Below are 140,714 nucleotides of genomic sequence, written 5' to 3' on the forward strand. Positions count from 1 at the left end.
TGGATCCCTTAGAATGGTTGGATCCCACTGAGGGGGATCTGTTCCTTCTTGGACCCACCACTCTCCTTTTAAGGGTGGAAGGAGTGCCTCTTGGGCCATCACTTCCATGCTGTGAGTGGTTTGTGTCTTCCAGGTCAGGATTTTCATCCTCTTCCTGATCCTCTTCAGATTCCACTCTGGGAGTGTCCTCTTCTGAGGGGTGCCCACCCACGTTGTCCATCCCTCTGGATCCTATGGACTCCATAAAGTCTGCTATGAGCAGGATCTCTTTGAGACGTTTTGTGTTGGCACCTCTTTCTGTCTTCAGTTTCCTAAGGGTGCACATTTCCCTGAGCTCAGCAAAGGTGAAATTATCATACTTATCTACTGGGACCCTCTGGGGTCCTTCCATAGCCTTAGTGCCACTGGAAGACATGTTTAGTGTAGTGATGTATCTACCTACACTAAGTGTGGCCTACTGAACCCTCTCTTGAGTTGTAGTCAAGGTGTGCTAAACCCTCTACACACAACTCCAAGTTCAGTAGAACTTATTGTATTCTAGCTTGAATTTATATGTACCTTTGGTACCTTGTGGCTTCCACTTTAGAAATTCAATTTGTTATCTGGTAAAACAATGGCAAGCTTGAATCCAACCGCTGCACACCAATGTGAGAAGTTGGCCTGGCATATGCTGTTCCTAGGTATAGGGACACCTTGCACCAGTCCAATTCGACTCCTATTGATGGTAGGTTTAAGACAACCTTTAAAGAAAGCTATCCTAGTGGTAGCTGTGGAGAGCAGCCTTCAGGCTAAGTCTTGAAGGAGTGTTAAGCTTATTGTTTTACCATAATAACCTCTTGAATAACCAAATGAAAGAGTAGCCCACACAGGTATATATATAAAATATATGTATTTATTCTAGACAGAATCCCACAGTCACTTTATGTGGCTAGTGGCAAAGTTACAATTCAAACAAGCATTTCTAAACACAATAAATAGCACAGAAATCAATGGGCCCCAGGGGGGGACCTAACCATATACTAAAATAGTGGTATAAGAACCACGACAATTCTACAGGCAATGCCTAGGGCATTCAGGATCGCTGGCCCCTTAAGAATCCACCCACAGTTGAGAGGAAGGGGACCCACGGGAGGCGTGTGCAGTGCAAGAAGCTGCTGTCGGGATCGCAATGTTAGCCTATGGAGAATGTCGCGGTTGAATAATTAAGGTTTAAGGACACTTCTAACAACAGTACAAAGTTAAGGCTTGAGACTTAAGGCTTTGGAGAGCCCACCACCACGGGAGTACCGAAGTACCACTGTTACCTGCCCCAGGGAAGCCGGGTGCATAGGTCGATTCTGGTGTCGGGTCGCGGGCTGATTTTCTATGGAAAAGGAGTCCAAACTGCTGCTAGCTGGAAGTGTCGCTGAAGTCGTGAAGATTAAAGTTGAAGAAAAGACAAAGATGAACCTGAAAGCAGAGGGGACAGAGTCTGGGTCACAGTACAGTGACCAGGGAGCTCACAGGAAGGAGCTCGTGGATGTCGGGTGCTTCAGGTGTGGAAGGTACAGCTGGTCTCTGCAGTCACGGGCTCCGGGAGGCTTCAAGGAAGGCCAGCTTCTGGAGGGCGACTGTCCCACGTCGGCTGAGGGTCGCTGCGGTGTTAGTGTCCCGATTGGATCCACTAAGCATTGGCAACCGCAACCCACGCAAGATGAACAAAGCAGCTGCTGGTGCAGACCCACGAGGTCTGAGGGTGCTCTCCTTTGCAGGGAGCGTAGAGCAGGCCTGGAGCAACCAGGGGAACTCTTAGAAAGGAAGTTTGTCCTCCGTCAAGGCCCACAAGTCGAGGGACAAGGGACCGCGGAAGGCAGCAAAATGGAGTGCGTAAAAGGGCTCCCACGGGCCACCGGAGCGGGCCAGGGAGCTGAGAGTCGGCACAAATGCTGCTTGAAGGTTGGCTCAAGAATGGGCCAAAGCACAACTTCCCCACTGGTCGGGGTCGTGTGCTGGACAAGAGGTGGCCGGTGTCTCGGGGTATGCGGGGATCTCGACACCCACGTGGTCCAGGGTGCTCAGACTTGCTGGGCACACTCACAGGACGCTGGGATGCACTGGAGACCCACCTCGAGGTTGCTGGAAGGCGTCGAAGGTCGTGAGAGCAACGAAGTCCCAACCGGGTATCTTGTAGTCTTTTAGGTGCCTGCCAAGCAGGGGGATAACTCCTTTATCCCAAGGGAGATTTCTTCAGTCAGCTGGGCAGCAGCTCGTCGAAGGTCAGTTCTGTTAAGTCCTGTACGAATCTAAGGCTCTAGGGCAAAGTTATTCCCATATATCCCCAAGATTAGGGGATGGTCCAAAATAGAGCCTACCAATCAGAGTAGAGGCGGGAAAGGGTGGCTACACCCACTCCCCTTTGTGTGTTTCCCGCCTGGGCGAGGGGCAGGATGCCCCTGAACCGGTTCCAGGCGGTGTATGCAGAGTTGGGGCTCTGCAGCTGCCTACGTGCAACTCTGAATGGCCATTTGGTGCACCCACCCTGTTCCAATCCACATATCCTGTCTGGGGAGGTGCTGGCACCTCCCTGCCACAGGAGCCCTATTGTCCAGCTGGAGAGGCTGGGATTTTCCCCAGCAACAGCCAGCCAGAGTCGTGTAGGTGGCGAACAGTAGCCATTTTGTGGTACATGTGCACTTTTAAATTGGTGTCTAAAATATACCGCTTTTCCCATATCACCCTCCTAGCAAGGGGGAATCGTGCCCCCATGCCCATGGCTGGACTGGGGGTATGATTCCTTCATGTTTGACACCAAACACGATATGGTTCTGTGTAGCCAGTCCCAAGTTACAGCGATGACGCAATAACTTATAATGCGGTTAAGAGTATATGGTATGGCTACACTACAAACAACCCAGTAACGATTTTACGAAGGTTGCAGAGAGGTCCTACTCACGTAGGGGTCCCCCCTCACACATACCTCAGCACCCAGCCCTGTAGGATTACCAGGGCCTGCCATAGGGGTGACCTATGAGAGTATACGTGTTGTATGGTATGGAACATAGGGTACCTACGTCCCTGTAAGGGGTGCTAGCACCACCTTACCCAGGCTACAGTAGTGGCCTGGTGGTGTCAGTTTGGGTGGCTGTCCCAGGGTGGCACAATAAGTGCTGCAGCCCTGGTAGGCCTACTGGGGGACCCATGCCCTGGGTACCTAGGGTACCATCTACAAGGGACTGGAAGGGCATGCCCAGCATCCAATTATGTTTGTACCTAGAGTACTCACAACAGTTTTAGGGAGAAAGCAGATAGGCTGGGGTCCTGGATAGCAGGACCCCAGCCAGACTAGTCAAAAACCACTTAAATACCAGGCAAAAAGTTGGGGGCAACCATTAGTCAGATTCCACTCTCCTACATTAGCTATTAGGCCAGAGTAAGAGTTAAGACCTTAACCATTAGGCCAGAGTACGAGTCTAAGACCTTAGCTATTAGGCCAGAGTAAGAGTTAAGACCTTATCTATTAGGCCAGAGTAAGAGTTAAGACCTTAAACAGTAGGCCAGTGTAAGAGTTAAGACCTTAGCTATTAGGCCAGAGTAATAGTTAAGACCTTAGCTATTAGGCCAGAGTAAGAGTTAAGACCTTAACCAGTAGGCCATAGTAAGAGTTAAGACCTTAGCTATTAGGCCAGAGGAAGAGTTAAGACCTTAACCATTAGGCCAGAGTGCGAGTATAAGACCTTAGCTATTAGGCCAGAGTAAGAGTTAAGACCTTAGCTATTAGGCCAGAGTAAGAGTTAAGACCTTAGCTATTAGGCCACAGTAAGAGTTAAGACCTTAACCAGTAGGCCAGAGTAAGAGTTAAGACCTTAGCTATTAGGCCAGACTAAGAGTTAAGACCGTAGCTATTAGGCCAGAGTAAGAGTTAAGACCTTAACCTGTAGGCCAGAGTAAGAGTTAAGACCTTAACCATTAGGCCAGAGTACGAGTCTAAGACCTTATCTAATAGGCCAGAGTAAGAGTTAAGACCTTAACCATTAGGCCAGAGTACGAGTCTAAGACCTTGGCTATTAGGCCAGAGTAAGAGTTAAGACCTTAACCAGTAGGCCAGAGTAAGATTTAAGACCTTAACCATTAGGCCAGAGTAAGAGTTAAGACCTTAACCTGTAGGCCAGAGTAAGAGTTAAGACCTTAACCATTAGGCCAGAGTGCGAGTCTAAGACCTTAGCGTTTAGGCCAGAGTAAGAGTTAAGACATTAACCATTAGGCCAGAGTGCGAGTCTAAGACCTTAGCTATTAGGCCAGAGTAAGAGTTAAGACCTTAACCATTAGGCCAGAGTAAGAGTTAAGACCTTAGCTATTAGGCCACAGTAAGAGTTGAGACCTTAAACAGTAGGCCAGAGTAAGAGTTAAGACCTTAGCTATTAGGCCAGAGTGAGAGTTAAGACCTTAACCAGTAGGCCAGAGTAAGAGTTAAGACCTTAGCTATTAGGCCAGAGTAAGAGTTAAGACCTTAGCTATTAGGCCAGAGTAAGAGTTAAGACCTTAGCTATTAGGCCACAGTAAGAGTTAAGACCTTAACCAGTAGGCCAGAGTAAGAGTTAAGACCTTAGCTATTAGGCCAGACTAAGAGTTAAGACCGTAGCTATTAGGCCAGAGTAAGAGTTAAGACCTTAACCAGTAGGCCAGAGTAAGAGTTAAGACCTTAACCATTAGGCCAGAGTACGAGTCTAAGACCTTATCTAATAGGCCAGAGTAAGAGTTAAGACCTTAACCAGTAGGCCAGAGTAAGAGTTAAGACCTTAGCTATTAGGCCAGAGTAAGAGTTAAGACCTTAGCTATTAGGCCAGAGTAAGAGTTAAGACCTTAACCATTAGGCCAGAGTACGAGTCTAAGACCTTAGCTATTAGGCCAGAGTAAGAGTTAAGACCTTATCTATTAGGCCAGAGTAAGAGTTAAGACCTTAAACAGTAGGCCAGTGTAAGAGTTAAGACCTTAGCTATTAGGCCAGAGTAATAGTTAAGACCTTAGCTATTAGGCCAGAGTAAGAGTTAAGACCTTAACCAGTAGGCCATAGTAAGAGTTAAGACCTTAGCTATTAGGCCAGAGGAAGAGTTAAGACCTTAACCATTAGGCCAGAGTGCGAGTATAAGACCTTAGCTATTAGGCCAGAGTAAGAGTTAAGACCTTAGCTATTAGGCCAGAGTAAGAGTTAAGACCTTAGCTATTAGGCCACAGTAAGAGTTAAGACCTTAACCAGTAGGCCAGAGTAAGAGTTAAGACCTTAGCTATTAGGCCAGACTAAGAGTTAAGACCGTAGCTATTAGGCCAGAGTAAGAGTTAAGACCTTAACCAGTAGGCCAGAGTAAGAGTTAAGACCTTAACCATTAGGCCAGAGTACGAGTCTAAGACCTTATCTAATAGGCCAGAGTAAGAGTTAAGACCTTAACCATTAGGCCAGAGTACGAGTCTAAGACCTTGGCTATTAGGCCAGAGTAAGAGTTAAGACCTTAACCAGTAGGCCAGAGTAAGATTTAAGACCTTAACCATTAGGCCAGAGTAAGAGTTAAGACCTTAACCTGTAGGCCAGAGTAAGAGTTAAGACCTTAACCATAAGGCCAGAGTGCGAGTCTAAGACCTTAGCGTTTAGGCCAGAGTAAGAGTTAAGACATTAACCATTAGGCCAGAGTGCGAGTCTAAGACCTTAGCTATTAGGCCAGAGTAAGAGTTAAGACCTTAACCATTAGGCCAGAGTAAGAGTTAAGACCTTAGCTATTAGGCCACAGTAAGAGTTGAGACCTTAAACAGTAGGCCAGAGTAAGAGTTAAGACCTTAGCTATTAGGCCAGAGTGAGAGTTAAGACCTTAACCAGTAGGCCAGAGTAAGAGTTAAGACCTTAGCTATTAGGCCAGAGTAAGAGTTAAGACCTTAGCTATTAGGCCAGAGTAAGAGTTAAGACCTTAACCAGTAGGCCAGAGTAAGAGTTAAGACCTTAGCTATTAGGCCAGAGTAAGAGTTAAGACCTTAGCTATTAGGCCAGAGTAAGAGTTAAGACCTTAACCATTAGGCCAGAGTACGAGTCTAAGACCTTAGCTATTAGGCCAGAGTAAGAGTTAAGACCTTAACCAGTAGGCCAGAGTAAGAGTCTAAGACCGTAGCTATTAGGCCAGAGTAAGAATTAGGACCTTAACCAGTAGGCCAGAGTACGAGTCTAAGGCCTTAGCTATTAGTCCAGAGTAAGAGTTAAGACCTTAGCTATTAGGCCAGAGTAAGAGTTAAGACCTTAACCATTAGGCCAGAGTAAGAGTTATGACCTTAGCTATTAGGCCAGAGTAAGAGTTAAGACCTTAACCATTAGGCCAGAGTACGAGTCTAAGACCTTAGCTATTAGGCCAGAGTAAGAGTTAAGACCTTAACCAGTAGGCCAGAGTAAGAGTTAAGACCTTAGCTATTAGGCCAGAGTAAGAGTTAAGACCTTAGCTATTAGGCCAGAGTAAGAGTTAAGACCTTAACCATTAGGCCAGAGTACGAGTCTAAGACCTTAGCTATTAGGCCAGAGTAAGAGTTAAGACCTTAACCAGTAGGCCAGAGTAAGAGTCTAAGACCGTAGCTATTAGGCCAGAGTAAGAATTAGGACCTTAACCAGTAGGCCAGAGTACGAGTCTAAGGCCTTAGCTATTAGTCCAGAGTAAGAGTTAAGGCCTTAGCTATTAGGCCAGAGTAAGAGTTAGGACCTTAACCATTAGGCCAGAGTAAGAGTTAAGACCTTAGCTATTAGGCCAGAGTAAGAGTTAAGACCTTAACCATTAGGCCAGAGTACGAGTCTAAGACCTTAGCTATTAGGCCAGAGTAAGAGTTAAGACCTTAGCTATTAGGCCAGCGTAAGAGTTAAGACCTTAACCAGTAGGCCAGAGTAAGAGTTAAGACCTTAGCTATTAGGCCAGAGTAAGAGTTAAGACCTTAACCATTAGGCCAGAGTACGAGTCTAAGACCTTAGCTATTAGGCCAGAGTAAGAGTTAAGACCTTAGCTATTAGGCCAGAGTAAGAGTTAAGACCTTAAACAGTAGGCCAGTGTAAGAGTTAAGACCTTAGCTATTAGGCCGAAGTAATAGTTAAGACCTTAGCTATTAGGACAGAGTAAGAGTTAAGACCTTAACCAGTAGGCCATAGTAAGAGTTAAGACCTTAGCTATTAGGCCAGAGGAAGAGTTAAGACCTTAACCATTAGGCCAGAGTGCGAGTATAAGACCTTAGCTATTAGGCCAGAGTAAGAGTTAAGACCTTAGCTATTAGGCCAGAGTAAGAGTTAAGACCTTAGCTATTAGGCCACAGTAAGAGTTAAGACCTTAACCAGTAGGCCAGAGTAAGAGTTAAGACCTTAGCTATTAGGCCAGACTAAGAGTTAAGACCGTAGCTATTAGGCCAGAGTAAGAGTTAAGACCTTAACCAGTAGGCCAGAGTAAGAGTTAAGACCTTAACCATTAGGCCAGAGTACGAGTCTAAGACCTTATCTAATAGGCCAGAGTAAGAGTTAAGACCTTAACCATTAGGCCAGAGTACGAGTCTAAGACCTTAGCTATTAGGCCAGAGTAAGAGTTAAGACCTTAACCAGTAGGCCAGAGTAAGATTTAAGACCTTAACCATTAGGCCAGAGTAAGAGTTAAGACCTTAACCTGTAGGCCAGAGTAAGAGTTAAGACCTTAACCATTAGGCCAGAGTGCGAGTCTAAGACCTTAGCGTTTAGGCCAGAGTAAGAGTTAAGACATTAACCATTAGGCCAGAGTGCGAGTCTAAGACCTTAGCTATTAGGCCAGAGTAAGAGTTAAGACCTTAACCATTAGGCCAGAGTAAGAGTTAAGACCTTAGCTATTAGGCCACAGTAAGAGTTGAGACCTTAAACAGTAGGCCAGAGTAAGAGTTAAGACCTTAGCTATTAGGCCAGAGTGAGAGTTAAGACCTTAACCAGTAGGCCAGAGTAAGAGTTAAGACCTTAGCTATTAGGCCAGAGTAAGAGTTAAGACCTTAGCTATTAGGCCAGAGTAAGAGTTAAGACCTTAGCTATTAGGCCACAGTAAGAGTTAAGACCTTAACCAGTAGGCCAGAGTAAGAGTTAAGACCTTAGCTATTAGGCCAGACTAAGAGTTAAGACCGTAGCTATTAGGCCAGAGTAAGAGTTAAGACCTTAACCAGTAGGCCAGAGTAAGAGTTAAGACCTTAACCATTAGGCCAGAGTACGAGTCTAAGACCTTATCTAATAGGCCAGAGTAAGAGTTAAGACCTTAACCAGTAGGCCAGAGTAAGAGTTAAGACCTTAGCTATTAGGCCAGAGTAAGAGTTAAGACCTTAGCTATTAGGCCAGAGTAAGAGTTAAGACCTTAACCATTAGGCCAGAGTACGAGTCTAAGACCTTAGCTATTAGGCCAGAGTAAGAGTTAAGACCTTATCTATTAGGCCAGAGTAAGAGTTAAGACCTTAAACAGTAGGCCAGTGTAAGAGTTAAGACCTTAGCTATTAGGCCAGAGTAATAGTTAAGACCTTAGCTATTAGGCCAGAGTAAGAGTTAAGACCTTAACCAGTAGGCCATAGTAAGAGTTAAGACCTTAGCTATTAGGCCAGAGGAAGAGTTAAGACCTTAACCATTAGGCCAGAGTGCGAGTATAAGACCTTAGCTATTAGGCCAGAGTAAGAGTTAAGACCTTAGCTATTAGGCCAGAGTAAGAGTTAAGACCTTAGCTATTAGGCCACAGTAAGAGTTAAGACCTTAACCAGTAGGCCAGAGTAAGAGTTAAGACCTTAGCTATTAGGCCAGACTAAGAGTTAAGACCGTAGCTATTAGGCCAGAGTAAGAGTTAAGACCTTAACCAGTAGGCCAGAGTAAGAGTTAAGACCTTAACCATTAGGCCAGAGTACGAGTCTAAGACCTTATCTAATAGGCCAGAGTAAGAGTTAAGACCTTAACCATTAGGCCAGAGTACGAGTCTAAGACCTTGGCTATTAGGCCAGAGTAAGAGTTAAGACCTTAACCAGTAGGCCAGAGTAAGATTTAAGACCTTAACCATTAGGCCAGAGTAAGAGTTAAGACCTTAACCTGTAGGCCAGAGTAAGAGTTAAGACCTTAACCATAAGGCCAGAGTGCGAGTCTAAGACCTTAGCGTTTAGGCCAGAGTAAGAGTTAAGACATTAACCATTAGGCCAGAGTGCGAGTCTAAGACCTTAGCTATTAGGCCAGAGTAAGAGTTAAGACCTTAACCATTAGGCCAGAGTAAGAGTTAAGACCTTAGCTATTAGGCCACAGTAAGAGTTGAGACCTTAAACAGTAGGCCAGAGTAAGAGTTAAGACCTTAGCTATTAGGCCAGAGTGAGAGTTAAGACCTTAACCAGTAGGCCAGAGTAAGAGTTAAGACCTTAGCTATTAGGCCAGAGTAAGAGTTAAGACCTTAGCTATTAGGCCAGAGTAAGAGTTAAGACCTTAACCAGTAGGCCAGAGTAAGAGTTAAGACCTTAGCTATTAGGCCAGAGTAAGAGTTAAGACCTTAGCTATTAGGCCAGAGTAAGAGTTAAGACCTTAACCATTAGGCCAGAGTACGAGTCTAAGACCTTAGCTATTAGGCCAGAGTAAGAGTTAAGACCTTAACCAGTAGGCCAGAGTAAGAGTCTAAGACCGTAGCTATTAGGCCAGAGTAAGAATTAGGACCTTAACCAGTAGGCCAGAGTACGAGTCTAAGGCCTTAGCTATTAGTCCAGAGTAAGAGTTAAGACCTTAGCTATTAGGCCAGAGTAAGAGTTAAGACCTTAACCATTAGGCCAGAGTAAGAGTTATGACCTTAGCTATTAGGCCAGAGTAAGAGTTAAGACCTTAACCATTAGGCCAGAGTACGAGTCTAAGACCTTAGCTATTAGGCCAGAGTAAGAGTTAAGACCTTAACCAGTAGGCCAGAGTAAGAGTTAAGACCTTAGCTATTAGGCCAGAGTAAGAGTTAAGACCTTAGCTATTAGGCCAGAGTAAGAGTTAAGACCTTAACCATTAGGCCAGAGTACGAGTCTAAGACCTTAGCTATTAGGCCAGAGTAAGAGTTAAGACCTTAACCAGTAGGCCAGAGTAAGAGTCTAAGACCGTAGCTATTAGGCCAGAGTAAGAATTAGGACCTTAACCAGTAGGCCAGAGTACGAGTCTAAGGCCTTAGCTATTAGTCCAGAGTAAGAGTTAAGGCCTTAGCTATTAGGCCAGAGTAAGAGTTAGGACCTTAACCATTAGGCCAGAGTAAGAGTTAAGACCTTAGCTATTAGGCCAGAGTAAGAGTTAAGACCTTAACCATTAGGCCAGAGTACGAGTCTAAGACCTTAGCTATTAGGCCAGAGTAAGAGTTAAGACCTTAGCTATTAGGCCAGCGTAAGAGTTAAGACCTTAACCAGTAGGCCAGAGTAAGAGTTAAGACCTTAGCTATTAGGCCAGAGTAAGAGTTAAGACCTTAACCATTAGGCCAGAGTACGAGTCTAAGACCTTAGCTATTAGGCCAGAGTAAGAGTTAAGACCTTAGCTATTAGGCCAGAGTAAGAGTTAAGACCTTAAACAGTAGGCCAGTGTAAGAGTTAAGACCTTAGCTATTAGGCCGAAGTAATAGTTAAGACCTTAGCTATTAGGACAGAGTAAGAGTTAAGACCTTAACCAGTAGGCCATAGTAAGAGTTAAGACCTTAGCTATTAGGCCAGAGGAAGAGTTAAGACCTTAACCATTAGGCCAGAGTGCGAGTATAAGACCTTAGCTATTAGGCCAGAGTAAGAGTTAAGACCTTAGCTATTAGGCCAGAGTAAGAGTTAAGACCTTAGCTATTAGGCCACAGTAAGAGTTAAGACCTTAACCAGTAGGCCAGAGTAAGAGTTAAGACCTTAGCTATTAGGCCAGACTAAGAGTTAAGACCGTAGCTATTAGGCCAGAGTAAGAGTTAAGACCTTAACCAGTAGGCCAGAGTAAGAGTTAAGACCTTAACCATTAGGCCAGAGTACGAGTCTAAGACCTTATCTAATAGGCCAGAGTAAGAGTTAAGACCTTAACCATTAGGCCAGAGTACGAGTCTAAGACCTTAGCTATTAGGCCAGAGTAAGAGTTAAGACCTTAACCAGTAGGCCAGAGTAAGATTTAAGACCTTAACCATTAGGCCAGAGTAAGAGTTAAGACCTTAACCTGTAGGCCAGAGTAAGAGTTAATACCTTAACCATTAGGCCAGAGTGCGAGTCTAAGACCTTAGCGTTTAGGCCAGAGTAAGAGTTAAGACATTAACCATTAGGCCAGAGTGCGAGTCTAAGACCTTAGCTATTAGGCCAGAGTAAGAGTTAAGACCTTAACCATTAGGCCAGAGTAAGAGTTAAGACCTTAGCTATTAGGCCACAGTAAGAGTTGAGACCTTAAACAGTAGGCCAGAGTAAGAGTTAAGACCTTAGCTATTAGGCCAGAGTGAGAGTTAAGACCTTAACCAGTAGGCCAGAGTAAGAGTTAAGACCTTAGCTATTAGGCCAGAGTAAGAGTTAAGACCTTAGCTATTAGGCCAGAGTAAGAGTTAAGACCTTAACCAGTAGGCCAGAGTAAGAGTTAAGACATTAGCTATTAGGCCAGAGTAAGAGTTAAGACCTTAGCTATTAGGCCAGAGTAAGAGTTAAGACATTAACCATTAGGCCAGAGTACGAGTCTAAGACCTTAGCTATTAGGCCAGAGTAAGAGTTAAGACCTTAACCAGTAGGCCAGAGTAAGAGTCTAAGACCGTAGCTATTAGGCCAGAGTAAGAATTAGGACCTTAACCAGTAGGCCAGAGTACGAGTCTAAGGCCTTAGCTATTAGTCCAGAGTAAGAGTTATGACCTTAGCTATTAGGCCAGAGTAAGAGTTAAGACCTTAACCATTAGGCCAGAGTACGAGTCTAAGACCTTAGCTATTAGGCCAGAGTAAGAGTTAAGACCTTAGCTATTAGGCCAGAGTAAGAGTTAAGACCTTAACCAGTAGGCCAGAGTAAGAGTTAAGACCTTAGCTATTAGGCCAGAGTACGAGTCTAAGAGCTTAGCTATTAGGCCAGAGTAAGAGTTAAGACCTTAAACAGTAGGCCAGTGTAAGATTTAAGACCTTAGCTATTAGGCCAGAGTAATAGTTAAGACCTTAGCTATGAGGCAAGAGTAAGAGTTAAGACCTTAACCAGTAGGCCATAGTAAGAGTTAAGACCTTAGCTATTAGGCCAGAGTAAGAGTTAAGACCTTAACCATTAGGCCAGAGTACGAGTATAAGACCTTAGCTATTAGGCCAGAGTAAGAGTTAAGACCTTAGCTATTAGGCCAGAGTAAGAGTTAAGACCTTAGCTATTAGGCCACAGTAAGAGTTAAGACCTTAACCAGTAGGCCAGAGTAAGAGTTAAGACCTTAGCTATTAGGCCAGAGTAAGAGTTAAGACCTTAGCTATTAGGCCAGAGTAAGAGTTAAGACCTTAACCATTAGGCCAGAGTACGAGTCTAAGACCTTAGCTATTAGGCCAGAGTAAGAGTTAAGACCTTAACCAGTAGGCCAGAGTAAGAGTCTAAGACCGTAGCTATTAGGCCAGAGTAAGAATTAGGACCTTAACCAGTAGGCCAGAGTACGAGTCTAAGGCCTTAGCTATTAGTCCAGAGTAAGAGTTAAGGCCTTAGCTATTAGGCCACAGTAAGAGTTGAGACCTTAAACAGTAGGCCAGAGTAAGAGTTAAGACCTTAGCTATTAGGCCAGAGTGAGAGTTAAGACCTTAACCAGTAGGCCAGAGTAAGAGTTAAGACCTTAGCTATTAGGCCAGAGTAAGAGTTAAGACCTTAGCTATTAGGCCAGAGTAAGAGTTAAGACCTTAACCAGTAGGCCAGAGTAAGAGTTAAGACATTAGCTATTAGGCCAGAGTAAGAGTTAAGACCTTAGCTATTAGGCCAGAGTAAGAGTTAAGACATTAACCATTAGGCCAGAGTACGAGTCTAAGACCTTAGCTATTAGGCCAGAGTAAGAGTTAAGACCTTAACCAGTAGGCCAGAGTAAGAGTCTAAGACCGTAGCTATTAGGCCAGAGTAAGAATTAGGACCTTAACCAGTAGGCCAGAGTACGAGTCTAAGGCCTTAGCTATTAGTCCAGAGTAAGAGTTATGACCTTAGCTATTAGGCCAGAGTAAGAGTTAAGACCTTAACCATTAGGCCAGAGTACGAGTCTAAGACCTTAGCTATTAGGCCAGAGTAAGAGTTAAGACCTTAGCTATTAGGCCAGAGTAAGAGTTAAGACCTTAACCAGTAGGCCAGAGTAAGAGTTAAGACCTTAGCTATTAGGCCAGAGTACGAGTCTAAGAGCTTAGCTATTAGGCCAGAGTAAGAGTTAAGACCTTAAACAGTAGGCCAGTGTAAGATTTAAGACCTTAGCTATTAGGCCAGAGTAATAGTTAAGACCTTAGCTATGAGGCAAGAGTAAGAGTTAAGACCTTAACCAGTAGGCCATAGTAAGAGTTAAGACCTTAGCTATTAGGCCAGAGTAAGAGTTAAGACCTTAACCATTAGGCCAGAGTACGAGTATAAGACCTTAGCTATTAGGCCAGAGTAAGAGTTAAGACCTTAGCTATTAGGCCAGAGTAAGAGTTAAGACCTTAGCTATTAGGCCACAGTAAGAGTTAAGACCTTAACCAGTAGGCCAGAGTAAGAGTTAAGACCTTAGCTATTAGGCCAGAGTAAGAGTTAAGACCTTAACCATTAGGCCAGAGTACGAGTCTAAGACCTTAGCTATTAGGCCAGAGTAAGAGTTAAGACCTTAACCAGTAGGCCAGAGTAAGAGTCTAAGACCGTAGCTATTAGGCCAGAGTAAGAATTAGGACCTTAACCAGTAGGCCAGAGTACGAGTCTAAGGCCTTAGCTATTAGTCCAGAGTAAGAGTTAAGGCCTTAGCTATTAGGCCAGAGTAAGAGTTAGGACCTTAACCATTAGGCCAGAGTAAGAGTTAAGACCTTAGCTATTAGGCCAGAGTAAGAGTTAAGACCTTAACCATTAGGCCAGAGTACGAGTCTAAGACCTTAGCTATTAGGCCAGAGTAAGAGTTAAGACCTTAGCTATTAGGCCAGCGTAAGAGTTAAGACCTTAACCAGTAGGCCAGAGTAAGAGTTAAGACCTTAGCTATTAGGCCAGAGTAAGAGTTAAGACCTTAACCATTAGGCCAGAGTACGAGTCTAAGACCTTAGCTATTAGGCCAGAGTAAGAGTTAAGACCTTAGCTATTAGGCCAGAGTAAGAGTTAAGACCTTAAACAGTAGGCCAGTGTAAGAGTTAAGACCTTAGCTATTAGGCCGAAGTAATAGTTAAGACCTTAGCTATTAGGACAGAGTAAGAGTTAAGACCTTAACCAGTAGGCCATAGTAAGAGTTAAGACCTTAGCTATTAGGCCAGAGGAAGAGTTAAGACCTTAACCATTAGGCCAGAGTGCGAGTATAAGACCTTAGCTATTAGGCCAGAGTAAGAGTTAAGACCTTAGCTATTAGGCCAGAGTAAGAGTTAAGACCTTAGCTATTAGGCCACAGTAAGAGTTAAGACCTTAACCAGTAGGCCAGAGTAAGAGTTAAGACCTTAGCTATTAGGCCAGACTAAGAGTTAAGACCGTAGCTATTAGGCCAGAGTAAGAGTTAAGACCTTAACCAGTAGGCCAGAGTAAGAGTTAAGACCTTAACCATTAGGCCAGAGTACGAGTCTAAGACCTTATCTAATAGGCCAGAGTAAGAGTTAAGACCTTAACCATTAGGCCAGAGTACGAGTCTAAGACCTTAGCTATTAGGCCAGAGTAAGAGTTAAGACCTTAACCAGTAGGCCAGAGTAAGATTTAAGACCTTAACCATTAGGCCAGAGTAAGAGTTAAGACCTTAACCTGTAGGCCAGAGTAAGAGTTAAGACCTTAACCATTAGGCCAGAGTGCGAGTCTAAGACCTTAGCGTTTAGGCCAGAGTAAGAGTTAAGACATTAACCATTAGGCCAGAGTGCGAGTCTAAGACCTTAGCTATTAGGCCAGAGTAAGAGTTAAGACCTTAACCATTAGGCCAGAGTAAGAGTTAAGACCTTAGCTATTAGGCCACAGTAAGAGTTGAGACCTTAAACAGTAGGCCAGAGTAAGAGTTAAGACCTTAGCTATTAGGCCAGAGTGAGAGTTAAGACCTTAACCAGTAGGCCAGAGTAAGAGTTAAGACCTTAGCTATTAGGCCAGAGTAAGAGTTAAGACCTTAGCTATTAGGCCAGAGTAAGAGTTAAGACCTTAACCAGTAGGCCAGAGTAAGAGTTAAGACATTAGCTATTAGGCCAGAGTAAGAGTTAAGACCTTAGCTATTAGGCCAGAGTAAGAGTTAAGACCTTAACCATTAGGCCAGAGTACGAGTCTAAGACCTTAGCTATTAGGCCAGAGTAAGAGTTAAGACCTTAACCAGTAGGCCAGAGTAAGAGTCTAAGACCGTAGCTATTAGGCCAGAGTAAGAATTAGGACCTTAACCAGTAGGCCAGAGTACGAGTCTAAGGCCTTAGCTATTAGTCCAGAGTAAGAGTTAAGACCTTAGCTATTAGGCCAGAGTAAGAGTTAAGACCTTAACCATTAGGCCAGAGTAAGAGTTATGACCTTAGCTATTAGGCCAGAGTAAGAGTTAAGACCTTAACCATTAGGCCAGAGTACGAGTCTAAGACCTTAGCTATTAGGCCAGAGTAAGAGTTAAGACCTTAGCTATTAGGCCAGAGTAAGAGTTAAGACCTTAACCAGTAGGCCAGAGTAAGAGTTAAGACCTTAACCAGTAGGCCAGAGTAAGAGTTAAGACCTTAGCTATTAGGCCAGAGTACGAGTCTAAGAGCTTAGCTATTAGGCCAGAGTAAGAGTTAAGACCTTAAACAGTAGGCCAGTGTAAGATTTAAGACCTTAGCTATTAGGCCAGAGTAATAGTTAAGACCTTAGCTATGAGGCAAGAGTAAGAGTTAAGACCTTAACCAGTAGGCCATAGTAAGAGTTAAGACCTTAGCTATTAGGCCAGAGTAAGAGTTAAGACCTTAACCATTAGGCCAGAGTACGAGTATAAGACCTTAGCTATTAGGCCAGAGTAAGAGTTAAGACCTTAGCTATTAGGCCAGAGTAAGAGTTAAGACCTTAGCTATTAGGCCACAGTAAGAGTTAAGACCTTAACCAGTAGGCCAGAGTAAGAGTTAAGACCTTAGCTTTTAGGCCAGAGTAAGAGTTAAGACCTTAGCTATTAGGCCAGAGTAAGAGTTAAGACCTTAACCATTAGGCCAGAGTACGAGTCTAAGACCTTAGCTATTAGGCCAGAGTAAGAATTAGGACCTTAACCAGTAGGCCAGAGTACGAGTTTAAGGCCTTAGCTATTAGTCCAGAGTAAGAGTTAAGACCTTAACCAGTAGGCCAGAGTAAGAGTTAAGACCTTAGCTATTAGGCCAGAGTAAGAGTTAAGACCTTAGCTATTAGGCCAGAGTAAGAGTTAAGACCTTAACCATTAGGCCAGAGTACGAGTCTAAGACCTTAGCTATTAGGCCAGAGTAAGAGTTAAGACCTTACCTATTAGGCCAGAGTAAGAGTTAAGACCTTAAACAGTAGGCCAGAGTAAGAGTCTAAGACCGTAGCTATTAGGCCAGAGTAAGAATTAGGACCTTAACCAGTAGGCCAGAGTACGAGTCTAAGGCCTTAGCTATTAGTCCAGAGTAAGAGTTAAGACCTTAGCTATTAGGCCAGAGTAAGAGTTAAGACCTTAACCATTAGGCCAGAGTAAGAGTTAAGACCTTAGCTATTAGGCCAGAGTAAGAGTTAAGACCTTAACCATTAGGCCAGAGTACGAGTCTAAGACCTTAGCTATTAGGCCAGAGTAAGAGTTAAGACCTTAGCTATTAGGCCAGCGTAAGAGTTAAGACCTTAACCAGTAGGCCAGAGTAAGAGTTAAGACCTTAGCTATTAGGCAATAGTAAGAGTTAAGACCTTAGCTATTAGGCCAGAGTAAGAGTTAAGACCTTAACCAGTAGGCCAGAGTAAGAGTTAAGACCTTAGCTATTAGGCCAGAGTAAGAGTTAAGACCTTAGCTATTAGGCCAGAGTAAGAGTTAAGACCTTAACCATTAGGCCAGAGTACGAGTCTAAGACCTTAGCTATTAGGCCAGAGTAAGAGTTAAGACCTTATCTATTAGGCCAGAGTAAGAGTTAAGACCTTAAACAGTAGGCCAGTGTAAGAGTTAAGACCTTAGCTATTAGGCCAGAGTAATAGTTAAGACCTTAGCTATTAGGCCAGAGTAAGAGTTAAGACCTTAACCAGTAGGCCATAGTAAGAGTTAAGACCTTAGCTATTAGACCAGAGGAAGAGTTAAGACCTTAACCATTAGGCCAGAGTGCGAGTATAAGACCTTAGCTATTAGGCCAGAGTAAGAGTTAAGACCTTAGCTATTAGGCCAGAGTAAGAGTTAAGACCTTAGCTATTAGGCCACAGTAAGAGTTAAGACCTTAACCAGTAGGCCAGAGTAAGAGTTAAGACCTTAGCTATTAGGCCAGACTAAGAGTTAAGACCGTAGCTATTAGGCCAGAGTAAGAGTTAAGACCTTAACCAGTAGGCCAGAGTAAGAGTTAAGACCTTAACCATTAGGCCAGAGTACGAGTCTAAGACCTTATCTAATAGGCCAGAGTAAGAGTTAAGACCTTAACCATTAGGCCAGAGTACGAGTCTAAGACCTTGGCTATTAGGCCAGAGTAAGAGTCAAGACCTTAACCAGTAGGCCAGAGTAAGATTTAAGACCTTAACCATTAGGCCAGAGTAAGAGTTAAGACCTTAACCAGTAGGCCAGAGTAAGAGTTAAGACCTTAACCATTAGGCCAGAGTGCGAGTCTAAGACCTTAGCGTTTAGGCCAGAGTAAGAGTTAAGACATTAACCATTAGGCCAGAGTGCGCGTCTAAGACCTTAGCTATTAGGCCAGAGTAAGAGTTAAGACCTTAACCATTAGGCCAGAGTAAGAGTTAAGACCTTAGCTATTAGGCCACAGTAAGAGTTGAGACCTTAAACAGTAGGCCAGAGTAAGAGTTAAGACCTTAGCTATTAAGCAATAGTAAGAGTTAAGACCTTAGCTATTAGGCCAGAGTGAGAGTTAAGACCTTAACCAGTAGGCCAGAGTAAGAGTTAAGACCTTAGCTATTAGGCCAGAGTAAGAGTTAAGACCTTAGCTATTAGGCCAGAGTAAGAGTTAAGACCTTAACCATTAGGCCAGAGTACGAGTCTAAGACCTTAGCTATTAGGCCAGAGTAAGAGTTAAGACCTTAGCTATTAGGCCAGAGTAAGAGTTAAGACCTTAAACAGTAGGCCAGTGTAAGAGTTAAGACCTTAGCTATTAGGCCACAGTAAGAGTTAAGACCTTAACCAGTAGGCCAGAGTAAGAGTTAAGACCTTAGCTATTAGGCCTGAGTAAGAGTTAAGACCTTAGCTATTAGGCCAGAGTAAGAGTTAAGACCTTAACCTGTAGGCCAAAGTAAGAGTTAAGACCTTAACCATTAGGCCAGTGTGCGAGTCTAAGACCTTAGCGTTTAGGCCAGATTAAGAGTTAAGACCTTAACCATTAGGCCAGAGTACGAGTCTAAGACCTTATATAATAGGCCTGAGTAAGAGTTAAGACCTTAACCATTAGGCCAGAGTACGAGTCTAAGACCTTAGCTATTAGGCCAGAGTAAGAGTTAAGACCTTAACTATTAGGCCAGAGTAAGAGTTAAGACCTTAACCTGTAGGCCAAAGTAAGAGTTAAGACCTTAACCATTAGGCCAGAGTGCGAGTCTAAGACCTTAGCGTTTAGGCCAGAGTAAGAGTTAAGACCTTAACCATTAGGCCAGAGTGCGAGTCTAAGACCTTAGCTATTAGGCCAGAGTAAGAGTTAAGACCTTAACCATTAGGCCAGAGTAAGAGTTAAGACCTTAGCTATTAGGCCACAGTAAGAGTTGAGACCTTAAACAGTAGGCCAGAGTAAGAGTTAGGACCTTAGCTATTGGGCCAGAGTAAGAGTTAAGACCTTAGCTATTAGGCCAGAGTAAGAGTTAAGACCTTAACCAGTAGGCCATAGTAAGAGTTAAGACCTTAACCTGTAAGCCAGAGTAAGAGTTAAGACCTTAACCATTAGGCCAGAGTAAGAGTTAAGACCTTAACCTCTAGGCCAGAGTACGAGTCTAAGACCTTAGCTATTAGGCCAGAGTTAGAGTTAAGACCTTAGCTATTAGGCCAGAGTAAGAGTTAAGACCTTAACCATTAGGCCAGAGTACGAGTCTAAGACCTTAGCTATTAGGCCAGAGTAAGAGTTAAGACCTTAGCTATCAGGCCAGAGTAAGAGATAAGACCTTAGCTATTAGGCCAGAGTAAGAGTTAAGACCTTAACCATTAGGCCAGATTAAGAGTTAAGACCTTAACCTGTAGGCCAGAATAAGAGTTAAGACCTTAACCATTAGGCCAGAGTACGAGTCTAAGACCTTAGCTATTAGGCCAGAGTACGAGTCTAAGACCTTAGCTATTAGGCCAGAGTAAGAGTTAAGACCTTAACCAGTAGGCCAGAGTACGAGTCTAAGACCTTAGCTATTAGGCCAGAGTAAGAGTTAAGACCTTAACCAATAGGCCAGAGTACGAGTCTAAGACCTTAGCTATTAGTCCAGAGTAAGAGTTAAGACCTTAGCTATTAGGCCAGAGTAAGAGTTAAGACCTTAACCATAAGGCCAGAGTAAGACTTAAGACCTTAGCTATTAGGCCAGAGTAAGAATTAAGACCTTAGCTATTAGGCAATAGTAAGAGTTAAGACCTTGGCTATTAGGCCAGAGTGAGAGTTAAGACCTTAACCAGTAGGCCAGAGTTAGAGTTAAGACCTTAGCTATTAGGCCAGAGTAAGAGTTAAGACCTTAGCTATTAGGCCAGAGTAAGAGTTAAGACCTTAACCATTAGGCCAGAGTACGAGTCTAAGACCTTAGCTATTAGGCCAGAGTAAGAGTTAAGACCTTAGCTATTAGGCCAGAGTAAGAGTTAAGACCTTAAACAGTAGGCCAGTGTAAGAGTTAAGACCTTAGCTATTAGGCCACAGTAAGAGTTAAGACCTTAACCAGTAGGCCAGAGTAAGAGTTAAGACCTTAGCTATTAGGCCTGAGTAAGAGTTAAGACCTTAGCTATTAGGCCAGAGTAAGAGTTAAGACCTTAACCAGTAGGCCAGAGAAAGAGTTAAGACCTTAACCATTAGGCCAGAGTACGAGTCTAAGACCTTATCTAATAGGCCAGAGTAAGAGTTAAGACCTTAACCATTAGGCCAGAGTACGAGTCTAAGACCTTAGCTATTAGGCCAGAGTAAGAGTTAAGACCTTAACTATTAGGCCAGAGTAAGAGTTAAGACCTTAACCTGTAGGCCAAAGTAAGAGTTAAGACCTTAACCATTAGGCCAGAGTGCGAGTCTAAGACCTTAGCGTTTAGGCCAGAGTAAGAGTTAAGACCTTAACCATTAGGCCAGAGTGCGAGTCTAAGACCTTAGCTATTAGGCCAGAGTAAGAGTTAAGACCTTAACCATTAGGCCAGAGTAAGAGTTAAGACCTTAGCTATTAGGCCACAGTAAGAGTTGAGACCTTAAACAGTAGGCCAGAGTAAGAGTTAGGACCTTAGCTATTGGGCCAGAGTAAGAGTTAAGACCTTAGCTATTAGGCCAGAGTAAGAGTTAAGACCTTAACCAGTAGGCCATAGTAAGAGTTAAGACCTTAACCTGTAAGCCAGAGTAAGAGTTAAGACCTTAACCATTAGGCCAGAGTAAGAGTTAAGACCTTAACCTGTAGGCCAGAGTACGAGTCTAAGACCTTAGCTATTAGGCCAGAGTAAGAGTTAAGACCTTATCTATTAGGCCAGAGTAAGAGTTAAGACCTTAACCATTAGGCCAGAGTACGAGTCTAAGACCTTAGCTATTAGGCCAGAGTAAGAGTTAAGACCTTAGCTATCAGGCCAGAGTAAGAGATAAGACCTTAGCTATTAGGCCAGAGTAAGAGTTAAGACCTTAACCATTAGGCCAGATTAAGAGTTAAGACCTTAACCTGTAGGCCAGAATAAGAGTTAAGACCTTAACCATTAGGCCAGAGTACGAGTCTAAGACCTTAGCTATTAGGCCAGAGTAAGAATTAAGACCTTAACCAGTAGGCCAGAGTACGAGTCTAATACCTTAGCTATTAGGCCAGAGTAAGAGTTAAGACCTTAACCAATAGGCCAGAGTACGAGTCTAAGACCTTAGCTATTAGTCCAGAGTAAGAGTTAAGACCTTAGCTATTAGGCCAGAGTAAGAGTTAAGACCTTAACCATAAGGCCAGAGTAAGACTTAAGACCTTAGCTATTAGGCCAGAGTAAGAGTTAAGACCTTAACCATTAGGCCAGAGTACGAGTCTAAGACCTTAGCTATTAGGCCAGAGTAAGAATTAAGACCTTAACCAGTAGGCCAGAGTATGAGTCTAAGACCTTAGCTATTAGGCCAGAGTAAGAGTTACGACCTTAGTTATTAGGCCAGAGTAAGAGTTAAGACCTTAACCATTAGGCCAGATTATGAGTCTAAGACCTTAGCTATTAGGCCAGAGTAATAGTTAAGACCTTAGTTTTAGGCCAGAGTAAGAGTTAAGACCTTAACCATTAGGCCAGAGTACTAGTCTAAGCCCTTAGCTATTAGCCAGAGTAAGAGTTAAGACCTTATCTATCAGGCCAGAGTAAGAGTTAAGACCTTAACTATTAGGCCAGAGTAAGAGTTAAGACCTTAACCTGTAGGCCAGAGTAAGAGTTAAGACCTTAACCATTAGGCCAGAGTAAGAGTTAAGACCTTAGCTATTAGGCCAGAGTAAGAGTTAAGACCTTAACCATTAGGCCAGAGTACGAGTCTAAGACCTTAGCTATTAGGCCAGAGTAAGATTTAAGACCTTAACCAGTGGGCCAGAGTAAGAGTTAAGACCTTAGCTATTAGGCCAGAGTAAGAGTTAAGACCTTAACCATTAGGCCAGAGTACGAGTCTAAGACCTTAGCTATTAGGCCAGAGTAAGATTTAAGACCTTAACCAGTGGGCCAGAGTAAGAGTTAAGACCTTAGCTATTAGGCCAGAGTAAGAGTTAAGACCTTAACCAGTAGGCCAGAGTAAGAGTTAAGACCTTAGCTATTAGGCCAGAGTAAGAGTTAAGACCTTAGCTATTAGGCCAGAGTAAGAGTTAAGACCTTATCCATTATGCCAGAGTACGAGTCTAAGACCTTAGCTATTAGGCCAGAGTAAGAGTTAAGACCTTAGCTATTAGGCCAGAGTAAGAGTTAAGACCTTAACCAGTAGTCCAGAGTAAGAGTTAAGACCTTAGCTATTAGGCCAGAGTAAGAGTTAAGACCTTAGCTATTAGGCCAGAGTAAGAGTTAAGACCTTAACCATTAGGCCAGAGTACGAGTCTAAGACCTTAGCTATTAGGCCAGAGTAAGAGTTAAGACCTTATCTATTAGGCCAGAGTAAGAGTTAAGACCTTAAACAGTAGGCCAGTGTAAGAGTTAAGACCTTAGCTATTAGGCCAGAGTAATAGTTAAGACCTTAGCTATTAGGCCAGAGTAATAGTTAAGACCTTAGTTTTAGGCCAGAGTAAGAGTTAAGACCTTAACCATTAGGCCAGAGTACTAGTCTAAGCCCTTAGCTATTAGCCAGAGTAAGAGTTAAGACCTTATCTATCAGGCCAGAGTAAGAGTTAAGACCTTAACTATTAGGCCAGAGTAAGAGTTAAGACCTTAACCTGTAGGCCAGAGTAAGAGTTAAGACCTTAACCATTAGGCCAGAGTAAGAGTTAAGACCTTAGCTATTAGGCCAGAGTAAGAGTTAAGACCTTAACCATTAGGCCAGAGTACGAGTCTAAGACCTTAGCTATTAGGCCAGAGTAAGATTTAAGACCTTAACCAGTGGGCCAGAGTAAGAGTTAAGACCTTAGCTATTAGGCCAGAGTAAGAGTTAAGACCTTAACCATTAGGCCAGAGTACGAGTCTAAGACCTTAGCTATTAGGCCAGAGTAAGATTTAAGACCTTAACCAGTGGGCCAGAGTAAGAGTTAAGACCTTAGCTATTAGGCCAGAGTAAGAGTTAAGACCTTAACCAGTAGGCCAGAGTAAGAGTTAAGACCTTAGCTATTAGGCCAGAGTAAGAGTTAAGACCTTAGCTATTAGGCCAGAGTAAGAGTTAAGACCTTATCCATTATGCCAGAGTACGAGTCTAAGACCTTAGCTATTAGGCCAGAGTAAGAGTTAAGACCTTAGCTATTAGGCCAGAGTAAGAGTTAAGACCTTAACCAGTAGTCCAGAGTAAGAGTTAAGACCTTAGCTATTAGGCCAGAGTAAGAGTTAAGACCTTAGCTATTAGGCCAGAGTAAGAGTTAAGACCTTAACCATTAGGCCAGAGTACGAGTCTAAGACCTTAGCTATTAGGCCAGAGTAAGAGTTAAGACCTTATCTATTAGGCCAGAGTAAGAGTTAAGACCTTAAACAGTAGGCCAGTGTAAGAGTTAAGACCTTAGCTATTAGGCCAGAGTAATAGTTAAGACCTTAGCTATTAGGCCAGAGTAAGAGTTAAGACCTTAACCAGTAGGCCATAGTAAGAGTTAAGACCTTAGCTATTAGGCCAGAGGAAGAGTTAAGACCTTAACCATTAGGCCAGAGTGCGAGTATAAGACCTTAGCTATTAGGCCAGAGTAAGAGTTAAGACCTTAGCTATTAGGCCAGAGTAAGAGTTAAGACCTTAGCTATTAGGCCACAGTAAGAGTTAAGACCTTAACCAGTAGGCCAGAGTAAGAGTTAAGACCTTAGCTATTAGGCCAGACTAAGAGTTAAGACCGTAGCTATTAGGCCAGAGTAAGAGTTAAGACCTTAACCTGTAGGCCAGAGTAAGAGTTAAGACCTTAACCATTAGGCCAGAGTACGAGTCTAAGACCTTATCTAATAGGCCAGAGTAAGAGTTAAGACCTTAACCATTAGGCCAGAGTACGAGTCTAAGACCTTGGCTATTAGGCCAGAGTAAGAGTTAAGACCTTAACCAGTAGGCCAGAGTAAGATTTAAGACCTTAACCATTAGGCCAGAGTAAGAGTTAAGACCTTAACCTGTAGGCCAGAGTAAGAGTTAAGACCTTAACCATTAGGCCAGAGTGCGAGTCTAAGACCTTAGCGTTTAGGCCAGAGTAAGAGTTAAGACATTAACCATTAGGCCAGAGTGCGAGTCTAAGACCTTAGCTATTAGGCCAGAGTAAGAGTTAAGACCTTAACCATTAGGCCAGAGTAAGAGTTAAGACCTTAGCTATTAGGCCACAGTAAGAGTTGAGACCTTAAACAGTAGGCCAGAGTAAGAGTTAAGACCTTAGCTATTAGGCCAGAGTGAGAGTTAAGACCTTAACCAGTAGGCCAGAGTAAGAGTTAAGACCTTAGCTATTAGGCCAGAGTAAGAGTTAAGACCTTAGCTATTAGGCCAGAGTAAGAGTTAAGACCTTAGCTATTAGGCCACAGTAAGAGTTAAGACCTTAACCAGTAGGCCAGAGTAAGAGTTAAGACCTTAGCTATTAGGCCAGACTAAGAGTTAAGACCGTAGCTATTAGGCCAGAGTAAGAGTTAAGACCTTAACCAGTAGGCCAGAGTAAGAGTTAAGACCTTAACCATTAGGCCAGAGTACGAGTCTAAGACCTTATCTAATAGGCCAGAGTAAGAGTTAAGACCTTAACCAGTAGGCCAGAGTAAGAGTTAAGACCTTAGCTATTAGGCCAGAGTAAGAGTTAAGACCTTAGCTATTAGGCCAGAGTAAGAGTTAAGACCTTAACCATTAGGCCAGAGTACGAGTCTAAGACCTTAGCTATTAGGCCAGAGTAAGAGTTAAGACCTTATCTATTAGGCCAGAGTAAGAGTTAAGACCTTAAACAGTAGGCCAGTGTAAGAGTTAAGACCTTAGCTATTAGGCCAGAGTAATAGTTAAGACCTTAGCTATTAGGCCAGAGTAAGAGTTAAGACCTTAACCAGTAGGCCATAGTAAGAGTTAAGACCTTAGCTATTAGGCCAGAGGAAGAGTTAAGACCTTAACCATTAGGCCAGAGTGCGAGTATAAGACCTTAGCTATTAGGCCAGAGTAAGAGTTAAGACCTTAGCTATTAGGCCAGAGTAAGAGTTAAGACCTTAGCTATTAGGCCACAGTAAGAGTTAAGACCTTAACCAGTAGGCCAGAGTAAGAGTTAAGACCTTAGCTATTAGGCCAGACTAAGAGTTAAGACCGTAGCTATTAGGCCAGAGTAAGAGTTAAGACCTTAACCAGTAGGCCAGAGTAAGAGTTAAGACCTTAACCATTAGGCCAGAGTACGAGTCTAAGACCTTATCTAATAGGCCAGAGTAAGAGTTAAGACCTTAACCATTAGGCCAGAGTACGAGTCTAAGACCTTGGCTATTAGGCCAGAGTAAGAGTTAAGACCTTAACCAGTAGGCCAGAGTAAGATTTAAGACCTTAACCATTAGGCCAGAGTAAGAGTTAAGACCTTAACCTGTAGGCCAGAGTAAGAGTTAAGACCTTAACCATAAGGCCAGAGTGCGAGTCTAAGACCTTAGCGTTTAGGCCAGAGTAAGAGTTAAGACATTAACCATTAGGCCAGAGTGCGAGTCTAAGACCTTAGCTATTAGGCCAGAGTAAGAGTTAAGACCTTAACCATTAGGCCAGAGTAAGAGTTAAGACCTTAGCTATTAGGCCACAGTAAGAGTTGAGACCTTAAACAGTAGGCCAGAGTAAGAGTTAAGACCTTAGCTATTAGGCCAGAGTGAGAGTTAAGACCTTAACCAGTAGGCCAGAGTAAGAGTTAAGACCTTAGCTATTAGGCCAGAGTAAGAGTTAAGACCTTAGCTATTAGGCCAGAGTAAGAGTTAAGACCTTAACCAGTAGGCCAGAGTAAGAGTTAAGACCTTAGCTATTAGGCCAGAGTAAGAGTTAAGACCTTAGCTATTAGGCCAGAGTAAGAGTTAAGACCTTAACCATTAGGCCAGAGTACGAGTCTAAGACCTTAGCTATTAGGCCAGAGTAAGAGTTAAGACCTTAACCAGTAGGCCAGAGTAAGAGTCTAAGACCGTAGCTATTAGGCCAGAGTAAGAATTAGGACCTTAACCAGTAGGCCAGAGTACGAGTCTAAGGCCTTAGCTATTAGTCCAGAGTAAGAGTTAAGACCTTAGCTATTAGGCCAGAGTAAGAGTTAAGACCTTAACCATTAGGCCAGAGTAAGAGTTATGACCTTAGCTATTAGGCCAGAGTAAGAGTTAAGACCTTAACCATTAGGCCAGAGTACGAGTCTAAGACCTTAGCTATTAGGCCAGAGTAAGAGTTAAGACCTTAACCAGTAGGCCAGAGTAAGAGTTAAGACCTTAGCTATTAGGCCAGAGTAAGAGTTAAGACCTTAGCTATTAGGCCAGAGTAAGAGTTAAGACCTTAACCATTAGGCCAGAGTACGAGTCTAAGACCTTAGCTATTAGGCCAGAGTAAGAGTTAAGACCTTAACCAGTAGGCCAGAGTAAGAGTCTAAGACCGTAGCTATTAGGCCAGAGTAAGAATTAGGACCTTAACCAGTAGGCCAGAGTACGAGTCTAAGGCCTTAGCTATTAGTCCAGAGTAAGAGTTAAGGCCTTAGCTATTAGGCCAGAGTAAGAGTTAGGACCTTAACCATTAGGCCAGAGTAAGAGTTAAGACCTTAGCTATTAGGCCAGAGTAAGAGTTAAGACCTTAACCAGTAGTCCAGAGTAAGAGTTAAGACCTTAGCTATTAGGCCAGAGTAAGAGTTAAGACCTTAGCTATTAGGCCAGAGTAAGAGTTAAGACCTTAACCATTAGGCCAGAGTACGAGTCTAAGACCTTAGCTATTAGGCCAGAGTAAGAGTTAAGACCTTATCTATTAGGCCAGAGTAAGAGTTAAGACCTTAAACAGTAGGCCAGTGTAAGAGTTAAGACCTTAGCTATTAGGCCAGAGTAATAGTTAAGACCTTAGCTATTAGGCCAGAGTAAGAGTTAAGACCTTAACCAGTAGGCCATAGTAAGAGTTAAGACCTTAGCTATTAGGCCAGAGGAAGAGTTAAGACCTTAACCATTAGGCCAGAGTGCGAGTATAAGACCTTAGCTATTAGGCCAGAGTAAGAGTTAAGACCTTAGCTATTAGGCCAGAGTAAGAGTTAAGACCTTAGCTATTAGGCCACAGTAAGAGTTAAGACCTTAACCAGTAGGCCAGAGTAAGAGTTAAGACCTTAGCTATTAGGCCAGACTAAGAGTTAAGACCGTAGCTATTAGGCCAGAGTAAGAGTTAAGACCTTAACCTGTAGGCCAGAGTAAGAGTTAAGACCTTAACCATTAGGCCAGAGTACGAGTCTAAGACCTTATCTAATAGGCCAGAGTAAGAGTTAAGACCTTAACCATTAGGCCAGAGTACGAGTCTAAGACATTGGCTATTAGGCCAGAGTAAGAGTTAAGACCTTAACCAGTAGGCCAGAGTAAGATTTAAGACCTTAACCATTAGGCCAGAGTAAGAGTTAAGACCTTAACCTGTAGGCCAGAGTAAGAGTTAAGACCTTAACCATTAGGCCAGAGTGCGAGTCTAAGACCTTAGCGTTTAGGCCAGAGTAAGAGTTAAGACATTAACCATTAGGCCAGAGTGCGAGTCTAAGACCTTAGCTATTAGGCCAGAGTAAGAGTTAAGACCTTAACCATTAGGCCAGAGTAAGAGTTAAGACCTTAGCTATTAGGCCACAGTAAGAGTTGAGACCTTAAACAGTAGGCCAGAGTAAGAGTTAAGACCTTAGCTATTAGGCCAGAGTGAGAGTTAAGACCTTAACCAGTAGGCCAGAGTAAGAGTTAAGACCTTAGCTATTAGGCCAGAGTAAGAGTTAAGACCTTAGCTATTAGGCCAGAGTAAGAGTTAAGACCTTAGCTATTAGGCCACAGTAAGAGTTAAGACCTTAACCAGTAGGCCAGAGTAAGAGTTAAGACCTTAGCTATTAGGCCAGACTAAGAGTTAAGACCGTAGCTATTAGGCCAGAGTAAGAGTTAAGACCTTAACCAGTAGGCCAGAGTAAGAGTTAAGACCTTAACCATTAGGCCAGAGTACGAGTCTAAGACCTTATCTAATAGGCCAGAGTAAGAGTTAAGACCTTAACCAGTAGGCCAGAGTAAGAGTTAAGACCTTAGCTATTAGGCCAGAGTAAGAGTTAAGACCTTAGCTATTAGGCCAGAGTAAGAGTTAAGACCTTAACCATTAGGCCAGAGTACGAGTCTAAGACCTTAGCTATTAGGCCAGAGTAAGAGTTAAGACCTTATCTATTAGGCCAGAGTAAGAGTTAAGACCTTAAACAGTAGGCCAGTGTAAGAGTTAAGACCTTAGCTATTAGGCCAGAGTAATAGTTAAGACCTTAGCTATTAGGCCAGAGTAAGAGTTAAGACCTTAACCAGTAGGCCATAGTAAGAGTTAAGACCTTAGCTATTAGGCCAGAGGAAGAGTTAAGACCTTAACCATTAGGCCAGAGTGCGAGTATAAGACCTTAGCTATTAGGCCAGAGTAAGAGTTAAGACCTTAGCTATTAGGCCAGAGTAAGAGTTAAGACCTTAGCTATTAGGCCACAGTAAGAGTTAAGACCTTAACCAGTAGGCCAGAGTAAGAGTTAAGACCTTAGCTATTAGGCCAGACTAAGAGTTAAGACCGTAGCTATTAGGCCAGAGTAAGAGTTAAGACCTTAACCAGTAGGCCAGAGTAAGAGTTAAGACCTTAACCATTAGGCCAGAGTACGAGTCTAAGACCTTATCTAATAGGCCAGAGTAAGAGTTAAGACCTTAACCATTAGGCCAGAGTACGAGTCTAAGACCTTGGCTATTAGGCCAGAGTAAGAGTTAAGACCTTAACCAGTAGGCCAGAGTAAGATTTAAGACCTTAACCATTAGGCCAGAGTAAGAGTTAAGACCTTAACCTGTAGGCCAGAGTAAGAGTTAAGACCTTAACCATAAGGCCAGAGTGCGAGTCTAAGACCTTAGCGTTTAGGCCAGAGTAAGAGTTAAGACATTAACCATTAGGCCAGAGTGCGAGTCTAAGACCTTAGCTATTAGGCCAGAGTAAGAGTTAAGACCTTAACCATTAGGCCAGAGTAAGAGTTAAGACCTTAGCTATTAGGCCACAGTAAGAGTTGAGACCTTAAACAGTAGGCCAGAGTAAGAGTTAAGACCTTAGCTATTAGGCCAGAGTGAGAGTTAAGACCTTAACCAGTAGGCCAGAGTAAGAGTTAAGACCTTAGCTATTAGGCCAGAGTAAGAGTTAAGACCTTAGCTATTAGGCCAGAGTAAGAGTTAAGACCTTAACCAGTAGGCCAGAGTAAGAGTTAAGACCTTAGCTATTAGGCCAGAGTAAGAGTTAAGACCTTAGCTATTAGGCCAGAGTAAGAGTTAAGACCTTAACCATTAGGCCAGAGTACGAGTCTAAGACCTTAGCTATTAGGCCAGAGTAAGAGTTAAGACCTTAACCAGTAGGCCAGAGTAAGAGTCTAAGACCGTAGCTATTAGGCCAGAGTAAGAATTAGGACCTTAACCAGTAGGCCAGAGTACGAGTCTAAGGCCTTAGCTATTAGTCCAGAGTAAGAGTTAAGACCTTAGCTATTAGGCCAGAGTAAGAGTTAAGACCTTAACCATTAGGCCAGAGTAAGAGTTATGACCTTAGCTATTAGGCCAGAGTAAGAGTTAAGACCTTAACCATTAGGCCAGAGTACGAGTCTAAGACCTTAGCTATTAGGCCAGAGTAAGAGTTAAGACCTTAACCAGTAGGCCAGAGTAAGAGTTAAGACCTTAGCTATTAGGCCAGAGTAAGAGTTAAGACCTTAGCTATTAGGCCAGAGTAAGAGTTAAGACCTTAACCATTAGGCCAGAGTACGAGTCTAAGACCTTAGCTATTAGGCCAGAGTAAGAGTTAAGACCTTAACCAGTAGGCCAGAGTAAGAGTCTAAGACCGTAGCTATTAGGCCAGAGTAAGAATTAGGACCTTAACCAGTAGGCCAGAGTACGAGTCTAAGGCCTTAGCTATTAGTCCAGAGTAAGAGTTAAGGCCTTAGCTATTAGGCCAGAGTAAGAGTTAGGACCTTAACCATTAGGCCAGAGTAAGAGTTAAGACCTTAGCTATTAGGCCAGAGTAAGAGTTAAGACCTTAACCATTAGGCCAGAGTACGAGTCTAAGACCTTAGCTATTAGGCCAGAGTAAGAGTTAAGACCTTAGCTATTAGGCCAGCGTAAGAGTTAAGACCTTAACCAGTAGGCCAGAGTAAGAGTTAAGACCTTAGCTATTAGGCCAGAGTAAGAGTTAAGACCTTAACCATTAGGCCAGAGTACGAGTCTAAGACCTTAGCTATTAGGCCAGAGTAAGAGTTAAGACCTTAGCTATTAGGCCAGAGTAAGAGTTAAGACCTTAAACAGTAGGCCAGTGTAAGAGTTAAGACCTTAGCTATTAGGCCGAAGTAATAGTTAAGACCTTAGCTATTAGGACAGAGTAAGAGTTAAGACCTTAACCAGTAGGCCATAGTAAGAGTTAAGACCTTAGCTATTAGGCCAGAGGAAGAGTTAAGACCTTAACCATTAGGCCAGAGTGCGAGTATAAGACCTTAGCTATTAGGCCAGAGTAAGAGTTAAGACCTTAGCTATTAGGCCAGAGTAAGAGTTAAGACCTTAGCTATTAGGCCACAGTAAGAGTTAAGACCTTAACCAGTAGGCCAGAGTAAGAGTTAAGACCTTAGCTATTAGGCCAGACTAAGAGTTAAGACCGTAGCTATTAGGCCAGAGTAAGAGTTAAGACCTTAACCAGTAGGCCAGAGTAAGAGTTAAGACCTTAACCATTAGGCCAGAGTACGAGTCTAAGACCTTATCTAATAGGCCAGAGTAAGAGTTAAGACCTTAACCATTAGGCCAGAGTACGAGTCTAAGACCTTAGCTATTAGGCCAGAGTAAGAGTTAAGACCTTAACCAGTAGGCCAGAGTAAGATTTAAGACCTTAACCATTAGGCCAGAGTAAGAGTTAAGACCTTAACCTGTAGGCCAGAGTAAGAGTTAAGACCTTAACCATTAGGCCAGAGTGCGAGTCTAAGACCTTAGCGTTTAGGCCAGAGTAAGAGTTAAGACATTAACCATTAGGCCAGAGTGCGAGTCTAAGACCTTAGCTATTAGGCCAGAGTAAGAGTTAAGACCTTAACCATTAGGCCAGAGTAAGAGTTAAGACCTTAGCTATTAGGCCACAGTAAGAGTTGAGACCTTAAACAGTAGGCCAGAGTAAGAGTTAAGACCTTAGCTATTAGGCCAGAGTGAGAGTTAAGACCTTAACCAGTAGGCCAGAGTAAGAGTTAAGACCTTAGCTATTAGGCCAGAGTAAGAGTTAAGACCTTAGCTATTAGGCCAGAGTAAGAGTTAAGACCTTAGCTATTAGGCCACAGTAAGAGTTAAGACCTTAACCAGTAGGCCAGAGTAAGAGTTAAGACCTTAGCTATTAGGCCAGACTAAGAGTTAAGACCGTAGCTATTAGGCCAGAGTAAGAGTTAAGACCTTAACCAGTAGGCCAGAGTAAGAGTTAAGACCTTAACCATTAGGCCAGAGTACGAGTCTAAGACCTTATCTAATAGGCCAGAGTAAGAGTTAAGACCTTAACCAGTAGGCCAGAGTAAGAGTTAAGACCTTAGCTATTAGGCCAGAGTAAGAGTTAAGACCTTAGCTATTAGGCCAGAGTAAGAGTTAAGACCTTAACCATTAGGCCAGAGTACGAGTCTAAGACCTTAGCTATTAGGCCAGAGTAAGAGTTAAGACCTTATCTATTAGGCCAGAGTAAGAGTTAAGACCTTAAACAGTAGGCCAGTGTAAGAGTTAAGACCTTAGCTATTAGGCCAGAGTAATAGTTAAGACCTTAGCTATTAGGCCAGAGTAAGAGTTAAGACCTTAACCAGTAGGCCATAGTAAGAGTTAAGACCTTAGCTATTAGGCCAGAGGAAGAGTTAAGACCTTAACCATTAGGCCAGAGTGCGAGTATAAGACCTTAGCTATTAGGCCAGAGTAAGAGTTAAGACCTTAGCTATTAGGCCAGAGTAAGAGTTAAGACCTTAGCTATTAGGCCACAGTAAGAGTTAAGACCTTAACCAGTAGGCCAGAGTAAGAGTTAAGACCTTAGCTATTAGGCCAGACTAAGAGTTAAGACCGTAGCTATTAGGCCAGAGTAAGAGTTAAGACCTTAACCAGTAGGCCAGAGTAAGAGTTAAGACCTTAACCATTAGGCCAGAGTACGAGTCTAAGACCTTATCTAATAGGCCAGAGTAAGAGTTAAGACCTTAACCATTAGGCCAGAGTACGAGTCTAAGACCTTGGCTATTAGGCCAGAGTAAGAGTTAAGACCTTAACCAGTAGGCCAGAGTAAGATTTAAGACCTTAACCATTAGGCCAGAGTAAGAGTTAAGACCTTAACCTGTAGGCCAGAGTAAGAGTTAAGACCTTAACCATAAGGCCAGAGTGCGAGTCTAAGACCTTAGCGTTTAGGCCAGAGTAAGAGTTAAGACATTAACCATTAGGCCAGAGTGCGAGTCTAAGACCTTAGCTATTAGGCCAGAGTAAGAGTTAAGACCTTAACCATTAGGCCAGAGTAAGAGTTAAGACCTTAGCTATTAGGCCACAGTAAGAGTTGAGACCTTAAACAGTAGGCCAGAGTAAGAGTTAAGACCTTAGCTATTAGGCCAGAGTGAGAGTTAAGACCTTAACCAGTAGGCCAGAGTAAGAGTTAAGACCTTAGCTATTAGGCCAGAGTAAGAGTTAAGACCTTAGCTATTAGGCCAGAGTAAGAGTTAAGACCTTAACCAGTAGGCCAGAGTAAGAGTTAAGACCTTAGCTATTAGGCCAGAGTAAGAGTTAAGACCTTAGCTATTAGGCCAGAGTAAGAGTTAAGACCTTAACCATTAGGCCAGAGTACGAGTCTAAGACCTTAGCTATTAGGCCAGAGTAAGAGTTAAGACCTTAACCAGTAGGCCAGAGTAAGAGTCTAAGACCGTAGCTATTAGGCCAGAGTAAGAATTAGGACCTTAACCAGTAGGCCAGAGTACGAGTCTAAGGCCTTAGCTATTAGTCCAGAGTAAGAGTTAAGACCTTAGCTATTAGGCCAGAGTAAGAGTTAAGACCTTAACCATTAGGCCAGAGTAAGAGTTATGACCTTAGCTATTAGGCCAGAGTAAGAGTTAAGACCTTAACCATTAGGCCAGAGTACGAGTCTAAGACCTTAGCTATTAGGCCAGAGTAAGAGTTAAGACCTTAACCAGTAGGCCAGAGTAAGAGTTAAGACCTTAGCTATTAGGCCAGAGTAAGAGTTAAGACCTTAGCTATTAGGCCAGAGTAAGAGTTAAGACCTTAACCATTAGGCCAGAGTACGAGTCTAAGACCTTAGCTATTAGGCCAGAGTAAGAGTTAAGACCTTAACCAGTAGGCCAGAGTAAGAGTCTAAGACCGTAGCTATTAGGCCAGAGTAAGAATTAGGACCTTAACCAGTAGGCCAGAGTACGAGTCTAAGGCCTTAGCTATTAGTCCAGAGTAAGAGTTAAGGCCTTAGCTATTAGGCCAGAGTAAGAGTTAGGACCTTAACCATTAGGCCAGAGTAAGAGTTAAGACCTTAGCTATTAGGCCAGAGTAAGAGTTAAGACCTTAACCATTAGGCCAGAGTACGAGTCTAAGACCTTAGCTATTAGGCCAGAGTAAGAGTTAAGACCTTAGCTATTAGGCCAGCGTAAGAGTTAAGACCTTAACCAGTAGGCCAGAGTAAGAGTTAAGACCTTAGCTATTAGGCCAGAGTAAGAGTTAAGACCTTAACCATTAGGCCAGAGTACGAGTCTAAGACCTTAGCTATTAGGCCAGAGTAAGAGTTAAGACCTTAGCTATTAGGCCAGAGTAAGAGTTAAGACCTTAAACAGTAGGCCAGTGTAAGAGTTAAGACCTTAGCTATTAGGCCGAAGTAATAGTTAAGACCTTAGCTATTAGGACAGAGTAAGAGTTAAGACCTTAACCAGTAGGCCATAGTAAGAGTTAAGACCTTAGCTATTAGGCCAGAGGAAGAGTTAAGACCTTAACCATTAGGCCAGAGTGCGAGTATAAGACCTTAGCTATTAGGCCAGAGTAAGAGTTAAGACCTTAGCTATTAGGCCAGAGTAAGAGTTAAGACCTTAGCTATTAGGCCACAGTAAGAGTTAAGACCTTAACCAGTAGGCCAGAGTAAGAGTTAAGACCTTAGCTATTAGGCCAGACTAAGAGTTAAGACCGTAGCTATTAGGCCAGAGTAAGAGTTAAGACCTTAACCAGTAGGCCAGAGTAAGAGTTAAGACCTTAACCATTAGGCCAGAGTACGAGTCTAAGACCTTATCTAATAGGCCAGAGTAAGAGTTAAGACCTTAACCATTAGGCCAGAGTACGAGTCTAAGACCTTAGCTATTAGGCCAGAGTAAGAGTTAAGACCTTAACCAGTAGGCCAGAGTAAGATTTAAGACCTTAACCATTAGGCCAGAGTAAGAGTTAAGACCTTAACCTGTAGGCCAGAGTAAGAGTTAATACCTTAACCATTAGGCCAGAGTGCGAGTCTAAGACCTTAGCGTTTAGGCCAGAGTAAGAGTTAAGACATTAACCATTAGGCCAGAGTGCGAGTCTAAGACCTTAGCTATTAGGCCAGAGTAAGAGTTAAGACCTTAACCATTAGGCCAGAGTAAGAGTTAAGACCTTAGCTATTAGGCCACAGTAAGAGTTGAGACCTTAAACAGTAGGCCAGAGTAAGAGTTAAGACCTTAGCTATTAGGCCAGAGTGAGAGTTAAGACCTTAACCAGTAGGCCAGAGTAAGAGTTAAGACCTTAGCTATTAGGCCAGAGTAAGAGTTAAGACCTTAGCTATTAGGCCAGAGTAAGAGTTAAGACCTTAACCAGTAGGCCAGAGTAAGAGTTAAGACATTAGCTATTAGGCCAGAGTAAGAGTTAAGACCTTAGCTATTAGGCCAGAGTAAGAGTTAAGACATTAACCATTAGGCCAGAGTACGAGTCTAAGACCTTAGCTATTAGGCCAGAGTAAGAGTTAAGACCTTAACCAGTAGGCCAGAGTAAGAGTCTAAGACCGTAGCTATTAGGCCAGAGTAAGAATTAGGACCTTAACCAGTAGGCCAGAGTACGAGTCTAAGGCCTTAGCTATTAGTCCAGAGTAAGAGTTATGACCTTAGCTATTAGGCCAGAGTAAGAGTTAAGACCTTAACCATTAGGCCAGAGTACGAGTCTAAGACCTTAGCTATTAGGCCAGAGTAAGAGTTAAGACCTTAGCTATTAGGCCAGAGTAAGAGTTAAGACCTTAACCAGTAGGCCAGAGTAAGAGTTAAGACCTTAGCTATTAGGCCAGAGTACGAGTCTAAGAGCTTAGCTATTAGGCCAGAGTAAGAGTTAAGACCTTAAACAGTAGGCCAGTGTAAGATTTAAGACCTTAGCTATTAGGCCAGAGTAATAGTTAAGACCTTAGCTATGAGGCAAGAGTAAGAGTTAAGACCTTAACCAGTAGGCCATAGTAAGAGTTAAGACCTTAGCTATTAGGCCAGAGTAAGAGTTAAGACCTTAACCATTAGGCCAGAGTACGAGTATAAGACCTTAGCTATTAGGCCAGAGTAAGAGTTAAGACCTTAGCTATTAGGCCAGAGTAAGAGTTAAGACCTTAGCTATTAGGCCACAGTAAGAGTTAAGACCTTAACCAGTAGGCCAGAGTAAGAGTTAAGACCTTAGCTATTAGGCCAGAGTAAGAGTTAAGACCTTAGCTATTAGGCCAGAGTAAGAGTTAAGACCTTAACCATTAGGCCAGAGTACGAGTCTAAGACCTTAGCTATTAGGCCAGAGTAAGAGTTAAGACCTTAACCAGTAGGCCAGAGTAAGAGTCTAAGACCGTAGCTATTAGGCCAGAGTAAGAATTAGGACCTTAACCAGTAGGCCAGAGTACGAGTCTAAGGCCTTAGCTATTAGTCCAGAGTAAGAGTTAAGGCCTTAGCTATTAGGCCACAGTAAGAGTTGAGACCTTAAACAGTAGGCCAGAGTAAGAGTTAAGACCTTAGCTATTAGGCCAGAGTGAGAGTTAAGACCTTAACCAGTAGGCCAGAGTAAGAGTTAAGACCTTAGCTATTAGGCCAGAGTAAGAGTTAAGACCTTAGCTATTAGGCCAGAGTAAGAGTTAAGACCTTAACCAGTAGGCCAGAGTAAGAGTTAAGACATTAGCTATTAGGCCAGAGTAAGAGTTAAGACCTTAGCTATTAGGCCAGAGTAAGAGTTAAGACATTAACCATTAGGCCAGAGTACGAGTCTAAGACCTTAGCTATTAGGCCAGAGTAAGAGTTAAGACCTTAACCAGTAGGCCAGAGTAAGAGTCTAAGACCGTAGCTATTAGGCCAGAGTAAGAATTAGGACCTTAACCAGTAGGCCAGAGTACGAGTCTAAGGCCTTAGCTATTAGTCCAGAGTAAGAGTTATGACCTTAGCTATTAGGCCAGAGTAAGAGTTAAGACCTTAACCATTAGGCCAGAGTACGAGTCTAAGACCTTAGCTATTAGGCCAGAGTAAGAGTTAAGACCTTAGCTATTAGGCCAGAGTAAGAGTTAAGACCTTAACCAGTAGGCCAGAGTAAGAGTTAAGACCTTAGCTATTAGGCCAGAGTACGAGTCTAAGAGCTTAGCTATTAGGCCAGAGTAAGAGTTAAGACCTTAAACAGTAGGCCAGTGTAAGATTTAAGACCTTAGCTATTAGGCCAGAGTAATAGTTAAGACCTTAGCTATGAGGCAAGAGTAAGAGTTAAGACCTTAACCAGTAGGCCATAGTAAGAGTTAAGACCTTAGCTATTAGGCCAGAGTAAGAGTTAAGACCTTAACCATTAGGCCAGAGTACGAGTATAAGACCTTAGCTATTAGGCCAGAGTAAGAGTTAAGACCTTAGCTATTAGGCCAGAGTAAGAGTTAAGACCTTAGCTATTAGGCCACAGTAAGAGTTAAGACCTTAACCAGTAGGCCAGAGTAAGAGTTAAGACCTTAGCTATTAGGCCAGAGTAAGAGTTAAGACCTTAACCATTAGGCCAGAGTACGAGTCTAAGACCTTAGCTATTAGGCCAGAGTAAGAGTTAAGACCTTAACCAGTAGGCCAGAGTAAGAGTCTAAGACCGTAGCTATTAGGCCAGAGTAAGAATTAGGACCTTAACCAGTAGGCCAGAGTACGAGTCTAAGGCCTTAGCTATTAGTCCAGAGTAAGAGTTAAGGCCTTAGCTATTAGGCCAGAGTAAGAGTTAGGACCTTAACCATTAGGCCAGAGTAAGAGTTAAGACCTTAGCTATTAGGCCAGAGTAAGAGTTAAGACCTTAACCATTAGGCCAGAGTACGAGTCTAAGACCTTAGCTATTAGGCCAGAGTAAGAGTTAAGACCTTAGCTATTAGGCCAGCGTAAGAGTTAAGACCTTAACCAGTAGGCCAGAGTAAGAGTTAAGACCTTAGCTATTAGGCCAGAGTAAGAGTTAAGACCTTAACCATTAGGCCAGAGTACGAGTCTAAGACCTTAGCTATTAGGCCAGAGTAAGAGTTAAGACCTTAGCTATTAGGCCAGAGTAAGAGTTAAGACCTTAAACAGTAGGCCAGTGTAAGAGTTAAGACCTTAGCTATTAGGCCGAAGTAATAGTTAAGACCTTAGCTATTAGGACAGAGTAAGAGTTAAGACCTTAACCAGTAGGCCATAGTAAGAGTTAAGACCTTAGCTATTAGGCCAGAGGAAGAGTTAAGACCTTAACCATTAGGCCAGAGTGCGAGTATAAGACCTTAGCTATTAGGCCAGAGTAAGAGTTAAGACCTTAGCTATTAGGCCAGAGTAAGAGTTAAGACCTTAGCTATTAGGCCACAGTAAGAGTTAAGACCTTAACCAGTAGGCCAGAGTAAGAGTTAAGACCTTAGCTATTAGGCCAGACTAAGAGTTAAGACCGTAGCTATTAGGCCAGAGTAAGAGTTAAGACCTTAACCAGTAGGCCAGAGTAAGAGTTAAGACCTTAACCATTAGGCCAGAGTACGAGTCTAAGACCTTATCTAATAGGCCAGAGTAAGAGTTAAGACCTTAACCATTAGGCCAGAGTACGAGTCTAAGACCTTAGCTATTAGGCCAGAGTAAGAGTTAAGACCTTAACCAGTAGGCCAGAGTAAGATTTAAGACCTTAACCATTAGGCCAGAGTAAGAGTTAAGACCTTAACCTGTAGGCCAGAGTAAGAGTTAAGACCTTAACCATTAGGCCAGAGTGCGAGTCTAAGACCTTAGCGTTTAGGCCAGAGTAAGAGTTAAGACATTAACCATTAGGCCAGAGTGCGAGTCTAAGACCTTAGCTATTAGGCCAGAGTAAGAGTTAAGACCTTAACCATTAGGCCAGAGTAAGAGTTAAGACCTTAGCTATTAGGCCACAGTAAGAGTTGAGACCTTAAACAGTAGGCCAGAGTAAGAGTTAAGACCTTAGCTATTAGGCCAGAGTGAGAGTTAAGACCTTAACCAGTAGGCCAGAGTAAGAGTTAAGACCTTAGCTATTAGGCCAGAGTAAGAGTTAAGACCTTAGCTATTAGGCCAGAGTAAGAGTTAAGACCTTAACCAGTAGGCCAGAGTAAGAGTTAAGACATTAGCTATTAGGCCAGAGTAAGAGTTAAGACCTTAGCTATTAGGCCAGAGTAAGAGTTAAGACCTTAACCATTAGGCCAGAGTACGAGTCTAAGACCTTAGCTATTAGGCCAGAGTAAGAGTTAAGACCTTAACCAGTAGGCCAGAGTAAGAGTCTAAGACCGTAGCTATTAGGCCAGAGTAAGAATTAGGACCTTAACCAGTAGGCCAGAGTACGAGTCTAAGGCCTTAGCTATTAGTCCAGAGTAAGAGTTAAGACCTTAGCTATTAGGCCAGAGTAAGAGTTAAGACCTTAACCATTAGGCCAGAGTAAGAGTTATGACCTTAGCTATTAGGCCAGAGTAAGAGTTAAGACCTTAACCATTAGGCCAGAGTACGAGTCTAAGACCTTAGCTATTAGGCCAGAGTAAGAGTTAAGACCTTAGCTATTAGGCCAGAGTAAGAGTTAAGACCTTAACCAGTAGGCCAGAGTAAGAGTTAAGACCTTAACCAGTAGGCCAGAGTAAGAGTTAAGACCTTAGCTATTAGGCCAGAGTACGAGTCTAAGAGCTTAGCTATTAGGCCAGAGTAAGAGTTAAGACCTTAAACAGTAGGCCAGTGTAAGATTTAAGACCTTAGCTATTAGGCCAGAGTAATAGTTAAGACCTTAGCTATGAGGCAAGAGTAAGAGTTAAGACCTTAACCAGTAGGCCATAGTAAGAGTTAAGACCTTAGCTATTAGGCCAGAGTAAGAGTTAAGACCTTAACCATTAGGCCAGAGTACGAGTATAAGACCTTAGCTATTAGGCCAGAGTAAGAGTTAAGACCTTAGCTATTAGGCCAGAGTAAGAGTTAAGACCTTAGCTATTAGGCCACAGTAAGAGTTAAGACCTTAACCAGTAGGCCAGAGTAAGAGTTAAGACCTTAGCTTTTAGGCCAGAGTAAGAGTTAAGACCTTAGCTATTAGGCCAGAGTAAGAGTTAAGACCTTAACCATTAGGCCAGAGTACGAGTCTAAGACCTTAGCTATTAGGCCAGAGTAAGAATTAGGACCTTAACCAGTAGGCCAGAGTACGAGTTTAAGGCCTTAGCTATTAGTCCAGAGTAAGAGTTAAGACCTTAACCAGTAGGCCAGAGTAAGAGTTAAGACCTTAGCTATTAGGCCAGAGTAAGAGTTAAGACCTTAGCTATTAGGCCAGAGTAAGAGTTAAGACCTTAACCATTAGGCCAGAGTACGAGTCTAAGACCTTAGCTATTAGGCCAGAGTAAGAGTTAAGACCTTACCTATTAGGCCAGAGTAAGAGTTAAGACCTTAAACAGTAGGCCAGAGTAAGAGTCTAAGACCGTAGCTATTAGGCCAGAGTAAGAATTAGGACCTTAACCAGTAGGCCAGAGTACGAGTCTAAGGCCTTAGCTATTAGTCCAGAGTAAGAGTTAAGACCTTAGCTATTAGGCCAGAGTAAGAGTTAAGACCTTAACCATTAGGCCAGAGTAAGAGTTAAGACCTTAGCTATTAGGCCAGAGTAAGAGTTAAGACCTTAACCATTAGGCCAGAGTACGAGTCTAAGACCTTAGCTATTAGGCCAGAGTAAGAGTTAAGACCTTAGCTATTAGGCCAGCGTAAGAGTTAAGACCTTAACCAGTAGGCCAGAGTAAGAGTTAAGACCTTAGCTATTAGGCAATAGTAAGAGTTAAGACCTTAGCTATTAGGCCAGAGTAAGAGTTAAGACCTTAACCAGTAGGCCAGAGTAAGAGTTAAGACCTTAGCTATTAGGCCAGAGTAAGAGTTAAGACCTTAGCTATTAGGCCAGAGTAAGAGTTAAGACCTTAACCATTAGGCCAGAGTACGAGTCTAAGACCTTAGCTATTAGGCCAGAGTAAGAGTTAAGACCTTATCTATTAGGCCAGAGTAAGAGTTAAGACCTTAAACAGTAGGCCAGTGTAAGAGTTAAGACCTTAGCTATTAGGCCAGAGTAATAGTTAAGACCTTAGCTATTAGGCCAGAGTAAGAGTTAAGACCTTAACCAGTAGGCCATAGTAAGAGTTAAGACCTTAGCTATTAGACCAGAGGAAGAGTTAAGACCTTAACCATTAGGCCAGAGTGCGAGTATAAGACCTTAGCTATTAGGCCAGAGTAAGAGTTAAGACCTTAGCTATTAGGCCAGAGTAAGAGTTAAGACCTTAGCTATTAGGCCACAGTAAGAGTTAAGACCTTAACCAGTAGGCCAGAGTAAGAGTTAAGACCTTAGCTATTAGGCCAGACTAAGAGTTAAGACCGTAGCTATTAGGCCAGAGTAAGAGTTAAGACCTTAACCAGTAGGCCAGAGTAAGAGTTAAGACCTTAACCATTAGGCCAGAGTACGAGTCTAAGACCTTATCTAATAGGCCAGAGTAAGAGTTAAGACCTTAACCATTAGGCCAGAGTACGAGTCTAAGACCTTGGCTATTAGGCCAGAGTAAGAGTCAAGACCTTAACCAGTAGGCCAGAGTAAGATTTAAGACCTTAACCATTAGGCCAGAGTAAGAGTTAAGACCTTAACCAGTAGGCCAGAGTAAGAGTTAAGACCTTAACCATTAGGCCAGAGTGCGAGTCTAAGACCTTAGCGTTTAGGCCAGAGTAAGAGTTAAGACATTAACCATTAGGCCAGAGTGCGCGTCTAAGACCTTAGCTATTAGGCCAGAGTAAGAGTTAAGACCTTAACCATTAGGCCAGAGTAAGAGTTAAGACCTTAGCTATTAGGCCACAGTAAGAGTTGAGACCTTAAACAGTAGGCCAGAGTAAGAGTTAAGACCTTAGCTATTAAGCAATAGTAAGAGTTAAGACCTTAGCTATTAGGCCAGAGTGAGAGTTAAGACCTTAACCAGTAGGCCAGAGTAAGAGTTAAGACCTTAGCTATTAGGCCAGAGTAAGAGTTAAGACCTTAGCTATTAGGCCAGAGTAAGAGTTAAGACCTTAACCATTAGGCCAGAGTACGAGTCTAAGACCTTAGCTATTAGGCCAGAGTAAGAGTTAAGACCTTAGCTATTAGGCCAGAGTAAGAGTTAAGACCTTAAACAGTAGGCCAGTGTAAGAGTTAAGACCTTAGCTATTAGGCCACAGTAAGAGTTAAGACCTTAACCAGTAGGCCAGAGTAAGAGTTAAGACCTTAGCTATTAGGCCTGAGTAAGAGTTAAGACCTTAGCTATTAGGCCAGAGTAAGAGTTAAGACCTTAACCTGTAGGCCAAAGTAAGAGTTAAGACCTTAACCATTAGGCCAGTGTGCGAGTCTAAGACCTTAGCGTTTAGGCCAGATTAAGAGTTAAGACCTTAACCATTAGGCCAGAGTACGAGTCTAAGACCTTATATAATAGGCCTGAGTAAGAGTTAAGACCTTAACCATTAGGCCAGAGTACGAGTCTAAGACCTTAGCTATTAGGCCAGAGTAAGAGTTAAGACCTTAACTATTAGGCCAGAGTAAGAGTTAAGACCTTAACCTGTAGGCCAAAGTAAGAGTTAAGACCTTAACCATTAGGCCAGAGTGCGAGTCTAAGACCTTAGCGTTTAGGCCAGAGTAAGAGTTAAGACCTTAACCATTAGGCCAGAGTGCGAGTCTAAGACCTTAGCTATTAGGCCAGAGTAAGAGTTAAGACCTTAACCATTAGGCCAGAGTAAGAGTTAAGACCTTAGCTATTAGGCCACAGTAAGAGTTGAGACCTTAAACAGTAGGCCAGAGTAAGAGTTAGGACCTTAGCTATTGGGCCAGAGTAAGAGTTAAGACCTTAGCTATTAGGCCAGAGTAAGAGTTAAGACCTTAACCAGTAGGCCATAGTAAGAGTTAAGACCTTAACCTGTAAGCCAGAGTAAGAGTTAAGACCTTAACCATTAGGCCAGAGTAAGAGTTAAGACCTTAACCTCTAGGCCAGAGTACGAGTCTAAGACCTTAGCTATTAGGCCAGAGTTAGAGTTAAGACCTTAGCTATTAGGCCAGAGTAAGAGTTAAGACCTTAACCATTAGGCCAGAGTACGAGTCTAAGACCTTAGCTATTAGGCCAGAGTAAGAGTTAAGACCTTAGCTATCAGGCCAGAGTAAGAGATAAGACCTTAGCTATTAGGCCAGAGTAAGAGTTAAGACCTTAACCATTAGGCCAGATTAAGAGTTAAGACCTTAACCTGTAGGCCAGAATAAGAGTTAAGACCTTAACCATTAGGCCAGAGTACGAGTCTAAGACCTTAGCTATTAGGCCAGAGTACGAGTCTAAGACCTTAGCTATTAGGCCAGAGTAAGAGTTAAGACCTTAACCAGTAGGCCAGAGTACGAGTCTAAGACCTTAGCTATTAGGCCAGAGTAAGAGTTAAGACCTTAACCAATAGGCCAGAGTACGAGTCTAAGACCTTAGCTATTAGTCCAGAGTAAGAGTTAAGACCTTAGCTATTAGGCCAGAGTAAGAGTTAAGACCTTAACCATAAGGCCAGAGTAAGACTTAAGACCTTAGCTATTAGGCCAGAGTAAGAATTAAGACCTTAGCTATTAGGCAATAGTAAGAGTTAAGACCTTGGCTATTAGGCCAGAGTGAGAGTTAAGACCTTAACCAGTAGGCCAGAGTTAGAGTTAAGACCTTAGCTATTAGGCCAGAGTAAGAGTTAAGACCTTAGCTATTAGGCCAGAGTAAGAGTTAAGACCTTAACCATTAGGCCAGAGTACGAGTCTAAGACCTTAGCTATTAGGCCAGAGTAAGAGTTAAGACCTTAGCTATTAGGCCAGAGTAAGAGTTAAGACCTTAAACAGTAGGCCAGTGTAAGAGTTAAGACCTTAGCTATTAGGCCACAGTAAGAGTTAAGACCTTAACCAGTAGGCCAGAGTAAGAGTTAAGACCTTAGCTATTAGGCCTGAGTAAGAGTTAAGACCTTAGCTATTAGGCCAGAGTAAGAGTTAAGACCTTAACCAGTAGGCCAGAGAAAGAGTTAAGACCTTAACCATTAGGCCAGAGTACGAGTCTAAGACCTTATCTAATAGGCCAGAGTAAGAGTTAAGACCTTAACCATTAGGCCAGAGTACGAGTCTAAGACCTTAGCTATTAGGCCAGAGTAAGAGTTAAGACCTTAACTATTAGGCCAGAGTAAGAGTTAAGACCTTAACCTGTAGGCCAAAGTAAGAGTTAAGACCTTAACCATTAGGCCAGAGTGCGAGTCTAAGACCTTAGCGTTTAGGCCAGAGTAAGAGTTAAGACCTTAACCATTAGGCCAGAGTGCGAGTCTAAGACCTTAGCTATTAGGCCAGAGTAAGAGTTAAGACCTTAACCATTAGGCCAGAGTAAGAGTTAAGACCTTAGCTATTAGGCCACAGTAAGAGTTGAGACCTTAAACAGTAGGCCAGAGTAAGAGTTAGGACCTTAGCTATTGGGCCAGAGTAAGAGTTAAGACCTTAGCTATTAGGCCAGAGTAAGAGTTAAGACCTTAACCAGTAGGCCATAGTAAGAGTTAAGACCTTAACCTGTAAGCCAGAGTAAGAGTTAAGACCTTAACCATTAGGCCAGAGTAAGAGTTAAGACCTTAACCTGTAGGCCAGAGTACGAGTCTAAGACCTTAGCTATTAGGCCAGAGTAAGAGTTAAGACCTTATCTATTAGGCCAGAGTAAGAGTTAAGACCTTAACCATTAGGCCAGAGTACGAGTCTAAGACCTTAGCTATTAGGCCAGAGTAAGAGTTAAGACCTTAGCTATCAGGCCAGAGTAAGAGATAAGACCTTAGCTATTAGGCCAGAGTAAGAGTTAAGACCTTAACCATTAGGCCAGATTAAGAGTTAAGACCTTAACCTGTAGGCCAGAATAAGAGTTAAGACCTTAACCATTAGGCCAGAGTACGAGTCTAAGACCTTAGCTATTAGGCCAGAGTAAGAATTAAGACCTTAACCAGTAGGCCAGAGTACGAGTCTAATACCTTAGCTATTAGGCCAGAGTAAGAGTTAAGACCTTAACCAATAGGCCAGAGTACGAGTCTAAGACCTTAGCTATTAGTCCAGAGTAAGAGTTAAGACCTTAGCTATTAGGCCAGAGTAAGAGTTAAGACCTTAACCATAAGGCCAGAGTAAGACTTAAGACCTTAGCTATTAGGCCAGAGTAAGAGTTAAGACCTTAACCATTAGGCCAGAGTACGAGTCTAAGACCTTAGCTATTAGGCCAGAGTAAGAATTAAGACCTTAACCAGTAGGCCAGAGTATGAGTCTAAGACCTTAGCTATTAGGCCAGAGTAAGAGTTACGACCTTAGTTATTAGGCCAGAGTAAGAGTTAAGACCTTAACCATTAGGCCAGATTATGAGTCTAAGACCTTAGCTATTAGGCCAGAGTAATAGTTAAGACCTTAGTTTTAGGCCAGAGTAAGAGTTAAGACCTTAACCATTAGGCCAGAGTACTAGTCTAAGCCCTTAGCTATTAGCCAGAGTAAGAGTTAAGACCTTATCTATCAGGCCAGAGTAAGAGTTAAGACCTTAACTATTAGGCCAGAGTAAGAGTTAAGACCTTAACCTGTAGGCCAGAGTAAGAGTTAAGACCTTAACCATTAGGCCAGAGTAAGAGTTAAGACCTTAGCTATTAGGCCAGAGTAAGAGTTAAGACCTTAACCATTAGGCCAGAGTACGAGTCTAAGACCTTAGCTATTAGGCCAGAGTAAGATTTAAGACCTTAACCAGTGGGCCAGAGTAAGAGTTAAGACCTTAGCTATTAGGCCAGAGTAAGAGTTAAGACCTTAACCATTAGGCCAGAGTACGAGTCTAAGACCTTAGCTATTAGGCCAGAGTAAGATTTAAGACCTTAACCAGTGGGCCAGAGTAAGAGTTAAGACCTTAGCTATTAGGCCAGAGTAAGAGTTAAGACCTTAACCAGTAGGCCAGAGTAAGAGTTAAGACCTTAGCTATTAGGCCAGAGTAAGAGTTAAGACCTTAGCTATTAGGCCAGAGTAAGAGTTAAGACCTTATCCATTATGCCAGAGTACGAGTCTAAGACCTTAGCTATTAGGCCAGAGTAAGAGTTAAGACCTTAGCTATTAGGCCAGAGTAAGAGTTAAGACCTTAACCAGTAGTCCAGAGTAAGAGTTAAGACCTTAGCTATTAGGCCAGAGTAAGAGTTAAGACCTTAGCTATTAGGCCAGAGTAAGAGTTAAGACCTTAACCATTAGGCCAGAGTACGAGTCTAAGACCTTAGCTATTAGGCCAGAGTAAGAGTTAAGACCTTATCTATTAGGCCAGAGTAAGAGTTAAGACCTTAAACAGTAGGCCAGTGTAAGAGTTAAGACCTTAGCTATTAGGCCAGAGTAATAGTTAAGACCTTAGCTATTAGGCCAGAGTAATAGTTAAGACCTTAGTTTTAGGCCAGAGTAAGAGTTAAGACCTTAACCATTAGGCCAGAGTACTAGTCTAAGCCCTTAGCTATTAGCCAGAGTAAGAGTTAAGACCTTATCTATCAGGCCAGAGTAAGAGTTAAGACCTTAACTATTAGGCCAGAGTAAGAGTTAAGACCTTAACCTGTAGGCCAGAGTAAGAGTTAAGACCTTAACCATTAGGCCAGAGTAAGAGTTAAGACCTTAGCTATTAGGCCAGAGTAAGAGTTAAGACCTTAACCATTAGGCCAGAGTACGAGTCTAAGACCTTAGCTATTAGGCCAGAGTAAGATTTAAGACCTTAACCAGTGGGCCAGAGTAAGAGTTAAGACCTTAGCTATTAGGCCAGAGTAAGAGTTAAGACCTTAACCATTAGGCCAGAGTACGAGTCTAAGACCTTAGCTATTAGGCCAGAGTAAGATTTAAGACCTTAACCAGTGGGCCAGAGTAAGAGTTAAGACCTTAGCTATTAGGCCAGAGTAAGAGTTAAGACCTTAACCAGTAGGCCAGAGTAAGAGTTAAGACCTTAGCTATTAGGCCAGAGTAAGAGTTAAGACCTTAGCTATTAGGCCAGAGTAAGAGTTAAGACCTTATCCATTATGCCAGAGTACGAGTCTAAGACCTTAGCTATTAGGCCAGAGTAAGAGTTAAGACCTTAGCTATTAGGCCAGAGTAAGAGTTAAGACCTTAACCAGTAGTCCAGAGTAAGAGTTAAGACCTTAGCTATTAGGCCAGAGTAAGAGTTAAGACCTTAGCTATTAGGCCAGAGTAAGAGTTAAGACCTTAACCATTAGGCCAGAGTACGAGTCTAAGACCTTAGCTATTAGGCCAGAGTAAGAGTTAAGACCTTATCTATTAGGCCAGAGTAAGAGTTAAGACCTTAAACAGTAGGCCAGTGTAAGAGTTAAGACCTTAGCTATTAGGCCAGAGTAATAGTTAAGACCTTAGCTATTAGGCCAGAGTAAGAGTTAAGACCTTAACCAGTAGGCCATAGTAAGAGTTAAGACCTTAGCTATTAGGCCAGAGGAAGAGTTAAGACCTTAACCATTAGGCCAGAGTGCGAGTATAAGACCTTAGCTATTAGGCCAGAGTAAGAGTTAAGACCTTAGCTATTAGGCCAGAGTAAGAGTTAAGACCTTAGCTATTAGGCCACAGTAAGAGTTAAGACCTTAACCAGTAGGCCAGAGTAAGAGTTAAGACCTTAGCTATTAGGCCAGACTAAGAGTTAAGACCGTAGCTATTAGGCCAGAGTAAGAGTTAAGACCTTAACCAGTAGGCCAGAGTAAGAGTTAAGACCTTAACCATTAGGCCAGAGTACGAGTCTAAGACCTTATCTAATAGGCCAGAGTAAGAGTTAAGACCTTAACCATTAGGCCAGAGTACGAGTCTAAGACCTTGGCTATTAGGCCAGAGTAAGAGTTAAGACCTTAACCAGTAGGCCAGAGTAAGATTTAAGACCTTAACCATTAGGCCAGAGTAAGAGTTAAGACCTTAACCTGTAGGCCAGAGTAAGAGTTAAGACCTTAACCATTAGGCCAGAGTGCGAGTCTAAGACCTTAGCGTTTAGGCCAGAGTAAGAGTTAAGACATTAACCATTAGGCCAGAGTGCGAGTCTAAGACCTTAGCTATTAGGCCAGAGTAAGAGTTAAGACCTTAACCATTAGGCCAGAGTAAGAGTTAAGACCTTAGCTATTAGGCCACAGTAAGAGTTGAGACCTTAAACAGTAGGCCAGAGTAAGAGTTAAGACCTTAGCTATTAGGCCAGAGTGAGAGTTAAGACCTTAACCAGTAGGCCAGAGTAAGAGTTAAGACCTTAGCTATTAGGCCAGAGTAAGAGTTAAGACCTTAGCTATTAGGCCAGAGTAAGAGTTAAGACCTTAACCAGTAGGCCAGAGTAAGAGTTAAGACATTAGCTATTAGGCCAGAGTAAGAGTTAAGACCTTAGCTATTAGGCCAGAGTAAGAGTTAAGACCTTAACCATTAGGCCAGAGTACGAGTCTAAGACCTTAGCTATTAGGCCAGAGTAAGAGTTAAGACCTTAACCAGTAGGCCAGAGTAAGAGTCTAAGACCGTAGCTATTAGGCCAGAGTAAGAATTAGGACCTTAACCAGTAGGCCAGAGTACGAGTCTAAGGCCTTAGCTATTAGTCCAGAGTAAGAGTTAAGACCTTAGCTATTAGGCCAGAGTAAGAGTTAAGACCTTAACCATTAGGCCAGAGTAAGAGTTATGACCTTAGCTATTAGGCCAGAGTAAGAGTTAAGACCTTAACCATTAGGCCAGAGTACGAGTCTAAGACCTTAGCTATTAGGCCAGAGTAAGAGTTAAGACCTTAACCAGTAGGCCAGAGTAAGAGTTAAGACCTTAGCTATTAGGCCAGAGTAAGAGTTAAGACCTTAGCTATTAGGCCAGAGTAAGAGTTAAGACCTTAACCATTAGGCCAGAGTACGAGTCTAAGACCTTAGCTATTAGGCCAGAGTAAGAGTTAAGACCTTAACCAGTAGGCCAGAGTAAGAGTCTAAGACCGTAGCTATTAGGCCAGAGTAAGAATTAGGACCTTAACCAGTAGGCCAGAGTACGAGTCTAAGGCCTTAGCTATTAGTCCAGAGTAAGAGTTAAGACCTTAGCTATTAGGCCAGAGTAAGAGTTAGGACCTTAACCATTAGGCCAGAGTAAGAGTTAATACCTTAGCTATTAGGCCAGAGTAAGAGTTAAGACCTTAACCATTAGGCCAGAGTACGAGTCTAAGACCTTAGCTATTAGGCCAGAGTAAGAGTTAAGACCTTAGCTATTAGGCCAGCGTAAGAGTTAAGACCTTAACCAGTAGGCCAGAGTAAGAGTTAAGACCTTAGCTATTAGGCCAGAGTAAGAGTTAAGACCTTAACCATTAGGCCAGAGTACGAGTCTAAGACCTTAGCTATTAGGCCAGAGTAAGAGTTAAGACCTTAGCTATTAGGCCAGAGTAAGAGTTAAGACCTTAAACAGTAGGCCAGTGTAAGAGTTAAGACCTTAGCTATTAGGCCAGAGTAATAGTTAAGACCTTAGCTATTAGGACAGAGTAAGAGTTAAGACCTTAACCAGTAGGCCATAGTAAGAGTTAAGACCTTAGCTATTAGGCCAGAGGAAGAGTTAAGACCTTAACCATTAGGCCAGAGTGCGAGTATAAGACCTTAGCTATTAGGCCAGAGTAAGAGTTAAGACCTTAGCTATTAGGCCAGAGTAAGAGTTAAGACCTTAGCTATTAGGCCACAGTAAGAGTTAAGACCTTAACCAGTAGGCCAGAGTAAGAGTTAAGACCTTAGCTATTAGGCCAGACTAAGAGTTAAGACCGTAGCTATTAGGCCAGAGTAAGAGTTAAGACCTTAACCAGTAGGCCAGAGTAAGAGTTAAGACCTTAACCATTAGGCCAGAGTACGAGTCTAAGACCTTATCTAATAGGCCAGAGTAAGAGTTAAGACCTTAACCATTAGGCCAGAGTACGAGTCTAAGACCTTAGCTATTAGGCCAGAGTAAGAGTTAAGACCTTAACCAGTAGGCCAGAGTAAGATTTAAGACCTTAACCATTAGGCCAGAGTAAGAGTTAAGACCTTAACCTGTAGGCCAGAGTAAGAGTTAAGACCTTAACCATTAGGCCAGAGTGCGAGTCTAAGACCTTAGCGTTTAGGCCAGAGTAAGAGTTAAGACATTAACCATTAGGCCAGAGTGCGAGTCTAAGACCTTAGCTATTAGGCCAGAGTAAGAGTTAAGACCTTAACCATTAGGCCAGAGTAAGAGTTAAGACCTTAGCTATTAGGCCACAGTAAGAGTTGAGACCTTAAACAGTAGGCCAGAGTAAGAGTTAAGACCTTAGCTATTAGGCCAGAGTGAGAGTTAAGACCTTAACCAGTAGGCCAGAGTAAGAGTTAAGACCTTAGCTATTAGGCCAGAGTAAGAGTTAAGACCTTAGCTATTAGGCCAGAGTAAGAGTTAAGACCTTAACCAGTAGGCCAGAGTAAGAGTTAAGACCTTAACCATTAGGCCAGAGTAAGAGTTAAGACCTTAGCTATTAGGCCAGAGTAAGAGTTAAGACCTTAACCATTAGGCCAGAGTACGAGTCTAAGACCTTAGCTATTAGGCCAGAGTAAGAGTTAAGACCTTAACCATTAGGCCAGAGTACGAGTCTAAGACCTTAGCTATTAGGCCAGAGTAAGAGTTAAGACCTTAGCTATTAGGCCAGAGTAAGAGTTAAGACCTTAACCAGTAGGCCAGAGTAAGAGTTAAGACCTTAACCAGTAGGCCAGAGTAAGAGTTAAGACCTTAGCTATTAGGCCAGAGTACGAGTCTAAGAGCTTAGCTATTAGGCCAGAGTAAGAGTTAAGACCTTAAACAGTAGGCCAGTGTAAGATTTAAGACCTTAGCTATTAGGCCAGAGTAATAGTTAAGACCTTAGCTATGAGGCAAGAGTAAGAGTTAAGACCTTAACCAGTAGGCCAGAGTAAGAGTTAAGACCTTAGCTATTAGGCCAGAGTAAGAGTTAAGACCTTAGCTATTAGGCCAGAGTAAGAGTTAAGACCTTAACCATTAGGCCAGAGTACGAGTCTAAGACCTTAGCTATTAGGCCAGAGTAAGAGTTAAGACCTTAACCAGTAGGCCAGAGTAAGAGTCTAAGACCGTAGCTATTAGGCCAGAGTAAGAATTAGGACCTTAACCAGTAGGCCAGAGTACGAGTCTAAGGCCTTAGCTATTAGTCCAGAGTAAGAGTTAAGGCCTTAGCTATTAGGCCAGAGTAAGAGTTAGGACCTTAACCATTAGGCCAGAGTAAGAGTTAAGACCTTAGCTATTAGGCCAGAGTAAGAGTTAAGACCTTAACCATTAGGCCAGAGTACGAGTCTAAGACCTTAGCTATTAGGCCAGAGTAAGAGTTAAGACCTTAGCTATTAGGCCAGCGTAAGAGTTAAGACCTTAACCAGTAGGCCAGAGTAAGAGTTAAGACCTTAGCTATTAGGCCAGAGTAAGAGTTAAGACCTTAACCATTAGGCCAGAGTACGAGTCTAAGACCTTAGCTATTAGGCCAGAGTAAGAGTTAAGACCTTAGCTATTAGGCCAGAGTAAGAGTTAAGACCTTAAACAGTAGGCCAGTGTAAGAGTTAAGACCTTAGCTATTAGGCCGAAGTAATAGTTAAGACCTTAGCTATTAGGACAGAGTAAGAGTTAAGACCTTAACCAGTAGGCCATAGTAAGAGTTAAGACCTTAGCTATTAGGCCAGAGGAAGAGTTAAGACCTTAACCATTAGGCCAGAGTGCGAGTATAAGACCTTAGCTATTAGGCCAGAGTAAGAGTTAAGACCTTAGCTATTAGGCCAGAGTAAGAGTTAAGACCTTAGCTATTAGGCCACAGTAAGAGTTAAGACCTTAACCAGTAGGCCAGAGTAAGAGTTAAGACCTTAGCTATTAGGCCAGACTAAGAGTTAAGACCGTAGCTATTAGGCCAGAGTAAGAGTTAAGACCTTAACCAGTAGGCCAGAGTAAGAGTTAAGACCTTAACCATTAGGCCAGAGTACGAGTCTAAGACCTTATCTAATAGGCCAGAGTAAGAGTTAAGACCTTAACCATTAGGCCAGAGTACGAGTCTAAGACCTTAGCTATTAGGCCAGAGTAAGAGTTAAGACCTTAACCAGTAGGCCAGAGTAAGATTTAAGACCTTAACCATTAGGCCAGAGTAAGAGTTAAGACCTTAACCTGTAGGCCAGAGTAAGAGTTAAGACCTTAACCATTAGGCCAGAGTGCGAGTCTAAGACCTTAGCGTTTAGGCCAGAGTAAGAGTTAAGACATTAACCATTAGGCCAGAGTGCGAGTCTAAGACCTTAGCTATTAGGCCAGAGTAAGAGTTAAGACCTTAACCATTAGGCCAGAGTAAGAGTTAAGACCTTAGCTATTAGGCCACAGTAAGAGTTGAGACCTTAAACAGTAGGCCAGAGTAAGAGTTAAGACCTTAGCTATTAGGCCAGAGTGAGAGTTAAGACCTTAACCAGTAGGCCAGAGTAAGAGTTAAGACCTTAGCTATTAGGCCAGAGTAAGAGTTAAGACCTTAGCTATTAGGCCAGAGTAAGAGTTAAGACCTTAACCAGTAGGCCAGAGTAAGAGTTAAGACATTAGCTATTAGGCCAGAGTAAGAGTTAAGACCTTAGCTATTAGGCCAGAGTAAGAGTTAAGACCTTAACCATTAGGCCAGAGTACGAGTCTAAGACCTTAGCTATTAGGCCAGAGTAAGAGTTAAGACCTTAACCAGTAGGCCAGAGTAAGAGTCTAAGACCGTAGCTATTAGGCCAGAGTAAGAATTAGGACCTTAACCAGTAGGCCAGAGTACGAGTCTAAGGCCTTAGCTATTAGTCCAGAGTAAGAGTTATGACCTTAGCTATTAGGCCAGAGTAAGAGTTAAGACCTTAACCATTAGGCCAGAGTACGAGTCTAAGACCTTAGCTATTAGGCCAGAGTAAGAGTTAAGACCTTAGCTATTAGGCCAGAGTAAGAGTTAAGACCTTAACCAGTAGGCCAGAGTAAGAGTTAAGACCTTAACCAGTAGGCCAGAGTAAGAGTTAAGACCTTAGCTATTAGGCCAGAGTACGAGTCTAAGAGCTTAGCTATTAGGCCAGAGTAAGAGTTAAGACCTTAAACAGTAGGCCAGTGTAAGATTTAAGACCTTAGCTATTAGGCCAGAGTAAGAGTTAAGACCTTAACCATTAGGCCAGAGTAAGAGTTAAGACCTTAGCTATTAGGCCACAGTAAGAGTTGAGACCTTAAACAGTAGGCCAGAGTAAGAGTTAAGACCTTAGCTATTAGGCCAGAGTGAGAGTTAAGACCTTAACCAGTAGGCCAGAGTAAGAGTTAAGACCTTAGCTATTAGGCCAGAGTAAGAGTTAAGACCTTAGCTATTAGGCCAGAGTAAGAGTTAAGACCTTAACCAGTAGGCCAGAGTAAGAGTTAAGACATTAGCTATTAGGCCAGAGTAAGAGTTAAGACCTTAGCTATTAGGCCAGAGTAAGAGTTAAGACCTTAACCATTAGGCCAGAGTACGAGTCTAAGACCTTAGCTATTAGGCCAGATTAAGAGTTAAGACCTTAACCAGTAGGCCAGAGTAAGAGTCTAAGACCATAGCTATTAGGCCAGAGTAAGAATTAGGACCTTAACCAGTAGGCCAGAGTACGAGTCTAAGGCCTTAGCTATTAGTCCAGAGTAAGAGTTAAGACCTTAGCTATTAGGCCAGAGTAAGAGTTAAGACCTTAACCATTAGGCCAGAGTAAGAGTTATGACCTTAGCTATTAGGCCAGAGTAAGAGTTAAGACCTTAACCATTAGGCCAGAGTACGAGTCTAAGACCTTAGCTATTAGGCCAGAGTAAGAGTTAAGACCTTAACCAGTAGGCCAGAGTAAGAGTTAAGACCTTAGCTATTAGGCCAGAGTAAGAGTTAAGACCTTAGCTATTAGGCCAGAGTAAGAGTTAAGACCTTAACCATTAGGCCAGAGTACGAGTCTAAGACCTTAGCTATTAGGCCAGAGTAAGAGTTAAGACCTTAACCAGTAGGCCAGAGTAAGAGTCTAAGACCGTAGCTATTAGGCCAGAGTAAGAATTAGGACCTTAACCAGTAGGCCAGAGTACGAGTCTAAGGCCTTAGCTATTAGTCCAGAGTAAGAGTTAAGACCTTAGCTATTAGGCCAGAGTAAGAGTTAGGACCTTAACCATTAGGCCAGAGTAAGAGTTAATACCTTAGCTATTAGGCCAGAGTAAGAGTTAAGACCTTAACCATTAGGCCAGAGTACGAGTCTAAGACCTTAGCTATTAGGCCAGAGTAAGAGTTAAGACCTTAGCTATTAGGCCAGCGTAAGAGTTAAGACCTTAACCAGTAGGCCAGAGTAAGAGTTAAGACCTTAGCTATTAGGCCAGAGTAAGAGTTAAGACCTTAACCATTAGGCCAGAGTACGAGTCTAAGACCTTAGCTATTAGGCCAGAGTAAGAGTTAAGACCTTAGCTATTAGGCCAGAGTAAGAGTTAAGACCTTAAACAGTAGGCCAGTGTAAGAGTTAAGACCTTAGCTATTAGGCCAGAGTAATAGTTAAGACCTTAGCTATTAGGACAGAGTAAGAGTTAAGACCTTAACCAGTAGGCCATAGTAAGAGTTAAGACCTTAGCTATTAGGCCAGAGGAAGAGTTAAGACCTTAACCATTAGGCCAGAGTGCGAGTATAAGACCTTAGCTATTAGGCCAGAGTAAGAGTTAAGACCTTAGCTATTAGGCCAGAGTAAGAGTTAAGACCTTAGCTATTAGGCCACAGTAAGAGTTAAGACCTTAACCAGTAGGCCAGAGTAAGAGTTAAGACCTTAGCTATTAGGCCAGACTAAGAGTTAAGACCGTAGCTATTAGGCCAGAGTAAGAGTTAAGACCTTAACCAGTAGGCCAGAGTAAGAGTTAAGACCTTAACCATTAGGCCAGAGTACGAGTCTAAGACCTTATCTAATAGGCCAGAGTAAGAGTTAAGACCTTAACCATTAGGCCAGAGTACGAGTCTAAGACCTTAGCTATTAGGCCAGAGTAAGAGTTAAGACCTTAACCAGTAGGCCAGAGTAAGATTTAAGACCTTAACCATTAGGCCAGAGTAAGAGTTAAGACCTTAACCTGTAGGCCAGAGTAAGAGTTAAGACCTTAACCATTAGGCCAGAGTGCGAGTCTAAGACCTTAGCGTTTAGGCCAGAGTAAGAGTTAAGACATTAACCATTAGGCCAGAGTGCGAGTCTAAGACCTTAGCTATTAGGCCAGAGTAAGAGTTAAGACCTTAACCATTAGGCCAGAGTAAGAGTTAAGACCTTAGCTATTAGGCCACAGTAAGAGTTGAGACCTTAAACAGTAGGCCAGAGTAAGAGTTAAGACCTTAGCTATTAGGCCAGAGTGAGAGTTAAGACCTTAACCAGTAGGCCAGAGTAAGAGTTAAGACCTTAGCTATTAGGCCAGAGTAAGAGTTAAGACCTTAGCTATTAGGCCAGAGTAAGAGTTAAGACCTTAACCAGTAGGCCAGAGTAAGAGTTAAGACCTTAACCATTAGGCCAGAGTAAGAGTTAAGACCTTAGCTATTAGGCCAGAGTAAGAGTTAAGACCTTAACCATTAGGCCAGAGTACGAGTCTAAGACCTTAGCTATTAGGCCAGAGTAAGAGTTAAGACCTTAACCAGTAGGCCAGAGTAAGAGTCTAAGACCGTAGCTATTAGGCCAGAGTAAGAATTAGGACCTTAACCAGTAGGCCAGAGTACGAGTCTAAGGCCTTAGCTATTAGTCCAGAGTAAGAGTTAAGACCTTAGCTATTAGGCCAGAGTAAGAGTTAAGACCTTAACCATTAGGCCAGAGTAAGAGTTATGACCTTAGCTATTAGGCCAGAGTAAGAGTTAAGACCTTAACCATTAGGCCAGAGTACGAGTCTAAGACCTTAGCTATTAGGCCAGAGTAAGAGTTAAGACCTTAGCTATTAGGCCAGAGTAAGAGTTAAGACCTTAACCAGTAGGCCAGAGTAAGAGTTAAGACCTTAACCAGTAGGCCAGAGTAAGAGTTAAGACCTTAGCTATTAGGCCAGAGTACGAGTCTAAGAGCTTAGCTATTAGGCCAGAGTAAGAGTTAAGACCTTAAACAGTAGGCCAGTGTAAGATTTAAGACCTTAGCTATTAGGCCAGAGTAATAGTTAAGACCTTAGCTATGAGGCAAGAGTAAGAGTTAAGACCTTAACCAGTAGGCCAGAGTAAGAGTTAAGACCTTAGCTATTAGGCCAGAGTAAGAGTTAAGACCTTAGCTATTAGGCCAGAGTAAGAGTTAAGACCTTAACCATTAGGCCAGAGTACGAGTCTAAGACCTTAGCTATTAGGCCAGAGTAAGAGTTAAGACCTTAACCAGTAGGCCAGAGTAAGAGTCTAAGACCGTAGCTATTAGGCCAGAGTAAGAATTAGGACCTTAACCAGTAGGCCAGAGTACGAGTCTAAGGCCTTAGCTATTAGTCCAGAGTAAGAGTTAAGGCCTTAGCTATTAGGCCAGAGTAAGAGTTAGGACCTTAACCATTAGGCCAGAGTAAGAGTTAAGACCTTAGCTATTAGGCCAGAGTAAGAGTTAAGACCTTAACCATTAGGCCAGAGTACGAGTCTAAGACCTTAGCTATTAGGCCAGAGTAAGAGTTAAGACCTTAGCTATTAGGCCAGCGTAAGAGTTAAGACCTTAACCAGTAGGCCAGAGTAAGAGTTAAGACCTTAGCTATTAGGCCAGAGTAAGAGTTAAGACCTTAACCATTAGGCCAGAGTACGAGTCTGAGACCTTAGCTATTAGGCCAGAGTAAGAGTTAAGACCTTAGCTATTAGGCCAGAGTAAGAGTTAAGACCTTAAACAGTAGGCCAGTGTAAGAGTTAAGACCTTAGCTATTAGGCCGAAGTAATAGTTAAGACCTTAGCTATTAGGACAGAGTAAGAGTTAAGACCTTAACCAGTAGGCCATAGTAAGAGTTAAGACCTTAGCTATTAGGCCAGAGGAAGAGTTAAGACCTTAACCATTAGGCCAGAGTGCGAGTATAAGACCTTAGCTATTAGGCCAGAGTAAGAGTTAAGACCTTAGCTATTAGGCCAGAGTAAGAGTTAAGACCTTAGCTATTAGGCCACAGTAAGAGTTAAGACCTTAACCAGTAGGCCAGAGTAAGAGTTAAGACCTTAGCTATTAGGCCAGACTAAGAGTTAAGACCGTAGCTATTAGGCCAGAGTAAGAGTTAAGACCTTAACCAGTAGGCCAGTGTAAGAGTTAAGACCTTAACCATTAGGCCAGAGTACGAGTCTAAGACCTTATCTAATAGGCCAGAGTAAGAGTTAAGACCTTAACCATTAGGCCAGAGTACGAGTCTAAGACCTTAGCTATTAGGCCAGAGTAAGAGTTAAGACCTTAACCAGTAGGCCAGAGTAAGATTTAAGACCTTAACCATTAGGCCAGAGTAAGAGTTAAGACCTTAACCTGTAGGCCAGAGTAAGAGTTAAGACCTTAACCATTAGGCCAGAGTGCGAGTCTAAGACCTTAGCGTTTAGGCCAGAGTAAGAGTTAAGACATTAACCATTAGGCCAGAGTGCGAGTCTAAGACCTTAGCTATTAGGCCAGAGTAAGAGTTAAGACCTTAACCATTAGGCCAGAGTAAGAGTTAAGACCTTAGCTATTAGGCCACAGTAAGAGTTGAGACCTTAAACAGTAGGCCAGAGTAAGAGTTAAGACCTTAGCTATTAGGCCAGAGTGAGAGTTAAGACCTTAACCAGTAGGCCAGAGTAAGAGTTAAGACCTTAGCTATTAGGCCAGAGTAAGAGTTAAGACCTTAGCTATTAGGCCAGAGTAAGAGTTAAGACCTTAACCAGTAGGCCAGAGTAAGAGTTAAGACATTAGCTATTAGGCCAGAGTAAGAGTTAAGACCTTAGCTATTAGGCCAGAGTAAGAGTTAAGACCTTAACCATTAGGCCAGAGTACGAGTCTAAGACCTTAGCTATTAGGCCAGAGTAAGAGTTAAGACCTTAACCAGTAGGCCAGAGTAAGAGTCTAAGACCGTAGCTATTAGGCCAGAGTAAGAATTAGGACCTTAACCAGTAGGCCAGAGTACGAGTCTAAGGCCTTAGCTATTAGTCCAGAGTAAGAGTTATGACCTTAGCTATTAGGCCAGAGTAAGAGTTAAGACCTTAACCATTAGGCCAGAGTACGAGTCTAAGACCTTAGCTATTAGGCCAGAGTAAGAGTTAAGACCTTAGCTATTAGGCCAGAGTAAGAGTTAAGACCTTAACCAGTAGGCCAGAGTAAGAGTTAAGACCTTAACCAGTAGGCCAGAGTAAGAGTTAAGACCTTAGCTATTAGGCCAGAGTACGAGTCTAAGAGCTTAGCTATTAGGCCAGAGTAAGAGTTAAGACCTTAAACAGTAGGCCAGTGTAAGATTTAAGACCTTAGCTATTAGGCCAGAGTAATAGTTAAGACCTTAGCTATGAGGCAAGAGTAAGAGTTAAGACCTTAACCAGTAGGCCATAGTAAGAGTTAAGACCTTAGCTATTAGGCCAGAGTAAGAGTTAAGACCTTAACCATTAGGCCAGAGTACGAGTATAAGACCTTAGCTATTAGGCCAGAGTAAGAGTTAAGACCTTAGCTATTAGGCCAGAGTAAGAGTTAAGACCTTAGCTATTAGGCCACAGTAAGAGTTAAGACCTTAACCAGTAGGCCAGAGTAAGAGTTAAGACCTTAGCTATTAGGCCAGAGTAAGAGTTAAGACCTTAGCTATTAGGCCAGAGTAAGAGTTAAGACCTTAACCATTAGGCCAGAGTACGAGTCTAAGACCTTAGCTATTAGGCCAGAGTAAGAGTTAAGACCTTAACCAGTAGGCCAGAGTAAGAGTCTAAGACCGTAGCTATTAGGCCAGAGTAAGAATTAGGACCTTAACCAGTAGGCCAGAGTACGAGTCTAAGGCCTTAGCTATTAGTCCAGAGTAAGAGTTAAGGCCTTAGCTATTAGGCCAGAGTAAGAGTTAGGACCTTAACCATTAGGCCAGAGTAAGAGTTAAGACCTTAGCTATTAGGCCAGAGTAAGAGTTAAGACCTTAACCATTAGGCCAGAGTACGAGTCTAAGACCTTAGCTATTAGGCCAGAGTAAGAGTTAAGACCTTAGCTATTAGGCCAGCGTAAGAGTTAAGACCTTAACCAGTAGGCCAGAGTAAGAGTTAAGACCTTAGCTATTAGGCCAGAGTAAGAGTTAAGACCTTAACCATTAGGCCAGAGTACGAGTCTAAGACCTTAGCTATTAGGCCAGAGTAAGAGTTAAGACCTTAGCTATTAGGCCAGAGTAAGAGTTAAGACCTTAAACAGTAGGCCAGTGTAAGAGTTAAGACCTTAGCTATTAGGCCGAAGTAATAGTTAAGACCTTAGCTATTAGGACAGAGTAAGAGTTAAGACCTTAACCAGTAGGCCATAGTAAGAGTTAAGACCTTAGCTATTAGGCCAGAGGAAGAGTTAAGACCTTAACCATTAGGCCAGAGTGCGAGTATAAGACCTTAGCTATTAGGCCAGAGTAAGAGTTAAGACCTTAGCTATTAGGCCAGAGTAAGAGTTAAGACCTTAGCTATTAGGCCACAGTAAGAGTTAAGACCTTAACCAGTAGGCCAGAGTAAGAGTTAAGACCTTAGCTATTAGGCCAGACTAAGAGTTAAGACCGTAGCTATTAGGCCAGAGTAAGAGTTAAGACCTTAACCAGTAGGCCAGAGTAAGAGTTAAGACCTTAACCATTAGGCCAGAGTACGAGTCTAAGACCTTATCTAATAGGCCAGAGTAAGAGTTAAGACCTTAACCATTAGGCCAGAGTACGAGTCTAAGACCTTAGCTATTAGGCCAGAGTAAGAGTTAAGACCTTAACCAGTAGGCCAGAGTAAGATTTAAGACCTTAACCATTAGGCCAGAGTAAGAGTTAAGACCTTAACCTGTAGGCCAGAGTAAGAGTTAAGACCTTAACCATTAGGCCAGAGTGCGAGTCTAAGACCTTAGCGTTTAGGCCAGAGTAAGAGTTAAGACATTAACCATTAGGCCAGAGTGCGAGTCTAAGACCTTAGCTATTAGGCCAGAGTAAGAGTTAAGACCTTAACCATTAGGCCAGAGTAAGAGTTAAGACCTTAGCTATTAGGCCACAGTAAGAGTTGAGACCTTAAACAGTAGGCCAGAGTAAGAGTTAAGACCTTAGCTATTAGGCCAGAGTGAGAGTTAAGACCTTAACCAGTAGGCCAGAGTAAGAGTTAAGACCTTAGCTATTAGGCCAGAGTAAGAGTTAAGACCTTAGCTATTAGGCCAGAGTAAGAGTTAAGACCTTAACCAGTAGGCCAGAGTAAGAGTTAAGACATTAGCTATTAGGCCAGAGTAAGAGTTAAGACCTTAGCTATTAGGCCAGAGTAAGAGTTAAGACCTTAACCATTAGGCCAGAGTACGAGTCTAAGACCTTAGCTATTAGGCCAGAGTAAGAGTTAAGACCTTAACCAGTAGGCCAGAGTAAGAGTCTAAGACCGTAGCTATTAGGCCAGAGTAAGAATTAGGACCTTAACCAGTAGGCCAGAGTACGAGTCTAAGGCCTTAGCTATTAGTCCAGAGTAAGAGTTAAGACCTTAGCTATTAGGCCAGAGTAAGAGTTAAGACCTTAACCATTAGGCCAGAGTAAGAGTTATGACCTTAGCTATTAGGCCAGAGTAAGAGTTAAGACCTTAACCATTAGGCCAGAGTACGAGTCTAAGACCTTAGCTATTAGGCCAGAGTAAGAGTTAAGACCTTAGCTATTAGGCCAGAGTAAGAGTTAAGACCTTAACCAGTAGGCCAGAGTAAGAGTTAAGACCTTAACCAGTAGGCCAGAGTAAGAGTTAAGACCTTAGCTATTAGGCCAGAGTACGAGTCTAAGAGCTTAGCTATTAGGCCAGAGTAAGAGTTAAGACCTTAAACAGTAGGCCAGTGTAAGATTTAAGACCTTAGCTATTAGGCCAGAGTAATAGTTAAGACCTTAGCTATGAGGCAAGAGTAAGAGTTAAGACCTTAACCAGTAGGCCATAGTAAGAGTTAAGACCTTAGCTATTAGGCCAGAGTAAGAGTTAAGACCTTAACCATTAGGCCAGAGTACGAGTATAAGACCTTAGCTATTAGGCCAGAGTAAGAGTTAAGACCTTAGCTATTAGGCCAGAGTAAGAGTTAAGACCTTAGCTATTAGGCCACAGTAAGAGTTAAGACCTTAACCAGTAGGCCAGAGTAAGAGTTAAGACCTTAGCTATTAGGCCAGAGTAAGAGTTAAGACCTTAGCTATTAGGCCAGAGTAAGAGTTAAGACCTTAACCATTAGGCCAGAGTACGAGTCTAAGACCTTAGCTATTAGGCCAGAGTAAGAGTTAAGACCTTAACCAGTAGGCCAGAGTAAGAGTCTAAGACCGTAGCTATTAGGCCAGAGTAAGAATTAGGACCTTAACCAGTAGGCCAGAGTACGAGTCTAAGGCCTTAGCTATTAGTCCAGAGTAAGAGTTAAGACCTTAGCTATTAGGCCAGAGTAAGAGTTAAGACCTTAACCATTAGGCCAGAGTAAGAGTTAAGACCTTAGCTATTAGGCCAGAGTAAGAGTTAAGACCTTAACCATTAGGCCAGAGTACGAGTCTAAGACCTTAGCTATTAGGCCAGAGTAAGAGTTAAGACCTTAGCTATTAGGCCAGCGTAAGAGTTAAGACCTTAACCAGTAGGCCAGAGTAAGAGTTAAGACCTTAGCTATTAGGCAATAGTAAGAGTTAAGACCTTAGCTATTAGGCCAGAGTAAGAGTTAAGACCTTAACCAGTAGGCCAGAGTAAGAGTTAAGACCTTAGCTATTAGGCCAGAGTAAGAGTTAAGACCTTAGCTATTAGGCCAGAGTAAGAGTTAAGACCTTAACCATTAGGCCAGAGTACGAGTCTAAGACCTTAGCTATTAGGCCAGAGTAAGAGTTAAGACCTTATCTATTAGGCCAGAGTAAGAGTTAAGACCTTAAACAGTAGGCCAGTGTAAGAGTTAAGACCTTAGCTATTAGGCCAGAGTAATAGTTAAGACCTTAGCTATTAGGCCAGAGTAAGAGTTAAGACCTTAACCAGTAGGCCATAGTAAGAGTTAAGACCTTAGCTATTAGACCAGAGGAAGAGTTAAGACCTTAACCATTAGGCCAGAGTGCGAGTATAAGACCTTAGCTATTAGGCCAGAGTAAGAGTTAAGACCTTAGCTATTAGGCCAGAGTAAGAGTTAAGACCTTAGCTATTAGGCCACAGTAAGAGTTAAGACCTTAACCAGTAGGCCAGAGTAAGAGTTAAGACCTTAGCTATTAGGCCAGACTAAGAGTTAAGACCGTAGCTATTAGGCCAGAGTAAGAGTTAAGACCTTAACCAGTAGGCCAGAGTAAGAGTTAAGACCTTAACCATTAGGCCAGAGTACGAGTCTAAGACCTTGGCTATTAGGCCAGAGTAAGAGTCAAGACCTTAACCAGTAGGCCAGAGTAAGATTTAAGACCTTAACCATTAGGCCAGAGTAAGAGTTAAGACCTTAACCAGTAGGCCAGAGTAAGAGTTAAGACCTTAACCATTAGGCCAGAGTGCGAGTCTAAGACCTTAGCGTTTAGGCCAGAGTAAGAGTTAAGACATTAACCATTAGGCCAGAGTGCGAGTCTAAGACCTTAGCTATTAGGCCAGAGTAAGAGTTAAGACCTTAACCATTAGGCCAGAGTAAGAGTTAAGACCTTAGCTATTAGGCCACAGTAAGAGTTGAGACCTTAAACAGTAGGCCAGAGTAAGAGTTAAGACCTTAGCTATTAAGCAATAGTAAGAGTTAAGACCTTAGCTATTAGGCCAGAGTGAGAGTTAAGACCTTAACCAGTAGGCCAGAGTAAGAGTTAAGACCTTAGCTATTAGGCCAGAGTAAGAGTTAAGACCTTAGCTATTAGGCCAGAGTAAGAGTTAAGACCTTAACCATTAGGCCAGAGTACGAGTCTAAGACCTTAGCTATTAGGCCAGAGTAAGAGTTAAGACCTTAGCTATTAGGCCAGAGTAAGAGTTAAGACCTTAAACAGTAGGCCAGTGTAAGAGTTAAGACCTTAGCTATTAGGCCACAGTAAGAGTTAAGACCTTAACCATTAGGCCAGAGTACGAGTCTAAGACCTTAGCTATTAGGCCAGAGTAAGAGTTAAGACCTTAACCAGTAGGCCAGAGTAAGAGTCTAAGACCGTAGCTATTAGGCCAGAGTAAGAATTAGGACCTTAACCAGTAGGCCAGAGTACGAGTCTAAGGCCTTAGCTATTAGTCCAGAGTAAGAGTTAAGGCCTTAGCTATTAGGCCAGAGTAAGAGTTAGGACCTTAACCATTAGGCCAGAGTAAGAGTTAAGACCTTAGCTATTAGGCCAGAGTAAGAGTTAAGACCTTAACCATTAGGCCAGAGTACGAGTCTAAGACCTTAGCTATTAGGCCAGAGTAAGAGTTAAGACCTTAGCTATTAGGCCAGCGTAAGAGTTAAGACCTTAACCAGTAGGCCAGAGTAAGAGTTAAGACCTTAGCTATTAGGCCAGAGTAAGAGTTAAGACCTTAACCATTAGGCCAGAGTACGAGTCTGAGACCTTAGCTATTAGGCCAGAGTAAGAGTTAAGACCTTAGCTATTAGGCCAGAGTAAGAGTTAAGACCTTAAACAGTAGGCCAGTGTAAGAGTTAAGACCTTAGCTATTAGGCCGAAGTAATAGTTAAGACCTTAGCTATTAGGACAGAGTAAGAGTTAAGACCTTAACCAGTAGGCCATAGTAAGAGTTAAGACCTTAGCTATTAGGCCAGAGGAAGAGTTAAGACCTTAACCATTAGGCCAGAGTGCGAGTATAAGACCTTAGCTATTAGGCCAGAGTAAGAGTTAAGACCTTAGCTATTAGGCCAGAGTAAGAGTTAAGACCTTAGCTATTAGGCCACAGTAAGAGTTAAGACCTTAACCAGTAGGCCAGAGTAAGAGTTAAGACCTTAGCTATTAGGCCAGACTAAGAGTTAAGACCGTAGCTATTAGGCCAGAGTAAGAGTTAAGACCTTAACCAGTAGGCCAGTGTAAGAGTTAAGACCTTAACCATTAGGCCAGAGTACGAGTCTAAGACCTTATCTAATAGGCCAGAGTAAGAGTTAAGACCTTAACCATTAGGCCAGAGTACGAGTCTAAGACCTTAGCTATTAGGCCAGAGTAAGAGTTAAGACCTTAACCAGTAGGCCAGAGTAAGATTTAAGACCTTAACCATTAGGCCAGAGTAAGAGTTAAGACCTTAACCTGTAGGCCAGAGTAAGAGTTAAGACCTTAACCATTAGGCCAGAGTGCGAGTCTAAGACCTTAGCGTTTAGGCCAGAGTAAGAGTTAAGACATTAACCATTAGGCCAGAGTGCGAGTCTAAGACCTTAGCTATTAGGCCAGAGTAAGAGTTAAGACCTTAACCATTAGGCCAGAGTAAGAGTTAAGACCTTAGCTATTAGGCCACAGTAAGAGTTGAGACCTTAAACAGTAGGCCAGAGTAAGAGTTAAGACCTTAGCTATTAGGCCAGAGTGAGAGTTAAGACCTTAACCAGTAGGCCAGAGTAAGAGTTAAGACCTTAGCTATTAGGCCAGAGTAAGAGTTAAGACCTTAGCTATTAGGCCAGAGTAAGAGTTAAGACCTTAACCAGTAGGCCAGAGTAAGAGTTAAGACATTAGCTATTAGGCCAGAGTAAGAGTTAAGACCTTAGCTATTAGGCCAGAGTAAGAGTTAAGACCTTAACCATTAGGCCAGAGTACGAGTCTAAGACCTTAGCTATTAGGCCAGAGTAAGAGTTAAGACCTTAACCAGTAGGCCAGAGTAAGAGTCTAAGACCGTAGCTATTAGGCCAGAGTAAGAATTAGGACCTTAACCAGTAGGCCAGAGTACGAGTCTAAGGCCTTAGCTATTAGTCCAGAGTAAGAGTTATGACCTTAGCTATTAGGCCAGAGTAAGAGTTAAGACCTTAACCATTAGGCCAGAGTACGAGTCTAAGACCTTAGCTATTAGGCCAGAGTAAGAGTTAAGACCTTAGCTATTAGGCCAGAGTAAGAGTTAAGACCTTAACCAGTAGGCCAGAGTAAGAGTTAAGACCTTAACCAGTAGGCCAGAGTAAGAGTTAAGACCTTAGCTATTAGGCCAGAGTACGAGTCTAAGAGCTTAGCTATTAGGCCAGAGTAAGAGTTAAGACCTTAAACAGTAGGCCAGTGTAAGATTTAAGACCTTAGCTATTAGGCCAGAGTAATAGTTAAGACCTTAGCTATGAGGCAAGAGTAAGAGTTAAGACCTTAACCAGTAGGCCATAGTAAGAGTTAAGACCTTAGCTATTAGGCCAGAGTAAGAGTTAAGACCTTAACCATTAGGCCAGAGTACGAGTATAAGACCTTAGCTATTAGGCCAGAGTAAGAGTTAAGACCTTAGCTATTAGGCCAGAGTAAGAGTTAAGACCTTAGCTATTAGGCCACAGTAAGAGTTAAGACCTTAACCAGTAGGCCAGAGTAAGAGTTAAGACCTTAGCTATTAGGCCAGAGTAAGAGTTAAGACCTTAGCTATTAGGCCAGAGTAAGAGTTAAGACCTTAACCATTAGGCCAGAGTACGAGTCTAAGACCTTAGCTATTAGGCCAGAGTAAGAGTTAAGACCTTAACCAGTAGGCCAGAGTAAGAGTCTAAGACCGTAGCTATTAGGCCAGAGTAAGAATTAGGACCTTAACCAGTAGGCCAGAGTACGAGTCTAAGGCCTTAGCTATTAGTCCAGAGTAAGAGTTAAGGCCTTAGCTATTAGGCCAGAGTAAGAGTTAGGACCTTAACCATTAGGCCAGAGTAAGAGTTAAGACCTTAGCTATTAGGCCAGAGTAAGAGTTAAGACCTTAACCATTAGGCCAGAGTACGAGTCTAAGACCTTAGCTATTAGGCCAGAGTAAGAGTTAAGACCTTAGCTATTAGGCCAGCGTAAGAGTTAAGACCTTAACCAGTAGGCCAGAGTAAGAGTTAAGACCTTAGCTATTAGGCCAGAGTAAGAGTTAAGACCTTAACCATTAGGCCAGAGTACGAGTCTAAGACCTTAGCTATTAGGCCAGAGTAAGAGTTAAGACCTTAGCTATTAGGCCAGAGTAAGAGTTAAGACCTTAAACAGTAGGCCAGTGTAAGAGTTAAGACCTTAGCTATTAGGCCGAAGTAATAGTTAAGACCTTAGCTATTAGGACAGAGTAAGAGTTAAGACCTTAACCAGTAGGCCATAGTAAGAGTTAAGACCTTAGCTATTAGGCCAGAGGAAGAGTTAAGACCTTAACCATTAGGCCAGAGTGCGAGTATAAGACCTTAGCTATTAGGCCAGAGTAAGAGTTAAGACCTTAGCTATTAGGCCAGAGTAAGAGTTAAGACCTTAGCTATTAGGCCACAGTAAGAGTTAAGACCTTAACCAGTAGGCCAGAGTAAGAGTTAAGACCTTAGCTATTAGGCCAGACTAAGAGTTAAGACCGTAGCTATTAGGCCAGAGTAAGAGTTAAGACCTTAACCAGTAGGCCAGAGTAAGAGTTAAGACCTTAACCATTAGGCCAGAGTACGAGTCTAAGACCTTATCTAATAGGCCAGAGTAAGAGTTAAGACCTTAACCATTAGGCCAGAGTACGAGTCTAAGACCTTAGCTATTAGGCCAGAGTAAGAGTTAAGACCTTAACCAGTAGGCCAGAGTAAGATTTAAGACCTTAACCATTAGGCCAGAGTAAGAGTTAAGACCTTAACCTGTAGGCCAGAGTAAGAGTTAAGACCTTAACCATTAGGCCAGAGTGCGAGTCTAAGACCTTAGCGTTTAGGCCAGAGTAAGAGTTAAGACATTAACCATTAGGCCAGAGTGCGAGTCTAAGACCTTAGCTATTAGGCCAGAGTAAGAGTTAAGACCTTAACCATTAGGCCAGAGTAAGAGTTAAGACCTTAGCTATTAGGCCACAGTAAGAGTTGAGACCTTAAACAGTAGGCCAGAGTAAGAGTTAAGACCTTAGCTATTAGGCCAGAGTGAGAGTTAAGACCTTAACCAGTAGGCCAGAGTAAGAGTTAAGACCTTAGCTATTAGGCCAGAGTAAGAGTTAAGACCTTAGCTATTAGGCCAGAGGAAGAGTTAAGACCTTAACCAGTAGGCCAGAGTAAGAGTTAAGACATTAGCTATTAGGCCAGAGTAAGAGTTAAGACCTTAGCTATTAGGCCAGAGTAAGAGTTAAGACCTTAACCATTAGGCCAGAGTACGAGTCTAAGACCTTAGCTATTAGGCCAGAGTAAGAGTTAAGACCTTAACCAGTAGGCCAGAGTAAGAGTCTAAGACCGTAGCTATTAGGCCAGAGTAAGAATTAGGACCTTAACCAGTAGGCCAGAGTACGAGTCTAAGGCCTTAGCTATTAGTCCAGAGTAAGAGTTAAGACCTTAGCTATTAGGCCAGAGTAAGAGTTAAGACCTTAACCATTAGGCCAGAGTAAGAGTTATGACCTTAGCTATTAGGCCAGAGTAAGAGTTAAGACCTTAACCATTAGGCCAGAGTACGAGTCTAAGACCTTAGCTATTAGGCCAGAGTAAGAGTTAAGACCTTAGCTATTAGGCCAGAGTAAGAGTTAAGACCTTAACCAGTAGGCCAGAGTAAGAGTTAAGACCTTAACCAGTAGGCCAGAGTAAGAGTTAAGACCTTAGCTATTAGGCCAGAGTACGAGTCTAAGAGCTTAGCTATTAGGCCAGAGTAAGAGTTAAGACCTTAAACAGTAGGCCAGTGTAAGATTTAAGACCTTAGCTATTAGGCCAGAGTAATAGTTAAGACCTTAGCTATGAGGCAAGAGTAAGAGTTAAGACCTTAACCAGTAGGCCATAGTAAGAGTTAAGACCTTAGCTATTAGGCCAGAGTAAGAGTTAAGACCTTAACCATTAGGCCAGAGTACGAGTATAAGACCTTAGCTATTAGGCCAGAGTAAGAGTTAAGACCTTAGCTATTAGGCCAGAGTAAGAGTTAAGACCTTAGCTATTAGGCCACAGTAAGAGTTAAGACCTTAACCAGTAGGCCAGAGTAAGAGTTAAGACCTTAGCTATTAGGCCAGAGTAAGAGTTAAGACCTTAGCTATTAGGCCAGAGTAAGAGTTAAGACCTTAACCATTAGGCCAGAGTACGAGTCTAAGACCTTAGCTATTAGGCCAGAGTAAGAGTTAAGACCTTAACCAGTAGGCCAGAGTAAGAGTCTAAGACCGTAGCTATTAGGCCAGAGTAAGAATTAGGACCTTAACCAGTAGGCCAGAGTACGAGTCTAAGGCCTTAGCTATTAGTCCAGAGTAAGAGTTAAGACCTTAGCTATTAGGCCAGAGTAAGAGTTAAGACCTTAACCATTAGGCCAGAGTAAGAGTTAAGACCTTAGCTATTAGGCCAGAGTAAGAGTTAAGACCTTAACCATTAGGCCAGAGTACGAGTCTAAGACCTTAGCTATTAGGCCAGAGTAAGAGTTAAGACCTTAGCTATTAGGCCAGCGTAAGAGTTAAGACCTTAACCAGTAGGCCAGAGTAAGAGTTAAGACCTTAGCTATTAGGCAATAGTAAGAGTTAAGACCTTAGCTATTAGGCCAGAGTAAGAGTTAAGACCTTAACCAGTAGGCCAGAGTAAGAGTTAAGACCTTAGCTATTAGGCCAGAGTAAGAGTTAAGACCTTAGCTATTAGGCCAGAGTAAGAGTTAAGACCTTAACCATTAGGCCAGAGTACGAGTCTAAGACCTTAGCTATTAGGCCAGAGTAAGAGTTAAGACCTTATCTATTAGGCCAGAGTAAGAGTTAAGACCTTAAACAGTAGGCCAGTGTAAGAGTTAAGACCTTAGCTATTAGGCCAGAGTAATAGTTAAGACCTTAGCTATTAGGCCAGAGTAAGAGTTAAGACCTTAACCAGTAGGCCATAGTAAGAGTTAAGACCTTAGCTATTAGACCAGAGGAAGAGTTAAGACCTTAACCATTAGGCCAGAGTGCGAGTATAAGACCTTAGCTATTAGGCCAGAGTAAGAGTTAAGACCTTAGCTATTAGGCCAGAGTAAGAGTTAAGACCTTAGCTATTAGGCCACAGTAAGAGTTAAGACCTTAACCAGTAGGCCAGAGTAAGAGTTAAGACCTTAGCTATTAGGCCAGACTAAGAGTTAAGACCGTAGCTATTAGGCCAGAGTAAGAGTTAAGACCTTAACCAGTAGGCCAGAGTAAGAGTTAAGACCTTAACCATTAGGCCAGAGTACGAGTCTAAGACCTTGGCTATTAGGCCAGAGTAAGAGTCAAGACCTTAACCAGTAGGCCAGAGTAAGATTTAAGACCTTAACCATTAGGCCAGAGTAAGAGTTAAGACCTTAACCAGTAGGCCAGAGTAAGAGTTAAGACCTTAACCATTAGGCCAGAGTGCGAGTCTAAGACCTTAGCGTTTAGGCCAGAGTAAGAGTTAAGACATTAACCATTAGGCCAGAGTGCGAGTCTAAGACCTTAGCTATTAGGCCAGAGTAAGAGTTAAGACCTTAACCATTAGGCCAGAGTAAGAGTTAAGACCTTAGCTATTAGGCCACAGTAAGAGTTGAGACCTTAAACAGTAGGCCAGAGTAAGAGTTAAGACCTTAGCTATTAAGCAATAGTAAGAGTTAAGACCTTAGCTATTAGGCCAGAGTGAGAGTTAAGACCTTAACCAGTAGGCCAGAGTAAGAGTTAAGACCTTAGCTATTAGGCCAGAGTAAGAGTTAAGACCTTAGCTATTAGGCCAGAGTAAGAGTTAAGACCTTAACCATTAGGCCAGAGTACGAGTCTAAGACCTTAGCTATTAGGCCAGAGTAAGAGTTAAGACCTTAGCTATTAGGCCAGAGTAAGAGTTAAGACCTTAAACAGTAGGCCAGTGTAAGAGTTAAGACCTTAGCTATTAGGCCACAGTAAGAGTTAAGACCTTAACCAGTAGGCCAGAGTAAGAGTTAAGACCTTAGCTATTAGGCCTGAGTAAGAGTTAAGACCTTAGCTATTAGGCCAGAGTAAGAGTTAAGACCTTAACCTGTAGGCCAAAGTAAGAGTTAAGACCTTAACCATTAGGCCAGTGTGCGAGTCTAAGACCTTAGCGTTTAGGCCAGATTAAGAGTTAAGACCTTAACCATTAGGCCAGAGTACGAGTCTAAGACCTTATATAATAGGCCTGAGTAAGAGTTAAGACCTTAACCATTAGGCCAGAGTACGAGTCTAAGACCTTAGCTATTAGGCCAGAGTAAGAGTTAAGACCTTAACTATTAGGCCAGAGTAAGAGTTAAGACCTTAACCTGTAGGCCAAAGTAAGAGTTAAGACCTTAACCATTAGGCCAGAGTGCGAGTCTAAGACCTTAGCGTTTAGGCCAGAGTAAGAGTTAAGACCTTAACCATTAGGCCAGAGTGCGAGTCTAAGACCTTAGCTATTAGGCCAGAGTAAGAGTTAAGACCTTAACCATTAGGCCAGAGTAAGAGTTAAGACCTTAGCTATTAGGCCACAGTAAGAGTTGAGACCTTAAACAGTAGGCCAGAGTAAGAGTTAGGACCTTAGCTATTGGGCCAGAGTAAGAGTTAAGACCTTAGCTATTAGGCCAGAGTAAGAGTTAAGACCTTAACCAGTAGGCCATAGTAAGAGTTAAGACCTTAACCTGTAAGCCAGAGTAAGAGTTAAGACCTTAACCATTAGGCCAGAGTAAGAGTTAAGACCTTAACCTGTAGGCCAGAGTACGAGTCTAAGACCTTAGCTATTAGGCCAGAGTTAGAGTTAAGACCTTAGCTATTAGGCCAGAGTAAGAGTTAAGACCTTAACCATTAGGCCAGAGTACGAGTCTAAGACCTTAGCTATTAGGCCAGAGTAAGAGTTAAGACCTTAGCTATCAGGCCAGAGTAAGAGATAAGACCTTAGCTATTAGGCCAGAGTAAGAGTTAAGACCTTAACCATTAGGCCAGATTAAGAGTTAAGACCTTAACCTGTAGGCCAGAATAAGAGTTAAGACCTTAACCATTAGGCCAGAGTACGAGTCTAAGACCTTAGCTATTAGGCCAGAGTACGAGTCTAAGACCTTAGCTATTAGGCCAGAGTAAGAGTTAAGACCTTAACCAGTAGGCCAGAGTACGAGTCTAAGACCTTAGCTATTAGGCCAGAGTAAGAGTTAAGACCTTAACCAATAGGCCAGAGTACGAGTCTAAGACCTTAGCTATTAGTCCAGAGTAAGAGTTAAGACCTTAGCTATTAGGCCAGAGTAAGAGTTAAGACCTTAACCATAAGGCCAGAGTAAGACTTAAGACCTTAGCTATTAGGCCAGAGTAAGAATTAAGACCTTAGCTATTAGGCAATAGTAAGAGTTAAGACCTTGGCTATTAGGCCAGAGTGAGAGTTAAGACCTTAACCAGTAGGCCAGAGTTAGAGTTAAGACCTTAGCTATTAGGCCAGAGTAAGAGTTAAGACCTTAGCTATTAGGCCAGAGTAAGAGTTAAGACCTTAACCATTAGGCCAGAGTACGAGTCTAAGACCTTAGCTATTAGGCCAGAGTAAGAGTTAAGACCTTAGCTATTAGGCCAGAGTAAGAGTTAAGACCTTAAACAGTAGGCCAGTGTAAGAGTTAAGACCTTAGCTATTAGGCCACAGTAAGAGTTAAGACCTTAACCAGTAGGCCAGAGTAAGAGTTAAGACCTTAGCTATTAGGCCTGAGTAAGAGTTAAGACCTTAGCTATTAGGCCAGAGTAAGAGTTAAGACCTTAACCAGTAGGCCAGAGAAAGAGTTAAGACCTTAACCATTAGGCCAGAGTACGAGTCTAAGACCTTATCTAATAGGCCAGAGTAAGAGTTAAGACCTTAACCATTAGGCCAGAGTACGAGTCTAAGACCTTAGCTATTAGGCCAGAGTAAGAGTTAAGACCTTAACTATTAGGCCAGAGTAAGAGTTAAGACCTTAACCTGTAGGCCAAAGTAAGAGTTAAGACCTTAACCATTAGGCCAGAGTGCGAGTCTAAGACCTTAGCGTTTAGGCCAGAGTAAGAGTTAAGACCTTAACCATTAGGCCAGAGTGCGAGTCTAAGACCTTAGCTATTAGGCCAGAGTAAGAGTTAAGACCTTAACCATTAGGCCAGAGTAAGAGTTAAGACCTTAGCTATTAGGCCACAGTAAGAGTTGAGACCTTAAACAGTAGGCCAGAGTAAGAGTTAGGACCTTAGCTATTGGGCCAGAGTAAGAGTTAAGACCTTAGCTATTAGGCCAGAGTAAGAGTTAAGACCTTAACCAGTAGGCCATAGTAAGAGTTAAGACCTTAACCTGTAAGCCAGAGTAAGAGTTAAGACCTTAACCATTAGGCCAGAGTAAGAGTTAAGACCTTAACCTGTAGGCCAGAGTACGAGTCTAAGACCTTAGCTATTAGGCCAGAGTAAGAGTTAAGACCTTATCTATTAGGCCAGAGTAAGAGTTAAGACCTTAACCATTAGGCCAGAGTACGAGTCTAAGACCTTAGCTATTAGGCCAGAGTAAGAGTTAAGACCTTAGCTATCAGGCCAGAGTAAGAGATAAGACCTTAGCTATTAGGCCAGAGTAAGAGTTAAGACCTTAACCATTAGGCCAGATTAAGAGTTAAGACCTTAACCTGTAGGCCAGAATAAGAGTTAAGACCTTAACCATTAGGCCAGAGTACGAGTCTAAGACCTTAGCTATTAGGCCAGAGTAAGAATTAAGACCTTAACCAGTAGGCCAGAGTACGAGTCTAATACCTTAGCTATTAGGCCAGAGTAAGAGTTAAGACCTTAACCAATAGGCCAGAGTACGAGTCTAAGACCTTAGCTATTAGTCCAGAGTAAGAGTTAAGACCTTAGCTATTAGGCCAGAGTAAGAGTTAAGACCTTAACCATAAGGCCAGAGTAAGACTTAAGACCTTAGCTATTAGGCCAGAGTAAGAGTTAAGACCTTAACCATTAGGCCAGAGTACGAGTCTAAGACCTTAGCTATTAGGCCAGAGTAAGAATTAAGACCTTAACCAGTAGGCCAGAGTATGAGTCTAAGACCTTAGCTATTAGGCCAGAGTAAGAGTTACGACCTTAGTTATTAGGCCAGAGTAAGAGTTAAGACCTTAACCATTAGGCCAGATTATGAGTCTAAGACCTTAGCTATTAGGCCAGAGTAATAGTTAAGACCTTAGCTTTTAGGCCAGAGTAAGAGTTAAGACCTTAACCATTAGGCCAGAGTACTAGTCTAAGCCCTTAGCTATTAGCCAGAGTAAGAGTTAAGACCTTATCTATCAGGCCAGAGTAAGAGTTAAGACCTTAACCTGTAGGCCAAAGTAAGAGTTAAGACCTTAACCATTAGGCCAGAGTGCGAGTCTAAGACCTTAGCGTTTAGGCCAGAGTAAGAGTTAAGACCTTAAACAGTAGGCCAGTGTAAGAGTTAAGACCTTAGCTATTAGGCCGAAGTAATAGTTAAGACCTTAGCTATTAGGACAGAGTAAGAGTTAAGACCTTAACCAGTAGGCCATAGTAAGAGTTAAGACCTTAGCTATTAGGCCAGAGGAAGAGTTAAGACCTTAACCATTAGGCCAGAGTGCGAGTATAAGACCTTAGCTATTAGGCCAGAGTAAGAGTTAAGACCTTAGCTATTAGGCCAGAGTAAGAGTTAAGACCTTAGCTATTAGGCCACAGTAAGAGTTAAGACCTTAACCAGTAGGCCAGAGTAAGAGTTAAGACCTTAGCTATTAGGCCAGACTAAGAGTTAAGACCGTAGCTATTAGGCCAGAGTAAGAGTTAAGACCTTAACCAGTAGGCCAGAGTAAGAGTTAAGACCTTAACCATTAGGCCAGAGTACGAGTCTAAGACCTTATCTAATAGGCCAGAGTAAGAGTTAAGACCTTAACCATTAGGCCAGAGTACGAGTCTAAGACCTTAGCTATTAGGCCAGAGTAAGAGTTAAGACCTTAACCAGTAGGCCAGAGTAAGATTTAAGACCTTAACCATTAGGCCAGAGTAAGAGTTAAGACCTTAACCTGTAGGCCAGAGTAAGAGTTAAGACCTTAACCATTAGGCCAGAGTGCGAGTCTAAGACCTTAGCGTTTAGGCCAGAGTAAGAGTTAAGACATTAACCATTAGGCCAGAGTGCGAGTCTAAGACCTTAGCTATTAGGCCAGAGTAAGAGTTAAGACCTTAACCATTAGGCCAGAGTAAGAGTTAAGACCTTAGCTATTAGGCCACAGTAAGAGTTGAGACCTTAAACAGTAGGCCAGAGTAAGAGTTAAGACCTTAGCTATTAGGCCAGAGTGAGAGTTAAGACCTTAACCAGTAGGCCAGAGTAAGAGTTAAGACCTTAGCTATTAGGCCAGAGTAAGAGTTAAGACCTTAGCTATTAGGCCAGAGTAAGAGTTAAGACCTTAACCAGTAGGCCAGAGTAAGAGTTAAGACATTAGCTATTAGGCCAGAGTAAGAGTTAAGACCTTAGCTATTAGGCCAGAGTAAGAGTTAAGACCTTAACCATTAGGCCAGAGTACGAGTCTAAGACCTTAGCTATTAGGCCAGAGTAAGAGTTAAGACCTTAACCAGTAGGCCAGAGTAAGAGTCTAAGACCGTAGCTATTAGGCCAGAGTAAGAATTAGGACCTTAACCAGTAGGCCAGAGTACGAGTCTAAGGCCTTAGCTATTAGTCCAGAGTAAGAGTTAAGACCTTAGCTATTAGGCCAGAGTAAGAGTTAAGACCTTAACCATTAGGCCAGAGTAAGAGTTATGACCTTAGCTATTAGGCCAGAGTAAGAGTTAAGACCTTAACCATTAGGCCAGAGTACGAGTCTAAGACCTTAGCTATTAGGCCAGAGTAAGAGTTAAGACCTTAGCTATTAGGCCAGAGTAAGAGTTAAGACCTTAACCAGTAGGCCAGAGTAAGAGTTAAGACCTTAACCAGTAGGCCAGAGTAAGAGTTAAGACCTTAGCTATTAGGCCAGAGTACGAGTCTAAGAGCTTAGCTATTAGGCCAGAGTAAGAGTTAAGACCTTAAACAGTAGGCCAGTGTAAGATTTAAGACCTTAGCTATTAGGCCAGAGTAATAGTTAAGACCTTAGCTATGAGGCAAGAGTAAGAGTTAAGACCTTAACCAGTAGGCCATAGTAAGAGTTAAGACCTTAGCTATTAGGCCAGAGTAAGAGTTAAGACCTTAACCATTAGGCCAGAGTACGAGTATAAGACCTTAGCTATTAGGCCAGAGTAAGAGTTAAGACCTTAGCTATTAGGCCAGAGTAAGAGTTAAGACCTTAGCTATTAGGCCACAGTAAGAGTTAAGACCTTAACCAGTAGGCCAGAGTAAGAGTTAAGACCTTAGCTATTAGGCCAGAGTAAGAGTTAAGACCTTAGCTATTAGGCCAGAGTAAGAGTTAAGACCTTAACCATTAGGCCAGAGTACGAGTCTAAGACCTTAGCTATTAGGCCAGAGTAAGAGTTAAGACCTTAACCAGTAGGCCAGAGTAAGAGTCTAAGACCGTAGCTATTAGGCCAGAGTAAGAATTAGGACCTTAACCAGTAGGCCAGAGTACGAGTCTAAGGCCTTAGCTATTAGTCCAGAGTAAGAGTTAAGACCTTAGCTATTAGGCCAGAGTAAGAGTTAAGACCTTAACCATTAGGCCAGAGTAAGAGTTAAGACCTTAGCTATTAGGCCAGAGTAAGAGTTAAGACCTTAACCATTAGGCCAGAGTACGAGTCTAAGACCTTAGCTATTAGGCCAGAGTAAGAGTTAAGACCTTAGCTATTAGGCCAGCGTAAGAGTTAAGACCTTAACCAGTAGGCCAGAGTAAGAGTTAAGACCTTAGCTATTAGGCAATAGTAAGAGTTAAGACCTTAGCTATTAGGCCAGAGTAAGAGTTAAGACCTTAACCAGTAGGCCAGAGTAAGAGTTAAGACCTTAGCTATTAGGCCAGAGTAAGAGTTAAGACCTTAGCTATTAGGCCAGAGTAAGAGTTAAGACCTTAACCATTAGGCCAGAGTACGAGTCTAAGACCTTAGCTATTAGGCCAGAGTAAGAGTTAAGACCTTATCTATTAGGCCAGAGTAAGAGTTAAGACCTTAAACAGTAGGCCAGTGTAAGAGTTAAGACCTTAGCTATTAGGCCAGAGTAATAGTTAAGACCTTAGCTATTAGGCCAGAGTAAGAGTTAAGACCTTAACCAGTAGGCCATAGTAAGAGTTAAGACCTTAGCTATTAGACCAGAGGAAGAGTTAAGACCTTAACCATTAGGCCAGAGTGCGAGTATAAGACCTTAGCTATTAGGCCAGAGTAAGAGTTAAGACCTTAGCTATTAGGCCAGAGTAAGAGTTAAGACCTTAGCTATTAGGCCACAGTAAGAGTTAAGACCTTAACCAGTAGGCCAGAGTAAGAGTTAAGACCTTAGCTATTAGGCCAGACTAAGAGTTAAGACCGTAGCTATTAGGCCAGAGTAAGAGTTAAGACCTTAACCAGTAGGCCAGAGTAAGAGTTAAGACCTTAACCATTAGGCCAGAGTACGAGTCTAAGACCTTGGCTATTAGGCCAGAGTAAGAGTCAAGACCTTAACCAGTAGGCCAGAGTAAGATTTAAGACCTTAACCATTAGGCCAGAGTAAGAGTTAAGACCTTAACCAGTAGGCCAGAGTAAGAGTTAAGACCTTAACCATTAGGCCAGAGTGCGAGTCTAAGACCTTAGCGTTTAGGCCAGAGTAAGAGTTAAGACATTAACCATTAGGCCAGAGTGCGAGTCTAAGACCTTAGCTATTAGGCCAGAGTAAGAGTTAAGACCTTAACCATTAGGCCAGAGTAAGAGTTAAGACCTTAGCTATTAGGCCACAGTAAGAGTTGAGACCTTAAACAGTAGGCCAGAGTAAGAGTTAAGACCTTAGCTATTAAGCAATAGTAAGAGTTAAGACCTTAGCTATTAGGCCAGAGTGAGAGTTAAGACCTTAACCAGTAGGCCAGAGTAAGAGTTAAGACCTTAGCTATTAGGCCAGAGTAAGAGTTAAGACCTTAGCTATTAGGCCAGAGTAAGAGTTAAGACCTTAACCATTAGGCCAGAGTACGAGTCTAAGACCTTAGCTATTAGGCCAGAGTAAGAGTTAAGACCTTAGCTATTAGGCCAGAGTAAGAGTTAAGACCTTAAACAGTAGGCCAGTGTAAGAGTTAAGACCTTAGCTATTAGGCCACAGTAAGAGTTAAGACCTTAACCAGTAGGCCAGAGTAAGAGTTAAGACCTTAGCTATTAGGCCTGAGTAAGAGTTAAGACCTTAGCTATTAGGCCAGAGTAAGAGTTAAGACCTTAACCTGTAGGCCAAAGTAAGAGTTAAGACCTTAACCATTAGGCCAGTGTGCGAGTCTAAGACCTTAGCGTTTAGGCCAGATTAAGAGTTAAGACCTTAACCATTAGGCCAGAGTACGAGTCTAAGACCTTATATAATAGGCCTGAGTAAGAGTTAAGACCTTAACCATTAGGCCAGAGTACGAGTCTAAGACCTTAGCTATTAGGCCAGAGTAAGAGTTAAGACCTTAACTATTAGGCCAGAGTAAGAGTTAAGACCTTAACCTGTAGGCCAAAGTAAGAGTTAAGACCTTAACCATTAGGCCAGAGTGCGAGTCTAAGACCTTAGCGTTTAGGCCAGAGTAAGAGTTAAGACCTTAACCATTAGGCCAGAGTGCGAGTCTAAGACCTTAGCTATTAGGCCAGAGTAAGAGTTAAGACCTTAACCATTAGGCCAGAGTAAGAGTTAAGACCTTAGCTATTAGGCCACAGTAAGAGTTGAGACCTTAAACAGTAGGCCAGAGTAAGAGTTAGGACCTTAGCTATTGGGCCAGAGTAAGAGTTAAGACCTTAGCTATTAGGCCAGAGTAAGAGTTAAGACCTTAACCAGTAGGCCATAGTAAGAGTTAAGACCTTAACCTGTAAGCCAGAGTAAGAGTTAAGACCTTAACCATTAGGCCAGAGTAAGAGTTAAGACCTTAACCTGTAGGCCAGAGTACGAGTCTAAGACCTTAGCTATTAGGCCAGAGTTAGAGTTAAGACCTTAGCTATTAGGCCAGAGTAAGAGTTAAGACCTTAACCATTAGGCCAGAGTACGAGTCTAAGACCTTAGCTATTAGGCCAGAGTAAGAGTTAAGACCTTAGCTATCAGGCCAGAGTAAGAGATAAGACCTTAGCTATTAGGCCAGAGTAAGAGTTAAGACCTTAACCATTAGGCCAGATTAAGAGTTAAGACCTTAACCTGTAGGCCAGAATAAGAGTTAAGACCTTAACCATTAGGCCAGAGTACGAGTCTAAGACCTTAGCTATTAGGCCAGAGTACGAGTCTAAGACCTTAGCTATTAGGCCAGAGTAAGAGTTAAGACCTTAACCAGTAGGCCAGAGTACGAGTCTAAGACCTTAGCTATTAGGCCAGAGTAAGAGTTAAGACCTTAACCAATAGGCCAGAGTACGAGTCTAAGACCTTAGCTATTAGTCCAGAGTAAGAGTTAAGACCTTAGCTATTAGGCCAGAGTAAGAGTTAAGACCTTAACCATAAGGCCAGAGTAAGACTTAAGACCTTAGCTATTAGGCCAGAGTAAGAATTAAGACCTTAGCTATTAGGCAATAGTAAGAGTTAAGACCTTGGCTATTAGGCCAGAGTGAGAGTTAAGACCTTAACCAGTAGGCCAGAGTTAGAGTTAAGACCTTAGCTATTAGGCCAGAGTAAGAGTTAAGACCTTAGCTATTAGGCCAGAGTAAGAGTTAAGACCTTAACCATTAGGCCAGAGTACGAGTCTAAGACCTTAGCTATTAGGCCAGAGTAAGAGTTAAGACCTTAGCTATTAGGCCAGAGTAAGAGTTAAGACCTTAAACAGTAGGCCAGTGTAAGAGTTAAGACCTTAGCTATTAGGCCACAGTAAGAGTTAAGACCTTAACCAGTAGGCCAGAGTAAGAGTTAAGACCTTAGCTATTAGGCCTGAGTAAGAGTTAAGACCTTAGCTATTAGGCCAGAGTAAGAGTTAAGACCTTAACCAGTAGGCCAGAGAAAGAGTTAAGACCTTAACCATTAGGCCAGAGTACGAGTCTAAGACCTTATCTAATAGGCCAGAGTAAGAGTTAAGACCTTAACCATTAGGCCAGAGTACGAGTCTAAGACCTTAGCTATTAGGCCAGAGTAAGAGTTAAGACCTTAACTATTAGGCCAGAGTAAGAGTTAAGACCTTAACCTGTAGGCCAAAGTAAGAGTTAAGACCTTAACCATTAGGCCAGAGTGCGAGTCTAAGACCTTAGCGTTTAGGCCAGAGTAAGAGTTAAGACCTTAACCATTAGGCCAGAGTGCGAGTCTAAGACCTTAGCTATTAGGCCAGAGTAAGAGTTAAGACCTTAACCATTAGGCCAGAGTAAGAGTTAAGACCTTAGCTATTAGGCCACAGTAAGAGTTGAGACCTTAAACAGTAGGCCAGAGTAAGAGTTAGGACCTTAGCTATTGGGCCAGAGTAAGAGTTAAGACCTTAGCTATTAGGCCAGAGTAAGAGTTAAGACCTTAACCAGTAGGCCATAGTAAGAGTTAAGACCTTAACCTGTAAGCCAGAGTAAGAGTTAAGACCTTAACCATTAGGCCAGAGTAAGAGTTAAGACCTTAACCTGTAGGCCAGAGTACGAGTCTAAGACCTTAGCTATTAGGCCAGAGTAAGAGTTAAGACCTTATCTATTAGGCCAGAGTAAGAGTTAAGACCTTAACCATTAGGCCAGAGTACGAGTCTAAGACCTTAGCTATTAGGCCAGAGTAAGAGTTAAGACCTTAGCTATCAGGCCAGAGTAAGAGATAAGACCTTAGCTATTAGGCCAGAGTAAGAGTTAAGACCTTAACCATTAGGCCAGATTAAGAGTTAAGACCTTAACCTGTAGGCCAGAATAAGAGTTAAGACCTTAACCATTAGGCCAGAGTACGAGTCTAAGACCTTAGCTATTAGGCCAGAGTAAGAATTAAGACCTTAACCAGTAGGCCAGAGTACGAGTCTAATACCTTAGCTATTAGGCCAGAGTAAGAGTTAAGACCTTAACCAATAGGCCAGAGTACGAGTCTAAGACCTTAGCTATTAGTCCAGAGTAAGAGTTAAGACCTTAGCTATTAGGCCAGAGTAAGAGTTAAGACCTTAACCATAAGGCCAGAGTAAGACTTAAGACCTTAGCTATTAGGCCAGAGTAAGAGTTAAGACCTTAACCATTAGGCCAGAGTACGAGTCTAAGACCTTAGCTATTAGGCCAGAGTAAGAATTAAGACCTTAACCAGTAGGCCAGAGTATGAGTCTAAGACCTTAGCTATTAGGCCAGAGTAAGAGTTACGACCTTAGTTATTAGGCCAGAGTAAGAGTTAAGACCTTAACCATTAGGCCAGATTATGAGTCTAAGACCTTAGCTATTAGGCCAGAGTAATAGTTAAGACCTTAGCTTTTAGGCCAGAGTAAGAGTTAAGACCTTAACCATTAGGCCAGAGTACTAGTCTAAGCCCTTAGCTATTAGCCAGAGTAAGAGTTAAGACCTTATCTATCAGGCCAGAGTAAGAGTTAAGACCTTAACTATTAGGCCAGAGTAAGAGTTAAGACCTTAACCTGTAGGCCAGAGTAAGAGTTAAGACCTTAACCATTAGGCCAGAGTAAGAGTTAAGACCTTAGCTATTAGGCCAGAGTAAGAGTTAAGACCTTAACCATTAGGCCAGAGTACGAGTCTAAGACCTTAGCTATTAGGCCAGAGTAAGATTTAAGACCTTAACCAGTGGGCCAGAGTAAGAGTTAAGACCTTAGCTATTAGGCCAGAGTAAGAGTTAAGACCTTAACCATTAGGCCAGAGTACGAGTCTAAGACCTTAGCAATTAGGCCAGAGTAAGATTTAAGACCTTAACCAGTGGGCCAGAGTAAGAGTTAAGACCTTAGCTATTAGGCCAGAGTAAGAGTTAAGACCTTAACCAGTAGGCCAGAGTAAGAGTTAAGACCTTAGCTATTAGGCCAGAGTAAGAGTTAAGACCTTAGCTATTAGGCCAGAGTAAGAGTTAAGACCTTATCCATTATGCCAGAGTACGAGTCTAAGACCTTAGCTATTAGGCCAGAGTAAGAGTTAAGACCTTAGCTATTAGGCCAGAGTAAGAGTTAAGACCTTAACCAGTAGTCCAGAGTAAGAGTTAAGACCTTAGCTATTAGGCCAGAGTAAGAGTTAAGACCTTAGCTATTAGGCCAGAGTAAGAGTTAAGACTTTAACCATTAGGCCAGAGTACGAGTCTAAGACCTTAGCTATTAGGCCAGAGTAAGAGTTAAGACCTTATCTATTAGGCCAGAGTAAGAGTTAAGACCTTAAACAGTAGGCCAGTGTAAGAGTTAAGACCTTAGCTATTAGGCCAGAGTAATAGTTAAGACCTTAGCTATTAGGCCAGAGTAAGAGTTAAGACCTTAACCAGTAGGCCATAGTAAGAGTTAAGACCTTAGCTATTAGGCCAGAGGAAGAGTTAAGACCTTAACCATTAGGCCAGAGTGCGAGTATAAGACCTTAGCTATTAGGCCAGAGTAAGAGTTAAGACCTTAGCTATTAGGCCAGAGTAAGAGTTAAGACCTTAGCTATTAGGCCACAGTAAGAGTTAAGACCTTAACCAGTAGGCCAGAGTAAGAGTTAAGACCTTAGCTATTAGGCCAGACTAAGAGTTAAGACCGTAGCTATTAGGCCAGAGTAAGAGTTAAGACCTTAACCAGTAGGCCAGAGTAAGAGTTAAGACCTTAACCATTAGGCCAGAGTACGAGTCTAAGACCTTATCTAATAGGCCAGAGTAAGAGTTAAGACCTTAACCATTAGGCCAGAGTACGAGTCTAAGACCTTGGCTATTAGGCCAGAGTAAGAGTTAAGACCTTAACCAGTAGGCCAGAGTAAGATTTAAGACCTTAACCATTAGGCCAGAGTAAGAGTTAAGACCTTAACCTGTAGGCCAGAGTAAGAGTTAAGATCTTAACCATTAGGCCAGAGTGCGAGTCTAAGACCTTAGCGTTTAGGCCAGAGTAAGAGTTAAGACATTAACCATTAGGCCAGAGTGCGAGTCTAAGACCTTAGCTATTAGGCCAGAGTAAGAGTTAAGACCTTAACCATTAGGCCAGAGTAAGAGTTAAGACCTTAGCTATTAGGCCACAGTAAGAGTTGAGACCTTAAACAGTAGGCCAGAGTAAGAGTTAAGACCTTAGCTATTAGGCCAGAGTGAGAGTTAAGACCTTAACCAGTAGGCCAGAGTAAGAGTTAAGACCTTAGCTATTAGGCCAGAGTAAGAGTTAAGACCTTAGCTATTAGGCCAGAGTAAGAGTTAAGACCTTAACCAGTAGGCCAGAGTAAGAGTTAAGACATTAGCTATTAGGCCAGAGTAAGAGTTAAGACCTTAGCTATTAGGCCAGAGTAAGAGTTAAGACCTTAACCATTAGGCCAGAGTACGAGTCTAAGACCTTAGCTATTAGGCCAGAGTAAGAGTTAAGACCTTAACCAGTAGGCCAGAGTAAGAGTCTAAGACCGTAGCTATTAGGCCAGAGTAAGAATTAGGACCTTAACCAGTAGGCCAGAGTACGAGTCTAAGGCCTTAGCTATTAGTCCAGAGTAAGAGTTAAGACCTTAGCTATTAGGCCAGAGTAAGAGTTAAGACCTTAACCATTAGGCCAGAGTAAGAGTTATGACCTTAGCTATTAGGCCAGAGTAAGAGTTAAGACCTTAACCATTAGGCCAGAGTACGAGTCTAAGACCTTAGCTATTAGGCCAGAGTAAGAGTTAAGACCTTAACCAGTAGGCCAGAGTAAGAGTTAAGACCTTAGCTATTAGGCCAGAGTAAGAGTTAAGACCTTAGCTATTAGGCCAGAGTAAGAGTTAAGACCTTAACCATTAGGCCAGAGTACGAGTCTAAGACCTTAGCTATTAGGCCAGAGTAAGAGTTAAGACCTTAACCAGTAGGCCAGAGTAAGAGTCTAAGACCGTAGCTATTAGGCCAGAGTAAGAATTAGGACCTTAACCAGTAGGCCAGAGTACGAGTCTAAGGCCTTAGCTATTAGTCCAGAGTAAGAGTTAAGACCTTAGCTATTAGGCCAGAGTAAGAGTTAGGACCTTAACCATTAGGCCAGAGTAAGAGTTAATACCTTAGCTATTAGGCCAGAGTAAGAGTTAAGACCTTAACCATTAGGCCAGAGTACGAGTCTAAGACCTTAGCTATTAGGCCAGAGTAAGAGTTAAGACCTTAGCTATTAGGCCAGCGTAAGAGTTAAGACCTTAACCAGTAGGCCAGAGTAAGAGTTAAGACCTTAGCTATTAGGCCAGAGTAAGAGTTAAGACCTTAACCATTAGGCCAGAGTACGAGTCTAAGACCTTAGCTATTAGGCCAGAGTAAGAGTTAAGACCTTAGCTATTAGGCCAGAGTAAGAGTTAAGACCTTAAACAGTAGGCCAGTGTAAGAGTTAAGACCTTAGCTATTAGGCCAGAGTAATAGTTAAGACCTTAGCTATTAGGACAGAGTAAGAGTTAAGACCTTAACCAGTAGGCCATAGTAAGAGTTAAGACCTTAGCTATTAGGCCAGAGGAAGAGTTAAGACCTTAACCATTAGGCCAGAGTGCGAGTATAAGACCTTAGCTATTAGGCCAGAGTAAGAGTTAAGACCTTAGCTATTAGGCCAGAGTAAGAGTTAAGACCTTAGCTATTAGGCCACAGTAAGAGTTAAGACCTTAACCAGTAGGCCAGAGTAAGAGTTAAGACCTTAGCTATTAGGCCAGACTAAGAGTTAAGACCGTAGCTATTAGGCCAGAGTAAGAGTTAAGACCTTAACCAGTAGGCCAGAGTAAGAGTTAAGACCTTAACCATTAGGCCAGAGTACGAGTCTAAGACCTTATCTAATAGGCCAGAGTAAGAGTTAAGACCTTAACCATTAGGCCAGAGTACGAGTCTAAGACCTTAGCTATTAGGCCAGAGTAAGAGTTAAGACCTTAACCAGTAGGCCAGAGTAAGATTTAAGACCTTAACCATTAGGCCAGAGTAAGAGTTAAGACCTTAACCTGTAGGCCAGAGTAAGAGTTAAGACCTTAACCATTAGGCCAGAGTGCGAGTCTAAGACCTTAGCGTTTAGGCCAGAGTAAGAGTTAAGACATTAACCATTAGGCCAGAGTGCGAGTCTAAGACCTTAGCTATTAGGCCAGAGTAAGAGTTAAGACCTTAACCATTAGGCCAGAGTAAGAGTTAAGACCTTAGCTATTAGGCCACAGTAAGAGTTGAGACCTTAAACAGTAGGCCAGAGTAAGAGTTAAGACCTTAGCTATTAGGCCAGAGTGAGAGTTAAGACCTTAACCAGTAGGCCAGAGTAAGAGTTAAGACCTTAGCTATTAGGCCAGAGTAAGAGTTAAGACCTTAGCTATTAGGCCAGAGTAAGAGTTAAGACCTTAACCAGTAGGCCAGAGTAAGAGTTAAGACATTAGCTATTAGGCCAGAGTAAGAGTTAAGACCTTAGCTATTAGGCCAGAGTAAGAGTTAAGACCTTAACCATTAGGCCAGAGTACGAGTCTAAGACCTTAGCTATTAGGCCAGAGTAAGAGTTAAGACCTTAACCAGTAGGCCAGAGTAAGAGTCTAAGACCGTAGCTATTAGGCCAGAGTAAGAATTAGGACCTTAACCAGTAGGCCAGAGTACGAGTCTAAGGCCTTAGCTATTAGTCCAGAGTAAGAGTTAAGACCTTAGCTATTAGGCCAGAGTAAGAGTTAAGACCTTAACCATTAGGCCAGAGTAAGAATTATGACCTTAGCTATTAGGCCAGAGTAAGAGTTAAGACCTTAACCATTAGGCCAGAGTACGAGTCTAAGACCTTAGCTATTAGGCCAGAGTAAGAGTTAAGACCTTAGCTATTAGGCCAGAGTAAGAGTTAAGACCTTAACCAGTAGGCCAGAGTAAGAGTTAAGACCTTAACCAGTATGCCAGAGTAAGAGTTAAGACCTTAGCTATTAGGCCAGAGTACGAGTCTAAGAGCTTAGCTATTAGGCCAGAGTAAGAGTTAAGACCTTAAACAGTAGGCCAGTGTAAGATTTAAGACCTTAGCTATTAGGCCAGAGTAATAGTTAAGACCTTAGCTATGAGGCAAGAGTAAGAGTTAAGACCTTAACCAGTAGGCCATAGTAAGAGTTAAGACCTTAGCTATTAGGCCAGAGTAAGAGTTAAGACCTTGACCATTAGGCCAGAGTACGAGTATAAGACCTTAGCTATTAGGCCAGAGTAAGAGTTAAGACCTTAGCTATTAGGCCAGAGTAAGAGTTAAGACCTTAGCTATTAGGCCACAGTAAGAGTTAAGACCTTAACCAGTAGGCCAGAGTAAGAGTTAAGACCTTAGCTATTAGGCCAGAGTAAGAGTTAAGACCTTAGCTATTAGGCCAGAGTAAGAGTTAAGACCTTAACCATTAGGCCAGAGTACAAGTCTAAGACCTTAGCTATTAGGCCAGAGTAAGAGTTAAGACCTTAACCAGTAGGCCAGAGTAAGAGTCTAAGACCGTAGCTATTAGGCCAGAGTAAGAATTAGGACCTTAACCAGTAGGCCAGAGTACGAGTCTAAGGCCTTAGCTATTAGTCCAGAGTAAGAGTTAAGACCTTAGCTATTAGGCCAGAGTAAGAGTTAAGACCTTAACCATTAGGCCAGAGTAAGAGTTAAGACCTTAGCTATTAGGCCAGAGTAAGAGTTAAGACCTTAACCATTAGGCCAGAGTACGAGTCTAAGACCTTAGCTATTAGGCCAGAGTAAGAGTTAAGACCTTAGCTATTAGGCCAGCGTAAGAGTTAAGACCTTAACCAGTAGGCCAGAGTAAGAGTTAAGACCTTAGCTATTAGGCAATAGTAAGAGTTAAGACCTTAGCTATTAGGCCAGAGTAAGAGTTAAGACCTTAACCAGTAGGCCAGAGTAAGAGTTAAGACCTTAGCTATTAGGCCAGAGTAAGAGTTAAGACCTTAGCTATTAGGCCAGAGTAAGAGTTAAGACCTTAACCATTAGGCCAGAGTACGAGTCTAAGACCTTAGCTATTAGGCCAGAGTAAGAGTTAAGACCGTATCTATTAGGCCAGAGTAAGAGTTAAGACCTTAAACAGTAGGCCAGTGTAAGAGTTAAGACCTTAGCTATTAGGCCAGAGTAATAGTTAAGACCTTAGCTATTAGGCCAGAGTAAGAGTTAAGACCTTAACCAGTAGGCCATAGTAAGAGTTAAGACCTTAGCTATTAGGCCAGAGGAAGAGTTAAGACCTTAACCATTAGGCCAGAGTGCGAGTATAAGACCTTAGCTATTAGGCCAGAGTAAGAGTTAAGACCTTAGCTATTAGGCCAGAGTAAGAGTTAAGACCTTAGCTATTAGGCCACAGTAAGAGTTAAGACCTTAACCAGTAGGCCAGAGTAAGAGTTAAGACCTTAGCTATTAGGCCAGACTAAGAGTTAAGACCATAGCTATTAGGCCAGAGTAAGAGTTAAGACCTTAACCAGTAGGCCAGAGTAAGAGTTAAGACCTTAACCATTAGGCCAGAGTACGAGTCTAAGACCTTATCTAATAGGCCAGAGTAAGAGTTAAGACCTTAACCATTAGGCCAGAGTACGAGTCTAAGACCTTGGCTATTAGGCCAGAGTAAGAGTCAAGACCTTAACCAGTAGGCCAGAGTAAGATTTAAGACCTTAACCATTAGGCCAGAGTAAGAGTTAAGACCTTAACCAGTAGGCCAGAGTAAGAGTTAAGACCTTAACCATTAGGCCAGAGTGTGAGTCTAAGACCTTAGCGTTTAGGCCAGAGTAAGAGTTAAGACATTAACCATTAGGCCAGAGTGCGAGTCTAAGACCTTAGCTATTAGGCCAGAGTAAGAGTTAAGACCTTAACCTGTAGGCCAAAGTAAGAGTTAAGACCTTAACCATTAGGCCAGAGTGCGAGTCTAAGACCTTAGCGTTTAGGCCAGAGTAAGAGTTAAGACCTTAACCATTAGGCCAGAGTGCGAGTCTAAGACCTTAGCTATTAGGCCAGAGTAAGAGTTAAGACCTTAACCATTAGGCCAGAGTAAGAGTTAAGACCTTAGCTATTAGGCCACAGTAAGAGTTGAGACCTTAAACAGTAGGCCAGAGTAAGAGTTAGGACCTTAGCTATTGGGCCAGAGTAAGAGTTAAGACCTTAGCTATTAGGCCAGACTAAGAGTTAAGACCATAGCTATTAGGCCAGAGTAAGAGTTAAGACCTTAACCAGTAGGCCAGAGTAAGAGTTAAGACCTTAACCATTAGGCCAGAGTACGAGTCTAAGACCTTATCTAATAGGCCAGAGTAAGAGTTAAGACCTTAACCATTAGGCCAGAGTACGAGTCTAAGACCTTAGCTATTAGGCCAGAGTAAGAGTTAAGACCTTAGCTATTAGGCCAGCGTAAGAGTTAAGACCTTAACCAGTAGGCCAGAGTAAGAGTTAAGACCTTAGCTATTAGGCAATAGTAAGAGTTAAGACCTTAGCTATTAGGCCAGAGTAAGAGTTAAGACCTTAACCAGTAGGCCAGAGTAAGAGTTAAGACCTTAGCTATTAGACCAGAGTAAGAGTTAAGACCTTAGCTATTAGGCCAGAGTAAGAGTTAAGACCTTAACCATTAGGCCAGAGTACGAGTCTAAGACCTTAGCTATTAGGCCAGAGTAAGAGTTAAGACCTTATCTATTAGGCCAGAGTAAGAGTTAAGACCTTAAACAGTAGGCCAGTGTAAGAGTTAAGACCTTAGCTATTAGGCCAGAGTAATAGTTAAGACCTTAGCTATTAGGCCAGAGTAAGAGTTAAGACCTTAACCAGTAGGCCATAGTAAGAGTTAAGACCTTAGCTATTAGGCCAGAGGAAGAGTTAAGACCTTAACCATTAGGCCAGAGTGCGAGTATAAGACCTTAGCTATTAGGCCAGAGTAAGAGTTAAGACCTTAGCTATTAGGCCAGAGTAAGAGTTAAGACCTTAGCTATTAGGCCACAGTAAGAGTTAAGACCTTAACCAGTAGGCCAGAGTAAGAGTTAAGACCTTAGCTATTAGGCCAGACTAAGAGTTAAGACCATAGCTATTAGGCCAGAGTAAGAGTTAAGACCTTAACCAGTAGGCCAGAGTAAGAGTTAAGACCTTAACCATTAGGCCAGAGTACGAGTCTAAGACCTTATCTAATAGGCCAGAGTAAGAGTTAAGACCTTAACCATTAGGCCAGAGTACGAGTCTAAGACCTTGGCTATTAGGCCAGAGTAAGAGTCAAGACCTTAACCAGTAGGCCAGAGTAAGATTTAAGACCTTAACCATTAGGCCAGAGTAAGAGTTAAGACCTTAACCAGTAGGCCAGAGTAAGAGTTAAGACCTTAACCATTAGGCCAGAGTGCGAGTCTAAGACCTTAGCGTTTAGGCCAGAGTAAGAGTTAAGACATTAACCATTAGGCCAGAGTGCGAGTCTAAGACCTTAGCTATTAGGCCAGAGTAAGAGTTAAGACCTTAACCTGTAGGCCAAAGTAAGAGTTAAGACCTTAACCATTAGGCCAGAGTGCGAGTCTAAGACCTTAGCGTTTAGGCCAGAGTAAGAGTTAAGACCTTAACCATTAGGCCAGAGTGCGAGTCTAAGACCTTAGCTATTAGGCCAGAGTAAGAGTTAAGACCTTAACCATTAGGCCAGAGTAAGAGTTAAGACCTTAGCTATTAGGCCACAGTAAGAGTTGAGACCTTAAACAGTAGGCCAGAGTAAGAGTTAGGACCTTAGCTATTGGGCCAGAGTAAGAGTTAAGACCTTAGCTATTAGGCCAGACTAAGAGTTAAGACCATAGCTATTAGGCCAGAGTAAGAGTTAAGACCTTAACCAGTAGGCCAGAGTAAGAGTTAAGACCTTAACCATTAGGCCAGAGTACGAGTCTAAGACCTTATCTAATAGGCCAGAGTAAGAGTTAAGACCTTAACCATTAGGCCAGAGTACGAGTCTAAGACCTTGGCTTTTAGGCCAGAGTAAGAGTCAAGACCTTAACCAGTAGGCCAGAGTAAGATTTAAGACCTTAACCATTAGGCCAGAGTAAGAGTTAAGACCTTAACCAGTAGGCCAGAGAAAGAGTTAAGACCTTAACCATTAGGCCAGAGTGCGAGTCTAAGACCTTAGCGTTTAGGCCAGAGTAAGAGTTAAGACATTAACCATTAGGCCAGAGTGCGAGTCTAAGACCTTAGCTATTAGGCCAGAGTAAGAGTTAAGACCTTAACCATTAGGCCAGAGTAAGAGTTAAGACATTAGCTATTAGGCCACAGTAAGAGTTGAGACCTTAAACAGTAGGCCAGAGTAAGAGTTAAGACCTTAGCTATTAAGCAATAGTAAGAGTTAAGACCTTAGCTATTAGGCCAGAGTGAGAGTTAAGACCTTAACCAGTAGGCCAGAGTAAGAGTTAAGACCTTAGCTATTAGGCCAGAGTAAGAGTTAAGACCTTAGCTATTAGGCCAGAGTAAGAGTTAAGACCTTAACCATTAGGCCAGAGTACGAGTCTAAGACCTTAGCTATTAGGCCAGAGTAAGAGTTAAGACCTTAGCTATTAGGCCAGAGTAAGAGTTAGGACCTTAAACAGTAGGCCAGTGTAAGAGTTAAGACCTTAGCTATTAGGCCACAGTAAGAGTTAAGACCTTAACCAGTAGGCCAGAGTAAGAGTTAAGACCTTAGCTATTAGGCCTGAGTAAGAGTTAAGACCTTAGCTATTAGGCCAGAGTAAGAGTTAAGACCTTAACCTGTAGGCCAAAGTAAGAGTTAAGACCTTAACCATTAGGCCAGTGTGCGAGTCTAAGACCTTAGCGTTTAGGCCAGATTAAGAGTTAAGACCTTAACCATTAGGCCAGAGTACGAGTCTAAGACCTTATATAATAGGCCAGAGTAAGAGTTAAGACCTTAACCATTAGGCCAGAGTACGAGTCTAAGACCTTAGCTATTAGGCCAGAGTAAGAGTTAAGACCTTAACTATTAGGCCAGAGTAAGAGTTAAGACCTTATCCTGTAGGCCAAAGTAAGAGTTACGACCTTAACCATTAGGCCAGAGTGCGAGTCTAAGACCTTAGCGTTTAGGCCAGAGTAAGAGTTAAGACCTTAACCATTAGGCCAGAGTGCGAGTCTAAGACCTTAGCTATTAGGCCAGAGTAAGAGTTAAGACCTTAACCATTAGGCCAGAGTAAGAGTTAAGAGCTTAGCTATTAGGCCACAGTAAGAGTTGAGACCTTAAACAGTAGGCCAGAGTAAGAGTTAGGACCTTAGCTATTGGGCCAGAGTAAGAGTTAAGACCTTAGCTATTAGGCCAGAGTAAGAGTTAAGACCTTAACCAGTAGGCCATAGTAAGAGTTAAGACCTTAACCTGTAAGCCAGAGTAAGAGTTAAGACCTTAACCATTAGGCCAGAGTAAGAGTTAAGAGCTTAGCTATTAGGCCACAGTAAGAGTTGAGACCTTAAACAGTAGGCCAGAGTAAGAGTTAGGACCTTAGCTATTGGGCCAGAGTAAGAGTTAAGACCTTAGCTATTAGGCCAGAGTAAGAGTTAAGACCTTAGCTATTAGGCCAGAGTAAGAGTTAAGACCTTAACCAGTAGGCCATAGTAAGAGTTAAGACCTTAACCTGTAAGCCAGAGTAAGAGTTAAGACCTTAACCTGTAGGCCAGAGTACGAGTCTAAGACCTTAGCTATTAGGCCAGAGTAAGAGTTAAGACCTTAGCTATTAGGCCAGAGTAAGAGTTAAGACCTTAACCATTAGGCCAGAGTACGAGTCTAAGACCTTAGCTATTAGGCCAGAGTAAGAGTTAAGACCTTAGCTATCAGGCCAGAGTAAGAGATAAGACCTTAGCTATTAGGCCAGAGTAAGAGTTAAGACCTTAACCATTAGGCCAGATTAAGAGTTAAGACCTTAACCTGTAGGCCAGAATAAGAGTTAAGACCTTAACCATTAGGCCAGAGTACGAGTCTAAGACCTTAGCTATTAGGCCAGAGTACGAGTCTAAGACCTTAGCTATTAGGCCAGAGTAAGAGTTAAGACCTTAACCAGTAGGCCAGAGTACGAGTCTAAGACCTTAGCTATTAGGCCAGAGTAAGAGTTAAGACCTTAACCAATAGGCCAGAGTACGAGTCTAAGACCTTAGCTATTAGTCCAGAGTAAGAGTTAAGACCTTAGCTATTAGGCCAGAGTAAGAGTTAAGACCTTAACCATAAGGCCAGAGTAAGACTTAAGACCTTAGCTATTAGGCCAGAGTAAGAATTAAGACCTTAGCTATTAGGCAATAGTAAGAGTTAAGACCTTGGCTATTAGGCCAGAGTGAGAGTTAAGACCTTAACCAGTAGGCCAGAGTTAGAGTTAAGACCTTAGCTATTAGGCCAGAGTAAGAGTTAAGACCTTAGCTATTAGGCCAGAGTAAGAGTTAAGACCTTAACCATTAGGCCAGAGTACGAGTCTAAGACCTTAGCTATTAGGCCAGAGTAAGAGTTAAGACCTTAGCTATTAGGCCAGAGTAAGAGTTAAGACCTTAAACAGTAGGCCAGTGTAAGAGTTAAGACCTTAGCTATTAGGCCACAGTAAGAGTTAAGACCTTAACCAGTAGGCCAGAGTAAGAGTTAAGACCTTAGCTATTAGGCCTGAGTAAGAGTTAAGACCTTAGCTATTAGGCCAGAGTAAGAGTTAAGACCTTAACCAGTAGGCCAGAGAAAGAGTTAAGACCTTAACCATTAGGCCAGAGTACGAGTCTAAGACCTTATCTAATAGGCCAGAGTAAGAGTTAAGACCTTAACCATTAGGCCAGAGTACGAGTCTAAGACCTTAGCTATTAGGCCAGAGTAAGAGTTAAGACCTTAACTATTAGGCCAGAGTAAGAGTTAAGACCTTAACCTGTAGGCCAAAGTAAGAGTTAAGACCTTAACCATTAGGCCAGAGTGCGAGTCTAAGACCTTAGCGTTTAGGCCAGAGTAAGAGTTAAGACCTTAACCATTAGGCCAGAGTGCGAGTCTAAGACCTTAGCTATTAGGCCAGAGTAAGAGTTAAGACCTTAACCATTAGGCCAGAGTAAGAGTTAAGACCTTAGCTATTAGGCCACAGTAAGAGTTGAGACCTTAAACAGTAGGCCAGAGTAAGAGTTAGGACCTTAGCTATTGGGCCAGAGTAAGAGTTAAGACCTTAGCTATTAGGCCAGAGTAAGAGTTAAGACCTTAACCAGTAGGCCATAGTAAGAGTTAAGACCTTAACCTGTAAGCCAGAGTAAGAGTTAAGACCTTAACCATTAGGCCAGAGTAAGAGTTAAGACCTTAACCTGTAGGCCAGAGTACGAGTCTAAGACCTTAGCTATTAGGCCAGAGTAAGAGTTAAGACCTTATCTATTAGGCCAGAGTAAGAGTTAAGACCTTAACCATTAGGCCAGAGTACGAGTCTAAGACCTTAGCTATTAGGCCAGAGTAAGAGTTAAGACCTTAGCTATCAGGCCAGAGTAAGAGATAAGACCTTAGCTATTAGGCCAGAGTAAGAGTTAAGACCTTAACCATTAGGCCAGATTAAGAGTTAAGACCTTAACCTGTAGGCCAGAATAAGAGTTAAGACCTTAACCATTAGGCCAGAGTACGAGTCTAAGACCTTAGCTATTAGGCCAGAGTAAGAATTAAGACCTTAACCAGTAGGCCAGAGTACGAGTCTAATACCTTAGCTATTAGGCCAGAGTAAGAGTTAAGACCTTAACCAATAGGCCAGAGTACGAGTCTAAGACCTTAGCTATTAGTCCAGAGTAAGAGTTAAGACCTTAGCTATTAGGCCAGAGTAAGAGTTAAGACCTTAACCATAAGGCCAGAGTAAGACTTAAGACCTTAGCTATTAGGCCAGAGTAAGAGTTAAGACCTTAACCATTAGGCCAGAGTACGAGTCTAAGACCTTAGCTATTAGGCCAGAGTAAGAATTAAGACCTTAACCAGTAGGCCAGAGTATGAGTCTAAGACCTTAGCTATTAGGCCAGAGTAAGAGTTACGACCTTAGTTATTAGGCCAGAGTAAGAGTTAAGACCTTAACCATTAGGCCAGATTATGAGTCTAAGACCTTAGCTATTAGGCCAGAGTAATAGTTAAGACCTTAGCTTTTAGGCCAGAGTAAGAGTTAAGACCTTAACCATTAGGCCAGAGTACTAGTCTAAGCCCTTAGCTATTAGCCAGAGTAAGAGTTAAGACCTTATCTATCAGGCCAGAGTAAGAGTTAAGACCTTAACTATTAGGCCAGAGTAAGAGTTAAGACCTTAACCTGTAGGCCAGAGTAAGAGTTAAGACCTTAACCATTAGGCCAGAGTAAGAGTTAAGACCTTAGCTATTAGGCCAGAGTAAGAGTTAAGACCTTAACCATTAGGCCAGAGTACGAGTCTAAGACCTTAGCTATTAGGCCAGAGTAAGATTTAAGACCTTAACCAGTGGGCCAGAGTAAGAGTTAAGACCTTAGCTATTAGGCCAGAGTAAGAGTTAAGACCTTAACCATTAGGCCAGAGTACGAGTCTAAGACCTTAGCTATTAGGCCAGAGTAAGATTTAAGACCTTAACCAGTGGGCCAGAGTAAGAGTTAAGACCTTAGCTATTAGGCCAGAGTAAGAGTTAAGACCTTAACCAGTAGGCCAGAGTAAGAGTTAAGACCTTAGCTATTAGGCCAGAGTAAGAGTTAAGACCTTACCTATTAGGCCAGAGTAAGAGTTAAGACCTTAAACAGTAGGCCAGTGTAAGAGTTAAGACCTTAGCTATTAGGCCAGAGTAAGAGTTAATACCTTAGCTATTAGGCCAGAGTAAGAGTTAAGACCTTAACCATTAGGCCAGAGTACGGGTATAAGACCTTAGCTATTAGGCCAGAGTAAGAATTAAGACCTCAGCTATTAGGCCAGAGTAAGAGTTAAGACCTTAACCAGTAGGCCAAAGTAAGTGTTAAGACCTTAGCTATTAGGCCAGAGTAAGAGTTAAGACCTTAGCTATTAGGGCAGAGTAAGAGTTAAGACCTTAACCACTAGGCCAGAGTAAGAGTTAAGACCTTAACCATTAGGCCAGAGTACGAGACTAAGACCTTAGCTATTAGGCCAGAGTAAGAGTTAAGACCTTAACCATTAGGCCAGAGTACGAGTCTAAGACCTTAGCTATTAGGCCAGAGTAAGAGTTAAGACCTTAACCAGTAGGCCAATGTCAGAGTTAAGACCTTAGCTATTAGGCCAGAGTAAGAGTTAAGACCTTAACTATTTGGCCAGAGTAAGAGTTAAGACCATAACCATTAGGCCAGAGTCTGAGTCTAAGACCTTAGCTATTAGGCCAGTGTAAGAGTTAAGACCTTAGCTTTTAGGCCAGAGTAAGAGTTAAGACCTTAACCAGTAGGCCAGAGTAAGAGTTAAGACCTTAGCTATTAGGCCAAAGTAAGAGTTAAGACCTTAGCTATTAGGCCAGAGTATGAGTTAAGACCTTAACCAGTGGGCCAGAGTTCGAATCTAAGACCTTAGCTATTAGGCCAGAGTAAGAGTTAAGACGTTAGCTATTAGGCCAGAGTTTGAATCTAAGACCTTAGCTATTAGGCCAGAGTAAGAGTTAAGACGTTAGCTATTAGGCCAGAGTAAGAGTTAAGACCTTAACCATTAGGCCAGAGTACGAGTCTAAGACCTTAGCTATTAGGCCAGAGTAAGATTTAAGACCTTAACCAGTGGGCCAGAGTAAGAGTTAAGACCTTAGCTATTAGGCCAGAGTAAGAGTTAAGACCTTAGCTATTAGGCCAGAGTAAGAGTTAAGACCTTAACCAGTAGGCCAGAGTAAGAGTTAAGACCTTAACCAGTGGGCCAGAGAACGAGTCTAAGACCTTAGCTATTAGGCCAGAGTAAGAGTTCAGACCTTAACCAGAAGGCCAGAGTAAGAGTTAAGACCTTAGCTATTAGGCCAGAGTAAGAGTTAAGACCTTAGCTATTAGGCCAGAATAAGAGTTAAGACCTTAACCATTAGGCCAGAGTACGAGTCTAAGACCTTAGCTATTAGGCCAGAGTAAGAGTTAAGACCTTAGCAATTAGGACAGAGTAAGAGTTAAGACCTTAACCAGTAGGCCAGAGTAAGAGTTAAGACCTTAGCTATTAGGCCAGAGTAAGAGTTAAGACCTTAGCTATTAGGCCAGAGTAAGAGTTAAGACCTTAACCATTAGGCCAGAGTTCGAGTCTAAGACCTTAGCTATTAGGCCAGAGTAAGAGTTAAGACCTTAACCAGTAGGCCAGAGTACGAGTCTAAGACCGTAGCTATTAGGCCAGAGTAAGAATTAGGACCTTAACCAGTAGGCCAGAGTACGAGTCTAAGGCCTTAGCTATTAGTCCAGAGTAAGAGTTAAGACCTTAGCTATTAGGCCAGAGTAAGAGTTAAGACCTTAACCAGTAGGCCAGAGTAAGAGTTAGGACCTTAGCTATTAGGCCAGAGTAAGAGTTAAGACCTTAGCTATTAGGCCAGAGTAAGAGTTAAGACCTTAGCTATTAGGCCAGAATAAGAGTTAAGACCTTAACCATTAGGCCAGAGTACGAGTCTAAGACCTTAGCTATTAGGCCAGAGTAAGAGTTAAGACCTTAGCAATTAGGACAGAGTAAGAGTTAAGACCTTAACCAGTAGGCCAGAGTAAGAGTTAAGACCTTAGCTATTAGGCCAGAGTAAGAGTTAAGACCTTAGCTATTAGGCCAGAGTAAGAGTTAAGACCTTAACCATTAGGCCAGAGTTCGAGTCTAAGACCTTAGCTATTAGGCCAGAGTAAGAGTTAAGACCTTAACCAGTAGGCCAGAGTACGAGTCTAAGACCGTAGCTATTAGGCCAGAGTAAGAATTAGGACCTTAACCAGTAGGCCAGAGTACGAGTCTAAGGCCTTAGCTATTAGTCCAGAGTAAGAGTTAAGACCTTAGCTATTAGGCCAGAGTAAGAGTTAAGACCTTAACCAGTAGGCCAGAGTAAGAGTTAGGACCTTAGCTATTAGGCCAGAGTAAGAGTTAAGACCTTAGCTATTAGGCCAGAGTAAGAGTTAAGACCTTAACCAGTAGGCCAGAGTAAGAGTTAAGACATTAGCTATTAGGCCAGAGTAAGAGTTAAGACCTTAGCTATTAGGCCAGAGTAAGAGTTAAGACCTTAGCTATTAGGCCAGAGTAAGAGTTAAGACCTTAACCATTAGGCCAGAGTACAAATCTAAGACCTTAGCTATTAGGCCAGAGTAAGAGTTAAGACCTTAACCAGTAGGCCAGAGTAAGAGTCTAAGACCGTAGCTATTAGGCCAGAGTAAGAATTAGGACCTTAACCAGTAGGCCAGAGTACGAGTCTAAGGCCTTAGCTATTAGTCCAGAGTAAGAGTTAAGACCTTAGCTATTAGGCCAGAGTAAGAGTTAAGACCTTAACCATTAGGCCAGAGTAAGAGTTATGACCTTAGCTATTAGGCCAGAGTAAGAGTTAAGACCTTAAACATTAGGCCAGAGTACGAGTCTAAGACCTTAGCTATTAGGCCAGAGTAAGAGTTAAGACCTTAGCTATTAGGCCAGAGTAAGAGTTAAGACCTTAACCAGTAGGCCAGAGTAAGAGTTAAGACCTTAACCAGTAGGCCAGAGTAAGAGTTAAGACCTTAGCTATTAGGCCAGAGTACGAGTCTAAGACCTTAGCTATTAGGCCAGAGTAAGAGTTAAGACCTTAGCTATTAGGCCAGAGTAAGAGTTAAGACCTTAAACAGTAGGCCAGTGTAAGAGTTAAGACCTTAGCAATTAGGCCAGAGTAATAGTTAAGACCTTAGCTATTAGGCAAGAGTAAGAGTTAAGACCTTAACCAGTAGGCCATAGTAAGAGTTAAGACCTTAGCTATTAGGCCAGAGTAAGAGTTAAGACCTTAACCATTAGGCCAGAGTACGAGTATAAGACCTTAGCTATTAGGGCAGAGTAAGAGTTAAGACCTTAGCTATTAGGCCACAGTAAGAGTTAAGACCTTAACCAGTAGGCCAGAGTAAGAGTTAAGACCTTAGCTATTAGGCCAGAGTAAGAGTTAAGACCTTAGCTATTAGGCCTGAGTAAGAGTTAGGACCTTAACCATTAGGCCAGAGTACGAGTCTAAGACCTTAGCTATTAGGCCAGAGTAAGAGTTAAGACCTTAACCAGTAGGCCAGAGTAAGAGTCTAAGACCGTAGCTATTAGGCCAGAGTAAGAATTAGGACCTTAACCAGTAGGCCAGAGTACGAGTCTAAGGCCTTAGCTATTAGTCCAGAGTAAGAGTTAAGACCTTAGCTATTAGGCCAGAGTAAGAGTTAAGACCTTAACCATTAGGCCAGAGTAAGAGTTAAGACCTTAGCTATTAGGCCAGAGTAAGAGTTAAGACCTTAACCATTAGGCCAGAGTACGAGTCTAAGACCTTAGCTATTAGGCCAGAGTAAGAGTTAAGACCTTAGCTATTAGGCCAGAGTAAGAGTTAAGACCTTAACCAGTAGGCCAGAGTAAGAGTTAAGACCTTAGCTATTAGGCAATAGTAAGAGTTAAGACCTTAGCTATTAGGCCAGAGTAAGAGTTAAGACCTTAACCAGTAGGCCAGAGTAAGAGTTAAGACCTTAGCTATTAGGCCAGAGTAAGAGTTAAGACCTTAGCTATGAGGCCAGAGTAAGAGTTAAGACCTTAACCATTAGGGCAGAGTACGAGTCTAAGACCTTAGCTATTAGGCCAGAGTAAGAGTTAAGACCTTAGCTATTAGGCCAGAGTAAGAGTTAAGACCTTAAACAGTAGGCCAGTGTAAGAGTTAAGACCTTAGCTATTAGGCCAAAGTAATAGTTAAGACCTTAGCTATTAGGCCAGAGTAAGAGTTAAGACCTTAACCAGTAGGCCATAGTAAGAGTTAAGACCTTAGCTATTAGGCCAGAGGAAGAGTTAAGACCTTAACCATTAGGCCAGAGTGCGAGTATAAGACCTTAGCTATTAGGCCAAAGTAAGAGTTAAGACCTTAGCTATTAGGCCAGAGTAAGAGTTAAGACCTTAGCTATTAGGCCACAGTAAGAGTTAAGACCTTAACCAGTAGGCCAGAGTAAGAGTTAAGACCTTAGCTATTAGGCCAGACTAAGAGTTAAGACCGTAGCTATTAGGCCAGAGTAAGAGTTAAGACCTTAACCAGTAGGCCAGAGTAAGAGTTAAGACCTTAACCATTAGGCCAGAGTACGAGTCTAAGACCTTATCTAATAGGCCAGAGTAAGAGTTAAGACCTTAACCATTAGGCCAGAGTACGAGTCTAAGACCTTAGCTATTAGGCCAGAGTAAGAGTTAAGACCTTAACCAGTAGGCCAGAGTAAGATTTAAGACCTTAACCATTAGGCCAGAGTAAGAGTTAAGACCTTAACCTGTAGGCCAGAGTAAGAGTTAAGACCTTAACCATTAGGCCAGAGTGCGAGTCTAAGACCTTAGCGTTTAGGCCAGAGTAAGAGTTAAGACATTAACCATTAGGCCAGAGTGCGAGTCTAAGACCTTAGCTATTAGGCCAGAGTAAGAGTTAAGACCTTAACCATTAGGCCAGAGTAAGAGTTAGGACCTTAGCTATTAGGCCACAGTAAGAGTTGAGACCTTAAACAGTAGGCCAGAGTAAGAGTTAAGACCTTAGCTATTAGGCAATAGTAAGAGTTAAGACCTTAGCTATTAGGCCAGAGTGAGAGTTAAGACCTTAACCAGTAGGCCAGAGTAAGAGTTAAGACCTTAGCTATTAGGCCAGAGTAAGAGTTAAGACCTTAGCTATTAGGCCAGAGTAAGAGTTAAGACCTTAACCATTAGGCCAGAGTACGAGTCTAAGACCTTAGCTATTAGGCCAGAGTAAGAGTTAAGACCTTAGCTATTAGGCCAGAGTAAGAGTTAAGACCTTAAACAGTAGGCCAGTGTAAGAGTTAAGACCTTAGCTATTAGGCCAGAGTAATAGTTAAGACCTTAGCTATTAGGCCAGAGTAAGAGTTAAGACCTTAACCAGTAGGCCATAGTAAGAGTTAAGACCTTAGCTATTAGGCCAGAGGAAGAGTTAAGACCTTAACCATTAGGCCAGAGTACGAGTATAAGACCTTAGCTATTAGGCCAGAGTAAGAGTTAAGACCTTAGCTATTAGGCCAGAGTAAGAGTTAAGACCTTAGCTATTAGGCCACAGTAAGAGTTAAGACCTTAACCAGTAGGCCAGAGTAAGAGTTAAGACCTTAGCTATTAGGCCAGACTAAGAGTTAAGACCTTAGCTATTAGGCCAGAGTGAGAGTTAAGACCTTAACCAGTAGGCCAGAGTAAGAGTTAAGACCTTAACCATTAGGCCAGGGTACGAGTCTAAGACCTTATCTAATAGGCCAGAGTAAGAGTTAAGACCTTAACCATTAGGCCAGAGTACGAGTCTAAGACCTTAGCTATTAGGCCAGAGTAAGAGTTAAGACCTTAACCAGTAGGCCAGAGTAAGATTTAAGACCTTAACCATTAGGCCAGAGTAAGAGTTAAGACCTTAACCTGCAGGCCAGAGTAAGAGTTAAGACCTTAACCATTAGGCCAGAGTGCGAGTCTAAGACATTAGCTATTAGGCCAGAGTAAGAGTTAAGACCTTAACCAGTAGGCCATAGTAAGAGTTAAGACCTTAGCTATTAGGCCAGAGGAAGAGTTAAGACCTTAACCATTAGGCCAGAGTACGAGTATAAGACCTTAGCTATTAGGCCAGAGTAAGAGTTAAGACCTTAGCTATTAGGCCAGAGTAAGAGTTAAGACCTTAGCTATTAGGCCACAGTAAGAGTTAAGACCTTAACCAGTAGGCCAGAGTAAGAGTTAAGACCTTAGCTGTTAGGCCAGACTAAGAGTTAAGACCTTAACCAGTAGGCCATAGTAAGAGTTAAGACCTTAGCTATTAGGCCAGAGGAAGAGTTAAGACCTTAACCATTAGGCCAGAGTACAAGTATAAGACCTTAGCTATTAGGCCAGAGTAAGAGTTAAGACCTTAGCTTATAGGCCAGAGTAAGAGTTAAGACCTTAGCTATTAGGCCATAGTAAGAGTTAAGACCTTAACCTGTAGGCCAGAGTAAGAGTTAAGACCTTAACCATTAAGCCAGAGTACGAGTCTAAGACCTTAGCTATTAGGCCAGAGTAAGAGTTAAGACCTTAGCTATTAGGCCAGAGTAAGAGTTAAGACCTTAACCATTAGGCCAGAGTACGAGTCTAAGACCTTAGCTATTAGGCCAGAGTAAGAGTTAAGACCTTAGCTATCAGGCAAGAGTAAGAGATAAGACCTTAGCTATTAGGCCAGAGTGAGAGTTAAGACCTTAACCATTAGGCCAGATTAAGAGTTAAGACCTTAACCTGTAGGCCAGAATAAGAGTTAAGACCTTAACCATTAGGCCAGAGTACGAGTCTAAGACCTTAGCTATTAGGCCAGAGTACGAGTCTAAGACCTTAGCTATTAGGCCAGAGTAAGAGTTAAGACCTTAACCAGTAGGCCAGAGTACGAGTCTAAGACCTTAGCTATTAGGCCAGAGTAAGTGTTAAGACCTTAGCTATTAGGCCAGAGTAAGAGTTAAGACCTTAACCATAAGGCCAGAGTAAGACTTACGACCTTAGCTATTAGGCCAGAGTAAGAGTTAAGACCTTAACCATTAGGCCAGAGCACGAGTCTAAGACCTTAGCTATTAGGCCAGAGTAAGAATTAAGACCTTAACCAGTAGGCCAGAGCACGAGTCTAAGACCTTAGCTATTAGGCCAGAGTAAGAGTTAAGACCTTAGCTATTAGGCCAGAGTAAGAGTTAAGACCTTAACCATTAGGCCAGAGTACGAGTCTAAGACCTTAGCTATTAGGCCAGAGTGAGAGTTAAGACCTTAGCTTTTAGGCCAGAGTAAGAGTTAAGACCTTAACCATTAGGCCAGAGTACGAGTCTAGGACCTTAGCTATTAGCCAGAGTAAGAGTTAAGACCTTAGCTATCAGGCCAGAGTAAGAGTTAAGACCTTAACTATTAGGCCAGAGTAAGAGTTAAGACCTTAACCATTAGGCCAGAGTAAGAGTTAAGACCTTAGCTATTAGGCCAGAGTAAGAGTTAAGACCTTAACCATTAGGCCAGAGTACGAGTCTAAGACCTTAGCAATTAGGCCAGAGTAAGAGTTAAGACCTTAGCTATTAGGCCAGAGTAAGAGCTAAGACCTTAACCATTAGGCCAGAGTACGAGTCGAAGACCTTAGCTATTAGGCCAGAGTAAGATTTAAGACCTTAACCAGTGGGCCAGAGTAAGAGTTAAGACCTTAACCAGTAGACCAGAGTAAGAGTTAAGACCTTAGCTATTAGGCCTGAGTAAGAGTTAAGACCTTAGCTATTAGGCCAGAGTAAGAGTTAAGACCTTAACCAGTAGGCCAGAGTAAGAGTTAAGACCTTAGCTATTAGGCCAGAGTAAGAGTTAAGACCTTAGCTATTAGGCCAGAGTAAGAGTTAAGACCTTAACCATTAGGCCAGAGTACGAGTCTAAGACCTTAGCTATTAGGCCAGAGTAAGAGTTAAGACCTTAAACAGTAGGCCAGTGTAAGAGTTAAGACCTTAGCTATTAGGCCAGAGTAAGAGTTAATACCTTAGCTATTAGGCCAGAGTAAGAGTTAAGACCTTAACCAGTAGGCCATAGTAAGAGTTAAGACCTTAGCTATTAGGCCAGAGTACGAGTTAAGACCTTAACCATTAGGCCAGAGTACGAGTATAAGACCTTAGCTATTAGGCCAGAGTAAGAGTTAAGACCTTAGCTATTAGGCCAGAGTAAGAGTTAAGACCTTAACCAGTAGGCCAGAGTAAGCGTTAAGACCTTAGCTATTAGGCCAGAGTAAGAGTTAAGACCTTAGCTATTAGGGCAGAGTAAGAGTTAAGACCTTAACCACTAGGCCAGAGTAAGAGTTAAGACCTTAACCATTAGGCCAGAGTACGAGACTAAGACCTTAGCTATTAGGCCAGAGTAAGAGTTAAGACCTTAACCATTAGGCCAGAGTACGAGTCTAAGACCTTAGCTATTAGGCCAGAGTAAGAGTTAAGACCTTAACCAGTAGGCCAAAGTAAGAGTTAAGACCTTAGCTATTAGGCCAGAGTAAGAGTTAAGACCTTAACTATTTGGCCAGAGTAAGAGTTAAGACCATAACCATTAGGCCAGAGTATGAGTCTAAGACCTTAGCTATTAGGCCAGAGTAAGAGTTAAGACCTTAGCTTTTAGGCCAGAGTAAGAGTTAAGACCTTAACCAGTAGGCCAGAGTAAGAGTTAAGACCTTAGCTATTAGGCCAGAGTAAGAGTTAAGACCTTAGCTATTAGGCCAGAGTAAGAGTTAAGACCTTAACCAGTAGGCCAGAGTAAGAGTTAGGACCTTAACCAGTAGGCCAGAGTACGAGTCTAAGACCTTAGCTATTAGGCCAGAGTAAGAGTTAAGACCTTAACCAGTAGGCCAGAGCAAGAGTTAAGATCTTAGCTATTAGGCCAGAGTAAGAGTTAAGACCTTAGCTATTAGGCCAGAATAAGAGTTAAGACCTTAACCATTAGGCCAGAGTACGAGTCTAAGACCTTAGCTATTAGGCCAGAGTAAGAGTTAAGACCTTAGCTATTAGGCCAGAGTAAGAGTTAAGACCTTAACCATTAGGCCAGAGTAAGAGTTAAGACCTTAACCTGTAGGCCAGAGTACGAGTCTAAGACCTTAGCTATTAGGCCAGAGTAAGAGTTAAGACCTTATCTATTAGGCCAGAGTAAGAGTTAAGACCTTAACCATTAGGCCAGAGTACGAGTCTAAGACCTTAGCTATTAGGCCAGAGTAAGAGTTAAGACCTTAGCTATCAGGCCAGAGTAAGAGATAAGACCTTAGCTATTAGGCCAGAGTAAGAGTTAAGACCTTAACCATTAGGCCAGATTAAGAGTTAAGACCTTAACCTGTAGGCCAGAATAAGAGTTAAGACCTTAACCATTAGGCCAGAGTACGAGTCTAAGACCTTAGCTATTAGGCCAGAGTAAGAATTAAGACCTTAACCAGTAGGCCAGAGTACGAGTCTAATACCTTAGCTATTAGGCCAGAGTAAGAGTTAAGACCTTAACCAATAGGCCAGAGTACGAGTCTAAGACCTTAGCTATTAGTCCAGAGTAAGAGTTAAGACCTTAGCTATTAGGCCAGAGTAAGAGTTAAGACCTTAACCATAAGGCCAGAGTAAGACTTAAGACCTTAGCTATTAGGCCAGAGTAAGAGTTAAGACCTTAACCATTAGGCCAGAGTATGAGTCTAAGACCTTAGCTATTAGGCCAGAGTAAGAGTTACGACCTTAGTTATTAGGCCAGAGTAAGAGTTAAGACCTTAACCATTAGGCCAGATTATGAGTCTAAGACCTTAGCTATTAGGCCAGAGTAATAGTTAAGACCTTAGCTTTTAGGCCAGAGTAAGAGTTAAGACCTTAACCATTAGGCCAGAGTACTAGTCTAAGCCCTTAGCTATTAGCCAGAGTAAGAGTTAAGACCTTATCTATCAGGCCAGAGTAAGAGTTAAGACCTTAACTATTAGGCCAGAGTAAGAGTTAAGACCTTAACCTGTAGGCCAGAGTAAGAGTTAAGACCTTAACCATTAGGCCAGAGTAAGAGTTAAGACCTTAGCTATTAGGCCAGAGTAAGAGTTAAGACCTTAACCATTAGGCCAGAGTACGAGTCTAAGACCTTAGCTATTAGGCCAGAGTAAGATTTAAGACCTTAACCAGTGGGCCAGAGTAAGAGTTAAGACCTTAGCTATTAGGCCAGAGTAAGAGTTAAGACCTTAACCATTAGGCCAGAGTACGAGTCTAAGACCTTAGCTATTAGGCCAGAGTAAGATTTAAGACCTTAACCAGTGGGCCAGAGTAAGAGTTAAGACCTTAGCTATTAGGCCAGAGTAAGAGTTAAGACCTTAACCAGTAGGCCAGAGTAAGAGTTAAGACCTTAGCTATTAGGCCAGAGTAAGAGTTAAGACCTTAGCTATTAGGCCAGAGTAAGAGTTAAGACCTTATCCATTATGCCAGAGTACGAGTCTAAGACCTTAGATATTAGGCCAGAGTAAGAGTTAAGACCTTACCTATTAGGCCAGAGTAAGAGTTAAGACCTTAAACAGTAGGCCAGTGTAAGAGTTAAGACCTTAGCTATTAGGCCAGAGTAAGAGTTAATACCTTAGCTATTAGGCCAGAGTAAGAGTTAAGACCTTAACCATTAGGCCAGAGTACGGGTATAAGACCTTAGCTATTAGGCCAGAGTAAGAATTAAGACCTCAGCTATTAGGCCAGAGTAAGAGTTAAGACCTTAACCAGTAGGCCAAAGTAAGTGTTAAGACCTTAGCTATTAGGCCAGAGTAAGAGTTAAGACCTTAGCTATTAGGGCAGAGTAAGAGTTAAGACCTTAACCACTAGGCCAGAGTAAGAGTTAAGACCTTAACCATTAGGCCAGAGTACGAGACTAAGACCTTAGCTATTAGGCCAGAGTAAGAGTTAAGACCTTAACCATTAGGCCAGAGTACGAGTCTAAGACCTTAGCTATTAGGCCAGAGTAAGAGTTAAGACCTTAACCAGTAGGCCAATGTAAGAGTTAAGACCTTAGCTATTAGGCCAGAGTAAGAGTTAAGACCTTAACTATTTGGCCAGAGTAAGAGTTAAGACCATAACCATTAGGCCAGAGTCTGAGTCTAAGACCTTAGCTATTAGGCCAGAGTAAGAGTTAAGACCTTAGCTTTTAGGCCAGAGTAAGAGTTAAGACCTTAACCAGTAGGCCAGAGTAAGAGTTAAGACCTTAGCTATTAGGCCAAAGTAAGAGTTAAGACCTTAGCTATTAGGCCAGAGTATGAGTTAAGACCTTAACCAGTGGGCCAGAGTTCGAATCTAAGACCTTAGCTATTAGGCCAGAGTAAGAGTTAAGACGTTAGCTATTAGGCCAGAGTTCGAATCTAAGACCTTAGCTATTAGGCCAGAGTAAGAGTTAAGACGTTAGCTATTAGGCCAGAGTAAGAGTTAAGACCTTAACCATTAGGCCAGAGTACGAGTCTAAGACCTTAGCTATTAGGCCAGAGTAAGATTTAAGACCTTAAACAGTGGGCCCGAGTAAGAGTTAAGACCTTAGCTATTAGGCCAGAGTAAGAGTTAAGACCTTAGCTATTAGGCCAGAGTAAGAGTTAAGACCTTAACCAGTAGGCCAGAGTAAGAGTTAAGACCTTAACCAGTGGGCCAGAGAACGAGTCTAAGACCTTAGCTATTAGGCCAGAGTAAGAGTTCAGACCTTAACCAGAAGGCCAGAGTAAGAGTTAAGACCTTAGCTATTAGGCCAGAGTAAGAGTTAAGACCTTAGCTATTAGGCCAGAATAAGAGTTAAGACCTTAACCATTAGGCCAGAGTACGAGTCTAAGACCTTAGCTATTAGGCCAGAGTAAGAGTTAAGACCTTAGCAATTAGGACAGAGTAAGAGTTAAGACCTTAACCAGTAGGCCAGAGTAAGAGTTAAGACCTTAGCTATTAGGCCAGAGTAAGAGTTAAGACCTTAGCTATTAGGCCAGAGTAAGAGTTAAGACCTTAACCATTAGGCCAGAGTTCGAGTCTAAGACCTTAGCTATTAGGCCAGAGTAAGAGTTAAGACCTTAACCAGTAGGCCAGAGTACGAGTCTAAGACCGTAGCTATTAGGCCAGAGTAAGAATTAGGACCTTAACCAGTAGGCCAGAGTACGAGTCTAAGGCCTTAGCTATTAGTCCAGAGTAAGAGTTAAGACCTTAGCTATTAGGCCAGAGTAAGAGTTAAGACCTTAACCAGTAGGCCAGAGTAAGAGTTAGGACCTTAGCTATTAGGCCAGAGTAAGAGTTAAGACCTTAGCTATTAGGCCAGAGTAAGAGTTAAGACCTTAGCTATTAGGCCAGAATAAGAGTTAAGACCTTAACCATTAGGCCAGAGTACGAGTCTAAGACCTTAGCTATTAGGCCAGAGTAAGAGTTAAGACCTTAGCAATTAGGACAGAGTAAGAGTTAAGACCTTGACCAGTAGGCCAGAGTAAGAGTTAAGACCTTAGCTATTAGGCCAGAGTAAGAGTTAAGACCTTAGCTATTAGGCCAGAGTAAGAGTTAAGACCTTAACCATTAGGCCAGAGTTCGAGTCTAAGACCTTAGCTATTAGGCCAGAGTAAGAGTTAAGACCTTAACCAGTAGGCCAGAGTACGAGTCTAAGACCGTAGCTATTAGGCCAGAGTAAGAATTAGGACCTTAACCAGTAGGCCAGAGTACGAATCTAAGGCCTTAGCTATTAGTCCAGAGTAAGAGTTAAGACCTTAGCTATTAGGCCAGAGTAAGAGTTAAGACCTTAACCAGTAGGCCAGAGTAAGAGTTAGGACCTTAGCTATTAGGCCAGAGTAAGAGTTAAGACCTTAGCTATTAGGCCAGAGTAAGAGTTAAGACCTTAACCAGTAGGCCAGAGTAAGAGTTAAGACATTAGCTATTAGGCCAGAGTAAGAGTTAAGACCTTAGCTATTAGGCCAGAGTAAGAGTTAAGACCTTAGCTATTAGGCCAGAGTAAGAGTTAAGACCTTAACCATTAGGCCAGAGTACGAGTCTAAGACCTTAGCTATTAGGCCAGAGTAAGAGTTAAGACCTTAACCAGTAGGCCAGAGTAAGAGTCTAAGACCGTAGCTATTAGGCCAGAGTAAGAATTAGGACCTTAACCAGTAGGCCAGAGTACGAGTCTAAGGCCTTAGCTATTAGTCCAGAGTAAGAGTTAAGACCTTAGCTATTAGGCCAGAGTAAGAGTTAAGACCTTAACCATTAGGCCAGAGTAAGAGTTATGACCTTAGCTATTAGGCCAGAGTAAGAGTTAAGACCTTAAACATTAGGCCAGAGTACGAGTCTAAGACCTTAGCTATTAGGCCAGAGTAAGAGTTAAGACCTTAGCTATTAGGCCAGAGTAAGAGTTAAGACCTTAACCAGTAGGCCAGAGTAAGAGTTAAGACCTTAACCAGTAGGCCAGAGTAAGAGTTAAGACCTTAGCTATTAGGCCAGAGTACGAGTCTAAGACCTTAGCTATTAGGCCAGAGTAAGAGTTAATACCTTAGCTATTAGGCCAGAGTAAGAGTTAAGACCTTAAACAGTAGGCCAGTGTAAGAGTTAAGACCTTAGCAATTAGGCCAGAGTAATAGTTAAGACCTTAGCTATTAGGCAAGAGTAAGAGTTAAGACCTTAACCAGTAGGCCATAGTAAGAGTTAAGACCTTAGCTATTAGGCCAGAGTAAGAGTTAAGACCTTAACCATTAGGCCAGAGTACGAGTATAAGACCTTAGCTATTAGGGCAGAGTAAGAGTTAAGACCTTAGCTATTAGGCCAGAGTAAGAGTTAAGACCTTAGCTATTAGGCCACAGTAAGAGTTAAGACCTTAACCAGTAGGCCAGAGTAAGAGTTAAGACCTTAGCTATTAGGCCAGAGTAAGAGTTAAGACCTTAGCTATTAGGCCTGAGTAAGAGTTAGGACCTTAACCATTAGGCCAGAGTACGAGTCTAAGACCTTAGCTATTAGGCCAGAGTAAGAGTTAAGACCTTAACCAGTAGGCCAGAGTAAGAGTCTAAGACCGTAGCTATTAGGCCAGAGTAAGAATTAGGACCTTAACCAGTAGGCCAGAGTACGAGTCTAAGGCCTTAGCTATTAGTCCAGAGTAAGAGTTAAGACCTTAGCTATTAGGCCAGAGTAAGAGTTAAGACCTTAACCATTAGGCCAGAGTAAGAGTTAAGACCTTAGCTATTAGGCCAGAGTAAGAGTTAAGACCTTAACCATTAGGCCAGAGTACGAGTCTAAGACCTTAGCTATTAGGCCAGAGTAAGAGTTAAGACCTTAGCTATTAGGCCAGAGTAAGAGTTAAGACCTTAACCAGTAGGCCAGAGTAAGAGTTAAGACCTTAGCTATTAGGCAATAGTAAGAGTTAAGACCTTAGCTATTAGGCCAGAGTAAGAGTTAAGACCTTAACCAGTAGGCCAGAGTAAGAGTTAAGACCTTAGCTATTAGGCCAGAGTAAGAGTTAAGACCTTAGCTATGAGGCCAGAGTAAGAGTTAAGACCTTAACCATTAGGGCAGTGTACGAGTCTAAGACCTTAGCTATTAGGCCAGAGTAAGAGTTAAGACCTTAGCTATTAGGCCAGAGTAAGAGTTAAGACCTTAAACAGTAGGCCAGTGTAAGAGTTAAGACCTTAGCTATTAGGCCAAAGTAATAGTTAAGACCTTAGCTATTAGGCCAGAGTAAGAGTTAAGACCTTAACCAGTAGGCCATAGTAAGAGTTAAGACCTTAGCTATTAGGCCAGAGGAAGAGTTAAGACCTTAACCATTAGGCCAGAGTGCGAGTATAAGACCTTAGCTATTAGGCCAAAGTAAGAGTTAAGACCTTAGCTATTAGGCCAGAGTAAGAGTTAAGACCTTAGCTATTAGGCCACAGTAAGAGTTAAGACCTTAACCAGTAGGCCAGAGTAAGAGTTAAGACCTTAGCTATTAGGCCAGACTAAGAGTTAAGACCGTAGCTATTAGGCCAGAGTAAGAGTTAAGACCTTAACCAGTAGGCCAGAGTAAGAGTTAAGACCTTAACCATTAGGCCAGAGTACGAGTCTAAGACCTTATCTAATAGGCCAGAGTAAGAGTTAAGACCTTAACCATTAGGCCAGAGTACGAGTCTAAGACCTTAGCTATTAGGCCAGAGTAAGAGTTAAGACCTTAACCAGTAGGCCAGAGTAAGATTTAAGACCTTAACCATTAGGCCAGAGTAAGAGTTAAGACCTTAACCTGTAGGCCAGAGTAAGAGTTAAGACCTTAACCATTAGGCCAGAGTGCGAGTCTAAGACCTTAGCGTTTAGGCCAGAGTAAGAGTTAAGACATTAACCATTAGGCCAGAGTGCGAGTCTAAGACCTTAGCTATTAGGCCAGAGTAAGAGTTAAGACCTTAACCATTAGGCCAGAGTAAGAGTTAAGACCTTAGCTATTAGGCCACAGTAAGAGTTGAGACCTTAAACAGTAGGCCAGAGTAAGAGTTAAGACCTTAGCTATTAGGCAATAGTAAGAGTTAAGACCTTAGCTATTAGGCCAGAGTGAGAGTTAAGACCTTAACCAGTAGGCCAGAGTAAGAGTTAAGACCTTAGCTATTAGGCCAGAGTAAGAGTTAAGACCTTAGCTATTAGGCCAGAGTAAGAGTTAAGACCTTAACCATTAGGCCAGAGTACGAGTCTAAGACCTTAGCTATTAGGCCAGAGTAAGAGTTAAGACCTTAGCTATTAGGCCAGAGTAAGAGTTAAGACCTTAAACAGTAGGCCAGTGTAAGAGTTAAGACCTTAGCTATTAGGCCAGAGTAATAGTTAAGACCTTAGCTATTAGGCCAGAGTAAGAGTTAAGACCTTAACCAGTAGGCCATAGTAAGAGTTAAGACCTTAGCTATTAGGCCAGAGGAAGAGTTAAGACCTTAACCATTAGGCCAGAGTACGAGTATAAGACCTTAGCTATTAGGCCAGAGTAAGAGTTAAGACCTTAGCTATTAGGCCAGAGTAAGAGTTAAGACCTTAGCTATTAGGCCACAGTAAGAGTTAAGACCTTAACCAGTAGGCCAGAGTAAGAGTTAAGACCTTAGCTATTAGGCCAGACTAAGAGTTAAGACCTTAGCTATTAGGCCAGAGTGAGAGTTAAGACCTTAACCAGTAGGCCAGAGTAAGAGTTAAGACCTTAACCATTAGGCCAGGGTACGAGTCTAAGACCTTATCTAATAGGCCAGAGTAAGAGTTAAGACCTTAACCATTAGGCCAGAGTACGAGTCTAAGACCTTAGCTATTAGGCCAGAGTAAGAGTTAAGACCTTAACCAGTAGGCCAGAGTAAGATTTAAGACCTTAACCATTAGGCCAGAGTAAGAGTTAAGACCTTAACCTGCAGGCCAGAGTAAGAGTTAAGACCTTAACCATTAGGCCAGAGTAAGAGTCTAAGACATTAGCTATTAGGCCAGAGTAAGAGTTAAGACCTTAACCAGTAGGCCATAGTAAGAGTTAAGACCTTAGCTATTAGGCCAGAGGAAGAGTTAAGACCTTAACCATTAGGCCAGAGTACGAGTATAAGACCTTAGCTATTAGGCCAGAGTAAGAGTTAAGACCTTAGCTATTAGGCCAGAGTAAGAGTTAAGACCTTAGCTATTAGGCCACAGTAAGAGTTAAGACCTTAACCAGTAGGCCAGAGTAAGAGTTAAGACCTTAGCTATTAGGCCAGACTAAGAGTTAAGACCTTAACCAGTAGGCCATAGTAAGAGTTAAGACCTTAGCTATTAGGCCAGAGGAAGAGTTAAGACCTTAACCATTAGGCCAGAGTACAAGTATAAGACCTTAGCTATTAGGCCAGAGTAAGAGTTAAGACCTTAGCTATTAGGCCAGAGTAAGAGTTAAGACCTTAGCTATTAGGCCACAGTAAGAGTTAAGACCTTAACCTGTAGGCCAGAGTAAGAGTTAAGACCTTAACCATTAAGCCAGAGTACGAGTCTAAGACCTTAGCTATTAGGCCAGAGTAAGAGTTAAGACCTTAGCTATTAGGCCAGAGTAAGAGTTAAGACCTTAACCATTAGGCCAGAGTACGAGTCTAAGACCTTAGCTATTAGGCCAGAGTAAGAGTTAAGACCTTAGCTATCAGGCAAGAGTAAGAGATAAGACCTTAGCTATTAGGCCAGAGTGAGAGATAAGACCTTAACCATTAGGCCAGATTAAGAGTTAAGACCTTAACCTGTAGGCCAGAATAAGAGTTAAGACCTTAACCATTAGGCCAGAGTACGAGACTAAGACCTTAGCTATTAGGCCAGAGTAAGAGTTAAGACCTTAACCAGTAGGCCAGAGTACGAGTCTAAGACCTTAGCTATTAGGCCAGAGTAAGAGTTAAGACCTTAACCAGTAGGCCAGAGTACGAGTCTTAGACCTTAGCTATTAGGCCAGAGTAAGTGTTAAGACCTTAGCTATTAGGCCAGAGTAAGAGTTAAGACCTTAACCATAAGGCCAGAGTAAGACTTACGACCTTAGCTATTAGGCCAGAGTAAGAGTTAAGACCTTAACCATTAGGCCAGAGCACGAGTCTAAGACCTTAGCTATTAGGCCAGAGTAAGAATTAAGACCTTAACCAGTAGGCCAGAGCACGAGTCTAAGACCTTAGCTATTAGGCCAGAGTAAGATTTAAGACCTTAGCTATTAGGCCAGAGTAAGAGTTAAGACCTTAACCATTAGGCCAGAGTACGAGTCTAAGACCTTAGCTATTAGGCCAGAGTGAGAGTTAAGACCTTAGCTTTTAGGCCAGAGTAAGAGTTAAGACCTTAACCATTAGGCCAGAGTACGAGTCTAGGACCTTAGCTATTAGCCAGAGTAAGAGTTAAGACCTTAGCTATCAGGCCAGAGTAAGAGTTAAGACCTTAACTATTAGGCCAGAGTAAGAGTTAAGACCTTAACCATTAGGCCAGAGTAAGAGTTAAGACCTTAGCTATTAGGCCAGAGTAAGAGTTAAGACCTTAACCATTAGGCCAGAGTACGAGTCTAAGACCTTAGCAATTAGGCCAGAGTAAGAGTTAAGACCTTAGCTATTAGGCCAGAGTAAGAGCTAAGACCTTAACCATTAGGCCAGAGTACGAGTCGAAGACCTTAGCTATTAGGCCAGAGTAAGATTTAAGACCTTAACCAGTGGGCCAGAGTAAGAGTTAAGACCTTAACCAGTAGACCAGAGTAAGAGTTAAGACCTTAGCTATTAGGCCAGAGTAAGAGTTAAGACCTTAGCTATTAGGCCAGAGTAAGAGTTAAGACCTTAACCAGTAGGCCAGAGTAAGAGTTAAGACCTTAGCTATTAGGCCAGAGTAAGAGTTAAGACCTTAGCTATTAGGCCAGAGTAAGAGTTAAGACCTTAACCATTAGGCCAGAGTACGAGTCTAAGACCTTAGCTATTAGGCCAGAGTAAGAGTTAAGACCTTAGCTATTAGGCCAGAGTAAGAGTTAAGACCTTAAACAGTAGGCCAGTGTAAGAGTTAAGACCTTAGCTATTAGGCCAGAGTAAGAGTTAATACCTTAGCTATTAGGCCAGAGTAAGAGTTAAGACCTTAACCAGTAGGCCATAGTAAGAGTTAAGACCTTAGCTATTAGGCCAGAGTACGAGTTAAGACCTTAACCATTAGGCCAGAGTACGAGTATAAGACCTTAGCTATTAGGCCAGAGTAAGAGTTAAGACCTTAGCTATTAGGCCAGAGTAAGAGTTAAGACCTTAACCAGTAGGCCAGAGTAAGCGTTAAGACCTTAGCTATTAGGCCAGAGTAAGAGTTAAGACCTTAGCTATTAGGGCAGAGTAAGAGTTAAGACCTTAACCACTAGGCCAGAGTAAGAGTTAAGACCTTAACCATTAGGCCAGAGTACGAGACTAAGACCTTAGCTATTAGGCCAGAGTAAGAGTTAAGACCTTAACCATTAGGCCAGAGTACGAGTCTAAGACCTTAGCTATTAGGCCAGAGTAAGAGTTAAGACCTTAACCAGTAGGCCAAAGTAAGAGTTAAGACCTTAGCTATTAGGCCAGAGTAAGAGTTAAGACCTTAACTATTTGGCCAGAGTAAGAGTTAAGACCATAACCATTAGGCCAGAGTATGAGTCTAAGACCTTAGCTATTAGGCCAGAGTAAGAGTTAAGACCTTAGCTTTTAGGCCAGAGTAAGAGTTAAGACCTTAACCAGTAGGCCAGAGTAAGAGTTAAGACCTTAGCTATTAGGCCAGAGTAAGAGTTAAGACCTTAGCTATTAGGCCAGAGTAAGAGTTAAGACCTTAACCAGTAGGCCAGAGTAAGAGTTAAGACCTTAACCAGTAGGCCAGAGTACGAGTCTAAGACCTTAGCTATTAGGCCAGAGTAAGAGTTAAGACCTTAACCAGTAGGCCAGAGCAAGAGTTAAGATCTTAGCTATTAGGCCAGAGTAAGAGTTAAGACCTTAGCTATTAGGCCAGAATAAGAGTTAAGACCTTAACCATTAGGCCAGAGTACGAGTCTAAGACCTTAGCTATTAGGCCAGAGTAAGAGTTAAGACCTTAGCTATTAGGCCAGAGTAAGAGTTAAGACCTTAACCAGTAGGCCAGAGTAAGAGTTAAGACCTTAGCTATTAGGCCAGAGTAAGAGTTAAGACCTTAACCAGTGGGCCAGAGAACGAGTCTAAGACCTTAGCTATTAGGCCAGAGTAAGAGTTCAGACCTTAACCAGAAGGCCAGAGTAAGAGTTAAGACCTTAGCTATTAGGCCAGAGTAAGAGTTAAGACCTTAGCTATTAGGCCAGAATAAGAGTTAAGACCTTAACCATTAGGCCAGAGTACGAGTCTAAGACCTTAGCTATTAGGCCAGAGTAAGAGTTAAGACCTTAGCAATTAGGACAGAGTAAGAGTTAAGACCTTAACCAGTAGGCCAGAGTAAGAGTTAAGACCTTAGCTATTAGGCCAGAGTAAGAGTTAAGACCTTAGCTATTAGGCCAGAGTAAGAGTTAAGACCTTAACCATTAGGCCAGAGTTCGAGTCTAAGACCTTAGCTATTAGGCCAGAGTAAGAGTTAAGACCTTAACCAGTAGGCCAGAGTACGAGTCTAAGACCGTAGCTATTAGGCCAGAGTAAGAATTAGGACCTTAACCAGTAGGCCAGAGTACGAGTCTAAGGCCTTAGCTATTAGTCCAGAGTAAGAGTTAAGACCTTAGCTATTAGGCCAGAGTAAGAGTTAAGACCTTAACCAGTAGGCCAGAGTAAGAGTTAGGACCTTAGCTATTAGGCCAGAGTAAGAGTTAAGACCTTAGCTATTAGGCCAGAGTAAGAGTTAAGACCTTAACCATTAGGCCAGAGTACTAGTCTAAGACCTTAGCTATTAGGCCAGAGTAAGAGTTAAGACCTTAGCTATTAGGCCAGAGTAAGAGTTAAGACCTTAACCAGTAGGCCAGAGTAAGAGTTAAGACATTAGCTATTAGGCCAGAGTAAGAGTTAAGACCTTAGCTATTAGGCCAGAGTAAGAGTTAAGACCTTAGCTATTAGGCCAGAGTAAGAGTTAAGACCTTAACCATTAGGCCAGAGTACGAGTCTAAGACCTTAGCTATTAGGCCAGAGTAAGAGTTAAGACCTTAACCAGTAGGCCAGAGTAAGAGTCTAAGACCGTAGCTATTAGGCCAGAGTAAGAATTAGGACCTTAACCAGTAGGCCAGAGTACGAGTCTAAGGCCTTAGCTATTAGTCCAGAGTAAGAGTTAAGACCTTAGCTATTAGGCCAGAGTAAGAGTTAAGACCTTAACCATTAGGCCAGAGTAAGAGTTATGACCTTAGCTATTAGGCCAGAGTAAGAGTTAAGACCTTAAACATTAGGCCAGAGTACGAGTCTAAGACCTTAGCTATTAGGCCAGAGTAAGAGTTAAGACCTTAGCTATTAGGCCAGAGTAAGAGTTAAGACCTTAACCAGTAGGCCAGAGTAAGAGTTAAGACCTTAACCAGTAGGCCAGAGTAAGAGTTAAGACCTTAGCTATTAGGCCAGAGTACGAGTCTAAGACCTTAGCTATTAGGCCAGAGTAAGAGTTAAGACCTTAGCTATTAGGCCAGAGTAAGAGTTAAGACCTTAAACAGTAGGCCAGTGTAAGAGTTAAGACCTTAGCAATTAGGCCAGAGTAATAGTTAAGACCTTAGCTATTAGGCAAGAGTAAGAGTTAAGACCTTAACCAGTAGGCCATAGTAAGAGTTAAGACCTTAGCTATTAGGCCAGAGTAAGAGTTAAGACCTTAACCATTAGGCCAGAGTACGAGTATAAGACCTTAGCTATTAGGGCAGAGTAAGAGTTAAGACCTTAGCTATTAGGCCAGAGTAAGAGTTAAGACCTTAGCTATTAGGCCACAGTAAGAGTTAAGACCTTAACCAGTAGGCCAGAGTAAGAGTTAAGACCTTAGCTATTACGCCAGAGTAAGAGTTAAGACCTTAGCTATTAGGCCTGAGTAAGAGTTAGGACCTTAACCATTAGGCCAGAGTACGAGTCTAAGACCTTAGCTATTAGTCCAGAGTAAGAGTTAAGACCTTAGCTATTAGGCCAGAGTAAGAGTTAAGACCTTAACCATTAGGCCAGAGTAAGAGTTAAGACCTTAGCTATTAGGCCAGAGTAAGAGTTAAGACCTTAACCATTAGGCCAGAGTACGAGTCTAAGACCTTAGCTATTAGGCCAGAGTAAGAGTTAAGACCTTAGCTATTAGGCCAGAGTAAGAGTTAAGACCTTAACCAGTAGGCCAGAGTAAGAGTTAAGACCTTAGCTATTAGGCAATAGTAAGAGTTAAGACCTTAGCTATTAGGCCAGAGTAAGAGTTAAGACCTTAACCAGTAGGCCAGAGTAAGAGTTAAGACCTTAGCTATTAGGCCAGAGTAAGAGTTAAGACCTTAGCTATGAGGCCAGAGTAAGAGTTAAGACCTTAACCATTAGGGCAGAGTACGAGTCTAAGACCTTAGCTATTAGGCCAGAGTAAGAGTTAAGACCTTAGCTATTAGGCCAGAGTAAGAGTTAAGACCTTAAACAGTAGGCCAGTGTAAGAGTTAAGACCTTAGCTGTTAGGCCAAAGTAATAGTTAAGACCTTAGCTATTAGGCCAGAGTAAGAGTTAAGACCTTAACCAGTAGGCCATAGTAAGAGTTAAGACCTTAGCTATTAGGCCAGAGGAAGAGTTAAGACCTTAACCATTAGGCCAGAGTGCGAGTATAAGACCTTAGCTATTAGGCCAAAGTAAGAGTTAAGACCTTAGCTATTAGCCAGAGTAAGAGTTAAGACCTTAGCTATTAGGCCACAGTAAGAGTTAAGACCTTAACCAGTAGGCCAGAGTAAGAGTTAAGACCTTAGATATTAGGCCAGACTAAGAGTTAAGACCGTAGCTATTAGGCCAGAGTAAGAGTTAAGACCTTAACCAGTAGGCCAGAGTAAGAGTTAAGACCTTAACCATTAGGCCAGAGTACGAGTCTAAGACCTTATCTAATAGGCCAGAGTAAGAGTTAAGACCTTAACCATTAGGCCAGAGTACGAGTCTAAGACCTTAGCTATTAGGCCAGAGTAAGAGTTAAGACCTTAACCAGTAGGCCAGAGTAAGATTTAAGACCTTAACCATTAGGCCAGAGTAAGAGTTAAGACCTTAACCTGTAGGCCAGAGTAAGAGTTAAGACCTTAACCATTAGGCCAGAGTGCGAGTCTAAGACCTTAGCGTTTAGGCCAGAGTAAGAGTTAAGACATTAACCATTAGGCCAGAGTGCGAGTCTAAGACCTTAGCTATTAGGCCAGAGTAAGAGTTAAGACCTTAACCATTAGGCCAGAGTAAGAGTTAAGACCTTAGCTATTAGGCCACAGTAAGAGTTGAGACCTTAAACAGTAGGCCAGAGTAAGAGTTAAGACCTTAGCTATTAGGCAATAGTAAGAGTTAAGACCTTAGCTATTAGGCCAGAGTGAGAGTTAAGACCTTAACCAGTAGGCCAGAGTAAGAGTTAAGACCTTAGCTATTAGGCCAGAGTAAGAGTTAAGACCTTAGCTATTAGGCCAGAGTAAGAGTTAAGACCTTAACCATTAGGCCAGAGTACGAGTCTAAGACCTTAGCTATTAGGCCAGAGTAAGAGTTAAGACCTTAGCTATTAGGCCAGAGTAAGAGTTAAGACCTTAAACAGTAGGCCAGTGTAAGAGTTAAGACCTTAGCTATTAGGCCAGAGTAATAGTTAAGACCTTAGCTATTAGGCCAGAGTAAGAGTTAAGACCTTAACCAGTAGGCCATAGTAAGAGTTAAGACCTTAGCTATTAGGCCAGAGGAAGAGTTAAGACCTTAACCATTAGGCCAGAGTACGAGTATAAGACCTTAGCTATTAGGCCAGAGTAAGAGTTAAGACCTTAGCTATTAGGCCAGAGTAAGAGTTAAGACCTTAGCTATTAGGCCACAGTAAGAGTTAAGACCTTAACCAGTAGGCCAGAGTAAGAGTTAAGACCTTAGCTATTAGGCCAGACTAAGAGTTAAGACCTTAGCTATTAGGCCAGAGTGAGAGTTAAGACCTTAACCAGTAGGCCAGAGTAAGAGTTAAGACCTTAACCATTAGGCCAGGGTACGAGTCTAAGACCTTATCTAATAGGCCAGAGTAAGAGTTAAGACCTTAACCATTAGGCCAGAGTACGAGTCTAAGACCTTAGCTATTAGGCCAGAGTAAGAGTTAAGACCTTAACCAGTAGGCCAGAGTAAGATTTAAGACCTTAACCATTAGGCCAGAGTAAGAGTTAAGACCTTAACCTGCAGGCCAGAGTAAGAGTTAAGACCTTAACCATTAGGCCAGAGTGCGAGTCTAAGACATTAGCTATTAGGCCAGAGTAAGAGTTAAGACCTTAACCAGTAGGCCATAGTAAGAGTTAAGACCTTAGCTATTAGGCCAGAGGAAGAGTTAAGACCTTAACCATTAGGCCAGAGTACGAGTATAAGACCTTAGCTATTAGGCCAGAGTAAGAGTTAAGACCTTAGCTATTAGGCCAGAGTAAGAGTTAAGACCTTAGCTATTAGGCCACAGTAAGAGTTAAGACCTTAACCAGTAGGCCAGAGTAAGAGTTAAGACCTTAGCTATTAGGCCAGACTAAGAGTTAAGACCTTAACCAGTAGGCCATAGTAAGAGTTAAGACCTTAGCTATTAGGTCAGAGGAAGAGTTAAGACCTTAACCATTAGGCCAGAGTACAAGTATAAGACCTTAGCTATTAGGCCAGAGTAAGAGTTAAGACCTTAGCTATTAGGCCAGAGTAAGAGTTAAGACCTTAGCTATTAGGCCACAGTAAGAGTTAAGACCTTAACCTGTAGGCCAGAGTAAGAGTTAAGACCTTAACCATTAAGCCAGAGTACGAGTCTAAGACCTTAGCTATTAGGCCAGAGTAAGTGTTAAGACCTTAGCTATTAGGCCAGAGTAAGAGTTAAGACCTTAACCATTAGGCCAGAGTACGAGTCTAAGACCTTAGCTATTAGGCCAGAGTAAGAGTTAAGACCTTAGCTATCAGGCAAGAGTGAGAGATAAGACCTTAGCTATTAGGCCAGAGTGAGAGTTAAGACCTTAACCATTAGGCCAGATTAAGAGTTAAGACCTTAACCTGTAGGCCAGAATAAGAGTTAAGACCTTAACCATTAGGCCAGAGTACGAGTCTAAGACCTTAGCTATTAGGCCAGAGTACGAGTCTAAGACCTTAGCTATTAGGCCAGAGTAAGAGTTAAGACCTTAACCAGTAGGCCAGAGTACGAGTCTAAGACCTTAGCTATTAGGCCAGAGTAAGAGTTAAGACCTTAACCAGTAGGCCAGAGTACGAGTCTAAGACCTTAGCTATTAGTCCAGAGTAAGTGGTAAGACCTTAGCTATTAGGCCAGAGTAAGAGTTAAGACCTTAACCATAAGGCCAGAGTAAGACTTACGACCTTAGCTATTAGGCCAGAGTAAGAGTTAAGACCTTAACCATTAGGCCAGAGCACGAGTCTAAGACCTTAGCTATTAGGCCAGAGTAAGAATTAAGACCTTAACCAGTAGGCCAGAGCACGAGTCTAAGACCTTAGCTATTAGGCCAGAGTAAGAGTTAAGACCTTAGCTATTAGGCCAGAGTAAGAGTTAAGACCTTAACCATTAGGCCAGAGTACGAGTCTAAGACCTTAGCTATTAGGCCAGAGTGAGAGTTAAGACCTTAGCTTTTAGGCCAGAGTAAGAGTTAAGACCTTAACCATTAGGCCAGAGTACGAGTCTAGGACCTTAGCTATTAGCCAGAGTAAGAGTTAAGACCTTAGCTATCAGGCCAGAGTAAGAGTTAAGACCTTAACCATTAGGCCAGAGTGCGAGTCTAAGACCTTAGCGTTTAGGCCAGAGTAAGAGTTAAGACATTAACCATTAGGCCAGAGTGCGAGTCTAAGACCTTAGCTATTAGGCCAGAGTAAGAGTTAAGACCTTAACCATTAGGCCAGAGTAAGAGTTAAGACCTTAGCTATTAGGCCACAGTAAGAGTTGAGACCTTAAACAGTAGGCCAGAGTAAGAGTTAAGACCTTAGCTATTAGGCAATAGTAAGAGTTAAGACCTTAGCTATTAGGCCAGAGTGAGAGTTAAGACCTTAACCAGTAGGCCAGAGTAAGAGTTAAGACCTTAGCTATTAGGCCAGAGTAAGAGTTAAGACCTTAGCTATTAGGCCAGAGTAAGAGTTAAGACCTTAACCATTAGGCCAGAGTACGAGTCTAAGACCTTAGCTATTAGGCCAGAGTAAGAGTTAAGACCTTAGCTATTAGGCCAGAGTAAGAGTTAAGACCTTAAACAGTAGGCCAGTGTAAGAGTTAAGACCTTAGCTATTAGGCCAGAGTAATAGTTAAGACCTTAGCTATTAGGCCAGAGTAAGAGTTAAGACCTTAACCAGTAGGCCATAGTAAGAGTTAAGACCTTAGCTATTAGGCCAGAGGAAGAGTTAAGACCTTAACCATTAGGCCAGAGTACGAGTATAAGACCTTAGCTATTAGGCCAGAGTAAGAGTTAAGACCTTAGCTATTAGGCCAGAGTAAGAGTTAAGACCTTAGCTATTAGGCCACAGTAAGAGTTAAGACCTTAACCAGTAGGCCAGAGTAAGAGTTAAGACCTTAGCTATTAGGCCAGACTAAGAGTTAAGACGTTAGCTATTAGGCCAGAGTGAGAGTTAAGACCTTAACCAGTAGGCCAGAGTAAGAGTTAAGACCTTAACCATTAGGCCAGGGTACGAGTCTAAGACCTTATCTAATAGGCCAGAGTAAGAGTTAAGACCTTAACCATTAGGCCAGAGTACGAGTCTAAGACCTTAGCTATTAGGCCAGAGTAAGAGTTAAGACCTTAACCAGTAGGCCAGAGTAAGATTTAAGACCTTAACCATTAGGCCAGAGTAAGAGTTAAGACCTTAACCTGCAGGCCAGAGTAAGAGTTAAGACCTTAACCATTAGGCCAGAGTGCGAGTCTAAGACATTAGCTATTAGGCCAGAGTAAGAGTTAAGACCTTAACCAGTAGGCCATAGTAAGAGTTAAGACCTTAGCTATTAGGCCAGAGGAAGAGTTAAGACCTTAACCATTAGGCCAGAGTACGAGTATAAGACCTTAGCTATTAGGCCAGAGTAAGAGTTAAGACCTTAGCTATTAGGCCAGAGTAAGAGTTAAGACCTTAGCTATTAGGCCACAGTAAGAGTTAAGACCTTAACCAGTAGGCCAGAGTAAGAGTTAAGACCTTAGCTATTAGGCCAGACTAAGAGTTAAGACCTTAACCAGTAGGCCATAGTAAGAGTTAAGACCTTAGCTATTAGGCCAGAGGAAGAGTTAAGACCTTAACCATTAGGCCAGAGTACAAGTATAAGACCTTAGCTATTAGGCCAGAGTAAGAGTTAAGACCTTAGCTATTAGGCCAGAGTAAGAGTTAAGACCTTAGCTATTAGGCCACAGTAAGAGTTAAGACCTTAACCTGTAGGCCAGAGTAAGAGTTAAGACCTTAACCATTAAGCCAAATTACGAGTCTAAGACCTTAGCTATTAGGCCAGAGTAAGTGTTAAGACCTTAGCTATTAGGCCAGAGTAAGAGTTAAGACCTTAACCATTAGGCCAGAGTACGAGTCTAAGACCTTAGCTATTAGGCCAGAGTAAGAGTTAAGACCTTAGCTATCAGGCAAGAGTAAGAGATAAGACCTTAGCTATTAGGCCAGAGTGAGAGTTAAGACCTTAACCATTAGGCCAGATTAAGAGTTAAGACCTTAACCTGTAGGCCAGAATAAGAGTTAAGACCTTAACCATTAGGCCAGAGTACGAGTCTAAGACCTTAGCTATTAGGCCAGAGTACGAGTCTAAGACCTTAGCTATTAGGCCAGAGTAAGAGTTAAGACCTTAACCAGTAGGCCAGAGTACGAGTCTAAGACCTTAGCTATTAGGCCAGAGTAAGAGTTAAGACCTTAACCAGTAGGCCAGAGTACGAGTCTAAGACCTTAGCTATTAGTCCAGAGTAAGTGTTAAGACCTTAGCTATTAGGCCAGAGTAAGAGTTAAGACCTTAACCATAAGGCCAGAGTAAGACTTACGACCTTAGCTATTAGGCCAGAGTAAGAGTTAAGACCTTAACCATTAGGCCAGAGCACGAGTCTAAGACCTTAGCTATTAGGCCAGAGTAAGAATTAAGACCTTAACCAGTAGGCCAGAGCACGAGTCTAAGACCTTAGCTATTAGGCCAGAGTAAGAGTTAAGACCTTAGCTATTAGGCCAGAGTAAGAGTTAAGACCTTAACCATTAGGCCAGAGTACGAGTCTAAGACCTTAGCTATTAGGCCAGAGTGAGAGTTAAGACCTTAGCTTTTAGGCCAGAGTAAGAGTTAAGACCTTAACCATTAGGCCAGAGTACGAGTCTAGGACCTTAGCTATTAGCCAGAGTAAGAGTTAAGACCTTAGCTATCAGGCCAGAGTAAGAGTTAAGACCTTAACTATTAGGCCAGAGTAAGAGTTAAGACCTTAACCATTAGGCCAGAGTAAGAGTTAAGACCTTAGCTATTAGGCCAGAGTAAGAGTTAAGACCTTAACCAGTAGGCCAGAGTACGAGTCTAAGACCTTAGCAATTAGGCCAGAGTAAGAGTTAAGACCTTAGCTATTAGGCCAGAGTAAGAGTTAAGACCTTAGCTATTAGGCCAGAGTAAGAGTTAAGACCTTAACCAGTAGGCCAGAGTAAGAGTTAAGACATTAGCTATTAGGCCAGAGTAAGAGTTAAGACCTTAGCTATTAGGCCAGAGTAAGAGTTAAGACCTTAACCATTAGGCCAGAGTACGAGTCTAAGACCTTAGCTATTAGGCCAGAGTAAGAGTTAAGACCTTAGCTATTAGGCCAGAGTAAGAGTTAAGACCTTAAACAGTAGGCCAGTGTAAGAGTTAAGACCTTAGCTATTAGGCCAGAGTAAGAGTTAATACCTTAGCTATTAGGCCAGAGTAAGAGTTAAGACCTTAACCAGTAGGCCATAGTAAGAGTTAAGACCTTAGCTATTAGGCCAGAGTACGAGTTAAGACCTTAACCATTAGGCCAGAGTACGAGTATAAGACCTTAGCTATTAGGCCAGAGTAAGAGTTAAGACCTTAGCTATTAGGCCAGTGTGAGAAGTTGGCCTGGCATATGCTGTTCCTAGTTATAGGGACACCTTGCACCAGTCCAATTCGACTCCTATTGATGGTAGGTTTAAGACAACCTTTAAAGAAAGCTATCCTAGTGGTAGCTGTGGAGAGCAGCCTTCAGGCTAAGTCTTGAAGGAGTGTTAAGCTTATTGTTTTACCATAATAACCTCTTGAATAACCAAATGAAAGAGTAGCCCACACAGGTATATATATAAAATATATGTATTTATTCTAGACAGAATCCCACAGTCACTTTATGTGGCTAGTGGCAAAGTTACAATTCAAACAAGCATTTCTAAACACAATAAATAGCACAGAAATCAATGGGCCCCAGGGGGGGACCGAACCATATACTAAAATAGTGGTATAAGAACCACGACAATTCTACAGGCAATGCCTAGGGCATTCAGGATCGCTGGCCCCTTAAGAATCCACCCACAGTTGAGAGGAAGGGGACCCACGGGAGGCGTGTGCAGTGCAAGAAGCTGCTGTCGGGATCGCAATGTTAGCCTATGGAGAATGTCGCGGTTGAATAATTAAGGTTTAAGGACACTTCTAACAACAGTACAAAGTTAAGGCTTGAGACTTAAGGCTTTGGAGAGCCCACCACCACGGGAGTACCGAAGTACCACTGTTACCTGCCCCAGGGAAGCCGGGTGCATAGGTCGATTCTGGTGTCGGGTCGCGGGCTGATTTTCTATGGAAAAGGAGTCCAAACTGCTGCTAGCTGGAAGTGTCGCTGAAGTCGTGAAGATTAAAGTTGAAGAAAAGACAAAGATGAACCTGAAAGCAGAGGGGACAGAGTCTGGGTCACAGTACAGTGACCAGGGAGCTCACAGGAAGGAGCTCGTGGATGTCGGGTGCTTCAGGTGTGGAAGGTACAGCTGGTCTCTGCAGTCACGGGCTCCGGGAGGCTTCAAGGAAGGCCAGCTTCTGGAGGGCGACTGTCCCACGTCGGCTGAGGGTCGCTGCGGTGTTAGTGTCCCGATTGGATCCACTAAGCATTGGCAACCGCAACCCACGCAAGATGAACAAAGCAGCTGCTGGTGCAGACCCACGAGGTCTGAGGGTGCTCTCCTTTGCAGGGAGCGTAGAGCAGGCCTGGAGCAACCAGGGGAACTCTTAGAAAGGAAGTTTGTCCTCCGTCAAGGCCCACAAGTCGAGGGACAAGGGACCGCGGAAGGCAGCAAAATGGAGTGCGTAAAAGGGCTCCCACGGGCCACCGGAGCGGGCCAGGGAGCTGAGAGTCGGCACAAATGCTGCTTGAAGGTTGGCTCAAGAATGGGCCAAAGCACAACTTCCCCACTGGTCGGGGTCGTGTGCTGGACAAGAGGTGGCCGGTGTCTCGGGGTATGCGGGGATCTCGACACCCACGTGGTCCAGGGTGCTCAGACTTGCTGGGCACACTCACAGGACGCTGGGATGCACTGGAGACCCACCCCGAGGTTGCTGGAAGGCGTCGAAGGTCGTGAGAGCAACGAAGTCCCAACCGGGTATCTTGTAGTCTTTTAGGTGCCTGCCAAGCAGGGGGATAACTCCTTTATCCCAAGGGAGATTTCTTCAGTCAGCTGGGCAGCAGCTCGTCGAAGGTCAGTTCTGTTAAGTCCTGTACGAATCTCTGGCTCTAGGGCAAAGTTATTCCCATATATCCCCAAGATTAGGGGATGGTCCAAAATAGAGCCTACCAATCAGAGTAGAGGCGGGAAAGGGTGGCTACACCCACTCCCCTTTGTGTGTTTCCCGCCTGGGCGAGGGGCCGGATGCCCCTGAACCGGTTCCAGGCGGTGTATGCAGAGTTGGGGCTCTGCAGCTGCCTACGTGCAACTCTGAATGGCCATTTGGTGCACCCACCCTGTTCCAATCCACATATCCTGTCTGGGGAGGTGCTGGCACCTCCCTGCCACAGGAGCCCTATTGTCCAGCTGGAGAGGCTGGGATTTTCCCCAGCAACAGCCAGCCAGAGTCGTGTAGGTGGCGAACAGTAGCCATTTTGTGGTACATGTGCACTTTTAAATTGGTGTCTAAAATATACCGCTTTTCCCATATCACCCTCCTAGCAAGGGGGAATCGTGCCCCCATGCCCATGGCTGGACTGGGGGTATGATTCCTTCATGTTTGACACCAAACACGATATGGTTCTGTGTAGCCAGTCCCAAGTTACAGCGATGACGCAATAACTTATAATGCGGTAGAGTATATGGTATGGCTACACTACAAACAACCCAGTAACGGTGTTACGAAGGTTGCAGAGAGGTCCTACTCATGTAGGGGTCCCCCCTCACACATACCTCAGCACCCAGCCCTGTAGGATTACCAGGGCCTGCCATAGGGGTGACCTATGAGAGTATATGTGTTGTAATGGTATGGGGCATAGGGTACCTACGTCCCTGTAAGGGGTGCTAGCACCACCTTACCCAGGCTACAGTAGTGGCCTGGTGGTGTCAGTTTGGGTGGCTGTCCCAGGGTGGCACAATAAGTGCTGCAGCCCTGGTAGGCCTACTGGGGGACCCATGCCCTGGGTACCTAGGGTACCATCTACAAGGGACTGGAAGGGCATGCCCAGCATCCAATTATGTTTGTACCTAGAGTACTCACAACAGTTTTAGGGAGAAAGCAGATAGGCTGGGGTCCTGGATAGCAGGACCCCAGCCAGACTAGTCAAAAACCACTTAAATACCAGGCAAAAAGTTGGGGGCAACCATTAGTCAGATTCCACTCTCCTACATAACCCCCCCCCAAACGAAAGGAGATAAGGCTAACCTTGTCCAGATAAGCCTTTATTTCCTGAGTGGCCATATAAGGAAGAACCTGTACTAACATGGTTGCTCCCTGTGTCATGGTCCACTTGGGAAATCCTACCCCAAGGGGTTCTAGAGTTTCTCCAAAGTCTAGGGAAATTACCTGTATTGGTTTTTGGGTCAGAGGTGGGCTGGTGGGGTGTCTGAGTCTGGAAGTGAGACCCTACTTGGGTTGGTCTCAACCTCCTCAGATCACTGGCCACTATGGAAGCCTTTCTGCCCAGGACGGTGTCATATCTGGCCCTAAGGGTCAACCTCTGGCTGCCTACAGCTGGGGGTTGGATCCCTTTGGCTGGAATAGTGGAGGGCACTGGAAGGTTTGGGGCAGCTAGGCCCCAGGTTTCCCTGTGCTCAACAACATCCATTTGAGGGGTGCCTATACCTAGGGGTAAGGGGGATCCCTCAGTTTGTAGAGGAATATTCACCTGGCTGAAACTACTCTGCTGGGTGTCCCTAATCTCTTGATGAGGGGGTGCCTCTGGACAGGGGCCCAGTAAGGGTCCACTGGCCTCCCTGACCTCTGCAGCCCTGGGCTGACTGAGGCAGGGTAGAGAGGGGCAGGATACCTGCTCCAGACTGGGTACCACCTTGGAAGGATCCCCTGCCATCAGAGAGGTGGGCAGGCCAAGCCTGTCCACTTCTGGGGCAGTTACTTCACAAGGGGCAGGGTCAGTTCCCTGAGAAACTGGACCTTTACCTGTAGTCTGGTGGGGGGAAGACTGCTCCTCCTCCCCTATGCTCTCTGTTTGTGTAGAGTGATCCATAGTTTCAGGCTTCACTCTTTCTATTTTCTCCTGGGGTGGAGGTGAGGCCCTCAGGGTCTCATCCACTCTCTCAGGAATTCCTACCATTTTCAAATGGGCCTTGTGGTCAACCTCAGCCCAGGCTGAGATTTCTAGATCATTCCCCAGTAAACAATCTACAGGCAAGTTTGGGGACACTGCCACCCTCTTGGGGCCAGTGACTCCTCCCCAGCTGAGATTTATCACTGCCATGGGATGATCTGTCCTGATTCCATCAATATTGGTCACCTGATAGCTAAACCCAGGTAAAAGCTGATCTAGGGGCACTAGCCTCTTGGTCACCATGGTGACAGTGGCCCCTGTGTCCTTATAGGCCACAGCCTTCTGACCATTGATTATTGGTTCTTGTCTGTACCTGCCCAGAATACTGGGGCTCATGGTAAAGTTGGCAAACCCCATGCCACCATCACAGACCATAGTTGCTAATGTAGGGGACCTGGCTAGGCCAGAGTCCACTGGTGTCCCCAAAGAGAACCCAACTAAGTTTTTGGGTGCACTCCCACCACCTGGGGGATTACTACTAGTAGTAACAGGAGGTGTTGGAGCAGGTTTTGGAGGAACATTTTCTTTATTGCCACTTTTAGGACAGCTGGAGTCAGTTTTCCAGTGGCCAGGTTTCTTACAGACATGGCAATAGGGTTTCTTGTTATTAGAGGAAGGATTTTGGGACCCACCCCCAGCACTGGTTTGTTGGGGCCCTTCAGATGACTTTTCTTGTTTATCATCCCCACCTTTCTCTTTGGGCTTAGTGGAATCCTTCTTCTGGTCACCAACTTGGTTCTTAGGCCTGATCCTGGTTCTGACCCATTTGTCTGCCTTCTTTCCCAATTCTTGGGGAGAGGTCAGATCAGAGTCCACCAGGTGCTGGTGTAAAAGTTGGTTCTGACAATTATTAAGAATCTGCTCCCTCATAATGAGATTATACAATCCTTGATAATCATTAACTTTACTGCCATTCAACCAACCTTCCAGTGCCTTGGTTGCACAATCCACAAAGTCTACCCAATCCTGATTTTGTGCTTTCTGGGTGTCTCTGAACTTAAGTCTGTATTGATCAGTGGTTAAGCCAAACCCATCTATTAAAGCATCTTTCAGGATATAATAATCATCAGCATCCTCTTCTCTTACAGAGAGGAGCTTGTCTCTCCCTTTATCTGAAAAGGAGAGCCACAGGATTGCTGCCCACTGCTCTACAGGGACCCTCTGTACTCTACAGGCCCTTTCAAGAGCAGATATCCATTTGTGAATATCATCCCCATTCTGATAGGGGGGCACAATCTTGTGGAGGTTCCTATTGTCAGGGACTCTCTCTCTAACTCTAGGGGTTTCATCACTGCCACCAGGGATCTCTAGACCCCATTTCTTTGAAGCTTTCTGAAGCTCCAGGGTTTCCCTGTCTAATGCTAACTGTTCTCTTTTAAGCTGAAGCTTAGCCTGCTCAAATTTGATCAGTCTGCATTTCCTCTCATGAGAGGATTCTCTTCTCTGAGAAGAGGCAGAGGACCCTTTGGATCCCTTAGAATGGTTGGATCCCACTGAGGGGGATCTGTTCCTTCTTGGACCCACCACTCTCCTTTTAAGGGTGGAAGGAGTGCCTCTTGGGCCATCACTTCCATGCTGTGAGTGGTTTGTGTCTTCCAGGTCAGGATTTTCATCCTCTTCCTGATCCTCTTCAGATTCCACTCTGGGAGTGTCCTCTTCTGAGGGGTGCCCACCCACGTTGTCCATCCCTCTGGATCCTATGGACTCCATAAAGTCTGCTATGAGCAGGATCTCTTTGAGACGTTTTGTGTTGGCACCTCTTTCTGTCTTCAGTTTCCTAAGGGTGCACATTTCCCTGAGCTCAGCAAAGGTGAAATTATCATACTTATCTACTGGGACCCTCTGGGGTCCTTCCATAGCCTTAGTGCCACTGGAAGACATGTTTAGTGTAGTGATGTATCTACCTACACTAAGTGTGGCCTACTGAACCCTCTCTTGAGTTGTAGTCAAGGTGTGCTAAACCCTCTACACACAACTCCAAGTTCAGTAGAACTTATTGTATTCTAGCTTGAATTTATATGTACCTTTGGTACCTTGTGGCTTCCACTTTAGAAATTCAATTTGTTATCTGGTAAAACAATGGCAAGCTTGAATCCCACCGCTGCACACCAATGTGAGAAGTTGGCCTGGCATATGCTGTTCCTAGTTATAGGGACACCTTGCACCAGTCCAATTCGACTCCTATTGATGGTAGGTTTAAGACAACCTTTAAAGAAAGCTATCCTAGTGGTAGCTGTGGAGAGCAGCCTTCAGGCTAAGTCTTGAAGGAGTGTTAAGCTTATTGTTTTACCATAATAACCTCTTGAATAACCAAATGAAAGAGTAGCCCACACAGGTATATATATAAAATATATGTATTTATTCTAGACAGAATCCCACAGTCACTTTATGTGGCTAGTGGCAAAGTTACAATTCAAACAAGCATTTCTAAACACAATAAATAGCACAGAAATCAATGGGCCCCAGGGGGGGACCGAACCATATACTAAAATAGTGGTATAAGAACCACGACAATTCTACAGGCAATGCCTAGGGCATTCAGGATCGCTGGCCCCTTAAGAATCCACCCACAGTTGAGAGGAAGGGGACCCACGGGAGGCGTGTGCAGTGCAAGAAGCTGCTGTCGGGATCGCAATGTTAGCCTATGGAGAATGTCGCGGTTGAATAATTAAGGTTTAAGGACACTTCTAACAACAGTACAAAGTTAAGGCTTGAGACTTAAGGCTTTGGAGAGCCCACCACCACGGGAGTACCGAAGTACCACTGTTACCTGCCCCAGGGAAGCCGGGTGCATAGGTCGATTCTGGTGTCGGGTCGCGGGCTGATTTTCTATGGAAAAGGAGTCCAAACTGCTGCTAGCTGGAAGTGTCGCTGAAGTCGTGAAGATTAAAGTTGAAGAAAAGACAAAGATGAACCTGAAAGCAGAGGGGACAGAGTCTGGGTCACAGTACAGTGACCAGGGAGCTCACAGGAAGGAGCTCGTGGATGTCGGGTGCTTCAGGTGTGGAAGGTACAGCTGGTCTCTGCAGTCACGGGCTCCGGGAGGCTTCAAGGAAGGCCAGCTTCTGGAGGGCGACTGTCCCACGTCGGCTGAGGGTCGCTGCGGTGTTAGTGTCCCGATTGGATCCACTAAGCATTGGCAACCGCAACCCACGCAAGATGAACAAAGCAGCTGCTGGTGCAGACCCACGAGGTCTGAGGGTGCTCTCCTTTGCAGGGAGCGTAGAGCAGGCCTGGAGCAACCAGGGGAACTCTTAGAAAGGAAGTTTGTCCTCCGTCAAGGCCCACAAGTCGAGGGACAAGGGACCGCGGAAGGCAGCAAAATGGAGTGCGTAAAAGGGCTCCCACGGGCCACCGGAGCGGGCCAGGGAGCTGAGAGTCGGCACAAATGCTGCTTGAAGGTTGGCTCAAGAATGGGCCAAAGCACAACTTCCCCACTGGTCGGGGTCGTGTGCTGGACAAGAGGTGGCCGGTGTCTCGGGGTATGCGGGGATCTCGACACCCACGTGGTCCAGGGTGCTCAGACTTGCTGGGCACACTCACAGGACGCTGGGATGCACTGGAGACCCACCCCGAGGTTGCTGGAAGGCGTCGAAGGTCGTGAGAGCAACGAAGTCCCAACCGGGTATCTTGTAGTCTTTTAGGTGCCTGCCAAGCAGGGGGATAACTCCTTTATCCCAAGGGAGATTTCTTCAGTCAGCTGGGCAGCAGCTCGTCGAAGGTCAGTTCTGTTAAGTCCTGTACGAATCTCTGGCTCTAGGGCAAAGTTATTCCCATATATCCCCAAGATTAGGGGATGGTCCAAAATAGAGCCTACCAATCAGAGTAGAGGCGGGAAAGGGTGGCTACACCCACTCCCCTTTGTGTGTTTCCCGCCTGGGCGAGGGGCCGGATGCCCCTGAACCGGTTCCAGGCGGTGTATGCAGAGTTGGGGCTCTGCAGCTGCCTACGTGCAACTCTGAATGGCCATTTGGTGCACCCACCCTGTTCCAATCCACATATCCTGTCTGGGGAGGTGCTGGCACCTCCCTGCCACAGGAGCCCTATTGTCCAGCTGGAGAGGCTGGGATTTTCCCCAGCAACAGCCAGCCAGAGTCGTGTAGGTGGCGAACAGTAGCCATTTTGTGGTACATGTGCACTTTTAAATTGGTGTCTAAAATATACCGCTTTTCCCATATCACCCTCCTAGCAAGGGGGAATCGTGCCCCCATGCCCATGGCTGGACTGGGGGTATGATTCCTTCATGTTTGACACCAAACACGATATGGTTCTGTGTAGCCAGTCCCAAGTTACAGCGATGACGCAATAACTTATAATGCGGTAGAGTATATGGTATGGCTACACTACAAACAACCCAGTAACGGTGTTACGAAGGTTGCAGAGAGGTCCTACTCATGTAGGGGTCCCCCCTCACACATACCTCAGCACCCAGCCCTGTAGGATTACCAGGGCCTGCCATAGGGGTGACCTATGAGAGTATATGTGTTGTAATGGTATGGGGCATAGGGTACCTACGTCCCTGTAAGGGGTGCTAGCACCACCTTACCCAGGCTACAGTAGTGGCCTGGTGGTGTCAGTTTGGGTGGCTGTCCCAGGGTGGCACAATAAGTGCTGCAGCCCTGGTAGGCCTACTGGGGGACCCATGCCCTGGGTACCTAGGGTACCATCTACAAGGGACTGGAAGGGCATGCCCAGCATCCAATTATGTTTGTACCTAGAGTACTCACAACAGTTTTAGGGAGAAAGCAGATAGGCTGGGGTCCTGGATAGCAGGACCCCAGCCAGACTAGTCAAAAACCACTTAAATACCAGGCAAAAAGTTGGGGGCAACCATTAGTCAGATTCCACTCTCCTACAGCCAGAGTAAGAGTTAAGACCTTAGCCAGTAGGCCAGAGTAAGCGTTAAGACCTTAGCTATTAGGCCAGAGTAAGAGTTAAGACCTTAGCTATTAGGGCAGAGTAAGAGTTAAGACCTTAACCACTAGGCCAGAGTAAGAGTTAAGACCTTAACCATTAGGCCAGAGTACGAGACTAAGACCTTAGCTATTAGGCCAGAGTAAGAGTTAAGACCTTAACCATTAGGCCAGAGTACGAGTCTAAGACCTTAGCTATTAGGCCAGAGTAAGAGTTAAGACCTTAACCAGTAGGCCAAAGTAAGAGTTAAGACCTTAGCTATTAGGCCAGAGTAAGAGTTAAGACCTTAACTATTTGGCCAGAGTAAGAGTTAAGACCTTAACCAGTAGGCCAGAGTAAGAGTTAAGACCTTAGCTATTAGGCCAGAGTAAGAGTTAAGACCTTAGCTATTAGGCCAGAGTAAGAGTTAAGACCTTAACCAGTAGGCCAGAGTAAGAGTTAAGACCTTAACCAGTAGGCCAGAGTACGAGTCTAAGACCTTAGCTATTAGGCCAGAGTAAGAGTTAAGACCTTAACCAGCAGGCCAGAGCAAGAGTTAAGATCTTAGCTATTAGGCCAGAGTAAGAGTTAAGACCTTAGCTATTAGGCCAGAATAAGAGTTAAGACCTTAACCATTAGGCCAGAGTACGAGTCTAAGACCTTAGCTATTAGGCCAGAGTAAGAGTTAAGACCTTAGCTATTAGGCCAGAGTAAGAGTTAAGACCTTAACCAGTAGGCCAGAGTAAGAGTTAAGACCTTAGCTATTAGGCCAGAGTAAGAGTTAAGACCTTAACCATTAGGCCAGAGTACGAGTCTAAGACCTTAGCTATTAGGCCAGAGTAAGACTTAAGACCGTAGCTATTAGGCCAGAGTAAGAATTAGGACCTTAACCAGTATGCCAGAGTACGAGTCTAAGGCCTTAGCTATTAGTCCAGAGTAAGAGTTAAGACCTTAGCTATTAGGCCAGAGTAAGAGTTAAGACCTTAACCATTAGGCCAGAGTAAGAGTTAAGACCTTAGCTATTAGGCCAGAGTAAGAGTTAAGACCTTAACCATTAGGCCAGAGTACGAGTCTAAGACCTTAGCTATTAGGCCAAAGTAAGAGTAAAGACCTTAGCTATAAGGCCAGAGTAAGAGTTAAGACCTTAACCAGTAGGCCAGAGTAAGAGTTAAGACCTTAGCTATTAGGCAATAGTAAGAGTTAAGACCTTAGCTATTAGGCCAGAGTAAGAGTTAAGACCTTAACCAGTAGGCCAGAGTAAGAGTTAAGACCTTAGCTATTAGGCCAGAGTAAGAGTTAAGACCTTAACCATTAGGCCAGAGTACGAGTCTAAGACATTAGCTATTAGGCCAGAGTAAGAGTTAAGACCTTAGCTATTAGGCCAGAGTAAGAGTTAAGACCTTAAACAGTAGGCCAGTGTTAGAGTTAAGACCTTAGCTGTTAGGCCAGAGTAAGAGTTAAGACCTTAACCAGTACGCCATAGTAAGAGTTAAGACCTTAGCTATTAGGCCAGAGTAAGAGTTAAGACCTTAACCATTAGGCCAGAGTACGAGTATAAGACCTTAGCTATTAGGACAGAGTAAGAGTTAAGACCTTAGCTATTAGGCCATAGTAAGAGTTAAGACCTTAGCTATTAGGCCACAGTAAGAGTTAAGACCTTAACCAGTAGGCCAGAGTAAGAGTTAAGACCTTAGCTATTAGGCCAGAGTAAGAGTTAAGACCTTAGCTATTAGGCCAGAGTAAGAGTTAAGACCTTAACCAGTAGGCCAGAGTAAGAGTTAAGACCTTAACCATTAGGCCAGAGTACGAGTCTAAGACCTTAGCTAATAGGCCAGAGTAAGAGTTAAGACCTTAACCATTAGGCCAGAGTACGAGTCTAAGACCTTAGCTATTAGGCCAGAGTAAGAGTTAAGACCTTAGCTATTAGGCCAGAGTAAGAGTTAAGACCTTAACTATTAGGCCAGAGTAAGAGTTAAGACCTTAACCTGTAAGCCAGAGTAAGAGTTAAGACCTTAACCTGTAAGCCAGAGTAAGAGTTAAGACCTTAGCTATTAGGCCAGAGTAAGAGTTAAGACCTTAGCTATTAGGCCAGAGTAAGAGTTAAGACCTTAACCAGTAGGCCATAGTAAGAGTTAAGACCTTAACCTGTAAGCCAGAGTAAGAGTTAAGACCTTAACCTGTAAGCCAGAGTAAGAGTTAAGACCTTAACCATTAGGCCAGAGTAATAGTTAAGACCTTAACCTGTAGGCCAGAGTAAGAGTTAAGACCTTAACCATTAGGCCAGAGTACGAGTCTAAGACCTTAGCTATTAGGCCAGAGTAAGAGTTAACACCTTAGCTATTAGGCCAGAGTAAGAGTTAAGACCCTAACCAGTAGGCCAGAGTAAGAGTTAAGAACTTAGCTATTAGGCCAGAGTAAGAGTTAAGACCTTAACCATTAGGCCATAGTACGAGTCTAATACCTTAGCTATTAGGCCAGAGTAAGAGTTAAGACCTTAGCTATTAGGACAGAGTAAGAGCTAAGACCTTAACCATTAAGCCAGAGTACGAGTCTAAGACCTTAGCTATTAGGCCAGAGTAAGATTTAAGACCTTAACCAGTGGGCCAGAGTAAGAGTTAAGACCTTAACCAGTAGGCCAGAGTAAGAGTTAAGACCTTAGCTATTAGGCCAGAGTAAGAGTTAAGACCTTAGCTATTAGGCCAGAGTAAGAGTTAAGACCTTAACCATTAGGCCAGAGTACGAGTCTAAGACCTTAGCTATTAGGCCAGAGTAAGAGTTAAGACCTTAGCTATTAGGCCAGAGTAAGAGTTAAGACCTCAAACAGTAGGCCAGTGTAAGAGTTAAGACCTTAGCTTTTAGGCCAGAGTAAGAGTTAAGACCTTAGCTATTAGGCCAGAGTAAGAGTTAAGACCTTAACCAGTAGGCCATAGTAAGAGTTAAGACCTTAGCTATTAGGCCAGAGTAAGAGTTAAGACCTTAGCTATTAGGCCAGAGTAAGAGTTAAGACCTTAACCAGTAGGCCAGAGTAAGAGTTAAGACCTTAGCTATTAGGCAATAGTAAGAGTTAAGACCTTAGCTATTAGGCCAGAGTAAGAGTTAAGACCTTAACCAGTAGGCCAGAGTAAGAGTTAAGACCTTAGCTATTAGGCCAGAGTAAGAGTTAAGACCTTAGCTATTAGGCCAGAGTAAGAGTTAAGACCTTAACCATTAGGCCAGAGTACGAGTCTAAGACCTTAGCTATTAGGCCAGAGTAAGAGTTAAGACCTTATCTATTAGGCCAGAGTAAGAGTTAAGACCTTAAACAGTAGGCCAGTGTAAGAGTTAAGACCTTAGCTATTAGGCCAGAGTAATAGTTAAGACCGTAGCTATTAGGCCAGAGTAAGAGTTAAGACCTTAACCAGTAGGCCATAGTAAGAGTTAAGACCTTAGCTATTAGGCCAGAGGAAGAGTTAAGACCTTAACCATTAGGCCAGAGTGCGAGTATAAGACCTTAGCTATTAGGCCAGAGTAAGAGTTAAGACCTTAGCTATTAGGCCAGAGTAAGAGTTAAGACCTTAGCTATTAGGCCACAGTAAGAGTTAAGACCTTGACCAGTAGGCCAGAGTAAGAGTTAAGACCTTAGCTATTTGGCCAGACTAAGAGTTAAGACCGTAGCTATTAGGCCAGAGTAAGAGTTAAGACCTTAACCATTAGGCCAGAGTACGAGTCTAAGACCTTATCTAATAGGCCAGAGTAAGAGTTAAGACCTTAACCATTAGGCCAGAGTACGAGTCTAAGACCTTAGCTATTAGGCCAGAGTAAGAGTTAAGACCTTAACCAGTAGGCCAGAGTAAGATTTAAGACCTTAACCATTAGGCCAGAGTAAGAGTTAAGACCTTAACCTGTAGGCCAGAGTAAGAGTTAAGACCTTAACCATTAGGCCAGAGTGCGAGTCTAAGACCTTAGCGTTTAGGCCAGAGTAAGAGTTAAGACATTAACCATTAGGCCAGAGTGCGAGTCTAAGACCTTAGCTATTAGGCCAGAGTAAGAGTTAAGACCTTAACCATTAGGCCAGAGTAAGAGTTAAGACCTTAGCTATTAGGCCACAGTAAGAGTTGAGACCTTAAACAGTAGGCCAGAGTAAGAGTTAAGACCTTAGCTATTAGGCAATAGTAAGAGTTAAGACCTTAGCTATTAGGCCAGAGTGAGAGTTAAGACCTTAACCAGTAGGCCAGAGTAAGAGTTAAGACCTTAGCTATTAGGCCAGAGTAAGAGTTAAGACCTTAACCATTAGGCCAGAGTAAGAGTTAAGACCTTAGCTATGAGGCCAGAGTAAGAGTTAAGACCTTAACCATTAGGCCAGAGTACGAGTCTAAGACCTTAGCAATTAGGCCAGAGTAAGAGTTAAGACCTTAGCTATTAGGCCAGAGTAAGAGCTAAGACCTTAACCATTAGGCCAGAGTACGAGTCTAAGACCTTAGCTATTAGGCCAGAGTAAGATTTAAGACCTTAACCAGTGGGCCAGAGTAAGAGTTAAGACCTTAGCTATTAGGCCAGAGTAAGAGATAGGACCTTAGCTATTAGGCCAGAGTAAGAGTTAAGACCTTAACCATTAGGCCAGAGTACGAGTCTAAGACCTTAGCTATTAGGCCAGAGTAAGAGTTAAGACCTTATCTATTAGGCCAGAGTAAGAGTTAAGACCTTAAACAGTAGGCCAGTGTAAGAGTTAAGACCTTAGCTATTAGGCCAGAGTAATAGTTAAGACCTTAGCTATTAGGCCAGAGTAAGAGTTAAGACCTTAACCAGTAGGCCATAGTAAGAGTTAAGACCTTAGCTATTAGGCCAGAGGAAGAGTTAAGACCTTAACCATTAGGCCAGAGTGCGAGTATAAGACCTTAGCTATTAGGCCAGAGTAAGTGTTAAGACCTTAGCTATTAGGCCAGAGTAAGAGTTAAGACCTTAACCATTAGGCCAGAGTACGAGTCTAAGACCTTAGCTATTAGGCCAGAGTAAGAGTTAAGACCTTAGCTATCAGGCAAAAGTAAGAGATAAGACCTTAGCTATTAGGCCAGAGTGAGAGTTAAGAACTTAACCATTAGGCCAGATTAAGAGTTAAGACCTTAACCTGTAGGCCAGAATAAGAGTTAAGACCTTAACCATTAGGCCAGAGTACGAGTCTAAGACCTTAGCTATTAGGCCAGAGTACGAGTCTAAGACCTTAGCTATTAGGCCAGAGTAAGAGTTAAGACCTTAACCAGTAGGCCAGAGTACGAGTCTAAGACCTTAGCTATTAGGCCAGAGTAAGAGTTAAGACCTTAACCAGTAGGCCAGAGTACGAGTCTAAGACCTTAGCTATTAGTCCAGAGTAAGTGTTAAGACCTTAGCTATTAGGCCAGAGTAAGAGTTAAGACCTTAACCATAAGGCCAGAGTAAGACTTACGACCTTAGCTATTAGGCCAGAGTAAGAGTTAAGACCTTAACCATTAGGCCAGAGCACGAGTCTAAGACCTTAGCTATTAGGCCAGAGTAAGAATTAAGACCTTAACCAGTAGGCCAGAGCACGAGTCTAAGACCTTAGCTATTAGGCCAGAGTAAGAGTTAAGACCTTAGCTATTAGGCCAGAGTAAGAGTTAAGACCTTAACCATTAGGCCAGAGTACGAGTCTAAGACCTTAGCTATTAGGCCAGAGTGAGAGTTAAGACCTTAGCTTTTAGGCCAGAGTAAGAGTTAAGACCTTAACCATTAGGCCAGAGTACGAGTCTAGGACCTTAGCTATTAGCCAGAGTAAGAGTTAAGACCTTAGCTATCAGGCCAGAGTAAGAGTTAAGACCTTAACTATTAGGCCAGAGTAAGAGTTAAGACCTTAACCATTAGGCCAGAGTAAGAGTTAAGACCTTAGCTATTAGGCCAGAGTAAGAGTTAAGACCTTAACCATTAGGCCAGAGTACGAGTCTAAGACCTTAGCAATTAGGCCAGAGTAAGAGTTAAGACCTTAGCTATTAGGCCAGAGTAAGAGCTAAGACCTTAACCATTAGGCCAGAGTACGAGTCGAAGACCTTAGCTATTAGGCCAGAGTAAGATTTAAGACCTTAACCAGTGGGCCAGAGTAAGAGTTAAGACCTTAACCAGTAGACGAGAGTAAGAGTTAAGACCTTAGCTATTAGGCCAGAGTAAGAGTTAAGACCTTAGCTATTAGGCCAGAGTAAGAGTTAAGACCTTAACCAGTAGGCCAGAGTAAGAGTTAAGACCTTAGCTATTAGGCCAGAGTAAGAGTTAAGACCTTAGCTATTAGGCCAGAGAAAGAGTTAAGACCTTAACCATTAGGCCAGAGTACGAGTCTAAGACCTTAGCTATTAGGCCAGAGTAAGAGTTAAGACCTTAGCTATTAGGCCAGAGTAAGAGTTAAGACCTTAAACAGTAGGCCAGTGTAAGAGTTAAGACCTTAGCTATTAGGCCAGAGTAAGAGTTAATACCTTAGCTATTAGGCCAGAGTAAGAGTTAAGACCTTAACCAGTAGGCCATAGTAAGAGTTAAGACCTTAGCTATTAGGCCAGAGTACGAGTTAAGACCTTAACCATTAGGCCAGAGTACGAGTATAAGACCTTAGCTATTAGGCCAGAGTAAGAGTTAAGACCTTAACCAGTAGGCCAGAGTAAGAGTTAAGACCTTAACCATTAGGCCAGAGTACGAGTCTAAGACCTTATCTAATAGGCCAGAGTAAGAGTTAAGACCTTAACCATTAGGCCAGAGTACGAGTCTAAGACCTTAGCTATTAGGCCAGAGTAAGAGTTAAGACCTTAACCAGTAGGCCAGAGTAAGATTTAAGACCTTAACCATTAGGCCAGAGTAAGAGTTAAGACCTTAACCTGTAGGCCAGTGTAAGAGTTAAGACCTTAACCATTAGGCCAGAGTGCGAGTCTAAGACCTTAGCGTTTAGGCCAGAGTAAGAGTTAAGACATGAACCATTAGGCCAGAGTGCGAGTCTAAGACCTTAGCTATTAGGCCAGAGTAAGAGTTAAGACCTTAACCATTAGGCCAGAGTAAGAGTTAAGACCTTAGCTATTAGGCCACAGTAAGAGTTGAGACCTTAAACAGTAGGCCAGAGTAAGAGTTAAGACCTTAGCTATTAGGCAATAGTAAGAGTTAAGACCTTAGCTATTAGGCCAGAGTGAGAGTTAAGACCTTAACCAGTAGGCCAGAGTAAGAGTTAAGACCTTAGCTATTAGGCCAGAGTAAGAGTTAAGACCTTAACCATTAGGCCAGAGTAAGAGTTAAGACCTTAGCTATGAGGCCAGAGTAAGAGTTAAGACCTTAACCATTAGGCCAGAGTACGAGTCTAAGACCTTAGCAATTAGGCCAGAGTAAGAGTTAAGACCTTAGCTATTAGGCCAGAGTAAGAGCTAAGACCTTAACCATTAGGCCAGAGTACGAGTCTAAGACCTTAGCTATTAGGCCAGAGTAAGATTTAAGACCTTAACCAGTGGGCCAGAGTAAGAGTTAAGACCTTAGCTATTAGGCCAGAGTAAGAGATAGGACCTTAGCTATTAGGCCAGAGTAAGAGTTAAGACCTTAACCATTAGGCCAGAGTACGAGTCTAAGACCTTAGCTATTAGGCCAGAGTAAGAGTTAAGACCTTATCTATTAGGCCAGAGTAAGAGTTAAGACCTTAAACAGTAGGCCAGTGTAAGAGTTAAGACCTTAGCTATTAGGCCAGAGTAATAGTTAAGACCTTAGCTATTAGGCCAGAGTAAGAGTTAAGACCTTAACCAGTAGGCCATAGTAAGAGTTAAGACCTTAGCTATTAGGCCAGAGGAAGAGTTAAGACCTTAACCATTAGGCCAGAGTGCGAGTATAAGACCTTAGCTATTAGGCCAGAGTAAGTGTTAAGACCTTAGCTATTAGGCCAGAGTAAGAGTTAAGACCTTAACCATTAGGCCAGAGTACGAGTCTAAGACCTTAGCTATTAGGCCAGAGTAAGAGTTAAGACCTTAGCTATCAGGCAAGAGTAAGAGATAAGACCTTAGCTATTAGGCCAGAGTGAGAGTTAAGACCTTAACCATTAGGCCAGATTAAGAGTTAAGACCTTAACCTGTAGGCCAGAATAAGAGTTAAGACCTTAACCATTAGGCCAGAGTACGAGTCTAAGACCTTAGCTATTAGGCCAGAGTACGAGTCTAAGACCTTAGCTATTAGGCCAGAGTAAGAGTTAAGACCTTAACCAGTAGGCCAGAGTACGAGTCTAAGACCTTAGCTATTAGGCCAGAGTAAGAGTTAAGACCTTAACCAGTAGGCCAGAGTACGAGTCTAAGACCTTAGCTATTAGTCCAGAGTAAGTGTTAAGACCTTAGCTATTAGGCCAGAGTAAGAGTTAAGACCTTAACCATAAGGCCAGAGTAAGACTTACGACCTTAGCTATTAGGCCAGAGTAAGAGTTAAGACCTTAGCTATTAGGCCAGAGTAAGAGTTAAGACCTTAGCTATTAGGCCAGAGTAAGAGTTAAGACCTTAACCATTAGGCCAGAGTACGAGTCTAAGACCTTAGCTATTAGGCCAGAGTGAGAGTTAAGACCTTAGCTTTTAGGCCAGAGTAAGAGTTAAGACCTTAACCATTAGGCCAGAGTACGAGTCTAGGACCTTAGCTATTAGCCAGAGTAAGAGTTAAGACCTTAGCTATCAGGCCAGAGTAAGAGTTAAGACCTTAACTATTAGGCCAGAGTAAGAGTTAAGACCTTAACCATTAGGCCAGAGTAAGAGTTAAGACCTTAGCTATTAGGCCAGAGTAAGAGTTAAGACCTTAACCATTAGGCCAGAGTACGAGTCTAAGACCTTAGCAATTAGGCCAGAGTAAGAGTTAAGACCTTAGCTATTAGGCCAGAGTAAGAGCTAAGACCTTAACCATTAGGCCAGAGTACGAGTCGAAGACCTTAGCTATTAGGCCAGAGTAAGATTTAAGACCTTAACCAGTGGGCCAGAGTAAGAGTTAAGACCTTAACCAGTAGACAAGAGTAAGAGTTAAGACCTTAGCTATTAGGCCAGAGTAAGAGTTAAGACCTTAGCTATTAGGCCAGAGTAAGAGTTAAGACCTTAACCAGTAGGCCAGAGTAAGAGTTAAGACCTTAGCTATTAGGCCAGAGTAAGAGTTAAGACCTTAGCTATTAGGCCAGAGTAAGAGTTAAGACCTTAACCATTAGGCCAGAGTACGAGTCTAAGACCTTAGCTATTAGGCCAGAGTAAGAGTTAAGACCTTAGCTATTAGGCCAGAGTAAGAGTTAAGACCTTAAACAGTAGGCCAGTGTAAGAGTTAAGACCTTAGCTATTAGGCCAGAGTAAGAGTTAATACCTTAGCTATTAGGCCAGAGTAAGAGTTAAGACCTTAACCAGTAGGCCATAGTAAGAGTTAAGACCTTAGCTATTAGGCCAGAGTACGAGTTAAGACCTTAACCATTAGGCCAGAGTACGAGTATAAGACCTTAGCTATTAGGCCAGAGTAAGAGTTAAGACCTTAGCTATTAGGCCAGAGTAAGAGTTAAGACCTTAACCAGTAGGCCAGAGTAAGCGTTAAGACCTTAGCTATTAGGCCAGAGTAAGAGTTAAGACCTTAGCTATTAGGGCAGAGTAAGAGTTAAGACCTTAACCACTAGGCCAGAGTAAGAGTTAAGACCTTAACCATTAGGCCAGAGTACGAGACTAAGACCTTAGCTATTAGGCCAGAGTAAGAGTTAAGACCTTAACCATTAGGCCAGAGTACGAGTCTAAGACCTTAGCTATTAGGCCAGAGTAAGAGTTAAGACCTTAACCAGTAGGCCAAAGTAAGAGTTAAGACCTTAGCTATTAGGCCAGAGTAAGAGTTAAGACCTTAACTATTTGGCCAGAGTAAGAGTTAAGACCATAACCATTAGGCCAGAGTATGAGTCTAAGACCTTAGCTATTAGGCCAGAGTAAGAGTTAAGACCTTAGCTTTTAGGCCAGAGTAAGAGTTAAGACCTTAACCAGTAGGCCAGAGTAAGAGTTAAGACCTTAGCTATTAGGCCAGAGTAAGAGTTAAGACCTTAGCTATTAGGCCAGAGTAAGAGTTAAGACCTTAACCAGTAGGCCAGAGTAAGAGTTAAGACCTTAACCAGTAGGCCAGAGTACGAGTCTAAGACCTTAGCTATTAGGCCAGAGTAAGAGTTAAGACCTTAACCAGTAGGCCAGAGCAAGAGTTAAGATCTTAGCTATTAGGCCAGAGTAAGAGTTAAGACCTTAGCTATTAGGCCAGAATAAGAGTTAAGACCTTAACCATTAGGCCAGAGTACGAGTCTAAGACCTTAGCTATTAGGCCAGAGTAAGAGTTAAGACCTTAGCTATTAGGCCAGAGTAAGAGTTAAGACCTTAACCAGTAGGCCAGAGTAAGAGTTAAGACCTTAGCTATTAGGCCAGAGTAAGAGTTAAGACCTTAACCATTAGGCCAGAGTACGAGTCTAAGACCTTAGCTATTAGGCCAGAGTAAGAGTTAAGACCGTAGCTATTAGGCCAGAGTAAGAATTAGGACCTTAACCAGTATGCCAGAGTACGAGTCTAAGGCCTT

This window comes from Triturus cristatus, chromosome 2_2 (assembly GCF_964204655.1).
Source record: "Triturus cristatus chromosome 2_2, aTriCri1.1, whole genome shotgun sequence".
In the NCBI taxonomy this organism is placed as follows: Eukaryota; Metazoa; Chordata; class Amphibia; order Caudata; family Salamandridae; genus Triturus; species Triturus cristatus.